General features: G+C 42.1%; 2 protein-coding genes across 9 annotated transcripts; one reads left to right on the forward strand and one right to left on the reverse strand.

Moving 5' to 3' along the window:
- Nucleotides 1-1,779: 1,779 nt before the first annotated feature.
- On the forward strand, nucleotides 1,780-6,854 carry FBXL22 (F-box and leucine rich repeat protein 22). Its single transcript, XM_051770546.1, has 2 exons — nucleotides 1,780-3,985; nucleotides 6,136-6,854. The coding sequence occupies exons 1-2, from the start codon at nucleotides 3,570-3,572 to the stop codon at nucleotides 6,479-6,481; spliced, it is 762 nt and encodes a 253-aa protein (XP_051626506.1). The 5' UTR covers nucleotides 1,780-3,569; the 3' UTR covers nucleotides 6,482-6,854.
- A 5,016-nt stretch (nucleotides 6,855-11,870) lies between these two features.
- HERC1 (HECT and RLD domain containing E3 ubiquitin protein ligase family member 1) lies at nucleotides 11,871-116,218 on the reverse strand. Of its 8 annotated transcripts, none has more exons than XM_051770446.1 (78): nucleotides 114,320-115,907; nucleotides 89,396-90,351; nucleotides 88,117-88,212; nucleotides 87,645-87,839; nucleotides 85,859-86,170; nucleotides 85,095-85,191; nucleotides 83,438-83,581; nucleotides 82,753-82,880; nucleotides 82,124-82,268; nucleotides 81,858-82,029; nucleotides 80,640-80,774; nucleotides 79,746-79,911; nucleotides 79,051-79,176; nucleotides 77,622-77,843; nucleotides 76,670-76,822; nucleotides 76,363-76,495; nucleotides 75,703-75,894; nucleotides 74,990-75,211; nucleotides 73,963-74,136; nucleotides 71,873-71,987; nucleotides 71,651-71,771; nucleotides 69,576-69,747; nucleotides 67,410-67,692; nucleotides 66,002-66,122; nucleotides 65,711-65,762; nucleotides 58,193-58,464; nucleotides 57,652-57,867; nucleotides 57,446-57,566; nucleotides 56,259-56,496; nucleotides 55,146-55,339; nucleotides 53,827-53,982; nucleotides 53,502-53,608; nucleotides 53,165-53,275; nucleotides 52,907-53,083; nucleotides 51,725-51,964; nucleotides 51,449-51,532; nucleotides 50,463-50,983; nucleotides 48,120-48,895; nucleotides 47,154-47,352; nucleotides 46,077-46,237; nucleotides 44,482-44,598; nucleotides 44,065-44,296; nucleotides 42,774-42,898; nucleotides 42,302-42,522; nucleotides 40,093-40,361; nucleotides 39,595-39,647; nucleotides 38,170-38,370; nucleotides 37,408-37,582; nucleotides 36,933-37,203; nucleotides 36,268-36,481; nucleotides 35,291-35,550; nucleotides 34,126-34,253; nucleotides 32,851-32,978; nucleotides 32,108-32,308; nucleotides 31,124-31,254; nucleotides 29,920-30,119; nucleotides 29,330-29,444; nucleotides 28,648-28,794; nucleotides 28,041-28,142; nucleotides 26,890-27,063; nucleotides 26,296-26,589; nucleotides 25,542-25,607; nucleotides 25,304-25,429; nucleotides 24,729-24,867; nucleotides 24,088-24,269; nucleotides 23,322-23,477; nucleotides 22,698-22,820; nucleotides 22,016-22,118; nucleotides 21,130-21,299; nucleotides 19,489-19,627; nucleotides 18,780-18,949; nucleotides 18,265-18,434; nucleotides 17,946-18,111; nucleotides 16,589-16,665; nucleotides 15,948-16,200; nucleotides 15,563-15,715; nucleotides 14,340-14,645; nucleotides 11,871-12,547 (listed from the first exon to the last, which is right to left on the reverse strand). In XM_051770446.1, the coding sequence occupies exons 2-78, from the start codon at nucleotides 90,323-90,325 to the stop codon at nucleotides 12,362-12,364; spliced, it is 14,622 nt and encodes a 4,873-aa protein (XP_051626406.1). In that variant the 5' UTR covers nucleotides 90,326-90,351; nucleotides 114,320-115,907; the 3' UTR covers nucleotides 11,871-12,361. The 8 variants fall into 8 exon arrangements, 7 of the variants coding, with proteins under 7 accessions (XP_051626406.1, XP_051626403.1, XP_051626404.1 ...); XM_051770443.1 differs by having other exon boundaries at nucleotides 52,907-53,080; nucleotides 67,410-67,716; XM_051770444.1 differs by having other exon boundaries at nucleotides 42,323-42,522; nucleotides 67,410-67,716.
- Between the last annotated feature and the right edge of the window lie 6,197 nt (nucleotides 116,219-122,415).

The following is a 122,415-nucleotide window of genomic DNA, read 5'->3' on the forward strand; positions in this document are numbered from 1 at the left end:
CACAGCATCTTACACCAGGAAAGGGAGAAATTTTCTTCATACCAAACTGCAGAAAGCATTCAGCAGAGCTGGTGGTGTATGGACATGGAACTGCACGCAGGTTAAATCTGTGGAGTTATTATTTCATACACAGTCACATATGTAAGGATGTTGGCTTTTAATGAGGCTGAACAATACATAGAACTATTCATTGCTTTAAATTGTAGATAGTTTGTCACCTTCCATTTCTCCCTTTCCTGCAGGCAGGGTGTGGGGCAGGTAAAGCAGCATCCAGCACATTATCACCCTCCCTGCTCCCAATAGTTGGGAAGGTGTGTAGATCCCATCCATAGCTGCATTTTGTCTGCAAGCTGCTTGGACTGGAGTCCTTTAGCATTTTACCTTCCTTTGACAATGCCAAGCTTAAAGTGCAGGAGCTATGAGCCAGCAGCAGTATACCTTGCAGTAGTCAGGTGTGTGCAGTGTTCTTGCAGAACAGTGATGTAAATGTGCCTTTCTGTATTCTTAGACATTTAAATTTGTAATCTTCAGCAACATTCACTTATTTTAATCAGCTTCTCCTTCCTTTTGGGTCAGAGTAACGTTCTCACTGGAGCATTTCTCGCAGCCCTTGGGTGTGTGCAGCCCCCAGCCTGGGCAGGGCTGTCTCCTGGCCTGGCACTCGATGCAATCGCAGCAGGCGCGTTCTCGGAGCTGCCGAGGGCTCGGCCATCTGCTCTGCTGGAACAAGGACAGTGTAAAGCCTTTCCTAATTTAACTTTCTCCCACTGCAAACCCAGATGGACAGTATGAACAGTTTGTTGTGGCAACACAAGTATTTCTCTTCCTGGTGGAGAACTTTGCTTATCCACTGTATTCTATTCAGTGTGGTGTCAAAAAAAAAAAAGTAACTGAGCACTGAACCAGTAACATGTACTGCACCTGGCCTAGTATTACATTTTTAACCTTACTTGTATATCCTATATTTATCTACTAGCTCATGGGGGGGATATCTCTTTCATTTAAGCCAAATGTTTCTTTTCTACTTACTGCTGATCATAATACACACTAGGCTGGCAAGAATTTTTTTTCTTGCTTGTGACTGCTCTGCAAGCAGCAACTGCTCTCTACAGTTCAGAGACTTGCATATTTTTCACCAAAATTTGTCCCGTGAAAGGTTGTCCTTTTGTTAGTTATTGTTTAGCCACGTCTACAACTGGAGACAAGGTTTGTGTCAAACAAAATGCAAAATGTCCAGCTCTCAGCTGTCAGCAAGAGAGTGTAAAACTGAGACAGGCAGGGACAGTGGACTTGGATCGAAAGCAGGAGGCCGTTTGTGAGGATTTTAGTCCAGCAATGGAAAGTGTAACACGTGGTGTTCCAAAGTTTCCCCAACAATGTTTCATTACTGCTGTGTCTGTGTCTTACTGATGAGGTCATTGGCACCTTGACAGCTGATTCCAACGTGCTTTAGGATCTCCTCAAGTACTGTAGTGCCATAGTTGTAATTGTTTACCATTAAACTCTTGTGTGTAATTTTCAGTGAGGATTTACTGACTGTGCTCATCTTGTGTGTTTCTGGAGCGTTTCCAGGATGAATGTGAATTATATCTCATCACACAGTGTGTTTATGGAAAATGTGCCATTAAAGTGTCTCCTTTCCTTAGAACATGAAGCTCCTCTTGTCCTTCTCCAGGCTTGCAGAACAACTTTAGTGTCACACTGAACACAGCTGGCAGCTTATTGCACCTTGTGCTGGGGGGAAACAAAATAAAGCTATTGAAGTGTTCCTGACCATGTAACACCTCTACCAAACTTTGCATCTAAACCCAGAGAGGACCTGCCATTCAGATTTAAAGGACCTTGTCACCCAAACACTGTTTATTTTTATGTCAGATTGTGGTGCACCCCCTCTGGCAGGAATCCACCCCAGCACTGCTTCCCTTGTCATCCAGCTCTGCTGGCTGGGGGGGTTGTTGTCTTTTGGGTTTGGTTGAGGTTTTTTAAATAATATTTTTAAAAATAATATTCCTGTAGGGGTAACAATTCTGAGCAGTCTCAGCTGTTCAAACCTGCTCACAAATGAAGGTAAGTTCTTAAAAGTGAGAGTTGAAAATGCAAATATGAGAATGAAGAACACTACCTGCTGGGCCACCATTTAAGCTGCTGTTTTCCAGGGACTGCCTTACCTGGTATGTGAAACCTTGTCCCTTCCTTGGCTTCTTGAAGTACTCCTGGCACTGTCCAGAGCCTGGCTCTGAGCAGGAATGTCCTTCTCATTTCAAGGAGGAGATGAAATGGCAGAGGATATGAAAGCAGGAAGACTGGCAGTTGTTAAGCCCAGCTTACTGTACACAGAAAATGGCTAAAGAATGAAACCCAAGTGCAGACACACAGTGCTCCAGCACCTCCTCGGGACAGGGAGGCAGAACTGCTGCAGCTGCAAACACCTTTCAGGCCTTGTTTCTCAGAGTTGAATTTCAAGCTGCATCCTCAGGGTGAGAAGGAAGAAGTGAACTTGGGTCCCACTCAGCCCTGTCACATATGAAAACACTAATTAAAGTGCACAGGTACACCAAGTCTCCCAGCTGTTAGAGAAATGCAGCCACTTGTAACCCCCCACAGTGCTGTTCTGCTGTTTCTGTCAACCTATTTGTTAAATGTTTTCTCTTGCATTTACCAGGCACAAGATTGATATAAAATACCTTAATCTCAAGCATTTTTGTTTCACAAACATTAAAGTTCAAGGGCTATTATTGCTTTTAATTCCAACCCACCATTTGCTGACACTTTACTTTACTTCCAGGAGCAACTTTCTGACTACTGGAAAACAAGTACTTGTAAACCATTTCCATATCTCCTTTTTCCACCAAAAGGTGGAAAAAAGGTATCTGTGGTAACAGAACTACACCTAGAAAACCAAACCAACCCAACTTGTAAACCTCAAGCCTAACAGAAGACATCTATTTAAAGCACAAGCCCACAAGGAGCTAAACATAGACCTCTGTTCCCATGAGTCTGTGCCATTCCTTCCCTCCTGCAGGAGGTGGGACACAGCCAGCTTTGTTTATGGGATCAGAGCCCAACCCCAAATAACCGTGCAGGAAACTGCCCACAGCTCTGAGGCTGCAAATTGAAGCTGCTGAGGGTGTGGATGTGCTTCAGAGCACCCAGGGAATTTTTAGATGATGTTTTGAAAGTTCATTATCCACTGTAACAGTCCTTGAACGTGAAGCAAAAGTGCAGCCTCACAAAAATCAATGAACAAATAAAGGCCACAACTGCTGTAAACACAAACTGCTGCTCAGAAAGCCAAGTCCTCTGACTGGGAAAGGCTGGCAAAGACACTCCTTGCAGCTGTAGTTACACCCCATTCCCACTCCAGGAACTGTGCTAAACTCCGGGAGTGTCAAGGGGAAAGAATCCCTTTTAAGGAAGCAGCTCATGGCAATCAGGCCCTGCTGTTCCACATCCCAGTCCATCCCCTCGGAGAAGGGAACACGAGCTGTGTGCACATTTCTTTGCCTTCCCCTGTTCTGAGCTGCTGCACCACTTGTGGGCCAAAAATAAACCCTATTCCACAACCATATATGTGCAACAGCCCTGGGGAGGCTGAGCCCCTGCAGCACCATCTCCACAGCCCGGGAGACTGGGACTGTTCCAGCCCTGCCATGCACATCACCCAGCTGAACCGGGAGTGCCTCTTGCACCTCTTCTCTTTTCTGGACAAAAACAGTAGGAAAAATTTAGCAAAAACATGTCACAAGTTGATAGAAGTGTTTGAGGATCCTTTACTGTGGCCTTTGTTGAACTTCCATTCTCCAGTGGAACTAAAGAAGGATAATTTTCTCCTGGGACCTGCTTTAAAATACTTGTCCATCTGCTGGTATTCAGAGAGAGTCAAGGTGTGTAACATTGAGGACTGGATGAAAAACAGTTTCCAGAGAGACTTCTGTAACAGGCATGAGAACACTGTCAGGGATTTTTTACTACAGGTTTGCAACAGGTATGTTCTTTGGGTGTGACTGTGCAGGTTCCCTGCCTTGAAATGAGTGAAATGAGAGAAGTGAGAGCTGCTGATTACCTTATTTTTAAAATACTCCATCCAACCTGCCTGAAGTGGAGCATGCAGTGAGTGCTTTGACTTTACAATTTTAATACAATGTTAAGTTCATGTTAGGGTGGCAATAATGAATACTTCATAATGACTTTCCTTAAGTCTATTTTTTTCTTCTATTTTTTTTGAAGAATGAATAGTTAATATGGGAAGGTGCAATACTGCCTCCCATGTACATTGCTGTTTAACTGACCCACACCACTCTGGCAGTGTCTGGGGGTGGGGGCCCAGGAGAAAGTCATGATTTCAAACAACAAATACACACATCATAACAGCCAAGGTCATTAATCACGTTACTAAACATCAGATTTATTCCATTCTAAGAAATAAGTATTGCTTTTATACTGAAATTCGGTTTTTTATCAACTACACTAAGGGAAGAGAAAGAGGAAAAGCAGCCCTGGGTGCAGAGCATTTCTTACAACAGCTTTGTTGTTACAAAGCAGCTCTAATAAAAGATCCATTCCATGAGGAGGTGGCAGTGCCTGCCCTGTCAGGGTGCACCTGAGTGCCACAGCCAGCCCTCAGCTCCGGGAACAACGCTGAAAAAAGCCAACAAACCCCAGGATACCGACAGGACACAGTGTCTGGGGAGAAGCAGCACCAGAGCTCAAAACAAGGATGGGAAGGGGGGTTCAAAGCAGGGGGTTAAGTTCCAAGTACCAAATTTCAGAAGTAACTGTTCTAGAACTGATAAAGATCTGGATTAAAAAGCAAAGGATCAGCACACCTGCTCCTACAAAGGATAAAACAAGCAATCATTGGAAGCACTCCAACAAAAAGCCCAACATTCAAATGCAAATTAAACATCCAGCTTTTCTCCCTGAGTGTGAAGTAGGTTTTATTTTGTTGAAGGCACAAGGGATGGGAAAGTCAGAGCCTTTCTTGACCCTTGCAGCTTTTTTCTCCAACTGTTCCTAACGGTAGAGTAACAAACCAAGCCCATGCAGCTGACACGATCTCAGTCCCTCAGCTCCAAAGGTGAAGTCAAGCAGCAGCAGGGACACGGGGTGGGGTGTGGAGGCAGAGCAACGTGCTGAGCACCAGTTTGAAAGGACAAATGACCAGGGTGCAGCGATGGCAGGACCCCGTGTTTGCCCCAGTGCTGCTGTACCCCTAAAAGCACGTGCTGTAAGCACAGATCTGTCCGTGGAAGTGCTTGGGCACACCACAGTTCTGACAGGATGGAAGGGGCTCCTGTTCTGTCCATGACTGTGCTCATGGAGGCTGTGTTTAGCTAAAGAGATGCTGCCTGGAGGGGTGTGAGCAGGAACCAGACACTGCAGGGTGGGCACAGGGGTCCCTGCCTGGTCAGCACAAAGAGCTGCTCCAGCTCTGGCTCAAGGACAGCCAGTGGAAGGCAGCAACAACCTTTCCTGTGCTTGCCCAGGGCTCCCCAAGCAGCACAAAATTAAGCTTTTTTCGTTTCCTGCATCCCTGTTTGAGAGTGGAGTTCTTACCAGTGGAGTTCTTACCAGTGGAGTTCTTACCAGTGGAGTTCTTACCAGTTTCAGTGACTCAAAGGAGAATTTAAGACCTGCACGGGGTTCAAACATCAACACTCTTAGGTAGCAGCTGGCACCCATTCAGTAAATCCAAGGAGCTCAAACAGACTCATAATTCCTGAAAATCCAGAGTTGGAGTGTCCTACTTGACCACATACAGCAGTCTCTTCCCTCAGGTGTCCTCACCTTCCTCTGGTGGAATGAATCTTATCTCTCCTGGGTCTTCACTCCTGTGCCTCACTGCACCTGGCAACTCCCTAAGAAAAACCAATGGAGCTGCAGCTCAGAGAGGCCTCCACAGCCCCTTCTCCAGTGCCAGCTGAGCTGGAGGTGTTGCTACCAACACAAAAAGCAAAGATGGTTAAGCTTTGTAAAGACTGAGATGTACATGTGTCCCCCCCACTCGTGCCTTTTTACCCCTCCCTCTGAAGAGCTGTTTTTCCAGAGTTCATATTTACTCCTGACAGTATCAGCTCGTCCAAGCTCTAGGATTTATTTCTCCCATCATCTCACCTGTTGCCATCATGTTTCCAGGTGTCCCAACCTGCTGTCCCTGACCCTGTCTGGATGTGGCCATGTCACAGATGACTCCATCCTGCTGCTCCTCAGGAGCTGCCCCAAGCTGAGGACACTCAAGCTGGAGAACTGTGTGCGGATCACGGACCGGAGCCTGCAGGCCGTGACCCTGCACGGGGGGGCCCTGCACACCCTGCACGTGGATTTCTGCAGGAACATCACCCAGGCTGGGCTGCAGAGGGTCAGGGAACAGTGTCCTTCAGTGATGCTGAGAGCAGAGAGAAGTGCCAACATGATCCCAGACAGCCAGCCAGACAAAAAGCTGAGGCTTGAAAGAGCATCAAGAAAGCTGGTTGAGCTTTAGGTGCAGCAGACTGTGGGGTGGGGATGATCAGAGTGGGTATCTCACCTCACCTGAACTCGGGAGCAATGACCTGTGGCACTTCCCTGCCTTCTGGTTAAGTCCAAACAAATGGCTGGTTTGTTTTGTTAAGGGTGCACTGGGAAAAGCATTTCCACCAGGAAATTTCCACCAGTTTGCTCTCTGTTGTTCCTTGAAACTGGAACCCCTGCCCTGCTGTCACACAATGCCAGACCTGCCCCAAACTGCAGTTGGGGTCCCTCCTGCTGTGGGTGAGTGCAATGCACCTCACTCAGGAGGAGCAGCAGGATCTTTGATTGAGGCCAAATTATAACTTGACAGAGTTCAATAAATTTGATGGAATTTAACAAAGTTTCACATTAGTCTGACAAGGTGCAGTGAGTTTGATGGCACAGTTCACCTGACTAATTACTGCATGGAATAAACAAAGACAAGGACATACAAAGAGTTGGGAGTGATCCACACAGAGACCCCAGAACACAGAGATGAAGGAATAGCCTCCCACTGAGGTTCCATCACAAGGTTCAGAGTGGACCCCACACTCTAAACTCCTCAATGATGGGTAAGGGCACAAAGGCACAGCAGACACTGTCATTGTGTGATTTTCACAAATTTCAGGGCAGTGATTACCAAATTTCTGTTAAAGGGTATATCCATACAATCATTCCATCTGCCAAGGGGGAAAACCACTCCCTGTAAGGTCTTCCCAGCAAAGGCAGAGTACCTGACAAGCAGCACTTCCTTAGTGATTGACAGTGGGAGATCTTTACCAGGCTCCTTGATTAAATGAGGGAAGCATGGACTCAATGCACACAGAACACAGGCTGACCCTCTGCATGATGTACTTACACAATGTAAGACACACCAAGGAATCTTTCCAAGGTGACATTAAAGGAAACACAGTATGAACAAATGCTGGTTCAGAGAACTAATCTACAGGAAAGGACAGTGACTTACAGCTTTAATGCTAAATTAGGAACACACTACAGCCCAGCTGGATATAAACACCCATTTCTCACTGCAAAGTACAAACCAAGGAGCTATTTTCATCACAGACCACAAAGCTGTCCCTTTCCTGCTGCTCTGCTTCATGGAAGTGGAGCTTCACTGCAACTGTGCAGGTGATGCTGTGCCATCATCTACAGAGCCAGACACCAAAGGCTGGCACAGTTTTATTCTGCTGTGGAAAACTGGCTGTGGTACCCTGGGTTTGGTGTGGTATTGGGACTCAGGGCTGTCACACCACATTCCAAGACTCTTTCTGCCCTTCCAGACTTTTCCTGAGGAAAGTTAAACGTTTCTGAGTGCCCCCTTCCTGTGTCCTGCAGTCACCCAGCCCAGGTTTGACTTGTCTCAGTCTAACAATCCAGGAAAATCCTTGTCATCAGGTGTGAGTTCTGCAGGGGTTTGTCTGAACCACAGCATTTCTCAAGCCCTGTGCCTTACTCTCTGTGAGCACATCCCCAAATTCTGCTTTCCATTACTTCCCATTTTGTTCAGCAGTTCTAGTGTGAACTCAGAATTCCATCTCCTGGAAAGCACCACAAATCCTGCCAATTCCTGCTGCCTCTGCAGCTGAACTTATGTTTACCTTAAATGTCTGCCCCATCCAGTATAACCCACTGAAGAACCTTCTGCCTCCAAAGAAAGGCAGATCATGAAATAGGGGGGAACCAATGCCAGTGCAGCTTCCACACCAAACAGGCCCAGGCTGCACATGGCCCAGCTTTAAACCCTGGATCCTGAACAGTTCCAGCCTGGATCACAGTGAAGCTGTACAGCAGTTAAGATTTTGGTTTAAATTAAAACCCTACACAGAGTAGGAACATCTGAGAGTGTGTGTGTGTCCTTAAAGCAAATTTAGAAATACTAATTTCCAGAAATACTGTTCTGCCCCACTAAGAGTCTCAACATCTCTGTTCCATTCCAATTATTCAGTATTAGGGCAGCACAGCAGTTCCTGTGCCTGTACCACAGCAGGCCTGGCTCTCATTTACATGCTTCAGAATTAATCCTACTGCAGGTAACAGAACACTGAGGAAATCAGAGTTAAAAACATGTGAACTGGAATTGCCATCACCAGTATTCAACTATCTCAAGGCTATCGAGGTTTAAAATAATCTGCTGCACTTTAACAGTTATTTGCAGGTTTAGTTTTGCAGCCTTCCTACTGGTCTGCATTTTAATTTTTCAAGTAACTGGAAGACTGTAAGAGCCAACTTGTCCCCAAAGGAAATTTGTGACTTCTTTCTGACTTCTTCAGAAATTATTCAAGGGTGTCACAAATATCCAACATGATACATGTTTTTCTTTAAATTTAGACAATGGTGTGACTGCAGTACCTCTCTAAAACACAAAGAACGTGTGAAAAACTGCTGCTGAAGCAGAGCAGACCTTTTCCCTTGCTCTTTGTCATCTAAACTATAAAACCAAGTCCTGAAGTTGGGCCTCAGTTCCCCAGGAAGAACTGGTTTGATTTTCCAGTTCCCTGCTGTATTCTTTTTACAACACTGTTGCTCCTTTAATTAATGTGCAGAAAATGCCTGGGGTGTCCTAATGACCAGCCTGGCTCTGGTGCCTCAGGTGGCCTTGAAAGAAAGATTTATTTCAGCTGGTACATTGTCTTTTGTTCACATTTGAACAGAAAGAATGGAAACGTGTTATCAAAATTCCACCTGAAGCCAATTTTTAATGCAAGACTAGAATGGTAAAATTGTATTTCCAGTTTCCTTAGGAAGGTAAGTTTCAAATCATTTCAGCAGAACTGTTTTATTAGACTACCTGCCTAGGGTGGCTTCTTTCCTCTGCAAAAACTGCTGAGCCAGCTATGACCTCCTGAAAACACTCCTCGTGTGCTGCAGCAAAAATGGAAAGAGAACTTTACAGCTCTCAGCATAATGGCATATACTCACTGCTCCTTTCCATCCTGGTTAACTGATCCACAGATATCCTTGGGACACTCTAATTTGGCTGAGCTAAGAAATAAAGCACAGCATTACAGCAACTCAGTCACACAGAGCTGGAATTCTAGAGAAACACTTGATCAGTGTGAACATCTGTGAGAAACACTCACCCAGAAAACAAACAGGGAAGATACCTGGATTATTGCATCTTCATAACTCAGACTTATTTAATGGCATGACACTGTAAAACTCTGGCATTCCTCAGATTTCAGTGGGACCCTTAAGCACCACGAAGGAACAGAACTGGAAGTGTGGACAGGAAGGACAAACAGCAAATCCCAAGCCAGCACTCACAGCCTGGGGAGGCTGAACAGACCGACTGTGAGGTGGGAAGTGGGATGTTGGCACCACCCCTGCCTTGGACACACAACACCAGTGTCACAGAGTGCTGACCAGCCCAAACAAGGCAGGAATTTACACAGTCCCACCAGGAACCAAAGAGCTGCTCCTGCTGCCAGCTCTCCAACCCCTGGGCTGAGAGATGGCTCTGGAGGTGGAACAGGAACAGACTGTCAAGCAGCTACAAGATATGAAAGTGGGTTTGCATCTGTCTGCATATTACTTAAACCCTTCTACCAGTTTTCTCTCAGGACTGGCTGGGGGGTGGGGAGTGTTGTAGCTTTTTTTTTACTTTGTAGAGCCTAAAAGGATCTTAAAACACCCACTTGGTTTCTTTGCCTATTTACATACAAATGCTCAAAGTCATTTTACTTTGCTCTTCCCCAATGTGAACGAGGATATTTGTTCATGACATGGTAAAATTTGAACACAATTGTGTTGATACATTTTTTCAGCACCAATAATAAATTTTCTCCCTTAGCAATTCAATTTGAAAATTGAGTATATAAAGTGATCACATTTTATTCAGGGTATGATGGAAGGATGAAAATAGGCCTGTGGTTTTCTTTAGCTCCAAGCCATTAAAGTTCCATCAAACACAATCCTTTAATCAACATCAATATTTACCAATATCAACATTCTCTTTCATTTCAGTGTAAACTGCCTCCAAAAATACCCTCATTATCCAAGAAGCCAACTGCACAGTCCATATAAAACTGCAATTTTTAGGCACAGCTCTATTATTTCCTTTGCCTGATTAAAACAGGCTGACAACTCAGTAGCACTAAGACACATCAGTGCAGTCCAGCAGGCAATAATACAGGACTTAATACAGCAGTTTCCCCTTTTATTTGTAATACTGTAGTTTTTAGGTATTACACCCATAAATCTAGACCACAATGTGCATATACTCCCCCACAACACCAAGAACTCAGTCCAGTTTGGAACCAGAACACACAAGGGGGCAGGAAACAAGGTCTGCTTGATTCCAGGGCCCTGAGACCCCCCTTCCCCTTAGACTGCTGACCCCCCCTGCAGTGTGGGGGTCACAGCTACAAAAAACCTTGTGCCTTCCCCAGGAGCCAACAACTAGTCCTGACTTAGAGAATGTCACCAGTAAAACCCAGACCTGCACAGTCCCATGGCTTATCAAGCTTTGAGCACTCTGAGCTGGCAGCAACAACCAGTTCAGTCTTGGACAGCCAGGAATTTCCCAAGTCACCCTTGTGAACATACAGTGAACATGTGAAGAAAAACAGCAGGAATTTCTGCCTGTGCTCCAGGCTCAGATGGACCACCCCTGTCCCAGGTGAGGTGACACTGATAAACACTCTCACCTGCCCTCAGGCCCCACAGCACCTTCCCCAGGAGCTCAGAGAGGATGAGGATGGGGGGAACGGGGGCAGAGCAGCCCTGACTCACCTGGGGACACTCTCCAGGTCCCTCCTGCTCCTCAACACCAAGCAGCATTTCTGGTTTGACACAAACAAGGTCTTTTCTACAGGTTCCTGTGCAGCTCATTTCTGTCCTAACCCAGGATGGAACTCCAGTGTGACCCAAACCATGCTGATCATAACAGCTACAGCTGCAACAAAAGGAGAGCAAAGGCAGAGCCAAGAATGTGCATAAACCCACAGCCTCAACTACTGCCCTCTCACCTCCACTGTCAGTTTTCTGTACTCAGGAACCAACTCTGTCCATCTGTACATTAAAAAACATTTTTCTGCCAAAAGATTCAGAGGTTTCTGAGTGCAGGTGGCAGCACATTGCTACTGCCAACAGCTCTTCTGGAGGATCAAAATGTTTAAAGGAAAAGCAAGAAGGAACCAAGCACAAGATGGACTTGTATTGCAGCAGGAGGATCAACACCCAAACACAGCAGCCCCTTGGACACTGGGAAAGCAAAGCAGGGCTACACATCACAGTCAGTGAAGAGAAACATTTTAAGGTGCTTCAAATGTCAAACCCTGCCTGAACACCGTAACACTATGACTTCCTGAGACAAAATATAAAAAATATGAAGACTGAGACAACCAATCCCCATTCACAAATGCATAACAAGCCACCGATCCTTGAATTTGCTTTATTTTTCTCTGCATAAGGAACCCTGCACAGGCAATTCAAATTAAAACAAAATAAATATGTGAATATTCATGTAAAACAGTCCTGGCTAATGAACAATTATACACAATGTACAACTCTTCATGTTCACTGGGAGGGCTTACAAATGTACTATTCCCAACAAAAATGCACCAAAATGTCTCCATGCAAACTTATCAAAAGTGACCAAAAAAGGAGAAAAAACTTACCCATCGGACTTTTTTGTTTTGTTTTTCCTTTTTGCTTTTGTACAATCACAAAAAAATAAAAACATCTAATTTTTTTTTTTGGTTACATTTAGAGTAACTAAAATGTGGCCACCACCTATTAACATCTGGTTTGTTTTTTTTTTTTTTTAATGCTCCTAAAACATCTATGGTTACCGTAAAATTATGTCAACGATGAATTGGACTCGGGGCACTATCTGTAGGAAAAGGAAGGTGATTTTGTTCACAGGGTGTCAGTAATCCGTGTCGGAGCCCTCGGCATTGTCCACGTTCCGGGAGAGCATGTAATTGTCCATGTCTATGGAGCGGCAGTTGTTGATTGCATAGCGCAGGCGCTCGGCCATCACCAGCTGGCTGGAGTACGGCGGCAGCCGCAGTTGAAAGAAACAAGTCTGTGAGGTAGGCAAGCTGTCGTAAGGCTGGGAGAGGAGACAAGGGGGGGCACTGGTGAGCTGGGAATCAAGGAAAACATCCAGTGCAGACGTATTTCACTGCTCCTTCCCTTCCCTGCCTCTGCCTGTCAGCTTCCTCCGGGCACAGCATCACAGAACCGACCGGCTTGGAAGGGACCTCCGAGATCATCAAGTCCAACCCTTGACCAACCCCGCTGTGGTTCCCAGCCCATGGCACTGATGCCACATCCAGTCTCACCTTAAACACCTCCAGGGATGGAGAATCCACCCCCTCCCTGGGTAGCCCATTCCAATGGCTGAGTACCCTCTCTGGAAAGAATTTCTTCCTGGGCACAGCTCAAGACTGTGCCCTCTTGTCCTACTGCTGCTTCCTGGGAGAAGAGATCAACCCCCACCTGGCTACAACCTCCTGTCAGGGAGTTGCAGAGAGTCAGGAGGTCTCCCCTGAGCCTCCTCTTCTCCAGGCTGAGCCCCCCCAGCTCCCTCAGCCTCTCCTCATAGGACTTGTGCTCCAGTCCCTTCCCCAGCCTTGCTGCTCTTCTCTGCACCTGCTCCAGCCCCTCCTGAACTGAGAGGCCCAGAGCTGGACACAGCACTCCAGGGGTGGCCTCACCAGCACTGAGTCCAGGGGCAGAACCCCTTCCCTCCTCCTGCTGCCACACTGTTCCTGATCCAGGCCAGGATCCATTGGCCCTCTTGGCCACCTGGGCACACTCTGGCTCATGTTCAGCTTCCTGTCAATCCACACTCCCACAGCTCCCTCTCTGCCTGGCTGCTCTCCAGCCACTCTGGCCCCAGCCCCAGGGGCTGCCAGGGCTTCTTGTGGCCAAAGGGCAGGACCCGGCACTTGGCCTGGTTGAACCTCATCCCGTTGGAATCAGCCCAACTCTCCAGCCTGGCCAGGTCCCTCTGCAGAGCCCTCCTGCCTTCCAGCACATCAACACTCCCCCCAGCTTGGTGTCATCTGCAAATGTGCTGATGGTACACGCAATCCCCTCATGCAGATCATCAATAAAGATATTATTCTAGACCCAAGTTCCTTTTAGGAAATGGACTGGCCTCTCATTTACAGCATTTGTTTCATCCTTAATTATGTGCAAAACTACTGCTGTGTCACCTACTTTGTAAATAACTCACTGATGAAACTCAGCTATTTGAACAGCTGATCCCACTCCTCAGCCCTCTGTACCAAGCAACATTCAATTCCAAACCAGAGTGTCTCTCAGCATAAGAGACCCCTGACCAAAGATGACAGACAAGCCACTGTCATGTTTGATTTTGTCACGTTTTTGATTCATGTTCTTCACAGACAACGTGCTTTCACTGTACAAAGCCCCCAAACAATGCCAAATGAATGCATGCTGTATGTGAAATAACACACTGTAAACTCACTGCAGTGGTTTAAAAACGTTATAGTTCACTACTGGTCATATGTTGCCACTCAGACAAAATTAACACTTAAAACCAGAATGAAAATTACTAAATCAAAAAAAGAGACTGGAACAGAAAATCGCTGTGGGCAAGTTACAATAGAACAAGGTTTGTTTCTAGTGCAAGAACTTGTCTTGACCTTTAATCACTGACTGCACCACATTAATTAAGATGCAATTCATGCAGCCTATGTCCTTCTGCACAATAAAAATGTCTGGGCTTAACTCAGAGCACGTCCCATCCCATACTTTTCCTGTAAATTTAGAACAATGGAAACTGTCTCCTACTGGCAAAGGACAGACCGTAATAGAGATGAATAAGAAAATAATATTAATTACAAAAAAGCCAAATAAACCCAGCAACTTACCCTATCAACCTTCATTATTTGGAATCGCTGAGAGATATCAGCTGTGTTGGCTGGCAGTCGAGATCTTCCTGACACAAACCTCATGAAAAGGACTCTCTCCTCATTGGAAAACTCCTCCAGGGTGTGCCAGAACCACTGCACCAGCTGATGCTGCTCATCCACCTCCCTGTATCGCACAACTTTCTTCAGAACTTCAACGGAGATTTCCGGCATTCCACAGACCATTTGCTCCAACTGCTTGGCAGTCAGAAGGGACAGCAAAGGAACGGGAACAATCCAGGACATTCCCTCCCTGACAGCAGCCACCTGTTGGCCAAAAACAGAAGAGACATCTGAAGTGCAATTGTCTCACCTCCACCACTTCTGTACCATCCAAACCCAGAAATAACTTCTCAGCTGAGAAATGGGATAGAGAGACAGAATTACAGAACATCTGCCTCCCACACGTGCTCCCCCTGCAAGGGCTGGATTGCTTCTCAAAAGCCAGGAGAACATCACAGATATTTTAGATTGCAACTGCACATTTAAAAACATGTTTTGATACTAAACAGAACTGCTCAAAGTACAAGTAGACAGCACAAATGATGATGGCTAACCCAAGGAACTGTGTAAATACAAATAACACTTTGTTCCACCTCAGGTGTCTGGTGAGAATGTTCTCGTTCTACAAGACTTAGGATTTGGTACCTCTGATGAGAAAGCTGCTTCTCCAACACAGACAGTACCACACATGCATCTCTACCTTGTAATTAGCACACTGCTTTCACAAGGTTCACTGATCAAATGGCAAACAGGTAACAAACACTTCCCAAAACATATCATGGAATATTTGCAGGTTTTGTGTTATAGCAGAAGAGAAACAGTCTCAAATTAAACAATATGTTTGTTTATGTTTGTCAATAATATTTACTTTAGATAGCCTCTGTGTTGTTAAAATGCCCAGTTACAGTGCCCAGCATGCAAAATTCTTTTTTCAAGTGGTTGTCTACTCTAGTGTAGACAAGCTCTGATTTCTAATGCTCTTCTGCCAACTGAGCAATTACTGAGAAAAACAGGACTAATTTAAAAGAAAACCCCAAAACAATTTGTGGGGGAAGAAAAGCCACAGGGACACAGTCAAGATGCAGAAAGCTAAATTTTCTTACCACAAACTGTAATGGAAACTGGGATAAATCACCCCCCTGTTCCCACTCCCAACAGGGATGGGCCCCAAGGAGTCTTACCTGACGGTCCATCTCATGGAGTCTGTACTCAATTGCCCTCTCCACATACTCTTTCCTGTTTGAAAAGGTAAGTGGGATACTGTTCCCTCCAGGGATTATGGGAACCATTTTACCATCAGCACTTTGGCCAACAAAAGAATCTAAAGGAATCATCTGTGATGCAAAACAGGAAAAGCATGTTGAGTGTAAGTGATACAAGTTTAACTTTTTACTCTAAGTCACCTAGAACTGTATATACTAAGATCACAAACTATTCAAAATGCACACAAAGTGCTTGTTATGCCAAGAATGGAGACTGAAATGATATAAATACTGAAGTGAAGGTCAATCTGACAAAGCAACCACTTCCAGAATAAACCTGAAAGCTTCAACTTTCCCATCTTACCTCATGGAAATTTTCTTCAGTAATCCCACTGTCTTCAATGTGAAGAATGCTGTTGAGGGTCTGCACATAGAGCAGATCTACCTCCTCCAAATCCTCCAAGATGAGTGGGATACAACAAAGTTGCTTCCAGACCATTGGAGCCAAATGAAGATCTAATGGCTTTTTTGTACGAATAGCCACCCCCATGAGAATGCCCAGGAACTTGAACTGCATCAGGTGTTCATCTAAACATGCTGAAGGGTTAAAGAGAAACCTGGAACAACAAAGAATCAGGGAAAACACTCTGTATCATTTCTATGCTACTAAGTAAAAGAGCAAACTGCCCACACACTTGTCACCAAGGGGTGGCCCAACAAGACCATTATTGTTCTCTTTAGCTGCTAAGACCCTGAGGCTGAGGAAGGCAGCACTCCTGACACAAGGGCTGCCATTCCTGATGTTACTCTGAACTCTGCCAGCAGTAATCCGGCAAGTTCATGTTAAAACCATGCCCTCTCCTCCATAATAAAGTAACATTACAACCTGAAGGAAAAAATATACTAGAGACAGTCATGAAGCCTCATCATTTGGTATAAAACAGTTACTAGATTTGGATTTTCAACCCCTACCATCTGCAATAAATCAAGTCCTGCACAACTCACCTATCCCTGTTGTAGCCTACTTCAGCTGTAGCATTTGGGGAAGGAATGAGCAGGTCTACGATTCCAGTTTCCAGTTCCTTAAAAATCAACAACAAAAAAGCCTTCTTAGACACAGGGATAACAAACCTATGTCATAATTATTAAGACATTATAGCATTACATGACAGAATATTCCACTACAGTGATGATTACTCTTTACAAATTAATACAAAACACTGAAGAGAAAGTAAACATCATAGGATGACTGTAAGTAATAAAAGTATTTTTCCCCTCAAAACCTGCCCTTATGTCAGCCTGTAATTGTTATTTTCCTGTGGCTGCTCTGTGATACATTCCTGGTGCCTGTTTCCAAAATAATCAGAAGCCATAACCTCTTTTTCCTACTGGTGCAGTTTTTCCAAGATCCAAAAAAATTTTCAGTTTTGTTCTGAACCCTCATCACACCTCAGATTGAAGGTAAACTGTCTAGGAAAGAACCCAAAACCTAAACCTCAAGCCCTTACCCGAATCAACCCTATTCTAGTCTTACAGGCTCCAGAAAATTCACTAATAAATGGAGTCCTTCAGTTTTTCCATCCTGTATCCTAACTCTGACTCCAGTGCCAGCTCCAGCACTACCCATAGCTCTTGTCCTGTCCCAGACTAAGCAGATAGATTCATTAACCTCCCAAATCCTCATTCTTTGTATTTTGAGGCTTTGGAAGATTAAGGAACAACCAAAGTTCTGCAGCCAGCATTGCCCTGAATCCTTCTCCTGGCTACAATCAGAGCTGTGTCACAGGGCTGAGACATCCTTAAAACTACAGGCAGAACACATGAGCATGGATCAGCTTTGTCTTAGTCCTGCAGCCTGGAGCCTTCAGTTAGTTTCTGGGGAATCTGAAAGGACTGAAATGGCCACAGAGAGGCAAACCCAGGCACTTCCTGCTACTGATGGTCTTTCCAGCACTGAATCTGAGAGGTGAAAATGTCTTCAGGTATGTGAGAAGCACCTGCCTGAGGTGTTTCTGACTGCAGGCATGGAATGTGCTGCAGGCATGGAATACAGCACAGCTTCTCGAAGAAGGTCCTGGCTGGACACAATGGGAGGCTGCAAAATGCTCCTGTAATGTGTAGGGGCCATCTCGGAATTCCAAGGAGCCTAATGTAACACTAGTTATAGTGTGGCCTTATAGCATCTCCTTGACACAAACTAGGAAGATTTCTTTATCCTCAGAGACACCCCTAAGCAGGCAGCCCTAGTGCCATGGCTCAGCACTGAAGAACAAGTACTTGCTATGCTGCAAAGAGGAAAATTTGAAAATACTGTAAGAGAGAACAAAACCTCTCCCCAGGCATTTTGAGTTCCCAGACATACCTGACACATTTCTGTAATAGTGTCATCAAACACTCCACCTGCATCATCAGCTCCTTCTCCAACCAGTTTCACCTTCCAGGCCCGGGAGGGCAGGCGAAGGTCTGAGGCGTTCAGCTTCACCACCTGCCTGGCTATCTGGACAAAGATGGGTTTGCACTTCCGACCTCTGTGGGGAGAAACACAGCCAGACAACGTAACTCAAAGGTAAGGGCTGCGGAATCACTGCCCTAACAAAGCTGGACAGAGAGCTCAGAACGCCCAAAGATCAGGAGATGGGTGAACACCAGCATGACACAGGGGCTGTGGAAGCAGCACTGACCTGGTTGAGATCCTCTTCACAGTGATCTGGGGCCCGTAGTTCTTGCCCTGCACCATGGTTTTCCCTATGGAGCGCACCATGGGCAGGGTGTACACCCGGGGTGCCAGCAAGGGCCTCAGCTGGCCCTGCACTATTCCCCACGTTCCAGCATTGTAATGAGATGTACTGTTCTGAAATAAAGCAGCACCAGAATAAATATGTCAATAAAGGCTATTAATTCCATTCTTCCCACAATAAAACCCTTCAGAGCAATCACTGGCACTCCAGTGCTTCAGGAAACAGGTTAGTGCTTTCTGGTTTTAAAGCTAAAAAGCTCTTGGAAACTGAAACACTGACATGTCAGTGCTAGTGTAAGTGAAAATACAGAACAATACCTTGGCAAAGTTTGGTTTAATCCAGAATTATATTTTTTTAAATTTTTTTTTACAAAGATCCATCTCAACCTGGCCAGAAACTCTCTAGCAACATGGCATAACACAACAGAGCCAAACCAGTTTTTTTCAAAGGAATTTCACCTGGTTATTGGGACTGAGGTTAAGTAATCTCCACGAAGAGTACATGAGGTCAGAAAAATGGTACAGCAGTCTCAGCCTTGCCCTCACTGTATGAATGCTCACTTCCTTCAGTGCCCCGTACTGTGGTGGGATGGCATCAGGTAAACCGAGCTGCAAAGGCACTGAAACACCTATCACAGGAAGAGAAACAGAGCAGTGTTTGATAAAGGGCAGCTGGTTTGCTTTTGGCTGGGATGGAGTTGATTTTACCCACAGCGGCTTAGCTGCCTACTGGGGTTAAACCACGACAGCAGCCAAATTAAGACCAAGATAACAGGAAACCCTGCATGGATATAAAACTAAACAAATGTTGTCCCAAATGTTCAGAATTCTTGTTGCACTCATAGCTCAGGAACACCTGGCAGGACTAAAACAAACGGCCATAAAACCTCAGTTAGAACCATAGAATCAGCTGGGTTGGAAAGGACCTCTGAGATCATCGAGTCCAACCCTGGATCCAACCCCGCTGTGGTTCCCAGCCCATGGCACTGATGCCACATCCACTCTCACCTCAAACACCTCCAGGGATGGAGAATCCACCCCCTCCCTGGGCAGCCCATTCCAATGGCTGAGCACTCTCTCTGGAAAGAATTTCTTCCCAATATCCCACCTAAACCTCCCCTGGCACAGCTTAGGGCCGAGCCCTCTTGTCCTACTGACAGTTCCTCACCCGGAGCTCGTGGGGGCACAGGGGGGGCCGTCCAGGCCGCGCTGTGGCAGCGCCCGGCCGAGATCTGCCGGACGTTCTTCCCCTGCAGGACCGTGACCAGGGTGGGCTCCCGCACGTGGTTGGTGTGGCCCAGGCCAAGCTGACCATTGGGAACAGAGAGAAAAGGCACAAAGAACAATCAACAGCTGTCACGATGCTTCTAAAACTCTCTAAGCAAAAATTCAAAGCAAATGGTAAAAAATTATATTTATCTACAGCATATACTGGGATTAAAAAAATGTACTCTCTCTATATATCTACACCTATATATCTACACCTATATATCTACACCTATATATCTACACCTATATATCTACACCTATATATCTACACCTATATATCTACACCTATATATCTACACCTATATATCTACACCTATATATCTACACCTATATATCTACACCTATATATCTACACCTATATATCTACACCTATATATCTACACCTATATATCTACACCTATATATCTACACCTATATCTCTTTTAGTTTTGATAAAATATTGCATCTGTACCCGACTGGAGTAGCAGATCTATGTGTCAAAGAGACTCAAAAACAGCTGGAGACTTCTTGTAAGATCTTTTCCAGACTGAGGAACTACCCTATGCTGCTAAGTTGTCTGTACTGCACAGTCTCTCATGCACAGACAACTCATCTTCTACATCTCCTCTGTGCCATTTAAATACCATTTTTGTTCCAGCATGTAAATTGCTACAATAGTTTATGAAAACACAATTTGTGCAAAGAGAGAATTTACTGAAGTTGTTCTGATTTTTTACCGAGTTTCACATCATATTCTAATTTCATATTCTATAGGTTAAAAATTTCATATTGCAAGAGTGTGTATTTTTTTACCAGTTCATATAAAACCAGTATTTTGAACCGAAAATCATATAAAACAGCTTTCAGAATCAATTTATTTACATTTTTTACCCTAACAATTTCTTCCCTTACAAAACCACAAAGTACCATATTAAAAAAAAACAAACAAAAAAATCAACAAACCAAAAGCAATAAAAAAAAAATACAACTCAGAGAAATTATTCTAAAAAACTTGCCCAACAAACCTTCTCAAAAACTCAGTCCTAAAACACCAGAGGATGAAATTTGCCCAAACTTCCTGAAACACCATCACCTGCTATATGAAGAGGCTCACTCTGATACTTGTAGCATGTAGAAGTGTCAAAAAGCTGAAGTCCTTTCAAAAAATTTGAGTTGAACATGTGGTGAGGGAGAATTTATCATTTATTACATTTTTTTCTGACTTAAAAAAAAAAATCACTCCTTTAAAAAGGTTAATTTATATTTTCACTATGAAAAGCACCTAAAGAGTTCACAAATCTGATTGACACCAGCCATAATTTTTATTATGTTGAAAAAACTGGTGATAGCTCAAGAATTAGGTAAAAAGTTATGAATTTTTAAAAAAGCTTGGATTAGGATAATTTGCCTAGAATGTTTTGAGTGCTTCCCCAAAGTGCTACAGGGAATAAACAGGAAAATAATGGAAATTGCAGGAAGAGCCATTAGGATCAATATTCCAAATCCACCTGTGAAGTACAATGACAGTTTACAAGGGTCAGGAGAATAAAAAAGCACCTACCTGCCCCTCGGAATTGCTGCCCCAGGCATAGACATCCCCCGTGGAGGACAGGGCCAGGGTGTGCTCTGCCCCCACGGCGATGTCCTCGATGAAGATCCCCGACAGCACCGGCACCTGCTGGGGCCGGTTGTGGTTGCGGGCACGGCCCTCGGGCAGACCGATGAGGCGATCTGGAATGGGAACACACCTCTGGAGCCAGGGACACGAAAGGGGGAGTCAGGGAGGGACAGAAAGCAGCTCCATACAGTCCTGGAACTGGGACACCACTGCAATCAGGGAGAAAGGTGGGGGATGCTTCCCACAAACCGGCGCTTCCCATGGCGCTCGGAATATTGCTGAAGGCTCAAACAAGAGCAAATTCTACTAAACCAAGACTTCTTGGCCTAAATGTACAGTTTTAAAATACAGATAAATTAACTGACTTGAGAAGTTTACTGTTATTTGCTTAGAATTTATATATAGAATTTATTGTATATATAGAATTTATTGTTTAATTCTGTGCTCATGGAAATTCTCCTGTCCAGATGTTTAAATATGTAGGCATATGCTTTATTAGACTGTGTAAGCTTTGAAGTAACCCAATGTCCTTGGATGTGTGGAATTCAATGAAATTTTAGGAAAATCCTCTTCAAAAAGGGAATTACTGAAAAAAAAAAAACCCAGACCTGAAAGGTTGTCCTGAGATCAAACTACACAGAGCTACAAATCTGGATTTTAGGTGTACATTAAAATGACACTGTTGAAGTTCCAAAATTCAGATTAGGTCAACACATTTCTAAAAAACATCATTAGGTCAGTCCTAGAAATGTGTCTTAATAGTCTTCCTTTTCACTTGCAATACACACAAGGCTGTAGATAGAAATGTCCAAAGAACAGATTCTCTTACCTTGTCCAAAAGTATATACATGACCATCTTTTGTCAGAGCAACAGAGAACTGAGTTCCACAGGCAACTTTTTTTATTCCAATTCCACAAAGAATATCCACTTTCTAAGGGGTAAAGTGAAAGGAAAACAACGTATAGAATTACAAGATTAATTCTTGTTATTCTTGTAATTCTTAAATTCTTGAATTTAATCTGAAACTCCTGGTTCCAAAAAAGGAAATTTTTTTTTAATTCCCCCTGTGCACTGCATACATTGTTGGATTACATTACTTAACACTTGGAAATTAATACAGAAAACAGAAACAGAGTTTTTCTTTAACGGAATTATCATCTTATTCTATGTACAATGATTCAAAACATCTTTTTTTTTACTGGGAATGACACTGGATGAAGTAGGTGAGTGTGTAAACAACCTTCCCCCCGATTTCCAAAACAAGAAATCTCTCTTCTCTAAGAGAAACCTCAGATTTTTGCAATTTGTATTGCTACTGAGATAAGGTCACTATAATTTATGTGAAACTCTTCAGAGTACCAGGCTCAGCATAATGTGTCACTAGAATTAGTTGTGCCAGACTGTGTTACAACAGCGTGGAATTAATAATTCACCTTCTGAAAATTACTGTACAACACGTTGAACAACACTGAAAATTTATGCCCAGAATAACTTCCCCGTGGATTCTAACCTGTGGTGAGGACTTTGCAGTGGAATTTCCCAGACCAAGTTTCCCATAATCTCCATCTCCAAAAGCCCAGACCATTGAGCCATCTGTTGACACAGCTACAGTGTGATTGAGGCCACAGGCCACCTGAGGGAGAGAAATATGTTATTACCACCATTTTTGGTAACTTACTACTAACTCAAACACTCCAACTACCTTTTAGAAGAAAAACAGTGTTTAAAAATTAAGTATCTACGTAAAACCATTAAAAATTCCATTGGTTATTAGAGTGTTTTAAAGACACTTAGAACACAGCAGTATTTTCTTTTGTTCCTCTCAGCACATAGAGCCAAAGGAAAGTATTATGCTACACATATTCCCTGTTTAAAAATATAAAGCAGCTCATTGATTCGTGCTTAAAATTGCCTCAATCTTGAAATGTTAAAATGTTAAAAAACAAGGGCAGTTTTACAAAAAGAGGACCAAGAGAGTCAGGAAAGTAATTATTAAAAAAAATTACGCATAGTCAAATATTGCCACCATAACCAAAATAAAAGCCAAGGTTAAAAAGCCACAACTGAACACTTAAGTACATTACAAACATCAGCTTTAAACACAGATCCAGGGCTAGTTTTAGGTAAACCATGCCTGTCCAATCTGGTAACCTTCCAGCGCCGTCACTCGTTCTGGAAGTTTCTTATTGGAAGTGTTGCCAAGTCCTAATCGACCATAATCACCATTTCCAAAGGTAAAGAGTTTGCCATCTGCTGTCACCACAGCTGAGTGTTTGAAGCCACATGACATCTGGAAGTAAAATAAACATCATTTTTACACACATTTTAAATTTGGGCAGAAGATTATATTGGTTATTACATGTATATATGTAATATCTTTCCCTCCCCTAAGCTATATTCACTTTTAAAGAGCTAAAATACAGACATTTCAGTATTAATGATTTCTCCAGCAATCCATCTCTTATTCTTTTCAATGGTAATGTTGTGGAGGAGGACCAGAGGATATTTGCATGAAGAATTTGCTGTGTGATTATCTTGTATTTTTATAAAGAAACCTCCAGTCAAAGCCAAATATGGCACTGTTAGGCCTTGGTGACCAGATCTGTAGGTCAAAGTCACCTGACAAAGACAAAGGGAAGCTTGTAAATCATGTCTGTAATGTGATAATCTTTAGATCACCCCTCTCTTCCATGCTCTGATTTTTAGCATTCTCCAGTACCAACTGTCCATCAACATCCCACATCAACAACAGGCTCTGCGGTATGAACACCCTTCAACTGGACATCACCAACTTGGTCCAGAAAGCCCAGAGAAGGCAGGAGTTGCCTGTTTGCATCCAGAGGACACAGCACTGGGTTACCAGCCCTGCAGTTGGAAGGAGACACAGAATATTTTGGGACCTGCACCACTTCTTCTCCCTGCAGGGCCTCGATCTGCCGAGGCCTGCGCTGCCGGTCGCTGTTCCCGTGGCCCAGTTTGCCATAGTCTCCATCTCCCCAGCTGAAGACTTCCCCACTTTCTGTCAGAGCCATGGAATGCCCATCAGACCCACAAGAGGTCACCAGCTGCGTTACAACAAAGCCTGTTGGAGAAAAATGAGAAATCAAAAGGTCAGAATAACTTAGAACAAACTCTTCACGTACAACCGTGCCTAATGGCAGCCAATTAAGGCTGGGAAAAGAACAAACCACAGGAACAGTTTCCTTGTTATAGCAATTAATTTACTTTTCTTTTGAACAAAACCTTCATTTTCTCACGTACAATTTATGCTCCTGTCCTGCCATTAGCTTTGAAATTAAATGTTCCTAACATGAGCAAAGACTTTTCCCTGAAGACTTCTTAAAATTAAGGAATTTAAACATATTACTACTCAAACATGAAGGAAACATTTATATCTAGAGGGTTTTTTCAGTGTTTTTTAACTAAACACTACAATATTTAATGTCTAAATCTGCAAAAAGAGCATCAACACAATTATACAAACTACCAAAATGCTCATTTGAGCTCTCTCAACGATTCCTTTCAAACCCAGCAGCATTACCTTGCAGTGCTGAAATGACTGTTAAGACGTGAAGATCATCAGAATTTCCTTGCCCCAGTCGCCCATAACTCCCTTCACCACAAGCCAAAACGGTGCCATTAGCTTGAATGACAAAGGTACAATTCTGACCACAAACCACCTGGTTTAGAAAGACAGGAAGGAATTTTAATATATGTCAAATGCAGCAAAACTGTAATACCTGCATTACAATGCACCATCTCCTTTTAATTGGTGTTCTTTGTAATTATGTCAAGACAATATTATATCAAGTCAATGTTATTTCAGAAAGCAAAACTGCCACATGTTTTATGTTAAAGTTTATATGATTTTCAAATCATATAAAATAATTCAAATCATGCTCATATAAAGTAATTCTGTGTTGTCAGATTTCATTAGCTTCTTGGTATGAATTTGTCAAATAATTGAAGAGTTCCTCTTCAGTAAGAACACATGTTTTGGGGTACTTAGAGTAAATTCAAAGAACAAATTGAAAAGATATTTAGAGAGAGACTTTGACAAGCTGTACAAATAATAGATGGTAAATCCTTAGATCATGACTGGTTTTGAGGGATCACCTGCTGAGCCTGAGAGAATGAAGGTGCTGCCACTGGTATCATGACATTCCTCCCAGCCTCTGCCAGCTGTCCATGCCTGCCTGCTCCCCACAGGTACACATCACACTTCCCTCCCAAGTGCCAATCCTAGGGAAGAGCAGGAGAGAAGGTTTGAGAACAAGAGTACTTTCAACACCCTACAATGTTCCAAAAGAGAGAAAAATCCTCCAGAACACCCCAAACCAAAGGTTTCACTAACCTCTGGCCTTGATGTTGCCCAAGACATGATCTGCTCATCCATGCCATTGATCCATTTACTGTTATCCTACACAGCAAAAGCCACAGTTACCACATTCAGCTCAAGAGATGCACATTATTTTACTGTCATGAACACATTTTCCTTTCTAAGAACAATATTCAAATTATTCTAAATGATACAGCAATAAGAATGGATGTGTGCACAGCAGCAATGACACTGTTATCTGTGTCCTGCAATCCAAATGAAAAAAAGCAAAACAAAATTCACTATGAAGTAATCTCTTTCTATTCACTGATGCTTAAGGCTTTTACAAGTTTCAATTGGAAACACTGGCTTAAAACAATTCAACTGCAAACACCTTGCTGATAAAAAATTCTTAATCAAAGACTTCCATTTTGGTTTACATATCATAAGAAGTCAAAAAGCAAATTGACACTAGCAAAATAGTATGGTGTAGGAATGTGCCAGTTACCCTTAAAATAGCATTGCAAAGCTCTACATTTCTTGCTTCTACCACTTATGAAAACTACTGTCACAGTATTGGGTTGTTTTAATTTGTTTTTTTAATATGCTGCTGACTTGTGCTCATTACACACACACACAAAGCAATCTTAACAGTATATTGTAACCAGTGAATTAAAAAATAAACTTACACTTATTGCTGGTGCTTATATTAATCAATATAAATCTTTATAGCACAGAGATGTGGATTGTATTACTTGCTTTGCTGCTGAGAGAAAACATCAAATTTTACCATCAGGAGAGTGAGCTCATCCTCTGGAACAGGCTCCAGGTCTGGGACAGTGAAGGATTCTGGGAACTGTGCTCCCTTGGCCAGGGCTTCTGCAGCTTTGATGGTGGTAGAGAAACACTCGAGCCAGGCCCACTCGGTGGGGTTCCAGGCCGAGGGGTCGGGCAGGCAGCTCTGGTGGTGGGGAGGCACGGGGGGGTTGCACAGCAGCTGGTCCAGGTGAAGGCCCACGGCCAGCGAGGCCAAGCACTGCATGTAGGGGCTGTGCACCAGCTGGTCTCCACACACAACGTGGGGCTACAGGCAGGGCAGAGGGAGAGGGAGGAAACACATGGTAATCAGCTCAGAAAGAGGAGTCCTTCAAAGTTAGGCCTGTAGAAAATACTTTCCTCCCTGCTTAAATCAGAGTTTTCCTAATATTTTTAATATTTTTCAAACTAGGTGACCGCTAGCTTTGAGGAGACTGAAGGCTATTTACAGATGGGATGTAGGAAAGTCTGGTGGGTTCTCTGTGGTGAAAAACTGGAATCAGCTGAGATTCAAACAGTGACCTCATGCCAGATATGCATCTGAAATGCTGGCATCAGCTCCTCTCACCTTCTCATAGGCATACTGCTCCTGCAGCATGATGGGCAGCCGCTCCAGGAAGGCTCTCATGCAGGGAGCCATGTTCAGCCCCAGCACTCCCTGCTGCTTCAGAGCAGTCCTGCACGTGGCCAGGACGTGGTTGGCAGATATCCACTCGGAGGTACAGTTCACCACCAACACATCCTGTGGAACAGCAGGCACGGGACACACCAGAAATTAAAAAAAAAATCACAAAGTAGTTCCACTGATTTATCACCAACTGTCTTAATTTCCATAGGGGTCAGAAAACACAAAGGTTCAAACATTCCTGTCTCTGTTGGGGAGTAATCTGCTATGGAGTAGCCACCTCCATCTGCCACTTCCTCACATTGCCATGGCAACACTGCCATTATCACTCCAAGGAACAATACAAACACGGTGACAAGCAGAGTTCCTTTCAGTGAATGCTGTACCCTTAAGTTAAGATTCAGTTTAGAGGTAACCTTAGTTTAGGACTGGTCCTGTAATATGACCTTTATTGAGTTCAGAAGAGACTTTCAAAGAACCATAAAATACTTAGGCCCACACAGAGCATGACTCTGCTAACAGGAGTCATAACTCGTGCCATATTTATTCACAAGAATACCATCTTTTGGAATAATCAGCTGTTTTAAAACTTCTGTTCAGATGCCACAAGTTCCTGACACAGCAAACACTGCAGTAAATTCTGCTGTTTCTTAAAAACTTCTGAGGTTGCTTTAGATTAATTGAGATCACTAAATTATCTTATTTGCTGGGGAAATGAAACATTTCTTCATGCTGCATAAAGGAATAAAAGAAATAAATCTGTCTTCTGTCTATTTGCATTGATCATTTACATCTGCTTCCATGAAACAGAGGGGCTGATATAACCCATGTGCAGCATCTTTGTAACTATGAGTTCTTCCAGAAGGATCCCACCCTGCCCCACCACATTAAACACAGGATACAAACAAAACAGCCCAGTCTTTTCAGAGTGAAATGAAAGTTGAAAGCCAAAACAACGTCTGGAAAATATGAGAGTGTTAGATAGATATTTCTAGAGAAAAAAAAAGGGGGGGGGTGAAGAAAAGAAAGCAAACACAGACAAATAGTATTTTTAGTAAGAAGTGTGAAAGAATGTTACTTTAAGACAGTGTCACCTTTGATCTGTTAGAACAGGCAGCTACTCCAACCTCAGGTATCCACACTGCAGTCTGGATTGCTCCAGAGCCTATCACAACACTCTGCAACACTGAGCCATCCTGAGGAGAGAGGGGGCTGCAGTCAGTGTGTGCACACAGAGCAGTTCTGGTTCAGTGCATACATCACACCTCTAAGGGATGACATCCTCCCAAGCTGTTCAACAACTATGCAAAGAGTGAAATACTTACCCTACTAGCAAAAAAAATCTAGAATTTTTATCACATTAAGGAGATAACTAAGGACTTAGAAGTCCACATTGTCTGACTCTTGAAAAAGTCTTGAAATAAGAGAATATTGTTTTCAACCATAAAGAGTGGCTGATTCTGCAAAGCCTAACTAACATGACCAAACCTACAGAATTAATCAATAAGAGAACCATAAATATAAATTACTTCAATGCTAATATAATTTCAATTTATGTTTTATTATTTACAATTTTATAACATTATTTTATACCATGCTTTCTCTAACGTTTCTAACTCATGTCTGGGGAGGGGGAGGCTTTGACCATTCCAGATATTCCTGCTAGAAAACAGAATCAAACCATATCAAAGATGATCTTACCCGTAAAGACCAAATGTTCATGAGGCCCCCAAGGCCCCCAGACACCAAGGCCAGTCCATCAGGGCTGAATGCAACAGTCCTGACAGGAGTGATGTGTCCCCTCAGCTGAAACACACACTTGACTTCCACTGCCTTCCTGTATCCATCCTGCAAATAATCACACAGTTATGGAACACTGAACTGCTCACAGAAAATGGAACAGCATGACAGTGCCTGTCTTCTGCAATAAACACTGATCATCCACAGGCAAGGGTAAGCTCCAATAAATAATTAAAAAAACCCCATTACTATGACAATATTTTATACATATCTTGTCACATTATCATCTTTCCTCCCTTTACAAATTAAAGGCCACGTTACAACTTATGTAGGTGAAATTTATCTTAACTCTTTTTATCTACAGAAAACTTGAAACTCTTACTAAATTTTAGTATAAATTTATCAACTTTTAGAAGGATGAAAACAGATCAAAATATAAACTTTAGCCAAATAAAATTTAAACCTGTGATTTTTCATTTCCTGTTCTGAAAATGCCTAGACACAGACAAATGACATTCCTTTTTTAGTAACTGTCTTCTCCCAGGAAACACTGAGATTCAAGGAACTTGCTCACATTCTTCTCCTCCCTCAATTTCACAGTGAGCAGAGAGAATTTCTTAAACACCAAGATAACTCCTTTTACCTTGGCACTTGTTTCTTGCTCCCACCATCCTTCTGAACAAGTTGAGCTGGACTGCAGTGTGATCACTATGTCCTGGGGAACAGTCCAGACACACACCAAGCCATTGTGGCATCCCCTAAAGCAAATCAGATGAAATAATTAAAAAAATAAAGGTATTAACTAACCAAGTATCAGTGGTCTGGTATTAACTTACAATATCAGTAGTCTTAGCACCTTCCTATAAAACTGTACTGTATAAATTAATCGAAAATAGAAAGGCACATTCCCAATGGATAAATGCATTTTTTCCTATTCTTCACACCCTGTAGCTTTTCCATTTTTACTAACAACATATTTTTTCTAATAATATTTGGATGAAGCAAAAAAATTCAAGTAGGACCAGCACACACAGATCTCATGACATGGAGAAAACAGTTGGTACATGACCAGGGTCACCCTTTACATTTGAATTCTGAAGCCTTGTGAATCTCACGGCAACTGGTTTATCGAAGGAATGTCATTTAAAAAAACCCTTTTCTTTGCTCTGGACACTCCAGACTGACAGAACAGACCTGCAGAAGAACTAGAGAAACAATAAAACTGTGACATACGTGGCTAACAGGAGCTGGGGTTTGGGCCCCTTCCCTGGCAGGGCACACCAGGCAATGCCGTTCACCAGGGCGGGGTGGGACAGGGAGTGCAGGCGCCTCCAACAGCCCCCCATGTACCCCCAGAGCTTCACTGTTTCTTCTTTGGCACATGTCAGGAGAATCTTTCCAGTTGGATCCCATTTCATGCTAACAACCATATCCTGTTGGATTGAAAAAAACCCCAAAAGTTGGTATGAAGTAACAGTAACAAGAGAAAATTTCACTCTCGGAGCTAATGTAACTTTTAATTATTAATACCAAAAATACTTTATTCTCAAAAAAATTGTTAGATAGTGAGTTGTAAGTATGAAATAATAATATTTTCCAGAACTATCATATTAAAAAGACTTAAGAAGTTTGCTGAAAGAAACTAAATGGAACGCAACGATGTTTTGTTCTCACTGCAAACCTTTCTTGATTTTTTTCCCTGATAAAGTACACAATGTTTCCTTCTTTTTTTTTATACTATGAAACTGTAGTACAAATTACTGATATATGGTTTGGAAACATGTTAAGGAATGGGTCAGATGTAGTTTTGAGTCTAACTGAGGTAGAGAAGGAGATCAGCCCACAGGAAGAAGGCAAGGACAGGCTTATCACCCCGTTACCCTCCTTTCTGGGATTACCCTGCTCCAGACACCAAGGAAGCACTCCAGAGGCTCCTACTACACCTACATTTGAGGAATTCTCCTCTTAGCCTAACAAATAATTTATGGACCATTAATGTCTTGTTATTACATCCTGGCCAAGAGAAGGTTCCCAACCTTTGCAACTGCATATTTAGAAAAACACCTTTTGCTTTGCACAAGAAGCTGAACAAAAACATTTGATATGAGCAAAATTAGTATTTATTATGAGCACTTGTACCAATTAAAAGAACTAGGCTTTTAAATCCAGTCATGCATAGCTGTGTGCTTAACACTCCTGTCTCTGTATGTACATCCACGACAGAAATACAGGCTATCAAATTTATGTTCCCTTTTTGTTTTTTTTACATTTGGTAGACTGTTCCTTTAAAATATATTATGTTTAATGTGTGTATCATAAATAGGTATGTGTTCTCGAAATAACCTGCACTTGACTTTATAAATAGCTTTCAAATAAGAGAAAATAGCTTCAACAGATCTTTACCTAGAGAAGTTATGCACTAGTTTTAAAGAATTACCTTATGGGCATCGATTAGAACGACTCCTCCTTTCTCCATTGGTTCCTTCGTTCCTATGAGCAATTTTCCATCAGAATAGCCAACAGCAAATGGTCTGTCCTCACTGAACCAGGCAAGGCATGTGACAGACACTACATGAACAGACAACACAAACATTAATTAAGCTCAATTAACTACACTCCTGCCAAAGAGGATTTGCAGTGCATTTTTCTGAACTACGAAGTGTTTAACAAACTTCTCCACCATTAAGGTCTCAACATACTTTTGCTTTTGAAAATTTTCTCAAATTTGTATGGTAAAGATAAAACTGAGTTTCACTGAAATGACAGCTGTTGAGATTATTTTGTATTGGTTCTCTCATTCTTCTTTTTATTAAAATAATTGAGTTTAAATTTCTGGCACGGTGAAAATAATTATACAAGGGAAAAAGAAAAGTAGACTGAATCCTATGTATCTGAAATAGGGGTGCTTCTAAGAAAGGCTCTGGAAAACAACTTGCCTTTCTTAGCAAGTAGATATTCCCTCAATTGATTCTGAAAAAAAAATAAATCTGCAAACATCCTGAAGAAGTAACATGCAAACCCACACAATACTGCCAAAGATGTGCTAGTTGATGTCCCCTGGGACTGGAACTATGAAGGAAAAGTGGCAATCTCCCAGGAACTCAAATGACACTGACTGCATGCTATCTGCAGACAGAGCAGACACTGCAGGGGATCTCTGGGGATTTTCCACAACAGCAAGGAATGTCAGGGTTTGACCTGGTTGCTACAAACTGTTTATCTCTGTTGTGGGGGAGTGAGGGTGCAGATGGAGATCCCACAGACTTTTCTCCTCCCATGAACAACACTTGCAGGTGAGGTACCAGAATTCACATCCCACAAATGATAACGAGAAAAAAAAAGAGATTTTATACTTGCTTAGTAAAAAGGGAGGGGGGATGTTTTCCCAGTTTTAATTGCCAATGCTGATGCAGTCCCTTACCATCCTTTCTGTAGCAGTGCTCCAGCTCCAGCCTGTGCATGGCTGAGATATCCACAACTTCAATAAGAGCAAGAGATCCATCCATACGACCAATTAACAGCAATTCTGGAGCATCCCCTGTCCATGTTGCAGCTGGCCCTTCTTCTGGCCAGGCTAGAGCAGACACCCAGTGAGGCTGGAGATCTAATAATCCTTTTCCTCCTAGGAAACCAAAAAGTCTTTTAAAACGACTTCATAAAGAAAGCAACAAAAATACTTACCATGAGAAAATACCAAGAGATCTTATTTAGAGCTAGGACATACTAGAAATTCACCCAAGCCACAAGAATACAAAACACAGGCACAAAAAATCGAGCTAACAAATCTCAATTATCAGTCAAGTTACATAGTTTTGTTAAGGATCAACTAAATTCTTCAGTACTCAGTAAATGTATTCCTTTCCTGGGGACTGTCTATTAACACAGGCAGTGTAACTGGGGATTTTCCTAAGTGCAAAGCAACAGAATGAAGTTTCCAAGATTACAGAGGACAGTGACTAAAAGTCTTCCTCTCAAAGATGTAAGTCACACATCCACTTGAGGTCAGTGCCCTCCTCTAAAGGAACAGGTTCACCAGACATTATGGGAGACTGCAGGCACTTAAACTGAACAGCAGACACTTAAATACTTGGGTAAACAAACATGCAGTAGCTTTCCCTACAAATATGTGCATCATAACGAGTTCAGAGGTAGTTAAGGGCATACCATTGACTTGCCATATGTTCACCATCTTTTCTGTAGCTCCAGCCAGATATTTGCCACTGATGCTCCAACAGACAAGAGATAAACTAAGGTCACTGGGTGACCCCAGACTTTCTTCAGAATCACCTTCTCTGTAACAGAAAAAAAATAATACAATTAAAATGGGTATTTTCTTTAAGCAGACAGGAAAACACAGAATTCATGAAATACTGAGCTAAAACCTGGTGTCCTGCCATGACTGCAGATTTATGTAACATTTTCCTGCTCATACTTCTACATTCTCTCTAAAACCACTTCAGATTACAGAATGACATACTAGTTATTTCCAAGAAATTTCAAGCTAGGTTTCAATTGGAAAATAATTAAATTATCTTTACCTACTTATTTCTCAAAATTAACATCTTTAGTGAGTGCAAAAGTTTCTGGACAAGAAATTAAAGAGGAACATCTTGCTCTCAACTCTATTTTAAACTCCTCTTCCCAATATAATGTTACACTGTCTGCTTTGGCTAACTGTAACAGGACCACTGATATCTTTAATTGCCCTTAAGGTTATAAACAACACTTTTTACTGTTTTTAATAACAGAAAAATGAAGGCTATAATATTGTTATGTCACTCCATATACCGCTTTTAAGGCCACATCTACCAGCAGCAAGTAAACAAGAACTAGAACAACCACTAAGAAATTGTCAGGAAACAACCTTCTAATTCACTATTGTTTCTTCATTCTCCTGAGTTAAACTCTCCTATGCTCTACTAAAGAATTAGATTTCAGTCTTTCCTTCTGCTTTCTTCTTTTTTGGACATATCCAAACGATAGAAAAGCACTTCCCAGACACTCTCATGAAGAAGAATTACACTCAGTTCCTGAATCCCACAAGTCCCAAGTTCTTTTTTCACACTTGACACAAATGACCACACTTGCAACGACCATGTCATACTTTGGAGCTGTCCACTGGAACCCACTGGAGGGATATTCATCTGTTTGTTATATGACAGTCCCACACAGTCTTCATTTTACCCATTTCTCCTTATATCAATTAATTAAGAATGGTTTTAAACAGCTTTCACATGATCTCTTTATACAGACTCTTACCAAGTTGATACTTAAGTTCTGTTTTCAGTTTTAAGCTATTTAATTTATTCTGCAGGCCATAAACACAGCCACAGTCCCAGAGAACACGGGCAGGAGACATTAGAGGGCTGGCTCTTTTCATTATCTTGCACAATTTTCAGCTCAAATTAAATACCTGATTGTTGTAAAGAACCAACTTACAGCTTGTTGAGCACACAGGTTTGCTGCAGTGAGTACTGCTTCTTTGTCACATTCCACACTCTTATGGTGCCATCGTTCCCACTGGTGGCCAAAAGTCCCTTTTTATTGCACCAAACACACGTCATGACCTACAAATACCAAAGTAATCATGGCAAAACTGGAACTGGAAACTCAGGTGGTTTTGCTCACTCCTATTAAGCAAACATTAACCAATGAGACAGAGCACCAGCAACAGTATTGAAATACACTGTAATGATCAAGATTTATTTTTCTACTTTTACAGTACTATTATATTATATATATAATATAATATATATAGTACAATATATAAATATATTGCAATTAAACAGGAGTTATAAGGGTGCCACACTTCATACAGACCCCTGCTCCACAGGTCACTATTGCACAGAAAACCATGACAGAAAAATGAATGCAAATACAGATCTAGTCTAAGAAAACACTCAGGGTGATCCTGCTGACTTCATGTGCTGTTAAGAACACTCCCATGATGCCTTTAATTGAAGCATCAAAAAAGCCAAGCATTTTTGTGCTTCAGAGATGCAATAACTTACCTCAGGCAATAACTTAATCTCCAAAAAATTACTTCTTGTGGGAAATCATTTCAGCCAGCGTATTTGTAAGATAATATTATTTTATTTTTAATGTATTCTACAAAAGAGTGTTAAAATTGCTGCGTGAGACTGACGCCTCAAGATTTTTAGCTTCTTGTAGATTTTAATATGGCTGTATAATTTTCTTTCACTTTAGACTGTTACTAAAAACCCTTTCTCATGGTTTGTGCTACATTCCTGAATTTCTGTTTAACAGCCTTTTCGAGGAAAGAGATTTTAGCAAGCACATCCTGTTTGGGACTGGAATAATAAGATGTATTGTAGCCAAAACAAGACAGAGGGTCCGGAACCCTTAGAAAGGCCCCAACAGGGCAGTTCTGCGGGTGGTAACAGGGGCAAAAGTGTTTTTAGGGTTGGATGTACTGACTAGACGTGGTAATTAGTTGAAGGTATACAAGTGTGAGAGTTCTCTGTGCGGGTGTGTGTCCCTGTGCACCCGAAGGCTTTCGTTACAGAACCGCTCTCTACCTTGCCTACACTAACACTGTTCGGAGAGCTTCTCCTTCCGTTTTAGGCAGGCAAAGCAGGCTTACCCTGTTCTGATGAGCCTCCAGCTTGATGAAGGAGCACTTCCTGAGGTCCCCCCCCATGTCAGCGAGGGTCTGGGGGACGCTCTGGTTGTCCCTGTCGTGGGCGGCGAGCGTGCGCACGAGCTGCTGGGCGGCCCACTGGCGGTGCTGCGAGGAGAGGCGCGAGGACAGGCAGCACGCGGCCAGCGCGTTCGCCAGCTCCAGAGGGCCTACAGCAGAGGGATCATAGGAAGGATGGGCATACAAATGGGCAATTAAACCTGCTTAAACGACAATGAGATGACGGCCAGATGAGTACCACACGGAATTGCACACAGTGAGCACAGCATTAGCCAGCATTCCCGGAAAAGAGACTAAACGGCGACGGCGCGATCGCGTTAACCGTGAGGGAAAGCACTGCTCTGATACTAAAACAACCCCAGCTGCATTTTCACAAAAACAAAAGAATACTCTGTTCTTAAGAATAGAATTATAAAGTGTCTTATTTCCACCACAGGTAAAATGGTTGTTCAGAGAGCAAGTGCTTTCTGAACAAGAAAATGCCTCCCCTGATGTTGCTGTCACTGTCGTGTCCTTCCCTCTCTATCCCAGCAACAGCAGCTGCTCCATGGCTCCCTGATCTCTCCAAGCACAGGCAGCACGACTTTCTGATCAGACACAGAACAGTACTTGGGTGGCAGCCATCACCTGTTACTCCCCCTAGTTTCACCAGGAGGCACAGTCAAGGCTCAATGTCTCAGCTCTATGGCTTTGAATAACACACATTCTGACTGTTTTTAAAGATGCAATTATGTAATAAGATTGTAATTCTAATTAAAATGTCTGTCATAAACTGCAAGATTCCTTTCATTAAAACAAGTTTTGTACATTTTTCAGAGTACATCTATTTAGACATTTTTCTAGCAAGTCTCTCCCTTACATTTAAAAATGAGGAACTCAAGACTTAATGATCAACATTTAAAAACAAAGCTATATCATACCTTTCTTTTCAATTTCAGCTTTATCATAGTTTGGCCTCAGTTTGGCCCCTTTGTCTGCCAACAATGCTACAAGTGCTTGAGTAACCACAAAATTTGGAGATGTGACAAGTTTGTTTTCTTCTGCAATTCCCCTTAAAAAACTTGGCAAAAATTTTCGCTGAATTGGATCATCAACTGTTGTCAAGTTCACACCAGTTGCTGCAGAAATCAAATTCTAGAAAGAAATAATTGAAGATGATAATTATTTATTGTTCTGGTTATCCAAAACAAACAGAAATAGAAATTTTAGAGAACCCTTTCAGTTGGATAAATCAGGCAGAGTTTTAAAGGTTTCTATTTTTTTTTCCTGTGCTCTACACAGAGTTGACTCAGGAAAAAAAAAACCCAGAACCTAACCAGAAAACCCCTATGAAAACAAAGAGCACACCCATTTTCCTCACTTGAAAAGAGTACTCAGCAAAAACATGTATAGTTACTTGATTTTTACTAACAATAAAACACAGCCTTGTGCAAAGCCATAAACAAGAACTCTAAGGAGATCCTCAAACTGAGGTCAGTCTCATCCCAGTTCAGAAGCTAGAATGGTCCATATGTACAAAAGGGATTGCTTCATCTCATGTAGAGGTAGTTTTAAGGAAGTACTGCAGCTCAGAGAACAGTCCTACCTGTGTACACAGCTGCACCAGCAGCTTTGCAGCACTGGGAGTGTTTGATGCCAAGCACCCAACTGCAGTGCTCAGGTAGGCAAGGCAAGAGATGGGCTTGCTTGTTTTGCTGTGGATGCCCCTGGATCTCTCTGCTGAGCTGGACACCGTGGATGGGCTGGTGGAGAGCCCTGCCCTCCCCGCCGCCGCCAGGCACATCAACCGCACCAGCGTCCGGATGTCCGTCAGTCCCAGGGATTCCAGCCCAGCTGCCAGGCTGCAACTGGAACCACTGTGAAAATGGACAGAATGGTTAAAAGAACAAAATCAGCAGAACTCTTCCTCTCGGAAGTATTATGTAAGTACATAAAATGAGAATCACTTCCCCAAAATGAGAATCACTTCCCCAAATAGCTTAAAATCACGTCTTATCAAACATAAGTTGGTAACTGGTTCTGAAAGAAAAGGTAAAAGTGTTGCCAAGGATGCCACCGACCTGACAGACAAAAGTGAGAGTGCTCTCATAACCATGGTTCTTGCCAGGAGGACTTGGGCAGCAGCTGTGACTCTCCTCAGAGCCATGACGCGGTCGTGTGGATTCGCCAGGGCAGCTGCCTGTTCTCCCAAGGTTATCCTGCCAGAGGAACTCTTCTCTATTGAGCCGTGGCAGCCTTGGAAATAACAATGATTTGCATTAGTGTTTAAAGAAAACCAAAACTTTACCATACAGTAATAAGCACAGAAGCAAATATGGCCTAAGTTCATAAACTATTCATGCATTTTTCACTATTTCATACAGAACTACATAGTGATAATGACTGAGAGGAAAATACACTCCTGAAATACACTCCATAATTTAATCATTCCTCAATTTCATAGATGAGAACTACTTGACAATACTCAAGTTAATTTTAACTTCTCTGTTTCCCTTTTCCGTCAGACAGGCCTACTTGGAAGTCCCAACTTAAATCCATTCTTTGAGTGCAAAACATGCTACTGACATTCACTGTGGGCACAATTTTATTGGCAAATTTAAGCTTCAAGCTTCCTGGCAATTTATAATCCTCATTGCTCTCTCTAACTCCCCTAAAATAAAAGGACAATTTAGAGTTTGTCTTTCCTTTCTCGTGGTGGCAGGAAGGAAACACTGTCAGACTGTTTCTGCACTGCCCCTACAAAAATCACACCAAAGAGGAGGTGGTGGGGGTGGTATTATGATGATTATTTATTCTTTGAATGAAATGGATTTTAAATTTACCTATTTGCATCAGTGTTTCTTCCATGCTGTTGGTGGCTGTGACCATTGCAACTGAAGCCCCCAGGGGGTCACTGTCAGGGAACTGGACAGGTTCGGGGACAATGCGCCGATCATTTAACCCAAGAGGTCCAGCCAGTAACTCAAACTCTTCTTCTCCTGTCAGCTTTTCATCTTCATCTACATCTAACATATCCCAGTCTTCTAGAGTTGGGGAAATAGAATGAGACTTGGTTACAAAAGCTAGAATATTAAATAATTCCAATTAATTAAAAAAACAGTGCAAGGTACAAAACGTGTATTGTCATTTGCAACACAGTAAGTCCTAAAAACTCATCTTCTGATGTTGACATAGACACAACAGAGTAAATGAGAAAAATAAAATCCAGCTCTTGCCCCTCTCTATTCAACTTGATCTTTATATATACTGCCCAAAGGTTTCATGGAAGACTCTCTAAAGTATCAAACTAGCTGTTGTTTGAAAACACAGAAACTGGAGGTCTCCACATGTAGCACAAGACAACTCCAAAACCTGGAATACAGTGAAAAGCACAGACATACAGCTGTGCTTTAAATCATGGTAACAAGTGCATATGCCAAAGGACTGAAGAATAAATACAGATATTAAAAATTCCTGGTCTTTATATTTATCAAAAAAGTAGGCATGAGTCCACAGGTTATAATCAGACACTCAGGTTTTTGCTTTTCCTTCCCAGGGGGAAAAGAAAAAAAAGAAAAAAAGGGAAAAAATAAAAAAGGAGCATTATAATTGCAACTCATTAAATTCCATCCACTTCCCAACCATTTACAAAAGAAGTTAACTTATATTTTCTGGTCTCCCCTGCTCTGTCTCACTCCACACAGTAGAATCCAAACACCTTTAATCTATTGGCAGATGGACTTGCCCAAATACACAAATGTGGTAAATCACACAGCTGCCATCATGCAGCTACAGAAAGGACCAGAATCAAAGAACCATCTGGGAAAGCTTTTCTACAGACACTAGAAATAATCTGTTTAAAGTGAAAGTCTCTCCCAGGACAAAGGCAGAAAAATTAAGAACAAGCCTAATGGCAGACCTTTGGACACTAACTTACACTAATTTCTCCCACAAAGGCAGTTGAAGGAAAGTATTTGAACATAAGGTTTTGCATGTGCAGTTCTAGACATAACACCTTCCCACAACATCTTATCACCCCAAGTCAGGTATTTGCCATTTCAGCTGCTTAGATGAAAGATGGGGGGGGAGGAGGGGAGAAAAAAATCACTGAGGTTTTTTCTGATTTGAACTAAAAAAAACCCTCCCAAAACTAAAATACTACATCTAATTGGGAGATCTAAAAATATACCTTTGTGTACAGTTTCAGGTTCATTTGCATGGAAGTACTTTTATGAAAAAATAAATCACTGTGCAACTTAAAAACTTACCTTCATAGACACTGTCTTGTTTACCTATCAAATCAGGAGCCTGGCCTTTGTACCTGTAGGAAAAAATAACAAAGAAAATTACTGAATGGCTCTAATATTTTGCAAATATGCATAACAATTTTAAACTTGGTTCCCTATTAAACCTAACCTTACTGTTACATCTACATGTATTTATGAATGATTCTGGAAATGGCTAGTAAGAGAGAAATAGATAAGAGAGTCTAAAAGTATATGTGAGTGGAGGAGGGAAGAATTTTGCAGTACTAATGTGAGAAAAGCCCACAAAAAATACTGGAATTGTCAGACAAAATTGATAACAAGTTTCCAAAAGTCAATAAGAAGTGGGCAAAATCCCAAGAAATTATTCCCTGGTTTTCACTTAAAACCCAGAAATATCTAGTTCACCTTCTGTTCTAAACAGGCGTTTGCTGAACACAGTGCGAGATTTTAAGGCTCAGGAAATCCTGCTGGGAATTCCACTGCCCTCCATTTCTGTACCTTTCGGAAGTTGATGTTTTGGATTTACTCTTCAGGGCCAAGTACTTCTCCCTGCAGATGCCACACAACAAGTAGTAGGGATTGCCACTGCCACACTCGCCCCCGAACCAGCCGTCCACGTAGGAGCCGTTGCTGCGATAGCCCTGCCGGTTGGCGCTGCGCCCGCAGCCAGGGTGGTTCCTCTTCATGTGCTGGTTGAAGCTCACCACGCTGGACTCACACAGCTCACAAACCACCACTTCTTCTCTGTCTTCAGACTCACAAACGTGCTGCACAGGAAGATTTGCACACGTTATTTGCACGGAATAAATACCTTTGTGTTAGATGCAAACCACGCCGGTGATCTTAGGCGGGTGTTCCGGCACGTTTCTGTGACACACAGAGTGATACTTATATGCTCAACTTGCACAAAGCAAAGCAGCATCACAGAATGGCTGATACTGGATGGGACCTCTGGAGATCACAGAATCACAGAATCAGCTGGGTTGGAAGGGACCTCTGAGATCATCAAGTCCAACCCCACTGTGGTTCCCAGCCTATGGCACTGATGCCACATCCAATCTCATCTTAAAAACCTCCAGGGATGGAGAATCCACCACTTCCCTGGGCAGCCCATTCCAATGACTGATTACCCTTTCTGTAGAGAATTTCTTCCTAATATCCAACCTAAACCTCCCCTGGCAGAGCTTCAGACCGAGCCCTCTTGTCTTGTTGATCGTTGCCTGGGAAAAGAGACCAACCCCCACCTGGCTACACCCTCCTGTCAGGGAGTTGTAGAGAGATCATCTCATCCAACTCCCCCTACTCAAGCAGGGCCACCTACAGCCCAGGACCTTGTCCAGGTGGCTTTTCCATATCTCCAGGGATGGAGACACCACAACCCATCTAGGAAACCTGGGCCAGTTCTTGGACATTCTCACAGTGAGGAAGTGTTTCCTTATTCTCAGAGGGAACTTCCTGTGCTTCAGTTTGTGCCACTGGCTCTGCTTCTGTCACTGAAAAGAGCCTGGCTTTACACACTCCCTGCAGGTATTTAGACACATTAGTAAGATGACTCCCCTGAGTCATCTCTGCCCCAGGCTGAACAGTCCCAGCTCTCTCAGCCTTTCCTCACAGGAGAGATACTCCAGTCCCTAAATCTTCCTATCTACCTTTCATTGGACATAATGAAAAGAAGACCATCTCACAACAGGAAAAACATTTGGAAGTAAAGTTTCAGAGGAGATAGTTTCCTATTCGATTTCAGATTGACTCAAAATTCTTGTCACATATAACTTTTCACATACAACCCTGTTCACACTCAACACTGTCTTTATGTGGTTCTCCTCAGAACTAGTCTGAAACTAAATCTAACAGAGAAAAGGAACCCTTTGTTGTTTCAGACAATCAGATTTTACGTTTACTGAGCAACAACAACCAGTATTTGTGTCAGTAAATTGCAAAGTTTTACCTCAATATGAAGTTCATTTTGCTATAACTACATTTCTGTCCTAAGACAGGAATTTCATTGAGGTGTCTCAGTGAAACAAGTGCTCTGAAAAATTTAATATGCACACTGAAACTTGCTTCCATATTGAAGTCAGGTAACATCATAATTAGGAGATGAAAGCTTAGTCTTATGGGTTGATTGTCTAATTTGACACAGATAATCCAAAGATTACCAAACTGCTGCTATTACATTTCTCTTCCACCTCAAGAGTTTTTTACTGCTCTACACAACAATTCAGTGAGGACTATCACCACATCCTTCTCAGAGAATAAAATACATGACACGATTAAATTAAGAAAAACTGATTTAAGTGTGAATGATGTTGCTACAGATCAGATACTATTAGCAGTAGCAGCAGAAGAGGCATTTAGAACTGTGTTATCTCACACAGCTAAGCCATCTGGAAACACCTACTTGATTTCTAATTGATATCATCAGAACAACTATACATACATCACAATGTATGCTAGTTGTGTTCTCATTTTTAAGGGGAGGGAGAAGAAAAACTACACAGGTGGGGAAGTGCCGAGCGAGAAACACAAGAAAACACTAGTCTTAATCTAGAAATGAAGCTACAGAACACAAAAAGATTTTAAGCACTGCTGGCATTTAGACATATCTTCCAACAGGATATAAGCTTTCACATGTTACTTCAAATTCACAACTACGAGCATGCAAAAAGCAGTAAGTTAAAGCAGCCCCCGCTGCAGTCACACACACCCAGGTAGGCCAGTCCAATACCTCTGGGATCCACATTCCCAGAATATCATTATCACTAGCCAGGTCTTGCCCAAACATGGCTTCCATCGCTTCATCATCAAGGTCAATCTCCAGCTCCTCATCCAAGTTGAAGTCATAAAGTGCCCCTGGATCCTGCTGCAGTGATATCCCCTCCCGGCGGCTCTGGTTCCTGTGGGCCTGCACGGAGCGGTACAGTCCCGCTCAAGGGAGAAAAAAAGGAGAAACAGGAAAGCAGAATTTTTATTTTACATATAAGAGAGACAGCTGTACTTTCAACTTTCTTTTTTAACTCTTCTGCTAACCATAATCTACTTATTACCACATGAAACACTTAAATACACACTGATACACATGTGAGAAGGAGTTTTCTAGACTTCATGCTGAGTGCCAATCCCCCTCCCGTTCCCTCCCTGGTTCAGCCAAGCCCTGCTGTGTCTCTGAGGGCACTTACCAGCCCGTGCCAGCAGTGTCCGGGCAGCCAGGTCGAATTTGTGCCTCCGTGTCACGGCCGAGCGACTTCTGGAGGGAGGGCCACTGGCAGAAGCTGCATTATCCATGTGATCCATATTATCAGGGCTACAAGAATTTGGAATTTACAGGTAAGTCAAACCAAGTTTTAAACAGCCACATACCGTAAGTAAGGAAAAATATCAAAGCCATATTTAGGAGCAATTTTTCCTTTCTTTCATGGAAGGAAAAAAAGAGGACTTTTGAGTTCAAGAATATTCAGTCCCACTGAGCATGTATTTACTGTGGGTTTGCCTGTGACATTTACCTCAAACAAATCAGGTGCAGCAATGTCAATACCTATCTGATGCCTTCCATAGTGCCTGAGCACTGCAGAAATTCTGGGAGAGCACTCATCTCTATGTTAACTACAGCTTGAACTAGGTTTCTTCTCATTTTTGAAACAACATCTCTGTTGTTGCTCACTGAGTCAATCCCCCTTTTGCCCCACACCTTTTGCAAAACACAAATTTAAGTTACTTAGTAACACCTGTTGCTTCTTTTATTTCTCCCAACTGAATCTGAGTTCTCCATGAACTGACAGCTGATGTGGGACAAAGTAACAGAGGAATAAAAACACTTATCTCGGTAGGACTGAGGAATGTGAACAAGTGTTCTCAAAATGTATCTTGTAACAGTCATCCTCTCTATTAACAGAAATGCTGGTATGGTTCCTGAAAGGGGTCACTTAAAAGTGTAACCACTACTTCCAGGATTTAAAGAAACCCAACAAAACAGCAACGAGAAAGAACCCACCAAAGCCCCCCAAAAGAAACACCTTCTTCTTTAAGAGATAGTTTATCTCTAAGGTTGTGAAGGTGACTGAGAAAGTAAACTTCAATTCAGTTTCATCTGCTCTGGACAAACCAAGAATTAATTTAAAAAGAAATATGTATAAAAATTCCAGTTCATGTATAAACTGCAGGGAAAGAAGTAAACCAATGAAGTTTTGCTTTCTTACTCCATCTTTTAGTTAAAATGCAATTATAAGCCCTCATTTTTTTCATTCTTCCTTTCTCTTTTTTTTTTGAAGGAAACATGTTTAGTTACATTCTTGCTCAGTACTGGAAAACAAATTCACCATGTACACCTAATTTAATTGCACCTTTGCTCCTACTCGTGCTGTAACAGAATTCCAAAGCAGCACCACAGTAACACTCTGTCAGCAGCACTGAACTTGTGAGATGTCCAGTTTCAGGAACATCACAAGCAACGACAGAAAAATGACATGTTACCTCTCACTAAAGCCTTCCTCCATTTCAGTGGCATCAGCAGAAGGGATATCACCTGGAGACTGCAAATAACAATGGTCACCAGACTTCCCACCACTGCCAGAGACAATTGTCCCGTGCCGGGACTCCGCAGTCCCTTCGGACTGGGGCTCCTCATCGTCTTCATTGCCAGGGTGCTCTATCATCCACATGGCCAGGACTGTGATATTCTGGGCATCTGCTTCTCCTCTGGCACCTGAAAGCAGGGGAACCACACTTCAGACCTGTATTTTATCACTGATGGTTATTAAAAAAAAACCACACAATCATTTTTTCCCCATAAATGGTTACAGAACTTAAAAATTAAGTATTCTATTGGAAAAAAGTGTTCCATGTGTTTTCAGTTTTTCAGTTTGAACTGCTACTATAGTTCTAGATTACCTGTAGCTTCCATAGCTTTGGCAATTTGCCTGAGGGAGAACCCCATTTCCAGCAATGGCACAGCGATGGCAGGAGGAGGAGGGGATGTGGAGAGTCGGCTGCTTGGATCAGACAAAGCTTAGAAGAGAGAAAATGTTACATGTAAAGTGCATAAATCTTTCTTTAGTGGTACTTTACTAGACCTTACTTTGACACATCAGCTTCACATAAGGGAATAACTGCTCTCAACTTTTCTCTCTATTATTTTTCCACAAACTAAGATACTTTCTGTAATGCTACTGACAACAGATTATCTGTGCCTCTGCTCAAGTAGGGTACTGATGATAGTCAAAGAACTATTTCTTTTAAGACATTTCTATTATTTTCATTTAAAACTGTATCAGATTATCTATTTGATCTATATTTAGCTAACCTAGGTAAGTTATCCTCGTCCAAATCATCAGGATTCCCAAATGTGATGAGATCACACCAATACACATTCCTCACAAGGGGCAGAAAGAGACCTCAACTAAGCTGGTAATGCACCTGAAAAATTTCTTTGCAGATGGTGGCTACATTTCTGTGCAGACAGTCTTTGGAGAGACTCTAGAAAGGTCAGTTACTTCCCCAAAACCACAGTTAATCATTATCATTTGCCATAACAGTGAAGTCTGATGAGTGAAGGCAACAAAGCACTAACAGACGCTGTTGTAAAGACTGTATCGTGACTAGAAGCAAGTCATCTCATAATTAAGAAAAGAAAAAAAAGGGGACATGAAACGGAGTAGAGCAGTTGCTATGCAACAAATGAAACTGCTAAAAAACCCAACTAATAGCTTGGATGTAAGAGCAGGAATAACAAGTTTCTCATTCGAGAGTTTTAAAGCACAGACTCTGTTTCTCAGCATGAATATGAAATCTGGAGAACATACTTCACCTTGGACTCTTTTGCTCATTTAATAAAACACATACATATGTATTTTCTTTCTAGTGTTGTTATCTCCTCTGCACCACAACACTCATTAGTGCTCTTCAGAAGCTCAAGACTTCACTCAACAATTTGCTGTCTCCATTTATTCCACGTTTCTGTTTCTGCTTTGAAGCCTCCCATTCCCTTCACAAGATTCAGACAGGAGCATGAGGACCCCATGAAGGTTGGACAGCCCTTTCTATGTCATTAGTTATAATTAATTGCAATGAGCTATACTGGTGCATGTATCATAAAATACACCAATTCTTGTTTTCTACATAGTATGTGATCTAACAAAAGTTAGAAAATTAGTGCATGTAACAGTGGCACACAACCAAGGAAGCAAGCCCAAATCAGACTGACATTTTGAAGCAATTACCAACAATACTGCATTCTGGTTTTATACATGCAGTTTGTAATCCAATCCACAGCTCTCAAAAACTCCTTTCATTTGCTTGATAAAGTCTACAGCTAGACAATTTACATTTTTCTCATGCTAAGATAGTCACCAAAAGGTTTTCAACAATGCTTTGAATGTTAGGTTGCCTTAAAAAGAAACTGGGTTGGTTTTCAATCTTTGCAATCCTGTCACTGAGCTCCTGGCAATTTACTGACTTGTCCACATCTCCATCTACACTAAGTTTACCTGTACGATTGGCAGGCCTGGCAGACTGGGAATCAGGGGAAGTCAGACTTTGTCTCCTTCCAACCTCATCTGAAGGAGATGTTGGCAAAGAAGATATTGGAGGAGTCTGAGCACGTCGTGCTGGAAGCACAGTTGTAGTCGGGTAACTGGAGAACATTTGCCTTGAAAATAAAACAATACATATTTATGTCAAAAAGAGCTATGCTGGAAAAGGTCTGACACAAGAAATGCATCAAGTTGGAGTGCACTTGGCAAATCCTACCTTACAGCAATTGTGTTTTGTAAGGGTAAGGCACAACACACACATGGAGACAAGCCCAGAAACCCTGTCAGAACAGTTCATTCCTACCAATTTACCTGCAACAATAAATTCTAAGTATGCACCTAAAAATCCCCTGCCAGACCAAGGGCTGTCCTAGGAGATAAAAGATAAGTAAACATTTTTCTCATTTCCCCAGTTTGTTCAGAACTCAGGCAGAGTAATAGATCAGGTGAATATTTTATTTTCCCTGTCCTGGTACAAAGACATTGTTCTGGTTTTTATCAAATTATATCTGCAAAACCTCTAAGAATTAATAAACTTAGAACAGGACTCTATGCTATGATTTTGTTCTACATCACAAATAGCCTCTGCAGATTAACCAGGTTTATCTTCCATTTCAGTAAGTGAGGTAAGATGAAACAATGCCTTAGCTTACAGGATGTTACCTACCAACTAAAATCTACTCTGGTTTGAGAATCAACAAACATTTGTTAACAATACAGAATTTCAGAGATCTATGATTTAAACTGTATAAAATAAACATGAGAACTGAAGGACAACTTAAGGAAGGTATTTTCTCCTTCCTGAAGAACTCAGATACTACATATACATACAGTGCAGAGTAAAAGCTTAACAGCTTTTTATTTCTAGTAACACAAAGCCTGCAAAGCAAAGTAACTAATTAAACTCTGCAGAGGCAGTTCTTGACAAACATTAGCATTTTCAAAGGCTTCTCTAAAGACATATATTGTATATAAACCACACAATTGGTTCCCTACACCCACAAAATCCTACATGCTGATAGGGTATTTTACCTAAGAAGACTGAGAGGCATAACCCCAGGTGATTCTGAAGCTGGAACTGTTTCTGTATCAGTCACTGGAGTAGTAGCAGTGGTTGTATCCTCCAGGGAGCTGCTCATGAAAGATGTTGTGCTGGAAGCAGAAGGGCTGGTTGTAACTGGAGTCTGGGCTTGCTGAGACTGATCACCTTCTTCTACTTGTTGCTCCACTTCTGCAACAGATAAGAGGACGTTACAGCAACATTAATATAATGCTGTAGAGCAAAACAGTAGTCAGGGCTAGACATCCAACTTTCAAAAATAACTCTGATTATTCAAAATTCTCCCCAGAGAAGGGGGTGTGCAGAAATACACCCCATACAAGTACTTCTGCTGCCAGTAACTCATGGACTGATGGAAAAATCAGCCATTGAGTTCTTGCTTTTTTGACATCAACACAAGGTAAACAGCAAACAAGACATTTACTTCCACCAGATCTTATGATATTTAGATTCATGGTTGTAACAGCCAGGATTATTCTCAAAACAGGCAAAAGGGAAGAGGTCCTAGGCATGGAAACAGAGCTGATTAACTATAAAGCTATCTTTATCTCAGCTGTCTGAGTAACATTTTTTTAACAGGGTTTTTTTGTTGGTTTAGAAGGAGTGCAAATCCTTCTGATAAGTATATACAGAACTGTTCATTTTTAAAAAGTATTAAAGACAAATTAGAAACTCCTATATTTCTGATTGACTGATATACATTCACTATTTATTTTAATAAGGAATTTGAGAAAAGGCAAAAAAGTCAGTATTATGTTTATAAAACAGTAAAACTGTTTTGCAAAATTTCTCTGTCCAATTAAGACTCCTCCAAAGCATAACCACTACAAAATTACAAGACTATGTTATTTGTATTATCATTGTTGCTAATAATTATAATATAAATTAAAAAAAAAAAAATCAATGTAGCCCTATACTCCATGATTTTGAAAATGTACCTGGTTTAAGTCTGCCACCAAACTGGTCCTCCAGCAGCCCATGAACCACTAACTTGTAGATCATGGCTTGTGCCCGTTCCAGGTCTGCCAGCCCCAGGGCTCTCTTGATGGGCGACCGCATGACTGCCCGTTTGACCATGTGCCTCATGAGGAACTGCAGGGCAGCCCTCATCTCCACATCTTCATGGACCACTGGGGAACTGGCACAGTCCGAGTTGTGCCCGTTTTCTGCCAGCACTTTTGGTATCAGCAGCAGCTCAGCGTACTTACTGCAGCTCAGGAGAACGCTAAGGGACTTCATGGCCCCCAGGTAAAGGTAGGACAGCTGCACAGCCCTGATTTCTGACTGCACTATGTCGTGACTTCTTGGACTGTGTTCGTGATTCTTTTTTCTTCCTTCCCCAGGCTGGTGCTGGGATTCCATACCTAGTGTCGAAGGTTCTAGAGAAAAGGAAACAATTTCATTGTCTGACTTGGAGCTTGTAGCACCATGTCCTTTGCTCTCGTCAGCGCTTGGTCCTAAGCGTGTGTCTGATCCAGCATCACCCTCCGCCTTCTGGTCTGCTTCCCCTTTATCTTCAGACTCATGTCTGTGTTTTTTCTCGTGTCTCTTGGTGCTTTGCTTGCCCATGTCTTCATGAATGCCAGTCAGATAGGTAAGGTCCAGCAACACAGTAGCTGTCAGCCCACGGAATCTTGCAACATCAAAAGGTAGTGGTTCACAGGGCTCCAGATTATACAGTGGGGTATCACTAGGCGACCAAAAAGTTGGGAAGCTTTAATAAAGATCAGAATGACACAGGAAAAAGCAAGTGAGGGAGAGACAGGAGGAAAGTACAGGAAATAATGTAGGCAAAGTAAGATGTAAAATATATCTGATAAAATAAACCGATTCTAAAAATCAAATGCAAACAGGGGAAAATGAGGTTATGACCAGAAAACAGGGAGATATGGTTTCAAAGCAAAGGCAACAAAGCATACACAAGTTTTCAATAAGCATTGAAACCCAGAAGTCCCACAGAAGCTCTCAATTCTGTGCTGACACAGGCTTTGGCTAGATTATTTAGAGGTATGTAACAGGCTTCTACTAAGAAAAACTACCTTAAGCCAAATTTTATCATCATACCTGAGCTGAATCTGTGCATAGATACAAAAGCTTATAAAGGAAAAAATTTCCACATGAAGGAAAAGCTTTGATGGACCTCATGTTCCTGTTCAAGTATTCATGACCACACTACTGACAGCTTATGATAATTCTGTCTCTGGTATGTCAGGACAGATTACCTGGTGAGGGCAGTGATTTTAAAAACACAGATCAGAAAACCCAATAGACACAGAGGTCTATCTGTCATCTACATTCACTGGTATCTTCTGGTGATATTTAGGACTGTTACACTTGACTAATTTTCACTTGAAGCAGGACAAAAATTCACCAGTCCATATTTCCATGCGTCTTGTATTTTCCACATATCCAGCAGATAAATGACTTTTAAATCTTCCTTTTATTATCCCAAAATGTTTTCCCATCTCACAATATAAACTTCTAGCTCAAAATGAAAGCAAGCTTTAGCCTGGTTTTAATGAAGAAGGTACACTCTGAACTTAACTCAATACCTTACATCAAGTTCAAGTGCTGTACCACTTCACTCAAATCATGGTTCAAGTTATTTTAAGGGCACACTTACTTTAAAGCTATACTGTCACATGGGCGTATTCGAAAGAATTTATATCTGGAACTAAATCAATTGCACTTCAGTATATTTAGTTAAAGTGACAACAGCCTTTGCAAAGACAAAACAGACACAATGCTGCAACAGTTCTAGGAGGCAAACTGACTTGAGCTATTTCAAAATGTAATTTTTTTTTTTACCAACAGTAAAAAAAATAAATAAATAATTAGTGCTCAATTTCTCCACAAGGTTGTGGTTCAGCTACAGGCAAAAGTAGTTTAAGAAATTAAATGAATCAAATCTTTCCACACAAAACCACAGGCAAGTCCTGTGAGAGCACCAGAGAGCCCAGAGAAGCCACTGGCTTCGTTTTGGAGTTTCCTTCCCTTAGAAGGGGAAAAGGGGGTATCTCCCTCCACTCTCCTCCCTGGCCCTCACCATCCTCAGCAGAACAGCAGCTCCACACTGCTCACACCTAACACAGGGGCACTCCCTGGGCTCTCTAAGGCAGGTCAGACCCTGAAGGAACCCCACTTCAAGGCAGCACTAACTTCAATACCGCTCAAGTCTAAACTTACAATAATTGCTCAGCACGACTCTAACACGAGACGAATTGTTACTTCTGAAGATTTCCAAGCACCACTGGGCTGAAAAGCGCAGGAAATGCACATACCTGATGGTGATCTCTGCTTCATCCCACTGCACCTTGGCAGAGGTGCTGCCTTCCTTGACCACCCCCAGCAGGGTGGCGTGCCGGCCGGTTTGCTTGTGCACGCAGCGCCCTCCGACCCTGAGCCCGGCGTCCACCCCTCCGATGACGGCCAGCACGGGCCACACCTCCGCACACAGCATCTTCAGCTGCAGCTCCGACAGCTCGGCCAGGCCGTGCCGCCCGTGCTTGCCTTTCTCCTCCTCCTTGTTCTCCTTCTCCTCTCTCACCTCGCTCTCTTCCCGGCTTTGAACCGAGCGGCTTTTCTTGAGCTTTTGCCCTGCTTCTTTAAGGCAGGTTTTGATTTTGTTCAGCCTTTCCATCATCTTTTTGTTGATGCAGTGTGTCCAGCGGTCTGTGCGGTGCAGGATACGGATCAGCTGGATGGTGGCCTCTGCCAGCACTGCAGCCACGGGACTGCAGATGGGGTCCCCAGGCAGCAGGTCTCTGGGCGTCCCTCGCATCTGCATGTCGCAGATTTTCACCTGCGCGTTGGAAGGAATGGTGTCAAAGTTGTCTTCTCAACATACCTGAATAAGCTCTTTTCATAAATACAGGAGTCTTCTGAATAGAAATAATTACTAGCATTGCCTCTTTTTGCTTTCCTAATCCACCTGAACGCTGATCAAAACCTCCAGCCCTTCAAACTCAAGGATGCTGAAATTACAACAGTTGATGGTTTCTCACAAAAGGCTATCTAGAAATCCTGATAGTACATTCTGCCTGGTTTCTGGGGAACTGAATTTTTCATGCAGAACATTAAGTCTGTAAATGAATTCTAAATAATAAAATACATTTTGAATTTACAATAGATTACAATAGTTAAAATACTGTATTATCAACACGGTTTTGGTCAGAAATCCAAAACAGCACCACACAAGCTGCTCTGATGAATACTGACTTATCCCAGCCAAAATCAGCACATGCACACAGATGAACATTTAAGTTACCTTCTCTCCTGGATTACTGCTGTAGAACATAACACAAGGGTATAACTCAGCTGCATCCACATCTTCAAAAGCTAGTTTGGGCTCCTAGTGAAAAAACCAAAACAAAAACCCCTCCAACTCAGAACAACTTAACGAGCAAAAATATGAAACATGAAAAAGTTGTGTCTGTATTATAAAGGTTTTAAGTACAGAAACTATCATGAGTTTTAACCACCACCATGCCTATCCATGTCATATTACTGATGCAATTAAAAAAAAACAATTGATGTTAAATACCTCTCCGTTTTTCCCAAAGGAAATGGTTCTTGCTTCCATATCCAACACACACGTGATAAAATCTCCTTGGGTGAAGCTGGACAGGGTCAAAGTCTGCTCTCCATTGTGGTAGAGGTTGCCACTGTAGGCTCTGTAGAGCCACATATCCGAGGTGGTGCGATGGTTGAAGTCATGGACCGGCCAGCGGGAAACCCCCACACATGTGCCCTCATTGCCTCGATTCTCCTTCACAATGTAGAACTGGCAGGCAAAACAAACAGGGAAAAAATGCAAGAATATGCACTTGAACACACCGAAGCAACGAAAATTTTCCTTGCTCATCGGTATGTATACTTCTGTTTCTCTCAGAAGCTTTTAATAATAAAAATATTATAAGTTTATAAGGTGAAATCATGCTCCAGCTCTAAAATGACATCTTGGGTATAAGGTCAGTCACTGACAAGTCATTTAAGCTTAATGCACTAGTAATGAAGAAAACTATATGTAAATACACAAAGAAGTTGGGGAGGCGTTTCTGGACTCAAAACACACACACACAAGTTGGGCTACAAGTGCTAAAATAATATTACAGAAAGAAATAAGTTTTTCATCTCATGTTCACAGATTCAAGTGGGGAAAAAAAGTACAAGTGTTATGCTCAAATGCAGTACTAACAAGGATCACAAGTGTGTATGTATCTGTATTCCTAAAAAATTAAAATCACTCCAGATGGTGTATTAAAACACTGTTCTTGCCAGTCAGGCTGATGTGTCTTTTTGCAAGAAAACAATGTTTTGTGAAGTGTTTTTCTACAGAAAAAAAAATTCAAAATATACATATTTCAGCAGGTAACTTTTGCAAAACCAGGTACATTTGTGCTGACTGTGGATCTTAGGGACAAGTACCATCACCCTCTACAAACACACAACACACACTGACACTCTCCAACCTGTGTACTGAAATACTCAAATAGCAGCACTCAAAAGCAGCCACAAACTCTTCCCTTTGGACTGAAAAATCATAAAATCATAGAATGATTTAGATTGCAGAAGGTCCTTAAGATCAGAGTCCAACCATAAACATAACACTGCCATTTACTCAAGGGTGCTGTCATAAGGGAAAAAACACCTGCTGTTAACAAATCATAGCATATTTCCAAATCCAAGTGAGAGAAGTTAAGAAATGCACTTTTGTGCAACCCACCTTCCACTGGTAACACCCAGAAGTGACTCCAGTGGATGCTAAACCATATCCTTTGCCTCCACTTCCATGAGTCAGAATCTGCCCATTCTCCACTATGCAGCACTGAGCTTTCTCAGGATCAAAGGACACCTCTTGTATGGGAAGATTCTCATCCTCATCTTCAGACTCTCCTTGCTTCTACCAAAAACAGGACAAAACACTTGTGGTCAATGTGATTCAGGAGCATTCAGTCACGAGACAAAGTACAAGCATCGTTACCTGCAGCTTCATTTCCTGCTCTTTCTCCTTGATTTGGATGGCATGTTTGGCCTGAGCTATTGGAGTCTCCCACATGCAGTCAGACAGAAGTGAGAACAATCTCTCAACAACCTGGTGTATTGGAATAGAATTCAGATCATTTTAACTCCCAGATGAGGACAAGGAGCATTATATTGTTTTACTTTACAAATGTCAAAATATTTAGTGCTCTTGGATTAACAAAAATCTACACTGAGCCTCGCTAGACTGGATTTTGAACAAACTTAGGAAATGTTCTTAAGTTTAATGAGACTTTTAGAAGAAAGAGGTGTAATGGTTTATAACAAAATATAAAGACCTGAGCCATCTGATCATCTTCAACGCCAGATTCACACGCAGGTAACACGGCTTCCAGCACGTGAAGCGCCAGCAGTCTGGTCCTCAGGTTGCCAACCAAGGGAACTCCTGAAGATGGAACAACAGGTCAATAACCTGGAAGAGTCCTCTGCATCAGGCCTGCACCTGGCTACACCCTACCAGTGCCCCAAAGTGTAACTCCTGTGCACATCTACTCCAGCTAGTTCTGATTGTTCCCTGTGTACCACGTTCTAACAGGGCTTCATTGCTGGAACTGCCCCACGGAAACGCAAGTACCCACTGAGCACGTTTTGACCAGGTCATACCTGAGCAACACTTCTGAGAAGCAATGTTCAGGAGTACTTCTGTCCACTTGGGAGATGCCATTTTGGACTGAATTGCTTTTGAAGACACGACTCTACGCAGGAAAACAAGGAAGTCTCCCAGGTGCAGTTCTGCTGCGTGTTGCTTTCGCAGGGCAGCTAGAAAGGGAAATGAAAAATTTTCATTTAATATTACAACTCGACTGGCAGCCCTGTTACTGTTCTGTAGGTAAAAATGCAATGCTCAGTTATTCCATGGTGGCTGGCTGTGAACCTTGGCTGGCTGACAGGTGCCCACCAAGCTGTGTTCTCACTTCTGCTCCTCAGCAAGACAGTGACAGAAAATAAGACTAAAAGTTCATGCCTCAAGGCAAAGGAGCAAGACGGCCTTTTTTTTACCCTCATGGGCAAATAAGACTCACTTTGGGGAACAATCATTTAATTTATTGCCAATAAAAAGTAGAGGAGGACAAAATTAAAACATCTTCCATGCAACCACCCCTTCTCATAAGGCTGAACATCACTCCCAGCTCTCCTGCCTCCCCACCCAGTAGGGCAGTCAGGCAAAGTGGTTTTGATGCAAAACACTGAACTTCTTCCCACACTGATGGGTATTCCAAGGAAGTTCTAACATGAAAATGTCTCTGGAAAGACCTCATATCCTATTTTGTGATTAATTATCTTATAAATAATGTGATGGCTGATGAATTAACAAGTGAAGACCATTATAAGCACAAACAAAAACATATGTACACCTAAAACCAAGCTACAATTGATAATTCTTCAAACCCATAATTTCCACAGAAAATCAGAGTGTTCATTAAGGACTGCCAACAATGTGAAGATCTTAGTATTTCAGAAAATCTTTTCCTGCAGATTTTTTCATATCACAGAGTAGTGTCACCCTCTTACCATTCACTCAAACTGCAAAACTGCTTAAATACAACAATTTCCTGAATAAAGCTACACTTATTTGTAGTTTGAAATCCAGATAAATTCCTATGACCACATATATGAAAAACACTACCAGCAAATCATTGTTCAAGGGAAACTATACTCTCTTCCTAATTCCAAACCAGAAGGAGCAATTCTTATTCTCAGCCTGCTAGCATCCTTACATCACTTTATGCATCAATTCTTTATAAATCTGAGCAGAGTACTAAATTATTTGATGTCTTGAATCTAATTTACAGAGTTAAAAATTACCCAAAAAAAATCAAAACACAGTAGAGTTGATGAGGACTTGATGAGCATTCAGTAGCTTCTTCTATTATGCTTTCTGGTATTTTAGAACTGTAACAGAAATTATGCAAAATATTTACCTCTGAAGTCTCTCTTCTCATTATCCCCATTTGAATCTGCCTTTTTTGATTCCACTTCATCTTCCTCCCCTTCCCCTTCTCCAAAGGAAGCCATAAGCATCACACCAGCTTGAGATAACAAGTTCTTCAGCTGGCTGCATAATAAATCCAGCAAAGACTGGACCACCTTTGGGCTCAGTTTATCAGCATAGGTTCTGTACAGACACACAAAAAAGTAAAAAGAAGAGTATTTGAGAGCTGATCCAAGGAACAATAATTGCAGCAGGTTAGTTTTCCCCACCCTCCACCATAGGCTTGGATTATTACTTTTTTCAACCCTTTTAAAACACATTAAAACTAATATCTAATTAAACTAAAACTGTCTAAGCTTTGGAGTCAAAGGATACATTTGCAGTACTTCCTAGAGGAAAAAGAACGACTTTGTTAATTAATCATAATTCCACTGCAACTTCCAAGGATGAGGTGTTGTTTCCACAGTTTGGGGTATTTTTTTGGTTTAGGGTTACTGGAGTTTTTGATGTAAGGCATTTGGCAGGTAAATGCAATGTGTTGTTTGAACACTGACACAAAGATGCATGTACAGAATATCAAATAATAGTCTTGCCCCAAATAGAAAATTCTTTCTCCACTGGTGTGTACTGAGTTAAACTAAATATTTAAGTATTGATAGGACTTTGCATTCTGTTCCATGGTCTAGCAGAGGCCACTGTTCCTCAGCAAATTATTTCATATTCTGAAAAGCAGCACAGTGCAGTGCTCTGAAGAACTCCTACCACGTTATTGGTATTGCTTTTACACACCAACAGAAAGTCTTACCACATCAACTGAGCACATCTACACACAAAGCTGAACTAGCAAAATGGGGACTACTGAAATACAGTGTTCACAGACCACAGAGTTGTAACTATTCTGGTCCAAACACTCACTATTTAAATATACTTATAAGCCTTATGTGCATCTTTTCTATGAATAATGTGACTACTCTTTTTGTTCTGCCCTTCACTCACATACTCCAGAGCAACATTTATTGAGCTAAAGAAAGGTTATTTTTAAAGGGTGCTGAAGAGCTTAACAATTAAGTTTTCCAAAAGCAAGGGACCATCTGACACTCACCCCGTGGTGATGGCGAGGATCTGCAGGAGCCTCGTGCTGGCTACTTTCAGAGCTGTGCTGAGCTGAGAGATGCCAGTTTTGGGCAGCAGCTGCAGAGGCTGCCCCAGCATGGTGTCTGTGCCACACAGCTGGGACAGCACGTTCAGCAGCCCAGTGGAAATGGCCAGGGACACGTCAACGGGCTGGTAGTGCACGCTGAGAGCAAAGACCGTCACCAAGAGAAGGCGCTGCTGTGCCTCTGGGGTTAAAAGAGTTGTTTCTAATTAATTAGCTGCTTAGAGTAAGAACCCTAAGACAGAAGAACAGCACATTATTTTTTAAATACAATTTAATGAATTAAATTATCAAGGAAAGAGCGAGTCTTTGTCAGGTACTTTGAGGGAGTCTTTCTGATGTACCACTGTAGTCCCTTTAACTCAGTGTAACTCTCTGTCAAGGCTGCCCCAGGAAGAATATCATGCAGATCTAGTTTGTGATGTAAATGTTCTGAGGCTAAATCTCAAACCAGATACTTCTCTCTAGAGAAGGATAACTGGGTGAAATATTTCATTTTCTATGTGTACTTCACATGGATTCTCAAGAAATTTCTTTCAGTTCCATTTTAATTGTAAGTGAAACAGCAAAACAATTCAGGTAAGAATGCCCATTGGGTTCCACCAACAAATTCAAATTCCAGAGCTCTCTGCAGTGCTGAAGCTATTGGTCAGTGCATGTACAAAGGCACAAAGAGGTGCAGAGTTCAGCTATCCCTGAAGCACGTGGCAATATCTGGATATAGGACAGGACAAAGGGCTTTACAAAGAGGCAAGGTGCCCTGACCCTCAGGTTTGGGTTTAAAGAAAGCTCACTTCAACAAAGGAAGAGACTGGAGATTTCTCACCTCTTCCAAAAAATTGCTTTCTTATCCCTGAGAAACCTAAAAATCACTTTGAAGCCCCAAAGTCACAGGTGACTGTGGAAGATTGTGGTATGTGGAACAGAAAGGCTGAGAAGGCTTAAAATAAGAAGGTCTAAGTAACACTTGAGGAAAATGAAGACAGAAGAAGGTTAAAAAGTTTCTCTCTCATGAAAAGAAGTCAGATAATTCAGTGAATCCTGGTCACTAATACCAAAGGCTGCTTTGGTAAATGCACAAGCTGTTGTACTGTATAGCAGAGGACATATTTTGCAAATTTGGTTTCACTTACCTATGTGATGCTTATTAGCTTGCAGGGCTCTTTCTAAAGTAGCAGATAACTGCTGGTAGATTTTGTGCACAGCCACCTGGATTTCAATTTGAATACTTCTCTTGGCTGCTCTGATACCATCCTGGGCCAAATAAATAAATATTAGAAGGACTGATGCATTTTTATCACTCAGTTATTGAAACAGCAGAAACTCCTGAAGTACATACCTGGTAGTGATGCAACCTTACACTCTCTCCTTTGGCACCTGCATGTCCCACAGTGCCCAAACCAAAGCAGCCAGCAAGGAACTGGAGTCTAACAGAAGTAAGCAATGAAGAAGACTGAAATCCTGGGACTTGACGGCTCCCCATCAGTGGCACACTGCCTTTTTCCTCCATCCCTGACAGAAGCACCAAAATCTGATGAAGGGCTTCCAGACGAAGCTAAAAAATAAAGGCAGGCAAAAGGCAATATTTATTAAGTAGCCAATATCCCTAGAAACTGAAATTGGATCATCTCCAACTCTAAGTAAGGATGAACGAGGCAGCTGCTTTCTCCTTGACACAATTTTTTTTAAAAGGGCAATACTTTCAGTTTTGTTTTAGAGTTTATTTACAAAAAGTTCCCAGTTCCAGTGAAGATACTTAACAGAAAAGAAAGAAAAATGTAATTAATAGTTGGAATTTGGACAATGTTTCAAGAAAAAAAAAATCCCTAAAACAAGTATAATGTCTAAAGAACAAGAAGAATTGTTAAACTGAGATCTACCTCAGCCCTCAGCTGCTGCTGCTCCATTGCAATGATTGATGCCTGTGGGCTGGTGGACATGCTCTCCTCTGGCTCCTTAAATCCTGGGGAGTTCCCCACGTCTCCACTCACAAAGCTGACAACATTTTCAATCAAAGTATGAACTCCGAGGGATCTCGAGAGATCGAAGTCGGACTCCACGAACGAGTAGGAGGACGTGTACAACCAGTCCCTGCTGTGCTTCAGTCGGACCCAGGAGTCACTCAGAGATTCCACCTGGCTGTGAATTGCTCCTAAAGACACACACAGGGAAGTCTCTCAATCCCCACTCACCAGGTAACACATTCTGGCAGTAGGTAAAGACTGAACTGCTGCTATTCATACAGGTGGAAAATGAATATTCATGTTAATTATACCATGCATTAAAGCAACTTAGAGCAAAACACTTGATTTAAATTTACAGCAATTTCCCTAAAGAAAAGGCTGTATTTCTTTTCTATGTTAAGCAGTATTGCAACATGGTGCCAAGTGAGAAAACAAAAAGGCAGAAGCCACTCAAACTGCTCAGCTTAAAGCTAGAACACTGAATAAAATGCTCTGCAGCTAAATGACAAAATAGTAAAGAAAAGATTTGCTAAAACAGAAATTATGCACTTGGATATTTATTATATAGAGCAAGAATAGTTTTGGTTTTAATCAAGCCACTGTATTTCATGGTTTGGAAAAAGCAATGTTATTTTGGATGAAATATTTACAGAAATCATGATTGCAGATGGAACAGAAAGTATTTTAGACTAACAGAGGACATTTACTTTGACTCAAGAGAGACACATGTATATTAAATACTATCTCCAGCAAGTACTAGATCTGTATATTTGTCAGCTGGCCATTTCACAAGTCTATTTTCCAGTGTTTCCTCTGTCAATACACTGAAACTTTACCACCATCACTAACAAATAGCCTCCAAATGAGCACCAGCCATCAGTCTGCAGCACTGGTTGGACCTCATTTCCAAAAGAGTTTTGCTGAACCCAAACCCTGGCACCAATGAGGGCCATGTCACTCAGGCCATAAGTTCATTAGCAGCCAACCCATGGACAGCAGGCAGTATTTTATTTTTGTAAATGCTCTTGGCCAATTTGGACCTGTGCAAGGTGTTCCAAGAGGGCAGACCCTGCTCAGAAGAACTTTCCCTCTGTAGAGATAGGAAGTGTAAGGAGACCTTTGTGGTAACCTAATCTATGTTTAAAGTCACTTTGAAATTTTAGCTCGGATTATCTTAAATAATCTATGAATAATTTTTAAATATTAATCTATTAATCTATCTTATGCACAATGAGTTGCAGATAAAATTTGGAGAATCACAACCCATTCAAAGGGCTCATACAAATCTGTATTACTTTGGGTTTTAAAAATCTTTCTGCAGGGTATCAGCCTCAAACATTACTAAAAGAGCCATTTTCAGGAAGAAGTCCCACAAATTCACAGCAATCCATCTGTTCAACGCTTTCTTTCCTCAGTAAGGCTGAGTTCCAAGGGCAACAGCTGGATCCTCATTTCTGGACCTCCTGTCTACCTGCAGCAGCTGCTCAGAGGGACAAGGAAAGACAGACACACAGGTTGGAACTCAGGATAACTCTCCTGGCAACCACTGACGTCATTTCTTTGCTGAAGTAAAGGCAGTATGCTGTTATTCTGCCAACAAGGCTGCACCTGCAGCTCACAATTTGCATCTCTACACAACTTACAAATTCAAAATACTGTGCAATTTTGCTTCTCTCTTGTAAACGAGGTAGCAAATCCCCACTTAGTTGCCAAAAATTTAATTGTCGGGGCTATGAATTAGGAAAAACAGTTGACATTCCATTTCCTTTTCTGTAAACAATGTTTATGTGCATTTGCAAGGTATCCCTTACACTTGCTACTAAACAATTGCAATGGCTTCAGAAAGAACCATCACAGTACTTAGGTCATACAACGTGTTTGACAAAAATATACAGCCTCAAATTTATTTGGGATAATGCAAAGATTAAGCTTAAACACTACTTTTCAAAGTGCAATCTAATTTCCTAATCTCTGCTGCTTTATGTAACACAGCAACACCACCTGGTTTACAGAGAACAACCTATTTTGTCAAGTTTACTATGAAAAAAATTTACAGAAATTCTGTTACTCCATTTTACAATTTATATCTGGCAACAGTATTTAAAACAACAGCAAAGACAGATACCACCTTACCCTAATTTTAACATTAATTCTTAGAGTAGTTGTTTTAAAGCTCTCCTTTAAAATCTAAGTTATATGGGGAAGGACAGGTGAGAAACATAAGATAAATGACAAAGAGAATAAATGGGGGCTAAAATACTTAGTTTCATGTAGGAAGCAGTTTCCTGGCATATGAATGGTGACCAGAGCCCAAGGGAGAGGAGAAACAAAGCCTCAGGTTACCCCCAGGAAGCACAGCTAAATCACTGCCAAGCCCACAAAATGTTGCCCACACAGCAACAACAAAAAGCCCCCTCAGGCCCTGCAGCCTTTGAGGAGCAGGAGAGCCCAAAGTGCCTTCAGCTTCCTCCCCTCCACCTGCCCTGCTAGGAAGCACAGCACAGAGACAAAGCATTTGTAAAGACACAAAAAGCAATTCCAGTGTCTTAAATCATAAGCTAAAGGAGACCTGTCAAGGAGAACACCAGAAGAAAATTTAGTTTTGATAGTCAACGAATCTTATAAGAAAGAACCCCCACCATGTATTAATAAAAACCTAAATTATTTCATATTTGAAGTAAGATTAGATCTTAGCTAGCCATTTTAGTATGAAATGCAAGAATCTTTAAATGTAAGACTAATTTAAAATTGCTTCAAATTTGGACAAAGTCCAACAATTATGAGATACAGGTTAAATGTAAGACAACAGAAGTTATAATTGAAAGTGTAGAGTTTAAACACAAAGATATCAGAAATTTAAGGGCATACTTCAGAAGCAAAACCACTTAGGAATCAGAGCACGCAGATCTAAAACAAAGTAATTTTTTTCTCTTGAATATGTCAAATATCAATAGAAAAATCAAATGTATGGCTGTATATTGGAGCTTAGCTTGATTCTGTGCAATATTCATCACACAGAATTGATTGCAGTGCAGCACTTCCAAAGCCTCTACAATCACATGACCAGAGCTGTGCAGAGGCAGAAACTTTAAGCTTACAGTGAAAATAAAAAAAGTTTACTTGTCCTTATAAGCCAGCTTGTAATAATGAGTTTTCTACATGAATGTGGCACAGCTGCAATGCACGCTCCAGAAAACAAAAAATATGTAGGGAAGCTATAGAGACAAAAAATAAACATGCCATCAGTTACTTGCTTGAAGCTCTTCTTTTTTCTGGGGCTCAACTGGCCAAAAAGGAGTAAATACACTACACCACACAAGAATCAGAAGACAAAAGCAGACATTTGAAACAGAAGGTAACACACTCATAAAACCTCGTCCTCATATTATTCTTAGACTTCAATGATCAGTCTCAATCAATACAATAATATGTCAAGCAGCAAAGTATGTGGAAAAAAATACTTACTCTTGTTTTGAATTAGTATTGCCTAGATAACAAACTTTCTACATTCTCCACCTTCTTGTCAAGGAAACAAAACTAATCCCATGAACATCCCTTGTATCATCCACCCAGATGTGTCTAAATCCCTTACTCACATTCCAGCTGCCCTTTTCCCAGCTCAGAACTCATTACTGCAGGAACACTACATCATTTCAACTGAAGCTGGATTTCATTGAAGTTGCTGCTTTTTTTGGAGTAACACTGTGTCAGTGGCACAGAACAGTGACACAAGCACACTGGAATTCACTGAATTTAGATGTATGTGATGAAAACCCCTGAGTGGAGGAGTCCCACTGATGTGTCTGGAATCGTGATTTCACTGCTGACCACGCAGCCCTTACTGATAACTCCCTAAAGCTGTGCACAGCCTCCCACAGGTACTGTGCACAACAGGTATCACTTCTGGGTGACAAAAACACCCCTGGGTCTGCAAAAGTGAAAGAGATGAATCTAAGCAACAAAAAATAAAAAGGTTTATATACAAAGGGAAAACAATGTCTTCACCCCTTACTGCAAAATCACTGGAAAAGACTTTTCCTTCCATAACTACAGAAAAAGTCTACTAATTCAGAAATAACTAAATGCCAAGGAACAAGAAACTCAAAGGATCCTCAGGCTGAAGTAGGAATACCCCAGTCCTATTTCTGAATAGACAGAAAGAATGAAGAAGGCAATTTAAACAAAGATTGACTGAGTGGCTGAGATGTTAATTGAATAAAAAGAGAATGCTTTTCCTTCCATACTCGTCTGCAAGACCACAGGAACTCACAGGATTAGCAGTCTTTGTACTGCCAATACTGTAATTTATGAAAGGGAACAGCTTTCACACCATAAAAATCAGGTTATAACCAAGAGTGAGATTCAATTAGCAAGGAAATGTGACCTGAATCGTGAACAATGAGCTGCTGCATTCCACAAACAGAAGTTCTAAAATAAGCCAACCCACTCCAGGGGGAATTACTCTCTTGCCTGTAACAAACCAACCACTCACCAATACCCTGTAATTTTGACAAATTTGCAAGGATCAAGCACTCTGCATGGAATATAGCTGAGGATAAACCAGCCCTACAAAACCTCAGCTGGAAACATGTGTGGTTGCAGTTCTGTAACATTTAATGTGGTTGCATTTCAGTACATTTGTTGGGAAGAGATGGGAGGAACCTCACACCCACATATGAAAGAAATTTTTTTAGTCAAAATTCTCTTTGAAGTCTTCAAAATAGCACAGCCTGCAGGAAAAAAGCAGTAGTGATAGAAGGAAAAAAAAACTTGCTTTCCAATTGGCTCTGCTTGTCAGCTTCCTTCAGCTTATGCAGACACTGAAGAGAACAAACATCTCAAGGGTTGCTGCAAACTTGAGTAAAGAATTATTTTAAAAACCACACGTAAAAGGAAACGTGATCAAATATTTTAAATCATAAACTTCAGCAGAAAGAAATGAGAAGTGGTTCCTTTGGATTTTCTGTAAGACTCTACTCGTTCTTTCTCCCCAAACACTGCCAACTCTACATTCAATCCAACAAAAATTTGAAGAGTTCAGCTACAAGTCCCTTAAAGCAACACTGGTTACTGCTGCTGTTTTGTAGGATTGAAGTTAACTGCAATTTGAGAAGTGTTTCCCACATACACTTCTGTTGTAATGCATGACTATTCTCTGCACTCAAAATAGACACATACTTCAGCATCTATATGACAAGTTTCCTTCCTCTCCTTGTCATTTAGAGGGACACAAAATCTTCCACATCCTCCACTCAAAAGCAGATCAGAAGTAGGAGTACAAGGTACAATCATAAATACAGAAAGAACATGTCAAAAAAAACCCAAACTAAAAATAAAAATATGCTGCCTGTTTCTCACAAAAATATCTATTGGTTGCTTCAGGTGGATCTGACTTTGGTGGTACTTAAAAATCCACTTGGAGAACATCGTGAGAAACAATGCTGGAGTCTTCTGTGGGTCATTTCTGCCACAGTGGTTTACTTGCCATAAACAGGAAACTGGGCTTTTTCATCACTTCAATTTTGAACAAATGTAGCAAATTCAAATGCAGATGAAGTCTTCAATTCCTTCTGGGGGATGGAGCACAGTTGAATGTGAATGTGCTGTGAGAATTCAGATTTCTCCTGCTCCTCAAACTGAGGCAACAGTGAACACAAACATCCCCCTTATCAGCCACAGCACATCCCAAGAACAGAGATATAACTGAAGGGGTTTCACCACTCCAGCATCCATGTCTGGCACTGCACCATCCCTGGCACCTCAGTGTGCTGGAGATGTGACAAGGGGCAGGGGGACAGTCCAAACTAGCTGGAAGTTGCACCCTCACCAAACACTGGGAGATGCTTCAGCTCCAGGGGATTCACAAAACCAAACACATCAGAAGAGATGAAAGACCTTAAACAGCCCTGAGAACAGCTCATCCACTTCTCACACAGGTGTTTGTAGATCTTTTCCTGACCTTAACAGACCTATGAGGAATTTAAATGAACCCTGGATTCCCTGGGTACCAACCCAAACTGTCCTATATATCACCCAGCACAAGCAGACCAGCTTTCATTACTGTATGCTGACCAACCCCAGTTGCCAAAACCAGACAAAAAAAAAATCTAAGTATCATGGGAGAGCAAATAAGTCTCCCAGTACCAGAAAGAGTTACATGTTGTCACAGTGTTCAGTTTGCACATGAGCTACTTGAGCTTCTTTAGGGTCTGGACAGATCAACTGCATTCCCCCATCTCTCCTCAGTGGTACAAACCCAGTGTAACAGAAGTTTTAATAAAGTCTCCTCTTCCATTATTGCCCACTTCCTGAGGCTTGTGACCAAAGCAACATCAGCCTAACCAACAGCTCAGGAACCATAATCCAAAATGAATTAGTTTTAGGACACAGGAAATCAAGTGCAGAGTTCTATGTCTGATTAACAGCAAAGCTAAAAATGTTGGTTTCAGAGACTGAGAGAGGCCTTCTGACAGATCTCCTGACACTGAAAATGCCATGACACATCCTGCTGTCACAGGACAAACAGCTCTACAACATTTCTTTACTCGGTCAGCTGTTTCAATTGCAAGCAAAGGAAGTCCTTTCCACATTACTTAAATACTGAAATCCAGTGGGTGTGCCACTGATAGCCTGTCTTACAGTTCCAGAAGACTTGAAAAAGCAAGCAACCTCTGAGTGCTCTGCCAGAATTCTTACACAACCTAAGGGTATTAAGGCTTCTGTTATTAAGGTATAACATAACTCAATCTAATTCCTGTTTACATCTTCCCATGATTTTTACAGGTACAACAGACCTAAGTTGTGATTCTCACAGAGATTCTGCATCACCCAGACTGAAGTGGGACTTTTGGTCTCCTTGTCAACCAACACCCTTTGTTCCCTCCATACCTTCTATCAAGAAGCTCATTGAGATTCCCCAGTGTGAAGCAGCAACACAGTACAAAAGTTAAAAATCTGATTTATACTGGAGCAATAAAACCAGTGGTTGCTTGGTTCTGTAGATGTGCTGGTGTTGAAAGGATGTAAATTAAGGTGGTATTTTCTGAATACAAGTTCTCCTCGTTCAAGTACATTTTATGGTAAAAGTTCATTGTTAGTACAAGTTCTACATGAACTTCTCTGCCAGTTTTTTATTCCTGAAGTCACATGAGTGAAAACAAAATGAACGCTCCTAATTCACTTAACTTCACAGAAATCCTCACTTGCTTCAAAAGGTCACAATTCTAGAAACTAAAATAAAGAGTTATAACGTAGGAAATACTAAAACAAAGCAAACAAACAGTAGGTAACAATTCTTTTACATGTTATTTTTAAATACTCAGTTTTAGGATTTGCTATGTAACTGTCAGCTGTATGTAACTGCAAACACACTTTAACTTCACAAACACCAACATTTATCTGGTCAATATTCACGAGGTAAACAAGAAAACTTACCCCTCTTTCTGTGTGATGCTGCCAAATCCAAATCAACATTTCGTCTTCCACTCTACATTAAAAGATGAACAAAAGCCTCATTTCTTTAGGTGAACATACGTGGTGCATAATATTTAACTTTCATCCCTCCCCCATAAAAGCGAGGAAGTTAGCAGAGCTATAATAATTTCAATTGTTTTTTTTACCTCTAGTACTTTCTCTTCAGAATGCTGAACTGACCTACTGAAACACAGCACTAACCAAATGTTTCAGATGTGTTTTCCACCTACAAGGAAATGCTGCTTTACTCACCAGTGAATAACCTTCCTCATCAGATTCTGGCTGAGACAAATCAGACTCACTCCTTGACTTAATCAGTCTGTAGCTGGAGCTGGTGTGGATTGAGCGACTCTCTGCTGTCAGACTTTCACTCCTGCTCCAGGGGCACACACATTTATGTGCACACAGAAAGAAAACACTGATATCAGACAAAAGTGAGAGTTGATAGTCAAGTTTAGCAGGTACCACAGTTTTGTTTGGGAGCAAACTATCACAGAACATCACAAGAGCACATTAAAGAGGCAAAAAGTGGCCTGATGGCTTCGGTTATGCTTATAAAGGGTATTAGTAAACTTTGTTACTTCTTCACAGCCTGACTGGTCAACTGAACAGAGGGTGACCCCAGTGAGGGATCTCTAGTGCCTTGGTGAGTATTACACAGAGTAACAAACACTCTGAGCTGAGAGCACAGGAAAACAAACACAGAGTAAGTGGGTGACAAAGCACTGAACTTATTCAAAACCCACCCATAAAATGCATCCTAAAGTTGATATGCTGGAGATGAAAGGCACTTTGACAATGACAGAGGCAGCCACCCATGCTTTAGGGACTAGATCTCCAAAAAGAGGCAAAAAGAATAAAAGGGTACTGAATATATATAATCCTCTTCTATACTCCACATCAATACCTTAATTTAAAATACCAAATAGAGTTTCTGTACACTAGAAGCATAAGAAGACTCAGACTAGTAGCATCACCTACACAATTCCTGTGCTATATTCTACTTTAAACATAAAGATTGCCAGAAAAAAAGTTTCAGTGAGTCAAGTTTAGAATAAAACTGTGTTGCCAAGAATATCTCTGGTTACAAAATTTAAAATAGATGATGTAGTACTTATACTATTTAAATTAAGCTCTTCTTCCCATTCAATGAGCTGCCTGGTTTAATTTCTTTCTCTCCTATACCTAATAATAGTGTCTTACCAACGTCCATGTTAGGAATACTTATAAAAATCAAACATGAACAACACTTTTATCATAACAGGCTTTGAAACTTTTGTTTTAAACAGATACTACAATTTTTTTTGACACTACTACATAGGACATTGGTAAGGGTCTACACAAATATGGCAATAAAAAAATCCAAACACAAATTATAGGAAAAAGAAATAGGTTTTCCAAGTACCTCATGATGTTCAGACCACCTGATGGTCTGAACTATTCACCACTAAGCCCAGCTTTGAAACTTAAATAGGGTGCACACAGAATAAAACTCTGAAGTTTTAGTTAACGTGGACAAAGAAAATTGAGTAAAAATTGAGCAGAACACTGCTCTAAGCAAAAGGGTTCTTCTAAAACAACTGTAAGAATCCTCAGGGGAAAGCTGAGGTTGTTCAATCAGCGATGAAGGGAGCAGAGATACACAAGGAGCAGAGCCCACCTGGTCATGAGCCCGATGCCCTCGGGGGTGGCCGAGGGCGGCTGCTGGGAGTGCCCGTCCTCCCGGCGCTTCTGCAGCTCCTCCAGGACGGGGCTCACCCCCAGGATCAACAGGGCACACCTGTGGATCACCGAGTTGCAGGCAGCAGTGTACACATCCTGGCCTTCTGTCAGATCTGTGCTGATCCTCCTTTCCTGCTGAGACTGAGGGGGTGGATCATCAAGTCTAGTCCCTGTCCCAGTGCTCATCCTATCCCGATCCCGACTGCGAGCTACTTCACGGGCTGATAGGAAACATTGAAATATTTCTGTAACATGCAACACAAAAAGAAGGTCTTAACTTCTAGACAAAGCTACAGAGAACAAAATATTCACAAAACTGCCCCGCTACAAAGAACAACTAATATTTTTCCAACAGTAAAAGAATACATTAATAATACAATGCCATCAAAGAAGTAATGCAAACAGGTCAAATGAAGCATTTAAACAATGTTAATTTTAAAATGAAGAGGACAATGCATTTTGACAGAACACCAAACACTCTTTCAGTGTCTTACTGCAACCCAACTCCTGTTTGGATGGCATCAAAGAGAGAGAGATTATTTCATGTTTGCCTTTTAGCAGACCTATAAAAGTAATGCTTCTGTAAATCTGTATTTCAGACTCCAGTGTATCTTCAAGTCAATACTGAAACAGTTCCAGGCTTTTATTAGCTTTGGGCAGAACAATGAAGATCTTATTAAAATTCTTAGCCTTCACTTTACTGAATTCTGCTGTTGTCTGAGGTGCCAGATTCCTCTAAAGAAGCTTTGTGAGAGATCTCCTCATCTCTGTCCAAAGACCTTGAGTTCTCTTGATTTAATAATTTTATTTTTAAAGATTCAATTCCCTTTTGGAAAGGCAGAGGTAAACCTAAATACTTCCTTCATTGGTATCAACAGTTAGAAGCAGCAAGGTATCAAGGACACCAACTGAACTCTGCATGGCAGGAGCAGATTCCTTGGAAGTCCAGTGAAATAATCATCATCTTCCTACTTATTTGTGCATGTAACACTACTGACTGTCTGGATATTTCTGGACACATTTCCCTTATTGTGCCCAGAAACCCTGTCCAGGTGGAATGTGAGAACCCTGAGTGTTTGCCCAGGTTAACTGCATATCGAGCAGCAAAAACATATTGCATCTACTGCACTGGTAACACGTGTACACCTTCTGGAACCATAAAGCATCTCCTGAACGTGCCTCAGCTCCACAGCACACCTTCAGGGAAGGCCACTGCATTGCCCATGCAATGACACACCACAGAAAACTAGAGGTATAAAATACATTTTGGTCTGTGAGCTCCCAAAGAGAAATATGGGAGTCCTAACGGGGAACTGTCAGCCAATTTTGCTTTTTAAGCTACATACACTCCACAGAAAACTTCCCAGGCCAACACAACTGCTGTCCTTGGGAATGCTGAGTTGATAACAGAGAAAACCAGCCCAGTGTGACTGAATGTGCTTCACTGAAACTGGAAAAATTCAGGATTAACTATCCCATTGAGATTACAAATCCAAATCAGTACAAGAACAGTTTGCAAGGTTTACCTTTTCCAAGCTATCTTCTAAAGAGTTAAACAACATTTTTAGAAAACCCATGACAAAGTATTGCAAATAGTGCTACAAATACCAAACTCTGAGATACTCAGACAGAAGTGAATTCCCACTCAGTCAGCCCCATTATCAACAGCAGTTTTGTTTCCAAACTTCAGAATAACCTTATCCTTCAAAGCTCACTACAAAAAATAACAACACATACAAACACAGCAAAAATTCTATATATAAATACTGATGAAAACTCGGAGATCTGTTGGCAAGAACTTCAGAGGAAACAATATGAAAGCCATTAGTCTTGCAGACAGTGCATGTAAGAAGTGTTAGGATATGGCAGATGCCCTGGGAATTGCCCACAAAGGCAATACTTGCCCAGTATTCCCATTCCCTTGCATCTGAAGACTTCCCTGAATCAATAAAAGCCCTACACCATTTTATAAAAATAAACTTCTCACGATGCTTATGCAGACAAATCTTTCACAATTTTTTAACTAATTGCTCGATTTTACCTCCAAGAGAAAAGGACACTGTCCTTCCAAAGGACATCATTGACACACAGAACCAGTACTTACTACCAGCTGTCATAACTTCATGTTCTCTTTCCTCCTCTTCATCTTCCTGTTCCGGGTGTCCTTCCTCTCTGTCACGTTCTGCCTGCTCCTCCATTTCTGCTTCTTCATCAATTGTACGAGTAAAAGAATGTTCTTGAGTATCAACATCAGCAGATTCTTGGTTATCCAGCATCTGGATGAAAAAAACCCACAAATCATAAAGTGGAAAATTCTCACTGAAATGAAAGATGAATGTAAAAGGACACAGGTATTGAGTAAGGGGTTTTTCCTATCAAAAAGATAATTTTCATACTCTGTGAAATGAAAGATATCACCCATTTACATTCAAGGCTCTACGTCAGCTGGGAAATTTAATTTTCCTTTAGTAACCATTACTCAGATTATTTACATAAAAATGCCTCCTTGGAATGCTTACTGAAGAGTCTACTGTCAAACTCTGACACTTCAGCATCAAAGCCTTTGGAAAGTCATCCTGTTGAATCATAAAAATTATTCCCTTAAAAAGAACATGAATACGATAAAACTTATTTGATGGATAAGATTGTTCCTTAAAGTGACAGTAAATATGTTCTCATTTTTCTTCTTAACAGTTCTGCATTTGCAGTTCTTTTCCTCCCTTTTATTTCCATGAAATTACCAGATTTACATCCCAAAGATTAGCATATGAGGTGCACAGGAAGCTTAATGGTCTTAGAACTTGAATTTAAATTTTTTTCTGATTGAGTGGATATAGTTGAGTTGATGCTTTCCCTTAATCTGAGGATAGAAGTGCTGACCAGCAAAATACATATTACCCAACAGATAATTTTCCAATGCAGGAAGCAGTTTTAAACAGTCCCAAGAAAGCAAAGCTTGAAAACATGCAGTTACAATAGAGATTTTGGAATACTTTAGAAGATAATTAATCCTACAAAACTTGGAGGAAAAGCATCCCACCAACACAATTTATCTGCAGAAAAAACCTGGTGGTCTTGATAGCAGCACATCATGGTCACCATTTCTCTGGTTTATTTGCCCTCATTCTATCCTCAAGCCTGTGTTTGCCATGCAAATGCAAACCAGACACTTTTTCCCAATACTATTAAATCTGAAACAACAAATGTACTACGTGTATCAGATTTGCTGTGCTGCATCTGCACAGTAACTGTGAAGACTTCTGGGAGAACTTCCTGAGCACACCCAATGCTTTCAGAGGTGCTGAATGTCTTGCAGACATGTCAGACCCCTAACCTGAGAAAGCAAGTGGCCCAGACACATATCCCCAATATTAATTAAGTAGGCAACATAAGCACATGGTTTTAAAGAGCATCACTAGTGCTTTATAACATAGCCAAAAAGCCTCTTAATCCTCATGTCACATTAGAATTTTGTTGGTTAAAAATATCTTGCTTAAAAATCCTATCACAGAAACCTGAATCCAGCTTTGAGGAGTACTTTGTAATGCCAAACAGGCCCCGACCTGGAGTAATTCCATGAACATTTCCATCATCAAATCTGACCTGGCTTAATGAAATGATTCCAAGGCTGCCACCGTGCTGGCTGCATTCCTGCAGGGCAGAATGCAATGGCACACAATCATGTAGGGCTGACAAGGACAGGCCACAGTAAAGCAATGTTAGGACATAATCCAAGCAGGGAGGAAGGAAGAAGAGGTGAGTAAGGCATGGAAGGGGAAGAGAGAGGTACAGAGATCAGAGGCCCAGAGAACTCAGCTGGATTCAGGCATGGCAGCCAGACTAAGCTGTGGCCTGTCCAACACAGCTAAGCCATCTCCATCTAAGCTCCAGGCCTTTATGGCCCAGCACACCAGAGCCACAGGGTCACAGGGAAAGTCAGGCCTAAGGCTGTGCTCCAGCCAAATGCTGCCAATCAACCCTTGGCTCCAACTGATTCAGCATCACATGTGCCACAAACAGACTCCTCATTATACTCTGCCCATTTTCATTTGAAAACTCCTGAAAGATTTCAACAAGACACAACGAAAATACCAGCAACAGACACGAAACCAACATTTTGTCATATTTTCTGAATACCCAGTAGAGCCTGAAGAACTGAAAGGAGATTTCCAGCCTTACCCATCTGTCTCTTGAGGATGATCTGGTCTGAATGAGTTCCATGTTCTTGCAGGCAAGCAAACGGCTCCGAACCTTGTACACGCAGCGGTAAACTTCTGCCAGGGCCTTGCCAGGCTGGTACCTGCCAAAAAAGAGACCCAAGCCAGAAAAAAAAAAAAAAATCACACAAACTGCCTTTCAAGAATTCAACTGAACTTTTAAAAGCAGCTTTAAATGACTTGCCTGCTCTCACCACAAGCTTGACTAAGCAAACTCGTGTGCTTCAGAAGAGCTGCAAGAACAAATCTGGACACAGTGTCTAGGAGTGATTCATTACTTAAAGTTGCAGTATCCCAATCTGAAAAGAGAAAGGATTCATCAGAACTGGCTGTTCCCAACAAACAAAAGTATTTTCAGTGACATCATAAAAAAAATCTTCACCCCTTTAAATCCTTCAATTTAGCAGCAGCTTCAATGCTTAAGAAATGTTCACCATCACTCACTCATACACACACGTCACTTCAGACCACTGTGGGTTTGGCTGCTCAAGGTCCTTCAGTCTGATGGTCAAGGGTGTGCACACCAGAGAGCCAGCAGAGAGCCAGGGTGTGCACACACACTGCCACCAGAGAGCCAGGGTGTGCACACACACTGCCACCAGAGAGCCAGGGTGTGCACACACACTGCCACCAGAGAGCCAGGGTGTACACACACACTGCCAACCAGAGAGCCAGGGTGTGCACACACACTGTCACCAGAGAGCCAGGGTGTGCACACACACTGCCACCAGAGAGCCAGGGTGTGCACACACACTGCCACCAGAGAGCCAGGGTGTACACACACACTGCCAACCAGAGAGCCAGGGTGTGCACACACACTGCCACCAGAGAGCCAGGGTGTGCACACACACTGCCACCAGAGAACCAGAGTGTACACACACTGCCAACCAGAGAGCAGGGAGCAGAAACTAAGGTGCAATCTGTCTTTCAAGTAACAATAGCAAACTGAAGCTGTTCTCTTCTGGGCACAAATGCACATGGATCTTGTTTAGAAACACACAGTAGTTGAGACTCGTTGCTCTTTTACACATGTTTGAAACCACATTCCAGCATCATTTCACAGTTTTGCTTATGATGGAAAAGCCTTATCTCCAGCAGGAAGGCCAACTGCTCAAGCTTAAAAGCACAAGCTTCACTGCTAATATTACCAAGAGACATTTTCAGGTTTTGAAATGAAGGTTCAACCAGTATTTTCAGGAACTGACCCTCTAATTTCAAAAGAACTTTTCCCCATTTCAATGTTATTTTCATAATGGTTCTTTTTACTCGACTACAAAATAGCCAAACTGCCAAGCAAACCTCCACAAAGCACCATCATTTTCCACAGGGGGGGAAAAATACTGTCCCACTCCCTTAACAGTATCTTTTAATCTAAATATCTTTTTCTATTAAATGTTATCTATGAATCCTTGCAAACTGCTGTAAAAATGACAGAAGCTCACCTGGCCACACACAGCTTATCTAACATACCTGCTCCTCAGTCAGCTTGCACTGTGAAGAGTAGAACCACATCAACTCCTGAAGAGCCCAGCTCCACAGCCAAAATTACACATATCAGCCCACTCATCTCAGATTTTGTAAACTGATAACCAGCAGGTTTTTTAACTGGAATTCTCACTCCTGTGGAATTCTCTAAAAGAACCCTCTGTGTTGCTCTCAACAGGCACACAAGGCCACTTGCTGTTTTCTTCATCCCGCTCAGCTTGGCCAGAGTTACAGAAAATTATCTCTGGATACTGCAGAGTTACAGTACAACAACAATATTTAGTGGAGGTCATTAAAAGGAACCTGGAAAGCTTAAGCAGGAAAACCCAGATTTTAGGTTATAAGCATGAGGAACTATTAACACTGTAAGGCCAGCCTCCCAGAGACTTGACAAACAAAGGGTGACTTCATTCCATTCCCAACATATTTTGCAAGTTACTTTGCCTTTCCCCATCTCCTCCCCATTAATTTTCCTTTTTAATTGTCAGTTTTACCCTGCTCTCCTCGGAAAACAGAAAAACCAACAACTGAGTAAGCAAACAAGAGTTTCTTCTTACCAGGTCAGGGGGAAAAACAACACTGAACTACATGTTTGACAAACACTGAAATCAACTTCAAAAGAAAGAGAAACAGCAGAAGAGAGATTGTGGAACATAACAATAAATTATTTTTCCTTTTGCAGAATTAAAACTTGTTGCCAACAAAAATCCAGGACTGTCCTAGGAGTGTAGTTGAGGCATGTAATATATGTAATATGCTTTTAACACACATACATTTTCAACACCTTACCTTTACTAACAGCATAGTCTTGCATACTGATCCAGAGGCTCCTGGCTGGCTCTTTTGTACAACCCAAGGCCAAATCAACATAGACTGTAATCTCAGGTCTCAGCTTATAGTCAAAGGGCTTCTGCTCCTCGTTTCCAGACAGGGCCACTTCTAACAAGGAGCTCATGCATTTGTCTGACAGAAGGGAAATACCCAAGAAATTAAACTCTGCAAATGTTGAGAATTATATACATCTACCTAAAAGCACTCTACACTTAGCTAAAAAAAAAAATAAAAAAATCAAGACATCTCATTGTCCTACAACAAATTTACATTAGACAGGAAAGTGACTTAAGAGTTACAATTTACATAAAATCTATGGAGATTTAGAAACATTCTCCAGCTCCGCTTCAATAGCATAAATCTGTATCACTAAGTCCACCTGAACTGCACAGTTTGCAGTTACTGTGTTTTGTAAATAAGTCTTGAAGTCTACTCAGAACCAGAGAGGATGGGAACAGAGATGTGAACTAAGGAAGAGGCCACAAAGAAGCAGAAGCAAGGGCACTGTTCAGATAGGAAGGGATGACTAGAATATTAATGCTGAGTTGTTACCAGTTCTGGTAGATCATCAAGACTGAAGTTTGTTATTAATAGTATTCTTCCTAATTAATAAAAAATTCACTTTGCAAGTAGAATGTAAGATAATATTTTCCAATAATTAATATGAAAAACTGAGCCTCTGGTGTGCCTGTTAACCACTGCTGAGCATCTAAGAGTTAAACACTTAAAATTAACTCAGTGAAGTCTGTGTTCTTTCACTGAGAAATTGCAGATTTTTTCTTCCCTGTGCATTTCCAAGACCCTTTGTAAACTACATCATACACTTAAACATCCATTTTGCAACTTTTTGCATTACTCCACAAACACACACCAAAGCTGGAAGACAACCCCTGAGTGCACAGACCCGTTCAAAACATCACCAGAAATTTCCAAACGGATCACAGATATTGACAACGACCAGGAGACACTGGCATTTCACAGTTACCTAAATGAGGAATATCCATTTCCACCCCATCACTGAAGAGTGGAGTTTTGAGCCAGTAGGCTGTGTCCTGTTCCTCAGGGGACACGGGGGGGCCCTGGAGCATCCCCCCAAGGCACCTCCCAATGAGCAAGGCCACCGTCCTCTCCAGGTCAACGAGCCACACCCAGGACTGGGCAGGCTGTGGCAGGGGCACTCCAGCAGGGTCGATCAGCTCAGGGCCACCTGAAAGGATCCGTTCTCAAATCAGGCACAGTTCCAAAATCAGCAAAATTAACAGATCTTGTTCATATTTCCCTGTAAGTGGCAGATTTTCCCCTCAATCGACTGAAGGAACAGCAGGTAAGAGGCTGTTAAGAGGCCACTTAACATGGTAACTGCAGCAGCAGCACAGGCCATCACCTTCCTGGCACAGCTGCTCACTAAGGAAAGGCTCCTTCAAACTCTGCCCAAGAGTATTTTGTCCAACACACACTTCTTTGTGTTCTGATAAACATGTACAGATATAGGAAACAACTGGAAACTGCACTCAATTAAAGCAGAAAAAGTATTTCACAGCAAGGGCCATTAATACATTTAGGAAACAGAAAAGGAGATGTAGCAAGATACACAGCTTAAAGAAAAAAAAAAGCCATCTTAAAAGGGAAAGTTAAACTTCCACTACAAAAAGGTGCCATTCTTTACTTTTCAGATGAAAAGCATGTTATTACTCTCACCATGAAGAGGCCACTGTAACTCTTGATCCTCCAGAAGGGCTGCAGCAGGCAGCAGCCTGTTGAGACGATCTAGAGGTGGCAGCAGGTCCAGCAGGTAACTCAGCAAGGGCCGGGCTACCGACACTGGCAGCAGCAGCAAGGAGTTGACAATCTGGGAGAGCATACTGCCAGCAGCTGAGACATAAATCACATCTGCAGGGGGGAAAGCAAAGCTGAATTACAGTTGTACAGTTATATTCCAAGCACAACAAGGCCATTTAGCAAGGCAAAGAATTGCATAAAAGACCTCAGCTTTCTCAAAATGTCTCCACGGTACATCTTGAATTGATGGGTTTAACAATTCCTAATTTATTTCGTATTTTACTAACACACTTTTCAGTGATCACAAAACCAGCACTTTTTAAAAGAGAAATCTAGAATTAACAAAACTGCCTCTGTGCATTATTGTTTCAATGTCTTCTCCATTCTGTATTTTCCCTGTATGTCAAATGTTGTATCAAAAACATGAACCAGATGCTATCCCTGGGTGGACACCTAATCTCCTCTTTTGGGGGACGCTTGGGATGTCCACTTTATGCAGATACAGGAAAAACAAGGTATTTTGTTATTCAAATCTAAGCTTACAGAGCCATCAATACTGATTTTTCCATGAAGATTTACCTCTCAGTTTTTCCCCAACACTACCATTCCAAGAGCTTTCCTTCAGCAGTGTTGCAGAACGGGAATAGATATCTGTGGCATGAGGCAACAAAAGCTGGAGGTGTTTGTGGAGCAGAGCCACACTGCTGGAATTCTAGAAGGAAACAAACCAACATAAGGATAATTCTGTAAATATATTTAAAGGGTTATTTAAATTAGTTTAGCTTTCAAATACTCAGATTTACAAGAGGAACCTTACAACATTCTGATGCTTATGAATGCTGAATTAGTTTTTTTTCTCCTAAATGATAAAAATAAGGACACACACCTCACTGACACTGTTGATGTGGCAATAAGCCAGCAGCTGTTTCTGCAGTGAACATAAAAGCTCATGAAGATGAGCAGGTTGGCTGTTTTCTGATGATGATGTACCTAGTAAAAATTTATCACTGTTTTTTTCCAGTTCTCCAAAGGCTTGGTCCTATTAAGACAAAAAGGAGGGGGAGAAAAAGAACAATTAACTGTGCTTCAAATGCCATGAAACCTGACAATCATCTTAAAAAGAAACTTTTATTATCTTTACTATGTGCCAGTGGATCATGGAATAACCACGGTTAAAATTACACTTGTTTAGAAAGTCATAGTAGTGATTTTGATGGCTGTCAAGTGAACACTTCTCTTCTGAAAAGGTTTCTTTCAGAGGCAGTAATGTTTTTATTCAACTCCCCAAGGCTAACTGGGTGAAAAAACCCACTCCCTAACCTGGCCCCCAAATCACAGTATGTTAAAATAAGTAATAATTTTTAGGATCTGTTGGGGGCTGACGCATAAGATGTTCAGTCAGGTAATAAGCATAAGGTAATAACCCTAGTGAAGTTAATTAGACAGATTCATGCTCCTGGTGTCTGCCTATTGTTCCCTGGTGGCTGAGATTATACTGACTAAAAACATTCCATGCACTTCTTGTGTTACATTCTATCTGCCAAAAACTTCGAAGTCAAAGCAAGAGCAATAAAACAGCCTGATATGAAAGCAGCTGCAGTTACATAAGTCATCTTAAACAATAAATACCACTATAATAACACAAAAACCATATTGTTAGAGATGATTTAACTGATTTTAGTCCACTTCAGGACAAATACATATTGCACTGCTACTTTAGATAAAAGAAAAAGAGCACCATTTTCTTGAGATGGAGAAAAAAAAATTAACCCTTCTACGTATCCAAAATTCATTACAATTTTAAAAATAAATCAACTAATTACAAGGCCTATACATACTGTATAAAATCCCAGATTTCTCAGCAGAGTCTTCATTAAGATTTCAGCCAGGTGAGTGTCTGGGTGGCTGCTCTGCACAGCATATGTTTGATCAGAGAGGTTTCCATAGCTGATACACAGCGAGGAGGTTTCGGTGGTATCTGAGGGGGAGCTGTAGCCAAGCAGGGAAGCCACGTGGGTGTGATCCTGCAAGCTTGTCAGAATTATGTCCAACTGCATTCTCTAAAGAAAAATGTTTAAAGGCACAAAAAACACTCTTTGTTAACGAGGACAGAATAAATAAGGAGCTATGAAGGAAAAAGGATTAGACGTAGTTACAATGAAAATATTGTAACGGGACAGAGAAATAAGCTGGAGGACTTTTCCAAAAACCTCCAGGTTTTCCTGCAGATTTGTAGTATTAGAGAACAGATAAATATATCAATTAGATGACCATACCTAGTAAAATCTGAGATTAAGAGGAAGATATTAGACACTGGACTAAATGCTTTCTGCAGTTTGTTGGATTTATCTGATTATTTGGGGAGTTGGTGGGGGACACACCATTTTTCTAGGCTGCACATTGGAAAAAGGGTAAAAAGTAGAACAAGCACACATGAGACCAAGAGAGGTGGCAGATGAAGAGTAATGACCTTCACCTTCAGTGCTGCTCCCCACTGCTGCTGGAAAACCTAAACTTGTTCTGCCCTAGTAATTGTCAGGGGGTTTAGTTCCTACCAATACTCATCTTCACAAATCTTTAGAAAATCAGAATCAGAAGATTCTGCTTCATAGTTTCAGTATCAAGTGTAAGCCAGTCTCTTCCTTAGTGTATAAAATACAGGACTTGACCAGGATCCTGTGTGCACAGAACTGAACAGTACTTTTGCTCATTCTTTCAGTCTGAGACTACTGCTGAAGTTTCAGTTCCTACTGCTCTCAAGGACAGGAACAGATGTTCCTTGAATCTTTTTCCCTCCTTTTGTAGGATACTGGACAACCATCCTAACCTGCATTAATTCCTGGTTTTTGCATTCAAGAAGGAAAAAGACAAAAGGAACACTGCAGTCATCTTTGCAAAGGAGGGTGAAATCCATGTAGCAAAAGCATTATACAAGTATTCTTCACAGGAAATAATTTTCTGTTTCCAAGACATGTTAAATCTAAATAGTTAAATCCAAATTAAAAAATATCTGCTCTTTATACTTGTCTGGATATGCTGACACAGCAATTCCTAAGTAGCCCACATGCAGTGCTCCCTGTCTCACTGGACTCTGGTTTAGCCAGGCTACCCCCAGGTTTTATTATGCTGGGCTTTGCACTGCACCTCACCAGGAATGTGCTGGCACTCTGAAAACAAGGCTCACCTCAGTTCACAATGTTCCAGCAGAAAAAGCCAAAGCAAACCACAGCTGCTTTCAAAGCATGGTATATTTTTACCTGACCTTACCTGTCCTTTTGATAAGCTCTCCCATCTATCAGGACCTTGGGGGAGAAGGGAATGGAGCAATTCCATTCTCTCTCGCAGTGGAGGAAGCAGCATAGTTGCTCCTACTGACAGAGTCTCAATTACAACCTAAAATTAGAGCAGCAGAAAATACTTCTTCAGTAAGGAAGGGGGAGATAATCAACTCACTTGTATCTTTAAAAAACACAGCACATCATCCATGATATATCCAAAACATCTTGCTTAATTTCATTGAACATCAGAGTTCTATCTCACAATAGCACACTAATGTTTCATGTTGTGATGCAAAGACATGCAGTACATTGAAGAAGTGAAATGAGAGCAACAAAAGCTGCTGTTTCCTGTAAGAGTACATCTTAGGAGAATTACTCAACTCAGTTAATGACTCAATCCACAACACTAACATTTTAGGCTCATTACTGCAAGGAAGACTAATTTAAAAGTTACAAAATAAAGCAGCTTTCTGACATTCTTCTGCAAACATTCTCTTCTGCTTTCACATCATAAAACAGTGGTGGTGACTGCAGGTTTTACCTGTCACGAGTAAAACCGCTAAGTCAGACTCACGTTTATCACAGGGCCAACTGCTGAAAGTCAGATATCTCTCTAATTGCACAAAGAAAGAAAGAAGAGAGAGTAGCACAATTTTCACAGGCAAACCACAGAGCATGACTTACTTCCTGAATTTCATCAGGGACAGAAGAGTCCATCAGTCTAAACAAGAGATTTCGGAGAGGCCCAGCCTGGCGGCCCAGAATGCTGGTGGCTACACCCCCAGCCAGTGCAAGTGCAAGGTGATTAGAAAGCAGCTTCAGACACAATTTAAGAAAATTGTGGTGTTCCCTGCAAAAAGAAGTACATCCCTGTTAATCTCTCCTGCTCCCTTTTCACTTATTTGTGTACTAAGCTTTCAACTCGTCTTTGATATTTTGTACCAGAAAAGATAAGTAAATTACAGCTGGGAGTTGGAAGAACCTCCTCTGAGAACCTTCTGCCAGTGTGCTTAAAAGAACAAAAACCAAAACTAGAATGCAGAAGTGTCTTTGTGGACAATGGTTCCAAGAGGCATCCACTTTAGAAATGCAGTCCCATGAATCAGGAGGCAAAATCATCCAAAAATACACAAAGAGGCAAATGTATTATTCATAGAGAAGAAAAATAACTTTTAAGAAGTAATAAATGTAATCTTCTCAGAAGATTCAGGAGCACAAAAATTGGGTTAAAAACAAAAGGTCAGGGTATTAATTTCTAGTCTTTGTAAAAAACTTCTGAAAAACTGTTAAAGGAGTAAGAACTAACAAAGCAGAAACAGTAAATGCATTTCAACTACATAGAAAAATGTGTTTCAAAGAAAAACTCTGAAATAAAGCATTTAATTCAGTGCATAATGAAAATAAACTCCAGGTAAAAGATCCTGCTACATTTGGGGCACAGCAGAGCTCCTGAAGGAGCAAGGAAACCAGACTTATGCTTGTTAAAGAACACAATAACCAAGACTAAGCCAAGCACCACTGCTGTAAAGAAAAACAAAATAATTATAAAAATCTGTAACAAGCACATGCTGTGTGTACCTTGAGGAAGGAAAGGGAAGAGGGGGGATTTCACTGTTGATTTTGTCACAGTAGTGCTCGAGGAAAGAGCGGAGATGTGAGAAGGTACTTTCTTCCAGGTCTACACAGTAGGGTCTGTGCCACGCCACAACCTGCCTGCAATCACAACCAAAGGAGATCACCCTCTGGAAATACTCCAACTGCTTTAATAAATTAACAGCTCAAGCAGGTTCAACACACACTTAACCAGTTTTTTCCTTAGAACAAACCAATATGACTATGGCAGACTAACTTCCTGACCCTCGGGGGTATTTTCTGCTCTCTTCGCTGTAAAACTCTCTAGAAAAAAAACATTCTAAAGAACAGGAACACCTACAATGCTATAAATATGAAGCCATATGTATTTAATCTTGACTCGTGCAAAGGCTGCCCAGTACTCACAAAGCTGGTTTTAGTACAAATGTCAGATTATAGAGACCTTGACACAATGCAGGGAGAGCTCAGAAGCAGTAGTGCCACTTAGTACTGTTTAAGTCTCACTATTTTCTGAATTGATAGCTCCTGTGAAAACAGGGCACTTGAAATTCTTCTTGAATTATCTTCCAAATATTAAGCTTTTCTATCCCTTTGTGTTAGTTTATATGTAAAACTATACTGGTTCACTTCAATCACTTGCTCATGTCTTTGTTACACCAAAGTATTATTTCACTTATTGTACATTAATAACCAAACTATTTATTTAGGCACCTGGTTTCAGTTTAGGTTAACAGGTAACCATACAGAATTTTTTTAAGATGTTTAAATCCACCTCAGCAATTTGTCTGAACTTCCCCTTTCCCAAAGTCTCCTGCTTAGTGCACTCCTTGTTACACTACAGGAAACTTCCTAAGCCATAAGAAGTCCCTTCAGAAGCAAGAATAAATACTGAGTTGTTTCAACTCCCACTGCCTAACTTCTCAAAATTTTAGTAAACAGAGGTCTAACAGCAGGTAAGAAATCCTTATACACAAAGAACTAATACCCAAATCCTTGGTGCTGATATATTTTCACTTGCAATATGCAACAACTGGAGGAGAGGGAAGAGGAGAGGAGAGGAAGGAAGACTCTCCAGCCCAAAACATTACAAGCATAATACTTGAAACACATGGTGTGGTTAACACCTTCAGGGAGCAGTTAAATGTATCCCAAAGTGGACTTGTATAAAAAGCAAATGATACCTGTCCCCAGTGTCATCGTTACCTGTCCCTTGGAAGAGCTGTCCAGGCAAGGCTGTGCGATGTTCCTGCTGAGATTTGTTGGATTGCAACTCCATCTAAACCACTTACTTTCTTCGGTTTGGTGATGGGACCAGTGGAGTTTCCCTGACCACACTGTCCCATTGAATTGTTACCCCAAGCATAAACTTCATTATCTATAAACGCAAACAGAGTAGAAACCAAAACCTGAGATCCAACCGCTTTGGATCGAGAGGAGGACGATGTGTTTTTACACCTTGTTGTTCTTACCATGAGAAAGTGCCAAGCAGTGACTGTCCCCAATGGAAATGTCCACTATCCTTGTGGCAGCCAGCTCCTCGATGAGTTTGGGTCTGAGAGCAGTGGCCTCGGAGGAGCCGCAGCCCAGGCAGGCCCCGCAGCCCCACGCGTACACCTGGAGCAAAGCAACACAACCACCCCAACGTTCACCTCTGACGACATCTGAGCTTTTCAGATCAGAAATAAAACTTTGGGTAACGCCTATGTTCTAAAATACACATACATTTTAAAAAAAAACCCTATTCAATCACCTAATACCCTGAGTTGGTTCATGCATTAAGAATTACAAGGATTTCGCTGCTTTTTGTGTCCTGGATCCAATTTGATTTTTACACTGGTTATTTTTATTAACCTAAAAATAACACATTTTCTCTGGCTAAGCAAGGATCTTGAAAAAGTGTATTTTCACATGACTCTTCAGCACATTTTGAATTACTCCAGCACAGTAGAAACCTCAGCCTCTAACCAAGAACTTCACTGTTATTTAAGTACTAGTTGAACATTTTCTCAACAGTCAAAGCAATAAAAGCTGAAGTAATGTGAACCCACAGCATCTCCACCAACTCTCATATTTGGAGTGAAAACTGGTTTTTGCCTACCTGCCCCGTTGATGTCAAGGCAAGTGAAGACTGGCTCCCAGCACAAACTTTTCGAATAAACATTCCTTGCAAGGCTTCTATAACTTTAGGTTTATATACCCTGTTTGTATCACCATGACCAAGTTTGCCTACAAAAGGAGGAAACACAACTGCAAGGTATTTTCCATGGATAAATAACAATTAGAAGTACCCCACAAAGAATTCTTTTTGGATAACCAAAAACGTCAGAGTGGATTTTTAAAATTAAAACCTGTTACAATTTTTACAAAACCTATTCTCTTTCAATTACAGTCTCAAGGAAATATATATTCGTGACAGTTTATTTTAAAATTGAAATATTAATCCCAGGCAGTTAAAATGCAACAGTTTCTAGGATGTGAATAGCTACTGTCATATCACCAGGGAATTTATTTCAAAGTTATCAGCACAGCGTTTTCATTTGAATTGTTCATGCATTCACTGAGCTTTCTGCTCTGTGAAACTCCTCCCCTCCCCTCCCCTCCCATAATCCTTTTTAAACTCCATAATCTTGCAGACAAACTTCAAATATTGTATTCAGATGTTATAAGAACCCTTTTCTTGTACAGCTACCAAACAAAAACCAGAACCAAAGTGCAAGGAGCACTGAAACTCTGAGGCAGACGGAATAACACAAAATTCCCACCAAAATGGTACTTTTACCTACCATTGTCTCCTCCTCCAAACGACCACACTGTTCTCCCATCTTTGGACAGAGCTATGGTGTGTGAACTGCCACAGGAGACCTCTCCCACATTGCTGATATCTTTTACCAGAGTTGGAATGTTGCGGCTGTTGCTGTCACCGTGACCTATGGAAGAAAAGCAACACGTGTTTGCCTTTTGTGAACCTTTAAGTTCTATTTATCTTTTGCAATCATAAAGATTCTGCAAATCCCATGTGTTCTGTGCTCATCACAAACGACAATTTCTGCCCACTTTGTGGAAAGATTCATAGACAGATTTGGAAGCCACCTGTGGTAAAGGTGCCACTGAATCCTAGGGCTATTTTCTAGCTCGCTGAAAAAAAAGAAATAAGGAATTACTAGTACAAGTGCCTTTAATAGCAGTTGATTAGGCAGCTATACATCCTAACAGTGGGCAGCAGGTCTCCTGAGCAGCAAGGGGAAGCTGCAATAAGGGCACACTGTCACTACTGTCACTACTGCACAGCCAAATCACAGCAGCAGCACAGCTGGCTGGGGACAGTCACAGCCCCAGCTGGGCCTTTCTGCAGAAACCAGACATTACAGTATCTCCTGTTCCAGAAAATGTTTCATCTCTAAGAAACTGCAGAAATTCTGTAGATATGGAAGAAAAATGGAGAAGAGGGGGAAAAGAACAGTCCATCCAAAACTGATTAAATATGAACAACGCACTAAATGTCACCTTTGAGCTGCGCACTGGAACTCACCATTGCACACTCCAAGACCCCCAAACCACATCCAAACTCCACGTCAAGGAGAAATATTCTCAAGGAGAATATTTCCACATTTCCCACCAAAGTTGTAAGCTAAACCTCTAAGCCAGTGTTCTTTTCTCCCAGCAAGGAGAGGCTTAGGACCTCCCGTGATTACCCTGGAAAACTGTGACAATTTAAGCTGTAAAACACTGTCCTCGTCTTCTCCCCATCATTTACTTGCTCTCACCCCTCTATACTTGGTGATGGTCACATTCAGAGCAAAGATAACAGAAAGGAACTAAACTTGAAGCAACTTGCCCAACTTGAAGCAATTTCTCTATGCAAAACCTGCTGGTTCAACTGAACCTGCTGGAGAAGGTGTTTCCCACCAGGCACAGCAGCTGTACAGCAAAGGTGACCAGACAGACACAGCAACTTGCAGCAAACAGTAACACTGGCTTTTTGTTTCAGTTAAATTGCATTTTTAAGATGCATTAAGGTAAAAGGACATTAAGCCAATCTGGCAAACAGTGTAAAGTGTGCTGATTATTAAAATGAGACCCTTGATACTATTAGTCAGGTATTCCTGACTGTTCAAAGAACTATCCTCCCACCACACTAGAATTCCAGTTTGTTTAAAATGTCTACTGTTTACATTTCAGTAGCATTAGCAATCATATGTAGACTTATGAATAAAAGCAACCTCTCCTGAAATTAAAAATATTTTTAACAAATTCTTTGTAAAATTAACTGCATTAAAAGCTTTTAAGAGTCTCTGCACTAGTCACCTATATGCACACACCTGCATTATGTGTGGATGTGCATTTAGAGTGGACAGTTAGAGAACGAGGCAAATAAATGTACACAATCATTACCAGACACAGACATTCTTCCAAAAGCATCCCCTGAAGTGTTAAACTTACCCAGTCTCCCAAAGTCTCCCTCTCCCCAGGTATAGAGCTCTCCATCCTCTGTGACAGCAGCACTGTGCCTGTATCCTGCTGACACACAGACAACCACCTGCAGCACAGGCAAAAAGAAAGATTCAGTTTTTACACAAAGCAAACAGGAAGTCTGAAAGCTTCTGAGAGTCAAGCTTCAGAAGCAGTCTATGCAAATTAACTTGTTCATTCATGTGGATCAAATCCATACACAAGTGAACCTCTGCAATCTTTCCTATTCCTTATTTGGTTAGTAGAAACAAATACATAAAAAGGCAAGTTTCTATATAAAACTGCTAATGATTTATTTATCAGGCAGCTTTAACATGATGATATCCTGGTCTTAGAGGAGAAAAAAGAAGCATCAGTGGATGTTTAGAACACTGGTCAAAACACAGACAGACAGGGAGAAGAAGGCCCTGTAAGACAACACAGAACCACTTTCCAAATGAAGCCACTAAGGAGTTGTAAGTCAAAGTCCTGATGTTGCAGTACCAAAAGCAACTCTCTCCTTCCTGGAATGTTTTACTCCTAAGACTATGAGAAGGTTTCCTGACAATGCCATTGTCCACATCACAAGCTGGAGGCAACCACAAGTTCTAGTGTTTTGCTGAAAGCAGACCCAGCTTACAAAGAGAGGTCTAGAAAAACACACAACTTCTTCTTAAGATTTTATATATTTCATATTTTACACAACATCACAACTGAACAGAACAAAAATAGGTGTTCTACTGTACCAAACATACCTTTCCTTGCAGGGGACCCTGAATAAGTTTGGGATATTTCTGAGTTGAACTATTTCCATGTCCCAGTTTTCCATAGTCACCATCACCCCAGCTGAAGACTTCCCCTTCTGTTGTAAATGCTAAAGTGTGGCCATCGGATCCTTTTGAAGATGACACCTTTTTAATAGACCTATGAGGCTCAAAAGTCAGTTTTTTCAGTGTGGACTGATTATTGGAGTCACCCAGTCCAAGCCTCCCATAACTGCCTTTCCCACAGGCTCTGACAGAACCATCCGTAGAAATGACAAAGGTACAATATTGTCCAGCTTCAATCTACAAAGAAAAGGTTAAAATAGTGAAACACAGAGATCAGATAAATGCAAAATTCACATACAGGTCTAGAAGCCTGTATTTTTTTAACAGTATGTCAGGTTTCTTTATATGACCTTTCCAAACAATATAATGTAAAAACATCGGGCTGCATTCAGATTTCCAAAAGTCACAGAGGGAAATTTGAATTTGTCAAGAGCAAAACCAAAAAGTAACAGCTTGATACAGCACTGTAGGTCTGGCTTAATTTTAACCAGTACCAAGTGATAACATTACAGAAATAAGCCAAATGCTAAAACTCCATTCTCATTTGACACTATACATTTTAACGACATAAACATCAAAGAAATAAGACTAAAAGTTTTTAAGAGAATAAGAACTTGCCTCTGTTGGAAAGTCAGAGCTCAGCTGACGAATGACCCAACAGCAAATCAACTAACCCAGCAATAATTTGCTACAAGAATCTTTAAGTGCCAAGCAGGTTCAAATCTGAAGCATGAAGGCACATATAAAACAGCCACAGCCCTATTTACTGGGAATTAACATCCAGACAACCCTAAAACAATTATCAATTGTTTGATTAATTAACAATTATCAGTTGTTTTAGCTAGAAAGCTAAAGAAAAAAATCTTTATCTCAGTGGAAAAAAAAAAATCACATAAATATGTTAGAGAGGTGCATACTGTATTAATAAAAGAGTAACCCACTCATTCACATTCCACTCTCGTGTATGAGTGTTTTAGAAGTTTTCTGAATGCATAAACTTCTTTATGATGCCCAGCCCTGCAGTCCACTGGCACATCAAATATATCAGTGACGTCAATAGAAACAACTGCAGAAAAGGCACCTGAATTGTCTAGTGACCAAAAAGTGCTTTTACTTGAGTCAACACTGCAAAGCCAGTGTAGTAACAGAAAAGCAAACTATTATATCCTGTGCCATGCATCAACAAAAGTGCTCAGTTGCAATGGCAGAATCTGTGACTGGGAGCAGAAGACCATGTACACTCATTTTCAGAGAGCTAATTAAGGTTGCTGTGTCAGCAGTTAGCCCAGTGTGGACTTTTAAACTGGGCAACCTTGGTGTGAAAACCACCAAAAGAAAAGAAGATTGAATAGTTAAGACACCTTTTAAGCAACAGTAAAAAAATCCAAACCAAAACCAAAGAAACACCACCAAAAAAAAACACTCCAGGCAAACAAACTTGTCTCTGTCGACCAAGTTAGGTAATGCAGTCGTTCTTGTTACATGGATATTTATCTGTGTGTGTCAGTAAAAACAAAACGTTTCTTCCAGGTATCAATAAAAGCAATGAGATACTTTCAGTCCAATAACTTGTGTGATCAGTTCTGAGCATGAGACCTTCACTACAAGCTGACACTCAGAAATAAAGCCCATTTCTCAGTTTCACACTGTAGCTGTGAAGCTGCTGAATGTCACATAAATGTCCATAAATACCACCAGAAATGTCACTTACTGTCTGTGCATCAGAAAAACTTGGAGCGAGCTTGGGTTGAAGTATTTTCTCCTGAGTGCCTTCCACCAGCTGATGACTGCTGTTACTGCCCCAAACATACACCTCACAGGTCTCAGACACAATGGGAGCATCCCCAGTTTGGATGCTGTCAGGGCTGGCACATGTCCTGGAATAGTCTGAAGCCATTCGACACACCTGTGAAAACAAGCAGCACTTGATGTTTCTTGCCCCACAGTCACAATGTTTAATGCACATTTAACTGCCCCCCCTCAATACAAATCCCCATCACCACATCATGAGCTTGCCCAAGTGACTTTGTTTCGTTACATCTTAGTTTTTCACAGGTTTTTGTCCCCTCTTCTACTCCAGAGTAACTCAGCCAAGAGTGGGCTGCACCCCACGTTCACACCGACCCCACGAGTGAGGGGGAAGGAAAATACCATCACCTTACATGCTTTTTTCCAAGACATACCTCTTCAAATAAACACAGAGCTGCCTCATACAGGGAGCACAAGCCATCGGATGTCCTGGTTGGCTCCCTCCATTGACTCCGGTCAGCAGACGAGCCCTACAACATTCAAATGCTGTTATTGTGACAAACATACTCCCAGACAGCAACAGGGCACCTGTGCAAAACACATCAGGGATTTGGGCTCTTTGTTATAAGCATAAGTACACCCCCTTTTCCTGAGCTGTGACATCTGCACACACTTCAGGAAAACAAAGATGTCAGAAGTGCTACTTAAACATTCTTACTGATTTGTTTTGTGAAAATATCTGTGTTCAGAGTTAATTTCTCCTAATACTGTTTTGTTCTGAAATGCATGTTATTTGTGTTCAAAGTGATAATTATTTAAAAATGACTAATCATAATTAATTTTATCTTTATGTATCTTTTGGACTCTAATTTCATATCTAGCCTAAAACCAACCACAAACAAAGCTGCTCATCAGGACATACAATCCAATTCAGATACTGCCACTGTCATGCTCTTCTCATGGTCCCCATTCTTTAACATTTTTTAGATTTTAAAAATCATGTTTATTAACGAGCAATACAAGCCTGAGGAGAAAAGAATGACCAACTTGAGGGAAAGTCATTCTCTGTTTCAGTCTGAGCATATGAGGCAGAAGTTTGCCACAGCTTCTGATTGCACACTGTGCCACAATTTCATAGCTTTGGAATGAACATTCATCTAGGACCAGAAGTACTCAACACATACAACAGTGTGCCACACTTCCAATTCAGCTCATTTTCTTATCAAATTAATTTCTGAGCAGCAGCAAAAATGCTGAACATCCCCAAGATGTATAAGCAGAGGTCCAAGTGATGAGGGGAGCAGGAATGTCCAATAAAAAGAACTGAACAGGAAACGAGGTGTACGGCAAAACTGTGAATTTCGAGCCAGAAAAACAGTTCCATGCTTTGTAACTTTTTTGCTATGCATTTCAATGTACAAGTGCAAGTGGATCAAGTATGTCCTTGATTCTTTCCCTGAAGTTAAAATACAGTGACTAAAGTGACAACACAGGGGTTGCTTTGCTGTTCCATCTGTACCTATGAGGAAATGGGTCAGCAGGAAGGGGGGAAAAGAGCTGATGGGCAACAAAGGAAATACTGAGGGGAAAAATTCACAAAAAAAACCTTTTTTTAAACACATTGAGCAAACTGGTTTTCAGCCTTGAGGAACTATTTAGTTAAGAATGCAAGCACACTGCAATGCAGACAAGCCAAAGCTGGTCTGTGCCTACCAGAGACCGTCGCATCTGTGTCAATATGCTCATGAAGCAATCAAAGCTGATCATCCCCTCTGGACTTTGCAGCAGCTTGCTTTTCTCCATGGTGTTCACCACAGCTGAGGCACCCAAAGCCATCTCTATCCACTCCAGAAGGTATCTCAAGGCACCTCGCTGGGCAGCCAGACCAAGCAGCAGCTCCGAAGCTAATCTACGACCTAACGTATCCGCCCCAGAGTTCGGGATTGTGACTCCTTTGAGAAACGTCGTGACTTGCGACAAGCAGTCCAAACCCATGGGTGGAATCTTGCTTTCATTGGCTAGAGACAAGGGTGGCAGGGAGCTGACCACCTCGATGGCAGTGTGGATGACGTCGTTGCAGAGGCTGAGGCCGGGCCCCGCCGCCGGCATCATCCAGCTCTGCCTGAGCAGGGCGAAGAGCAGGCTGAGCCCAGTCCGGACCCCCATCTCGATGAGCGCGTCCGTGCTCGACCGCGGCCGCTCGCTGACCGAGTGCACGTCTGTGGAGCCAGAGCTGCTCTCTGGGGAGTGCTGCTGCTGCTTCACCTTCCCCTTGTCGTGGTATTTGTTAGAAAGTGCATAGAAGACGCGCTGCAGCACCAGGAGACGCTTCCGCAGCGCTCCGGCAAACGGAGAGTCTGAGCACACCATCTTTGCCAGAGCCAGCTGGCTGCTAAGAAGGGCATCCAGGTAGTGGTCCTGTTCATCACTAGAGAGAGATTCCCGCTCAAAATCTGGTAACTGAGGTCCTTTGAGGCACAGAACCTGCTGGGGCAATGGCACTACTTCTTTATTGCTCACTAACTTAGCGTACAAGACAGACACTCCCTCCCTTGTGGCAATAGATTCACTGTCTTCGGTGATCCAAGAGCTGTTGAGATGCTCAAGCCATTTCAGCTTCACTGGTGGGACCATAGCTGCCATGCTGGGTCACTCCTTTGCCATTAGTCCTGAGGATGGAAACAACTGTCAACAGGTGGGCAACATCATCTACAGATCTTACTGCTCACAGCAGGACAAATCCTAATAATCCCTGCAGAAAGTAAGCACCAAAAGATCAGTCACCAAGAATGACCAAGGTTTCCCCATTTTACCCACGTGTCTGTGCAACTTCCATAAGGTGATGTAAGAATTTTAGTGGAAGTCTGCATTTTCTAAACCCATATAGAGGCAAACATTCACACAAAGCTTAATTTTGCTATGCTTCAATGGAAATACAATTGAAAAAAACAATCTTGTCTTCAGAGACAGCAAAATGGAGGACAAAGACTTAAAAAAACCCCACAACATGATACACAAGTGAACAGAGTACCAGAGTTACAATAACCATGTCACAATAAACAACATTACTAATTCAGGCCATAGCTAAGGGCTCCACCTGTCAAACACATTTTAAGTGCTCCTGTCACAAGCCACTCTTTCCCCTTTCTGAAGACATCTCCTTAAAACCCACGTCAGTGTTAATGGCAACCAGGACAGATGGCTGGACTGCTCCAGTGGCACAGTCTGTCAGTGCTATTCACTCAGAGAACAGGCTCCCCAGAGCCAAATGCACAACACAACTACTGACAAGTAAATCTACAGCATCAAAAATTATGGATTACATTACATGAATGTAATGTGGGATGTAGGAGAGCACTTAATAATGAAGCAACACTGGTTTACCAGGAAGGGTCAAACTGCTTGCCAAACCAACCTGACAGCTTATGACATTCCTTCAAATAAAAGACATCAAGGAATTGGATATATTTTTTCTTTCCTGTTGAAAATTTCAGGAAAAAAAACCCAACTCATTATAAATCATGACAGTCTATAAATCAAAATCAATGAAACATTATGATGAAATGACTACAAAATTCCTGGGAATCCTATGGTGAAAATGGGAATTCCTCACCACACACCACACAGGGTTTTTTTGGCCAGTACCAGCTCCTGGAATACAACCCTTCTGACCTTTGCACTGTGTGAACTCAAGTCAACTTTAGCTGAATGGATAGATCCCTTTTTCCCTTGTTATTCCCTGGAGAGAAGCCGAAGGGTCTGAGCTCTACACAGGAGGTCTCAAACTCCATCTACGACACTTGAGTGCTTTGCTATTAAATCACCTGTAATTTAACTTCTAGGTGACAAGTATTTTCAAGGTTTACAATTGATTAGCCAGGATTGCACTTTTTGTTCACTGGTTTAAAATTCAAAACCTAAAATAAATCAAGAGATGGAAAAGTCACACTTTAATTACAGAATATCAAACCCTTTTGAAAGTTAATCTGAGTGCATCAACTTTCAAGCTGAACAAGGCAGTAAGTCCTCTTTGATCACTCCAGAAGGGAGAACATAGTGCTGGAAAAGGAGGTCATGTTCTCTGCCTCCTTCAGGACAACATCCCATGGACACATGGCATGGACAGTATGGAAATGTGCACGTGGCCTGGTGGTTCCACAGTCACCACAAACCTCTAAACCATTCTAATCAAAATGGAAAGTGTGAGCTGTTCATAAAAAAAAATCAGAAGGGCATCTTGTATATTCAAAAGATTTCAGCCTTTTTTAAGCAAATGTAATTAACTACTTCTAAAAATTCAGTTTACTGAAGAACCATATGCTGTGAAGATAAAATTTGGAAGTAAAATGGGGGAAAAGTCAAGTTAGCTTTTATTTAAGTTCTGAGAGATCTTCTCTATCTTGAGAACAACGTAATATTTTCAAGATAATATTTCAACGTAATATTTACAAGAATAAGTTGGTAAAACAGTGACAGCAAAAAGTATAGAGGCACCTCTGTACTAAGTCTCTAATGGAAATAGTAAACCCTTTTGAAATGGAATACAAATAAAATGGAATACAAAATGGAATAAATTCTGATACACGACACAGAGGAATTCTCTAGTCTTAAGCTGTCATTCTACCAGGAAAACATATATTTCAGGCTAAGAAAAAAATCTTCTCTGAAAAGATTCATATCACAAAAATAAATCCTAAGTAATCTGCATCAAGAACACAAAGTGATTTTTTCCCTATTTTTCAATAGTTGAGAGTCACAAAGGTAACTAATTGCCCTTTAATCTTTTAAACCACAGCTATAGGTTACCTGGTTATTATTTGAAAAGTACACATGAACACATTTAACAGACAAGGCAATTCAAGATTTAGATCTCAAGAACTACAGAGGTGCAGGGTTGATGAGCATATCTCAGAATTATGATGATTTATGTCTGCACTGAATTATACACTGGGTGATCCTGCCCTCACCTTCTGGTATTTTACACAGATAAAGGATCATAATTCCAGAAACATCCACCGAGTTTGGAAAATATCTCACGTACAAGAACACAGACTGATCACTAGTTGAGTCCAGGGTTTTTCTAAGTCTATGTCTGAGAAAATTTTTAAAAATTAATACATCCAAAGAACACTCTGCTCCCAAAGAGACACTTGAGTTATTAATTTTAATGCTGGCAGCATTTAGAACTCCAGTTTCTTCAACAGGATTCTTGATGTCACCTGTAAATTTGGGCAAGGCAGTTCATAGCTTAAAATGCAGGAAGGCTTTTCCAGAATGAAAGAGTGTTTTCAAACTGCTCCTTTAAAAAAGAAGTGTTATTTAAAGTAACCCACAAATGCTTTACCTCCTATTGTACAAGCCAGATTTGTTTAACTCCTGCTTTATAATCATTAACCATGGGTTACATGGGTTCTGAATGACCACTTGCTGTTCTTTGACCCTTTAAGTTCTAATGTATCACAACTTCATCAAAAATAATATACCTCCCTGAAGGAGAGCTCTGTGTTCCTTTCTAGTCTGAACCCTATTTGATCTAATTTCAAACTCCCTGGGGGTCTTGTGTGACCAAGTTCACCCCTTCTCAAGAGGTAAAACATGGGGATGAAGCTACATGAGAAGTTCCCTGAATAAAGACTCATTCATGGCCTTTATGCTTTGCTTCACCAGCTACTCTTCCCTCAGGAACTTCAAAACTCCTGTACCTCAGAGATGCAGATACTGCTCCTTTTCCTGAAAGCCGAGAGATTTTCTCCTTTTCCCCTGGTATGCACCTCTAAAAATAGAGCCTGAAGCTTGATCTGAGCTCTTAGGGGTGACCTGCTCTCCTACTGCAACTTTAAGAAGAAATCTGTTGGTCCATCCTGAAAATACCACCCAGCTCCACGTGACAGTATCAGGCTTTGACCAGACACTGCTGGGAACCCTGAGAACTTTGCATACAAATGTGGATTCTCTCTGGCTCTGCCTAGAGCACGAGAGTAGCAACTGCACATCACTGAAGTGAAGCAGAAGCCAGGCAACAATGGCAAGCAACAACCATTCCTTCTTAAAAAACAGCCCTATCACATTTTGTTATGTGTTTATATTGTCATATTTTGGGCTCCAGTTAGAGAAAATAATTTATTCTATAAATAACTTATTCTACTGTCATTTTCACAGGTAGTAAACCTCCCAATCCTCCAAGTGAAAAGCTCTCACTGGAAGAAAAAAAGCTACAATGTAATCAAGATGTTGCCTTGAACATCACCTACTGCATAATTTCTAGATACATAACATTTTTAATCTGCAGTTATTAAAGAAATTGTTCCTACTTCATATAGAAATGTATCTGCCCAGTAGCAGGTGGAGAAAAATCTATTCATGCCGACAAAACATGAACCAAAAGAGGACACTTCTCCTTCCCTTATCACTTCCTTTCTCCTCCTGCTCCACAGAAATAAAAAACCAACCAACCAACCAAAAAAAAAGTAAACTGTGAGAATGTGCATCACAACTCATTTGTCATATCTTTTAGAAGCACAGTTCCTGTTGAGGAAATGGCTATTTTGGGGGAGTAAATGTCCACACTTGTTACTGTTGCTGATTGGTAAGTCAGCTAAAATGGGACTCAAAACTCACAGCTGAACAAGGATCACAACACAGTGTCACCAAATTTAACACCTATTTCCAAAGGTTACTCTAGGGAACAGTTAGGAGAAAACATACACATCAAACCCTAAAACCCAAGTTATGTATCCTGGATGCTGAATTTTTATTTCAAAATAGCAGTGGGAGCAACTTAAGCTGCACCACAGTAAATCTAAAGGTAACTGAGCCAGCCTTCAGGGCTTCTTTGCTAACTCAGAATTCCCAGTTCTTTGTTATGAATTAGACACCACCCTACACAACCTCTGCCTGAGAGTGGGCTGTGAGGGAAAAAAAACATTCAGGAGCACATTTAATAAGTGAAAACACCAATCAAGTATAGCCAAGGACACTTTGTTACACCAGGAGTAAAGAAGCAGCATGAAAGGAAGTAAAGATAAGGCATCAAAGTACCTCCAGCAAAACCCAGGGCAAGAACAAAGGTCAGGTGCATTCCTCAGAAAGGTTACTTGAACAGAAGAATTGGAGTATTCCTCACCCAGCTTAATGGCTGTCAAGAAAGTGGTTTTCATTACCAAGTGCTGGGAGGAAGATTCAGAAACCTACTGACACTCCAGGCACTTCCAGCAGGGAAGAACTGCTGCCAACCAGGGCATGCAGGGAAAGGCACTTGCCCAGCACCCTCCTGGAAAGCACTGCTGAAGGTGAGGAACACGCTGGGGGAGAGCTCAGGGCACAGCCAGGGCCACAGGTGAGCTGGAACAGGCTCAGATCCAGCAGCCCTGCACTGGAGTGTTTGCCAGCCGTAGGACAAGGAGAGCTGTGAGTCACCCATGGCTTCACTGGACACAACAGCTGGTTTGGCTCCTCCGTCGGATGAGAGGGAATGTGAAAAAAGAACTTTACAATGAAACCCTGAAAACTGAGGAACATAAGCAAGGAAGGCTTTTTCCTGAGCTGTGAGGAGAGTAGAACACTTGAATTACAGAAGAAAATATGCTTAGGAGAGCTCTCTCCCTGTGTTATAAAACCGTGGAAATCACCCGCAGCAAGACAAAGGTTCTTTTCCTTTTCTCAATCCATCACTCCAAATGCACCCAAAGGTGGCCTTGCAACTTCCAAAGCTGCATCTCCCAGGTTTCAGATCCTGTGTTTGCTCCATTATGGGAACAAACACCCCCCCCCCAACCATACAAACTGCCCCTGCCATTGTCAAATCCTAAAGTCAGAATCAAGTCTTCACATCTTAAATAACTTGTCAGCATAAAAGAGAGGACACGGGTTGCACTTCAAATTCAAAGAAATCAAATTACAAGCAATTCTAATCATTCTGAAATCACAGTAATTACATGGTTAGCACCCATTTGCACACAGCCAAGGACTCAGAAAGAATGGAAGTTCACAACAAATTTCATCACCCCTTTATCCATATATTTCTGTTCATCTGTTTAGTAAGGTGATGGTTTTTAAGAGGTTTGGGGTTAGAGTGTGTTTGCTGCACCTAAGGAAAAATAAAGGCAAACCCAAGAGCCTGCAAATGTTTGTCAGCAACAGAGAGTAAACATCCATAATAATTGATGCACTTAAGATCTTCCCTTTTCAGTTAAAATACAGGGGGAAAGAGGAAAGTTGTCATATTTCAGGCAGAGTGTGTAGCCTTCAGTGGTCTAGCAAATAATTTTAAAGAAATTAAAATATTCTGTGTTATTAAAGAGTTTGGGTTTTCTTAAATAGGAATTAATTCAGCCTGAAACCGTCATTCAATTCTTACAGGTCACTTAAAATACTCATTTTTGAGGTGTTAGCTTGTCTACAATAACTAATAAATCACATGTATTAAGATGGGAAAGGCCTGTTGCAAGTCATCATTAAATACAACAGATTATTGAGCATAAGAGCTTTCAATTAAGTTTCTATCACTAATAAAATAGGTCAGTCAAAGCATTTAATGAGAAAAGCTGTCTATTTTCTAAGGAAATAGAACCATTCTTGTATCTCCAATTAGAACAAAAGAGACTGGAGATGCATCTAACTACATGTACAAGTTATTTCCATTGAAACAGAAATAAATTATGAAGAGAGAAACTATAAATACTGTTCCTTTCTTCCCTCTGTCACCACAGCAATTTAAACTCAGAAACAGAAAGAGGAACTTGATCTTGCAATTAAACCCAGCTTGTTTATTTTATATACACAATACCAAATCACTGACTGCATCACTGATGCCCAACTGACTAGGAAACATAATAAAATGGGTATTCCACTACAAATGTTCCAGTATTTTTTTATATATACATAAATATATATATTTATATTATATACTGGAAATATCTCAGTATTTCCTGAAGTACAAGTAATCTTTGTGCAACAATAAGTTATTTTCCAAAGCGGAACGATTCTTGCAAAACATCAAAAGATCAAAGGGAAATTATAGGGAAAATTATTCAAAATGTATTTTTGTATTTATACAATGTGCCTTACAAAAGGTAAAACGGAACTGAAAAGTACCAGTAAGTTTTCCAGCCACTTACCACCATCTCCTACATGAGCTACAGAAAAAGACTTTTCTAGAAAGGGAACAAAGCAAACCCTAAAGAATTCTCATTAATCCACCTGTTTGGCTCAGACTGCCAAATTTCTAAAAACACTTTTTTATTTTTTTTTTCCAGATTTTTACTACAGCTTCAGGAAACCAGGAAGTTTTTAGGTCTTCTCACTTTGAGGTAAGTGGGACAGCTTTGATCATTTAAAATGCAAAAATAAGAACTCACTAAGGGGGAAAAAACATGGTTAAACAGGTTAGTAAGAGGTGCCTCAGCTCCAACACAGCCACAGGACTTGGGAATTTGGAAACTGCTGCAAATACTCCTGTATTCCAAGGGCAGAGGAAAACAATAGTAATTTAAAAAGGACTTCAGCATGGGATTGAAGGTCAAAGCTTGTAAGGTTATAAAGGTCCTGTTTCTGAGCTGAGCAGGAAAGACAGGTCCTGGACAGAATGAACACACAGCTTCCCTGGAGGAATTTCCACAGTCTTCCCTTTCCATGTCAGCTTGGAAATTATGGGAGAGACTTGAATTTGTCACCCAAGAAGGGCCTGCATGCAGCTGACAGACTTCTCACAATATAAGTAAACAGGAAGCTCCCTCCTGGGGTTTGCACTAAAAAAACTCCTGAGAAGGCTCCAGGTGGAGATCTAAGAGAGAGATTGCTGGGATGGATTAGGGAAAGGTGGGCATGGACAGAGGCTGCACAGTGTGGCTACATCCCCATCCCACTGCAGCTCCTTCTGGGGAGGAAGGGGGAGAGAAGGAACAGCTCCAGGCAACTCCAAAGAGGTAACTCTTAGTTCCTGCAAGAAGAGATTTAACTGTGAAAGTCAAGACAAGAAAAAATAGAGAGGTTTTTGTTTTGCTTGAAAGAAGGTTGTACAAAAGATCCTTAAGAAGTGGAAGGCAGGAATGTTATCTTACTATTTAAAAAGCAGGAGTGTAACAGCACAGCCTCCCCACAACATGAGTTGCTTTTTCAGGCCTTAGCACACACACTCAGCTCATCAACAGCCAAAAACCACCCAAATGTGGGGAAGGGAGGAGCTGATTTTAGGGCCTTTTTTACTTTTTTTTTTTTAAACCAGCATCATCTCCAACACAGTGGTTCTACCTCATTTCCAAATCACTGCTATTCCAGGAATAATAATATGAGCCCATAATATAAGGAAGAAGGTACAACTGCTGCCCAAGCTGCTGAAAGGAAAAATTGAACCATCACTTCAGAAATGTAACTAAATCTTTCCCATTGCTTGTATGTACCTGAATCTTCCTGCCTAATTGTTATTTTACAACATTATGCTTTCTTCCCTATGTAAAAGGTCCAAAGAAGTTAACACTGTAATACAGGGCTAAAAAGCAAAAGTGATCTCACATAAAGTGTTGTCAAATGGACACAGCAAACAAGCAGAATGTATTTTAAACTAGTCTTTAGGCAGGATTTTTCACAGTCCACGGAGATTTTCAAACACATAAAAATGCATAAAATGATACACAGTATCTTCAGCCAGTATGGAGAAAATATATTTTCTTACATTAGTGCCTCTAGCACACGCACTGAAGGTATTAACAAGGACAGAATTTAGCAAAGCCACATATTACCACGTTTTTCTTTAGCTTAATCTGACTGCAGCAGAAACCAAGTACACACAAACCCAATTAGTCCGACACAAGCCAAGTGCTCAGGCTCTTAAGAACTGCTACAAAACCAGCTGAAAGCTTTCTTTTCTGCAAAGCTCTTGAAAAACAGCACCTATAAAGCTGTAGACATTACATGTCCTAAAAATCCCAAGTTTTCTTGGAGGAAAGATAAACCACACAAGCTCTCCCTCTCTGCAATTAGCAATTCCAGCAGCCTTTGTGAGAGGCTGACTTACAGTTATCTGCTGGGAACCTGATTACAAAAGCTTGTCACACAAGGAGCTCTGAGGCTGTGCACTCAAATCGAAGGCAGGAAACTGCAAAACTGAGGAACATGCAAAGGGCTGGTTGTGAAACTCTCACCCCTGAGCTCTGTTTATTGTTGGGATGTCACACAGGCACACACGAGGCACAGAATCACAGAATCAGCTGGGTTGGAAGGGACCTCAGAGATCATCCAGTCCAACCCTTGATCCAACCCCGCTGTGGTTCCCAGCCCATGGCACTGATGCCACATCCAGTCTCTTCTTAAAAACCTCCAGGGATGGAGAATCCACCACTTCCCTGGGCAACCCATTCCAATGGCTGAGCACCCTCTCTGCAAAGAAATTCTTTCTAATATCCAACCTAAACCTCCCCTGGCACAGCTCAAGACCCAGCCCTCTTGTCTTGCTGATCCTTGCCTGGGAGGAGAGACCAAACCCCCCCTGGCTCCCCCCTCCTGTCAGGGAGTTGCAGAGAGTGAGGAGGTCTCCCCTGAGCCTCCTCTTCTCCAGGCTGAACAGCCCCAGCTCCCTCAGCCTCTCCTCACAGCACTTGTGCTCCAGTCCCTTCCCCAGCCTCGCTGCTCTTCTCTGGACCTGCTCCAGCCCCTCCATGTCCTTCCTGAGCTGAGGGCCCAGAACTGGACACAGCACTCCAGGGGTGGCCTCACCAGTGCTGAGTCCAGGGGTAGAATCACTTCCCTCCTCCTGCTGCCACACTGTTCCTGAGCCAGGCCAAGATCCATTGGCCTTCTTGGCCACCTAGGCACACTCTGGCTCCTGTTCAGCTTCCTGTCAATCCAAATTCCCAGCTCCCTCTCTGCCTGGCTGCTCTCCAGCCACTCTGTCCCAGCCTGTGGGGCTGCAGGGGGTTGTTGTGGCCAAAGGGCAGGACCCGGCACTTGACCTGGTTGAACCTCATCCCACTGGAATCAGCCCAACTCTCCAACCTCTCCAGGCCCCTCTGCAGAGCCCTCCTGCCTTCCAGCTGATCAACACTCCCCCCCAACTCAGTGTCATCTGCAAATTTGCTAATGGTGGATTCAATCCCCTCATCTAAATCATTGATAAAGATATTAAACAGGACTGGGCCCAACACTGATCCCTGGGGACACCACTGGTGACCAGATCCCAACTGGATGCAGCTCCATCCCCACCACTCTCTGGGCCCACCCTCCTGCCAGTTCCTGACCCAGCACAGAGTGCCTGACAGCTTTTCCAGGAGAATGCTGTGGGAGACGGTGCCAAAGGCTTTGCTGAAGTCCAGGCAGACACATCCCCAGCCTTCCCCTCATCCACCAGGCGCGTCACCTGATCATAAAAGGAGATCAGGTTGGTCAGGCAGGACCTGCCCCTCCTAAACCCGTGCTGGCTGGTTCTGATCCCTTGTCCATCCTGCAGGTGCTGTGTGATTGCACTGAGGATGATCTGCTCCAGAACCCTGCCAGGCACTGAGCTCAGGCTGACGGGCCTGGAGTTTCCCAAGTCCTCCTTCCGACCCTTTTTGTGGATTGGTGTGACATTTGCCAACTTCCAACCATCTGGGACCTCCCCAGTGAGCCAGGGCTGTTGGGAAATGATGGAGAGAGGCTTGGCAAGCTCTTCCACCAGCTCCTCATCACCCTAGGATGGATCTCATCTGGTCCCACAGACTTGCAGGGATCCAAGTGGCTCAGCAGGTCACTGACTGTTCCCTCCTGGATTACAGGGGGGCTGTTCAGATTCTTATCTCTTTCTACAAGCTCCAGAAGCCAGCTGTCCTCAGGACAACCTGACTTACTGTTGAAAACTGAGGTGAAGAAGGTGTTAAACACCTCAGCCTTTTCCTCCTGTTCTTCACCACTGACAGTGAGCTCCCAGAGCTCCAGCACTCCCAGTTACTGTTCCCAACAGGAGCTGCTCCCAGAGTAAAGTGTGCTCAGGTACCTTAACCGGGATGTCACCTGGGGGGGTCAGAAAAGGATTAGAAAATGGAGTATTTAAACAGATGCAGCCAGGGCACACAACAGCCCCTGACACTGCCACAAGTACTTCGATCTTTGCAACAGTGAGAAATAACTCCTGTGGAGGGACCAGAAAAATCCAGCATTTTGGGGCTTACACAAAACCCAGGGAAGATTTCCCAGTCAGAATAACCAGGTAATTCTAGTAGTTCATTAAGAATATAATTCAATTAATCCACTGCAAGTAAGACTGACTATTGAAAAACTTCTTTTTTCTGGGTTGTTATTGTAGCTAAGTTTTTGATAAAGGAGAAGTTCCACATGCATAGCTGATCACAGGTCTGGCAAAGTTAATTTCTTTAAAATATGACAGGAATGATGTATGTATGTTCAAGTTTACTGCCTCATTGTGATGGCAGTACTACAGTCCTGTTATACACAGATGCAATATTTTAGTTCTGTAGCATAAGCACTTAGAACCCTTATAAATTATTTTGCTAATTCAAATGTAATAGCAATAAACCAAAGATTCTGCATCCAAGTCTACTATGTTATTATCTCAATATTCTGTCAAATTCCTAATACAACCATAACACACAAAACCTGGTTATTTTATATCTCCTCTACAGCACCAGCTAAACCAAAGGCTCTTTCCACAGAAACACTGCAAACCTCTAATCATCCAGATCATATTCCTTTGCCATTTTCCCAGTTCCTTTATTGTTTCATGACCTTCTAAGTCTTTATCATTCCGCTCTTCCATACTTCTTACAAAGGAGGCACAAAGTGAAATCTTGCTTCACATGCTGCCAGCTGTCAGAATGCAGCGATTTTTGCCACCCTTATTAAAGTTTTACAATCTGAAAGTGCAACTAAAGGAAAAGCAACCTGATTTGCTTCCCGTTCTTCCCAAAAAAGGGTTGTATATATAGGATTTAGCAGCAGGTATCAGGGCTCCAAACAACCTTCAGAGCTTTTTTCTTGAAAGGTGATTTAGAAACCAGGAATATATAAAAGTGATTAAAATCCTGCCTTGTCACAGGCCAACAATATAAAATGCACAAGGAATGCAAAACCTGCAAGATGTTTCATATTGCTTATGGCCAGGGAACACCATGACAGTTGAAACCAACAGGATATAATGTTGCCTAAAAGAGTTATTTGTTCAATATTTTACTTGTGCCAAAAAGCTCTGCAGATCACTGTGCAAGGGAATAACCCTCAAATGCTCTTTTTGGGAAAGACATGTAGCCTGTACACAGTGCCAGGACAGATGTGAGGGGAATGGGAACCCACACAAAAACAGCCACGGGAAAGAAAAAGAGAAAACGATAAATCAGAAAACACTGACACTGCAGAGAAATTACTGCAAATTAACAGAGAACTGAAAGTAAAGAGACAAAAAGCATCATTAGAAGCAGCCAAAAAAAAAAAAAGGGGGGAGAAGTGCTGGATAACAGGAGATGGACAGTAAAACAAGGCAGAAGCAATGAGCCCTGGTCCCCTCCAAACCTGCAGTGGCAGAGGCAAGGAGCAGAAGGAAGTGCAGCAGAGAAGGCAAGAGCAGCAGCTCCAGCAGCTGGTTCTGCACTCCTCACAAACACTTGCAGTGAAGCAGCCTGGCAGCAGTTCATCAACATCTGTCCCCAGAGAGCACAGTGTCCACTGTCCTTCCCCCCTGTACCAGCCTCCTGCTCAGCATATGGGAACCAAAGTCAGGACATCATAACTCACATTAAGATTATTCTGCAGCCAACTGCCGACTTTGCTTTCCAAATACTATATTCCACCAAGCTTTTTATTTGTTAAGTGAGACATGCTGAGGTTCTACTGGTATTCTTCCAAATTTAGTCTTCCTTTATTATTTATTTAGGATTATTCATATTCATTTTCTATTATCTGTTCATTACTATACTACTGAAACCAATATAGCCCTATGCTTTCAGTTGGTCACTCCAAAAACCTTTTGGGAGACAGACAAAAGGAGGACAAAGTTATTTTTGAAGTTAATAAGAAATTAAAGCTATTTACCCTTACATATATAAAGAAAGTGATACAAAAACCTAATCATGGCTTGCCAATGTAAACCCCTGGGTGCTGTACAAAGTCTACCTAAATAGTGGAGAAATAAAAATTATTACTATTCTGCAGAGAAACTTAGAAAAATCAATTTAACTCATCACTTCTTCAGATGCATTGAAGTTCACTGAATGAAAGCTGCGAGTGTAAGACACTCCACATACAGAATCATCAAAAGCAGTTGGTAAAAAGAGCTGAGAAGCAGAAATCCCCATGTACCTAAAACATTCCAACAATCTGAGTAAAGACAGGGGCCTGATCTTGCATTGGAAAAGGGATGAAAACCCTGCTGAGCTTTTACCACTCCCACTTTCCCTGAAAGAACCATCACTCGAACTTCTACTCGCTGTGTAGTCCCAGTGTTTTCAACCACCACAACACACAGAAACAGACATTTTCTTGCAAAAACTACAAACATTTGGAAGACATATTTACTAGTAATCCTGACTCGAGATTGAGAAAGTCAGCAATGGACAGAGAGTCAAAATTCACACTCAGGTAGCTTTCAAGTTAACTGTGATGTAAGTGGGAAAGTGGACTGCAGCCTTGATATATATATATTTACACATATATATATATCTATATATACACATATACAAAAGAGGCATACCTTTTATCAGGGCTTGTGGTGACAGGTTGAGAGGTGAGGGTTTTAAAATGAAAGTGGGCAGGTTTAGATTGGATATAAAGAAGAAAGTTTTAATAAAGTGGGTGGTGAGATACCAGAGCAGGTTGCCCAGCAAGCTGTGGATGCCCCTTCACGTTAACACTTTCAGGTAACACTTATATTTCTTGCCTCAGAGTACTCCAGGTATAACTGACTGAAAAAGAAACTTCTGTCGATAAGGAAATGTTTTGACAATGAAATTTCTGTATCATACAGACCTGACAGCAAAACAATTATTATTAGTGGTAAGGAGGACTCAAGCTGCAGGCTCTTCTTTAAGCAGCAAATTAATTCCAGCTTCCAGCAGAGAACATGATTGCTTGAGCCACCTGAATTTCCTCCCAACTAACATGATGACATCAGGTCGATCACAACAGGCAGCCCAGGTCAGGGAATATACCTGGCCAGCTCCAAGGTCACAGTTACACTGGCTGTGGATTGGCAAATTCCACAGTTCTTGGGTTCCAGGCTGGGCTTTGGGATTTTTCCCCGTTCAGAACTCACCAGGGTAGCTGTGAGTGACCACAGTGCCCCTGAGCAGCTGCAGCACCACTGCCGGTTATTTCAAGCAGCCCCACGACAGCAGAGCTTCCTTTTCTACAGGGAGAGACAAAAACAAAACCTGCCAGCAATCTGAGAGTTTGAGTGTTTCTGAGAAAGAAACACAACCAACACAGGACTCACCAGTCACCGAGGTGACTTTGACATCAGGAAGTCAAACCAGCCAGAGAGAATTGCACCCTACACCAAACTAAAACAGCAGACCAAGATAAAAACCTCTCAAGAGGAAGGTAAGGTACCTGTACAGGACCCAAATGAAGACAGTATTGAAAGGATAATGACTTCATAACAACCTGTGACCAGAAATCAAAGGCCTGCTCCACCAAGTCTTCCTGAAATACATATTTTTGTCTCCATTACTTATTTCTAAAATGGGGATAAAAGTGCTTCTCTTCCCCATGAGTATTACAAGAATAATTACACTAAAAACAGAAAGAAAGACTGGAATATTAAGAGTGTCTTAATCAAAAGTACTTAAATGTATATACTTTATTCATTTTACTACCAAAACACAAATCCACGTGGAGCTTTCCCCACTCCATCATCAGTGGTACTTTAAAACATGCAGAGCACCCCTGTACTGCTTTCTTTGAAAAAGAAAGACCATGACTACCTGAAATTGGTAAAGACAAAAAACAACTCAGATCTTTAGCCTGTCCACTTAAGCCTTTTCCTAATCAACTACTATTCATTTAATTCTGTTCTGAAATAAGAGCAGCTTTCACTGATAAACTATTTTCAGGTCAAGGATTAAATGAATAAAAAAATGCTGTGCTATATTCTTACTACGCCGAGCAGTCCTTCGGCAAAAATAAGTCAAATACTTTACATCCATTATCCTTAACTAACAATTAGATAAATACCTCCTTTGCACAGTTTCCATAAAGAAATTTCAACACCCCCACTTCCCCCTCAACTTACACACTTCCAACCACAAAAACATGTTTATTCTTAATGTTCAGGCAAAGAACAAACATACATGACATATTTAAATAACAACAGAAGAGCAGAGAGGAAATCCTCAAACATGTACAGGTTTTATACTCAGAGAGAAGGAGTTTAATTCTGAGACACAACCACTGTGCATAAAGCCACCTAACAAATTCCTCACAGGTGCAGGGACTCAGGAGACTGGCAATGCCTTTCTGTCCTGTAGCACAACATTGCACAGCTTTCAATCCTCCACACAAAATTAACAGACTCCTCTTAGACCACTGGGAAGCAGCAGCAGTCTGACGAGGTGTACAGTCCACCTTTGCAGGTTAAATGCCTGTTACGTTTTCCCCACAATTCTGAGAGACTCACCCCTGAGTTCCAAGTCCTCCTCAGTCCACATCCCCAAGCCAGGGAGCAGATGTGGGACATGTGGGGCCTCTAGGAAGGAGCACTAAATTCAGCAGGTGTAAACTCACAGCTTTGAGGTTTTGTCAAGAAATAACAGCACAGAACACTCTGCTGAGCTACAGATCTGATCGACCCCCTGAGGCAATACCACACGTGTATACACACCTGTAAGTATATCTGTATATAGAGCACATGGTCCAGCTACAGCAAATTGACCAGTCCATGAGGGAACAATCAGCTCAGACATGTGACAACACAAGATGAAGATGCTCAACAACTGCACTAAACCACTCCTATGTGCACTGTGAAAGGGAGAGAGAGAGAGCACAGTAGGGTTCTGTCCCTAAAAAACCCCATGAAAAGCAGCTTATATACAGGAACTTCTAAAGAAAATTGGCCATATGCGGTTAAAAAAAACCCAACAAAGCAACAAAACCCAAAACAATAAAAACCAAAACCACAGCAAAACACCTGCTCGGATATCGCTCTGGAATACAAAATGAACCACCTCTGAGTAAAAGCATACACACAATTCTTCAGTATTGCAAGCAAGGGTCAGCGAACAGGCCCCGGGAGCCGACGGCGTGTGCTGACAGGTCCGGAGGTGCAGGAACACCCCCAGCCGTGCCCGGAGCCGACGGAGGCCAACGTGACACATCTTACAGGGGATTTTGCGGCACCAGCCGGGTCCAGCTCGGATGCACGGAGCCAGGGATGCATCCAGCACTCAGGGGAAACGCACGGCCACGCCAGGGCCGCGTTCGCGAGGCTCCGGGAGCAAAGCACGGGCTGGGAGGAGCGCGGCCGGGGCACAGCGCGGGTTTCGTGCCGTTCACACCGCTCCGAGGGGACACAAAAAGCCCCCGCGAAGGGACGAGCGCTGCCGGAGGACGCCCGTCCCTCCGTCCCCCCTCAGCAACAGGGCGCCGCCACCTGCGCGGCCCCACCTGCCCCCGCTGCCCTCCCCGCCGGCCCTGCCCCGCTCCGGGCGCTCTGAGGGGTCCCGGCCGAGCCCAGGCCTCCCGCCCCTGCCCGCGCCCCCCGGCGCGGCGGCCGCGCGCTCACCAGGCAGCGGCGGGGAGCGGCGGGAGCGGCGGGGCCCGGAGTGCCGCGCTGGGGGCGCCGCGGCGGGGCCGGGGCCGGGGCCGGGGCCGGGGCCGGGGCCGGGGCCGGGGCCGGGGCCGGGTCGGTGCGGGCGGGGGGTCCCGGCGGAGCCGCGTCCGCCCGGCCCGGGTGTCACCGGCAAAACATGACGCGGGCGGGCGCGCGCACAGATCTCGCGGGGCGTCCGCCTGGCTCTCGCGAGAGCGCCGCTCGCTGCTCGCTCCCCCCTCCCCTCCCATCGCGGGGCGCGTCCCGTGCGCGGGCGCGCGCGCGGCTCCCTGAGGCGCACGGGGCGTGTCCGCGCGCGGGCCGGGCTGGGATGTCCCGTCCGAGGGGAATCCCTGAGAGTGTGCCGAGAGCCCGCCAGGATCATCCAGTCCAACCGTAAGCCCTGCACAGGCCCAGCCCCAAGAGTCCCACCCTGTGCCCCAGAGGATCAGCCAAACCCTCCCGGAGCTCTGGCAGCCTTGGGGCTGTGCCCACTGCCCTGGGGAGCCTGGGCAGTGCCCAACCAGCCTCTGGGGGAAGAACCTCTTGCTGAGATCCAACCTGAGCCTGCCCTGACACAGCTCCAGCCATTCCCTGGGTCCTGTCCGTGGTCCCCCCAGAGCAGAGCTCAGTCCCTGCCCCTCCTCGGCCCCTGCCCAGGAAGGTGTATCCGCAATGAGGTCTCCCCTCAGTCTCCCACAGCTGAACAGACCTGGGAATGGAATCATCACCAAACCATCATTTGTCTTCTCAAAGTACGATAGCAGACAACTGGTTTTGCATAAAATCACCTGAAGAGAACAGGTCAGGGGAATCAAACACTGAATTTAGATGAGGATACGGATCTAACTGATGTGTTGGACAGTCAGTGAAAGGAGGAGAACTGGATGCTGTGGGCAGGGATAAAAAGTGTGCAGAAAAGGCAGGACGAATCACACCACCAGTGCACAAGCAGGAGACCATTAAAAGAAAGCGTTTGCTTAAACAGAATGAACAGGATAACAGCAAGAAGTAATGAAAGTGTCACTGGGGACAGAAATTCTGTGTCTAAAACAGGAAAAACGTTCCCACTGAAGACAGTTACAGGCTCAGGTGGTGGCAGTGACAATGATGTGCCCAGATCAGCGAGGCCACAGTGGCAAGAAATAAAACACTGAGGAATCTCAGTTATACTCACGTGAATCGGTTACAGCCCTAAAACAGTAGGGATGCCATGACCGAATCAGTGCCCTTTGTTAAGGACTAAATAAAGGGCAAAACTGGCAAGAAGCAAGAGGAAAAATTCTGTTTGAGGAGTGAGTGTGTACGTTTGGGTACATCAGCTGAAGGCAGTAATGTAATGGAAGCTTACAAAGATTGGATACCTGAAATAGCTGAACAGGGAAAAATTGTTTACTGCCTCTTCCAATAGAAGAGCTAGAGGGTAACGGGTGGAACTACCAAACTCAGAACAACCTAAGAGCAATTATTTCTTCATTCACATATAATTAAGCTGTAGAACACAGGACAAAATGTAGTAAAAGTTTACCTGGACTCAAAAAGGGACTGGAGAAATACAAGAAATAAAAAAATCCATCACAGATTACCAAAGACATCTCGTACAGTCGAAAAACACCCTGACCCACAGAAGGCCCTGCAATATTTGGGGACACATTACTATGTGCTTGCTCTTGCCTTTTCTTCCTGAGCCATCTGCTGATGGCTGGCCTCCCCTAAAAGGCTACTCATGGATTCATCATTTTTCACAACAGAATAAAAGCCAAATGCCTTGCTTTGAAAAGTCTTTGACCTAACCAAGCTAAAAAACACAGGATGAGAAAAAAGTCTCTGTTAGCAATTTACCTGTGTAGTGTCCCACAGAGTAATGGTCAAGACAACCCATTTTTGTTCAACAGGTTCCAAGATTTTTTTCTAGTTTTGTACCCCTAACTGCACCACCTAATCTTTTGTCTAAAGCCATGATAAAGCTGTGCTGTGAATGAACAGCTTCTTTGTTGATGAGACCACCATGCAAACAAACATCACCAAAAATGGGGTAAATTATAAATGCATTTTAAAGCGTTCTTAGAGTATTTAAAATATGCCAGCTAAAGGATGCTGTGTAAGAAATAAACCTAAAAAATTCAACAGATACATGAAAATACATTCAATGCAGAAGAGAAAGCAGAATAAGCAGACACTGGGCTGTAGCAGTGCTCCTGTCATGGTCACGTGCCCCACACCCACACACTTTCATTAACCACAACATGAAGACAAACCTTATCATTAACTGCAGCTTTTATGGCTTGCAGGCTCCACCAGCAGCCAAGTGTTGCACAGTTCTCAAGGAATTTCTTAGCTTTGCAGATAATTAATGCTTTTAAGTTATGCACACTTAGATGTGAAGTCCATAAACCCACAAGGTTTTCTTGGTTTGCTCATCAAGCCTTGACACAGCCCATCAATCACCCCGCAGTGCTGAGCCCAGGATCCCCACCTTCCCATTTGCCTGGATGCAGGGGGAGGGCTGTTTCCAGAGGCTCACTGATCTCAGAATTTAAGTGATGCTGAAGGATCACTGCTATTTATCTTTGTGAATTCTCACACGAAGCTTGTTTATTAGATAGCAACTCTTAATATTTGATATTAACCCCAATCTTTGGTAAGTCTCAGCATCTAGAAGTCAAGTGACTTCCCCAGTTTCTCTTTCAGAGCTGGAGCCCCACTGCCTGAGGTGCTACAGCCACCTGGCATTCAGGACCTCCCCAACTCAAATAAAACCCAGGATGGCAAATGATGCAGGATGAGGAGGTCTATTCCACCTCCCTAAGCTGGCAAGTATTGTCAAAATTCGTGAGAACCCAGCTGAAGCCAACAGCATTCTAGTCTACAGTAGTACCAGTAGGTCTAAAAATAAGGCTGTAAATAAGGGGAACCAGAGTTACACTTGCTCTGACAACACCCGTGGCTGTCACCAGAAATCATCCACCTTGTTGGAAAGTCAACTGCCATTAAATGAAAACAGCACTCTCATCCTTTGGAAAGTGCAGAGGCTCATTTGGGCACCCTGAGGACACATCAGAGGAAAGATTAGCCCTCCAGCCACCTGCAGCAATGCATCAGCAGGGTGAAAAGAACAAATACCAGCGAGAAGAGTTTTATGGGCCAGCCCCAGACACAGCCAGGGATACCTGAATCACAGCTTTCCAGTGGGCAGCATCACTCCTCTCCACCTCCTCCACAAGCATAAGCAGAGGACTTCAAAACCCCCAAATATGAAGAGTTCAGCAGGTAATGTCCCTGACTGCAGGACATTTATGCTCAGTTCTATTTCCAAAACAGGCTCCATCTCAGCTTCAAAGCATAGAGGGAGGCCAGGGGAAAGCCACAGGATCATGCAGGTTTCAAGGAAAGGAGGCTGTAGATGGTACCTCTGTTATCTCTGTGCTCTCACCTCCCTTAAACAGAAATAATCCTTCCTGATGACTCCACACCTCTCAAGTCCCACCCTCTGGCTTTCCTCTTTCCCAGCCTCACTTGGACTAAGGCAGATTTCTTCTAATATTCAGCTCTACAAGACCTATTTTACATCAATGATTTCCTATTATTTTATGTGAGTTGCTGCATTATTTATTAGTTTTAAATGTACTGTTATGTAATCACATCAAATGTACTTAGGCAATGAAGATGAAGGTATGATAATGAAAGAACAATGTGCAATTTAACATCAATCCTTTTTCTAGAGCTGTTAGTGGTTATCCTTCATTTTTAGCAACCACATTTAACTCTTCATCCTCTTCTGATCCAAATATGACACCAGGGCTATGACCAATTCCACTCTCTCTATTTTTGTAAGATCTTTTTTTGTACTGCAGTGCCTAGGACAAGACTCAACATTCAGCATGAGACTATGCTATTTATCTAGGGCTTGTTCTTAGCTACTTTTCCACAATGCAGGATAATTTTGGATCATTACAGAAAATGGGATTTAGATGTGAAATACCTCAATTAACTGTTTTTTGCTTTTACTGCCTTTTTTTTTCTAGCAGACATTGCTAACATTGGCATGCCTTGCTGTTGTCATGGCAATGAAAGGAGTCTATATGGTTTTGGATGTGACTCAGAAATCATTTTATACAGAAATGGGACAACAATTAGAATAATGGACGTTGGGTATTCCTGTGCCACCAGTTAATAAATGGTCAACAGGAAAGAAAGATCCCAAATCAGCAGCAAAAGGGACTGAACAAAAGCTCCTTGATTGGATACAAGACACCAAATTGTTACTTGTGACCCTATCTTGCAGTTAGGGCTGTGTGGGTAAAGCTTTGTCACTCCTGAGGGTTATTAAAATTACAGTGGTCTGCCTGGGCAGTTACTTAACCAGCCCAGGAGCAGATTTGCCCAAGTAAGTGCTGCTCTTGGTGTTCAGAAATCCATGAGGAGTTTTGTATTGCAGACTCATCCCAATAAAAATTGGGATTTCGATTGTCTTGAAACATTCCTGTCTCTGTGAGGGCTCATTCAAAGGCAAGGCTCTTCTCATGGCCAGTGAGTTCACAATTTGCATGAGGCAAAAGAGAAATATTTTAGAGAAGCAAGTTTGCCAATTAAAAGATGAGGAAAGGAGCTGTGTCAGTCCCTGATCAGGTGTGGAGGAGGCAGTGGCAAACACTAAGGAACACGACTAAAGCCAGCCCACACCAACCTAGGAAGTGTCTGGAAAAATTATTTTGAGCTAGGCTATAAATACCATTCACCTATGTCTTCTGCATCTTACTCATCACAACACTCCTCCTTGGGATCCAAGGTATGTGAGGGAAGCTGTTATTCCATGGTTTGCCTGTGCAGAGATGCCAAGCGGGGAGGCACTGAAATATATGGATCTGTGTCAGTCCTTAATGTCATCGGCCTCCTCCTGCTCTGCAGGGCCAGTTCTCTGCCGGGCACTTCCCAGCTGAGCCACACGGAGGGCTCTTTGTTAGAAAGCAGCCCAAAGGCACCTCCCCAGGGCCAGCTGGCTCTGCCCCAGCACTGATCCTCACTGCCCCATCCTCTGCAGCTTCGGGGATGTGTCACTTCCTTTCTTCTCCTCGAGGACCCAACACGCTGAAATGCAGAGGAGGAACCAGACTGAAGGAACCTCAGATTTAAGATCTGATTCAATCCATCGTCATCTGTCCTTGTCTTTAGCTGGCTGGTAACTTTTACAAGTTATTTTACTCAAACTAGCTCTGTACCAATGTTCTGCACCTCAGAAATGCCCTTGGCTAGGCCAAACCAGGAAACGTTCCAGAGGAAAAAAGCACATGGGAAACAAGAGGGGTTTGCACTTGGAAGACAACAAATGAGAACATACAGGGGAAAAGAAAAGGATTATATGTAAACAACTAAGTAACAACTAAATTCACATACAACACTAGTTCCAAACTAATCTATGCATGGATATGAAACACTTGGAGCACGTGGAGCAAGCAGGTTATTAGGACTTCAAAAGGAACAGTAATTCTCATTTAGCTCAGTATGGCAGCATCCAGTGCACAGCCAAAGTGCAGCTAAAATATTGTGTCACAGCAATAGCTGTATGCAAAAAGATAACTAATAACTCTATGCATAAAGGTACTGGAAAGAGTGAAACAATAAATGAAAATGGCCCGTGGTCAAAGTCCCATCCACAGGATTACCACTCCCCAGCTCTACCCTTTGCAGAGGTTCACAACACCTTTAGGGCCTTAGGTTTGATGCTCTCCTTTCTTTTAAAAACCCCCTTGTGCAATCCTGTAGTGTGTCCCCACTTCCTATCCCTTTAATCCATGGGAAAAGTCCCTGTCCCTGTGGATGAGGACTCTGAAGAAGCAGGGAGAGAAGCCTACCAGCAGTGGGCTGTGGCATTGAAAGAAGTCACAGAAGAAGAGGAATGGATTTGAAATAATGGACTTGTTTAACTGAGACTGTTGAATGGAGAGAAATTACAAGTTCATGGCTGTTTTAATGCTTTTTAATAATGGTTTGTCCTTATCCCTATGTTGTAATGGTTCATTCCCACAAGAGTTCTCCTCCCTTCTCATGCATATTCTATTGTTTATCCCTCCCCTTCATGCTCTGTACCCAATCCTTGTTCCTCCTTCCCAAAACTCCTCCCCTTATTCACCATACTCTGGAAAGTTCTCCCAGCTCCCCTATAGAAGGGGGAGCCATTTTAATAACCTGGTTCCCTTCTTTCTATGGCACAGCCTGTGTTGAATTCTGAGTGAACTTCCCCGTGTCCCCAGCCGGGCTGCTTTATGTCCCAACTGCTCCCCTCTTCCTCTAGTTCTTCCTGCTCAGTGAGCAAGACCTTTGAATGGGAACACGTGAAAGGCAACCCGGAGCTGTGACATCCCCTTTGTGTCACTGCAGGAGCAAACAGACCGAGACTGGCTGTCCCTGTGCATTCCAGGTGGAGAGATCCCGCGGCTGCCCCGGCCCTGGAGCGGCAGGAGCAAACAGAAGGCTGGTGCTGGCAGGACACAGGGCCTGTACCTGCCAAAAATAGCACGCAGGAGATGTGTGCCTGTACACCTAACTGAGCACGGTCACTCCCTGCTGCCCCAAAAAGCAGCACCCACAGCACTGACGAGTTAATGTTTACGAGGAGTTGCATCACACGAAACTGGACTCAGCAGCAAAATAACACCTGAGCTGTTTCCAGCAAGCACCAGTGTCCTGGTTTGCTCCAGTGGAATCCAAGGGAGGTGAAAAATTTAAGGAAGAAAGATCAAAGTTTATGCAGCCATCAGCACAGCACTGACCCCCAGTCTCCATTTCCATAAGGAGAAAAAACACAGAACAATTTATTCAGAGGGCTTCCGTTAAGCAAAAATCCTCCATTTTTTCATTGAGTAAGTCCTCTTCCTATGTATTCCTCTCTGAAATAGGCACATGCCACTAGTTAGAGGTATAACTTGCTTTCTAATTACTCTAATCCTATTGCACAAATGCAAAACATTACTATCCTTCACCACAATTGTTCCATGCAAGATCCTGTGCTGAAGCAAGAGGAATTTAATTTTTAAGTCAAATACATAGTTAATTTCATGGAAGTCATTAATAAATACTAAATCTAGGAAAAGAAGCATTTTATAGTTGTGATTGTTTAATTTTTCTCTGCAGAATACAAATACATAAAAATGGTAAAAGCTGTTGTCAAGACTTACACCATTCGAAGACCACGATTACACACAGTACTCAGGTGATTGTGCCACATGAAGACTGAAGGCCTAAAAGGTACTGTAAATCTTGTCTGTACAGCATATTCTAAAGCACTGTTTAGCATTCTTAAAAAGAATTACTTTTTCCATTTTATCTACGTAATTCCTCAGATAAAAAATTATTTTCCAAGATAATCTTTTTAGGGGAAAAAAAGGCCACAACTCTATTTTTGTCTGAGAATTCCTCTTTCTGAACTTGAGCTCCAAAAGCAATTAATTTTACTCTGAGCTTATCATCTTTTGCAACTCTGACTGCCACTCCATTCCATCAATTCACTGTTTTTTCCCCTCTTTTCCTATTAGTTATTCCTCATGTCCCCTAACTACTGTTTTTTTTAACTGACTTTTCTTTGGCTTCTGTCAGTTCATTGATATTTTTCTAGTCTTTAACAGGAAGTGAATATACTAACTGTTGTCTGAAAGCTGTACAATGAGGAATTATCCTTCTCCTTTGGTGAATCAATGACCACTCTGTAAGGCTAAAAGCAGTTTTTCTCTTCCCATTGTTTTCCCACTTCCTCTCATCCCATTTGTTGTTGCACTCAGTTTTTTTCCAGCAAGCACCACAACACAAATAATACCTTCCCACACCGTTCACTTCGAGATCTCACACTATTTTTCAAAAGGAATCCTCTTTCCCTTAGATGAGGAAAACACAGGGTACAAACAAGACAGTTCTCTCACCCCAGGATGTGTAGCACAGGTTGTGTTCCAGCTCAGCGTGTTCCCTCATATTCTCCTTTTCCAAGGAAACCCCTGCTCATACTGATCTGTTTAGAAAGAGGTGGGTAAAGTTCAAGCATTGCTTTTTCCTGTCCCACTTCACTTCTTGGGCTGCTTCCACCACAAACCTGGGCAAAGGACAGGCCCCCTCCCGAGGGAGACACGGGAGAATAAAGGGCACTTCAAAATTAATCCCACAGAGAAATCTTTCTCTTGGAGCCCTGTCAACATCTTCATGTCAGAGAGGTGAAAAACCAAGCCTGGACAGATGAACCAACTTTCCCAAAGCTGTTCTGGAGTCTCAGGAAGCAGAGCCAGGAGTAGGGCTCCAGTCTCCACACCACCAGGGTTTAACCCCAGAGCCCAAAGGTGCTGCCCACACTGTCTGGATTTGGATGTGCCATGAGGTGCTGGGCTTGACAGGCAAAATCACAGACATTTCCTCTGTGCTGGAGGGAATTCAGCCCTAAATCTCCCAGATAAGAGATGAGCTAAAACCACCAATAAACCTTTCAGCCAATTAACAAGGTAGTAAAAAGACTCTGCTGATTAGTGGGTGATTGTGTCCCTCCCAACCTGTTTGTGCTGGTAAATCCATTGCCACCCAGACAGAGGCACAGATTTCCAGCTCCTGGTTTTGCACTGCTGGTTACAGGCACGTGGCTCTTTATAACTTCACTTCCTAACAACACTCACCCCCAAAAAACCCACCAAAGCCCCACTCAGCCCTAGAATCAAACAGGCAACAACCTGAAGTCAAGAGGAGCCTTAACACACACAGCTTTAACGTATTAGTTCACTTTTTAGATACTAAAGGAAAAAAAACCCTGGTTTTCTGGAACTGGTCACATAGTTTCCTGCAGCTATTTTTAGTTTGTCCTGAATCACCTGAGTTAAAGAATTAGCTCAAGCCTGAATAATTGTCCAGCTGAGAAAAAATGCTAGAAATTGAGCAGTTTATTGCTTCTCAAAAATGAGTTAGGTGCATTTGGTGGGGATTTAAATATTTCTTGCCTCCTGTGTGTCACAGATGTACAGCAAATGCACATTTGGATGGTTCCTAATAATGGGTTCAGGGCAGAAGCAGCAAAAGGGACAATTTTCTGGGAATGTGCCTTGGAAAAGAGGAACAAATGCCCTCAGAGACATCTTCTGTTCACTCAGCTGGGGGTGCTGAACTGCAATACCTGCTCATGATGGGGACACATTTTTGGAGGATGTGACCAGACGTGTTCTGCCAAGCTCTGAAAGAGGGATAAGTGGCAAGGAGGGAGAGATGAGAAGCCAGTCACTGCTCCATAGCTGAGACATCTCTTTCTCCCATTTTTCTAGAGGTGAAAAAGCCAATAAACTCCTATCATCAACATTTTTAAGGAGGTATAGCAAGTAAATGGTGAAACTTTAATTGCATCGGATACAATCTGAACCTGGCTGCAGTAGGTTCTTAATTTTCTGTGATGTTTGGCTTTATATGTGTCTATAAATGTAGATGAAATGACAATAAAAATTTAAAATAAAGATTCCACAGCAAGAACTATGGAAACACACAGGAGCTGATCACACTGATCAAAACCACACTGATCAAAAAGAAAAAGACAAAACAAAAAAAGAGCAAGACAAATACACAACAATTCACTTAAAACCCCATCCTACATTTACTGTTGAATTTTCTCCAAGTGTACTATGTCAAGCTCTAAGTAGATAGTGCTAAATTAATTTAATTTCAGGATCACACAGAAAGCAGCATTAAAACCTTTCACTCCTCTTCCCAAGAGTGAAACCAAACCATCACACAACACACATTACTTGTAGTTTTCTCTTTTGTTTGTTTAACAAAAACCTGGAATTCTTCTAACAGAAAAAAAAAAAAAAAAAAAGCACAAAACAACCCAAAGTTTTGCTTTGAAATGAAAAGCAGTTCTATGACATAGAAATGTTTGTCTGGATGAATAGAAAGCTCTGCCCATTGCACAGGAAGGGCTGCAAAGGGCACCCTGTTTAACCAAGCTGGTATCCTAAAGAACATCCATCAACACCTCCTCTGGGTGCCTTGCACATTCAGCATGGGATGGAAGTTATCCCTGGCTGTACCTCAGGGACATCATTTCTGTAGCTGGAATGTTAACAAACTGCTAATAAATAAAAATTCTGTGCATAAAGCAACTCACAGGAATGTAGAATGTGATTTTTTTGTGAGTTGATTTTGTTGGTGGTGATTTTTTGGTTTTGTTTTTGGTTTTTTTACAAAGTCCAAGAACTCACAAAACCCCCAAAACTCCCCTCAACCTGTTTTCTGAGAAGATCCAGTATAACTTTCCACACAGTGACATTTCCCTAGAAAATGTCACTTTTAAAGCTGTAGTTCCTCTGGTGTTCCAATAGCACCACACCCCATTTGGAAGCTGAGGTTGCCCATAAGCTGGAGAAATGTTTGGGTGTTTTCCAGCCCTCCCCCTCGAGGACTCTGCTCTGGCACCAGTTTTCAGTTAAATCAACAGCTGGACCATCATTCCCACTTAGACTGGGACAGCCCAGTGCTGCAGACTCAAATTGCAGTTTTGATCAGTGACTGAACATTTTTTTATAACAAGTATAACATAAATATTCACAGAATCACAACTATGAAATTGTACCAGAGGAAGACAGTTTGCAGTAAACTCAACCAAAGCTCAGATCTACCTATTTCAGAGCCCTGAACACCTTGGGACACACAAGGGAACACAAGACACTCCCCAATACACCAGAATATTTTTTAATGAATTCTCCTCCTTTTAAATTCTCTGTGTTTCGAATTTCTCTCTCTCTCTCATGTTTCTATTTCTGAAATACTTTCATTAAAATGAATATTAAAGAAACCTCATCAGTTCTTGGTTTCTGGGTGCCAAGCAAAGGGCAGCCTCTAATTGCTGTGAGCAGTTTTGTTCAGTGTGTTATGAAGTGAGCACAGAATGTATTTTACCCTGTGCAGCCCCCTCCAAACTTCAGTAAGGAAGGATTAATAAAGACAGATATTAACCTCTTGAGCTTGCAAGAAGCTCCAGCATTGCCCAACTGCCCAAGATACAATTAAATAAGGTCTTATGGTAGTCATACAATACTGGATCTCATTCCAAGCTTTTTGTCCTTAAAAAAATAGACTAAAGCTATGCAGTAGCTGAGACAGTTGAATAAACACCCTTTAATGTTAATTGATAAACAACCATAACATGTTGTCATTTATCCACGGAAATGCTGAGGAGGGAGCACAAATATAGAACAGCTACATTTAGTGTTGTGTTTATATGGGATTTTTTTTTAAACTAATGAGCTCTGGGTTCATTAAAATGTCATTAAACTCCCAGCTTAGTAGTGAGAGGTTGGTTTTGCCACAGCTTGGGTGTACAGTGTGTTGTCAGCTGTAAACAGTGGGAATGACAGAGAACAATGGTCCATTAAGTGCATGGAAGAATCCATAACCTCCAGTTAAGCTAAACAGGTTCAATGAAGTGGGTAATATTCAAAATTATCATTTACCTTTTTCCTGGTAAAGGAATTAGCTAACAGGGCAACTTCATGTGTTGAAATTATGTTGTGACTCAGCAGATTTGATCAGGCTTTTCACAAAGGCATTCTGTGCTAGGTGGCTTCATTATGTTACTCTGAAGATTTATCTAATTTTTTTAAATATATCCCTCTTTATGCTGCAGATAAGCAATCACAGATATTGAGTAGTTTCCAGCATGGAGAAGATAAAAGAAACGGAACACAATAAAATAGTTCTGATTAAAGATTTTCTTCCGCCACATACTTAATAATCAGCCAGGATGACTGAAAAAGAAACATGAAAAGGGTGAATAAGGCAGAAAAAGCAACAGAAAAATTCTGAAAGGAGCATTTTTTGAGTGAGCTTAGAAATTCACTGACAGCTGTCTGGTTGCAGCTGAAGCCCCCAGGAAGTTCATCCTCTCTGCTGTCACAGGTAGGGTTTACCACTGTGATGTGCAGTTAGATACTGGGGTGGCAGCCCCTGAGGGAGTCCTTGAGATCCTTTTTGGATCCCATTTCAGAGGGAGGTTCCCCAGTTTTGGACACTGGTGTGAGGAACCAAGTCCCAGCTATGGAATTAAACACACTTTTGTGTGACAGTGTCAGCACAGTGACCTGGGAATGGCAGGGGACACCTCTTTCTGTTGCTCTGGGGTGTCACAGAAACAACAGTTCCTGTTGTATTAGAAGGTACCAGGATGTGGTACCTGGACAATGCCTCAGGACACCCACTGCCAACTCCTACACCTCCACTAACATTTATTCCCCCACCATCCAACCTCTCCCAGCTGTTCCTCAGTCGTTCCCCTGCTCCCCTCATCCACAGCCATTTCTCCCCTCTCTGGGCACATTTTCCCACTTGTCTCTCTCCTGTCCTGGCATGTGACCCAGCCCCTCTGCCCTGCAAGGCCACCAGCCTGCAAATACCCTTTACTGCACTTGGCCTCTGCTCAGTACACACCCCAGGATCAGCCCAGCAGCCTGCACTGGGGGGACACCTCTTGTTTGGGCCTGGCATTGAGGAATTCCAGTGGAACACCGTGATCCAGCTGCTTCTAAGGGCAACATGACCCAGTTTAGTGCTAGTTCTTGTTAACCTCGAGCAGAGAGAGGCTCCAGCATCAACTGGGTGCAACAGAGACCACGGCAGAAGCACAGGGCTGAGGGAGTTTGGCCTTTCATTTTGTCTGCAGCATTTTCAATGCCTCAGTTCTGACTTGCCCACCACAAGCTTTCTGTAGGATGTATAACCATACACAACAGAGGACAAGCTGTTTTAACACTTGGAGATGTCACTCCATGAAATCTCCTTGGTTCTGTCTTCTGTAACAGGTGTCTTAGGAAACATGCACTAAAGGCCAAAGGAAATAAAATCAAAACTGGTGTCACCCTTTCATGCAGCAGTTGAATAAAGCAAAACAAATTAGTATTATTGCTCAAGTGCTGCTGGAAGGATGATTTTTAAAGTTCATGACTGAAGACTAGGAAAAAAATATTTACCCTGGCCACAGTTTAGAAGTGATGCAACAGTCATGACCCAATTAAAGCAAAAGCAGCAAGGCAGGTATTTCAATAAGGACAACACTTCCAGTTGTGTTTGCACACTTCATACTCAGGTTTTCTCCTTGAAACAAAAGCTGAAATGCTACTGTGAAAACTAGGAATCAACATTCCAGGAAGGTAACTCAGAAGAAGAATTTGCAGCAGCAGTTTTGCAGGAAAGCAATTCAGGACATATGGATTGAGAATGCTGACACCAACAGAGGAAAATCCTGCTCAGGCTATTCTTCCTACATTGCTGCTGCTGCTGGATTTTGGGAGCACCATCACTGCAGACACAGGAACAATCACTGGCCTACACAAGAACTGCTGCCACCTCACAAAAACTCCCATCTAAAGTCCTAGAGTGATGTATTAACAAAAAGGGACAAGGTGACTGGAAAGAGAAGGCAGCCTGAAGAAACATTCCCAGGTCTTGCCTCCAGATTTCAAAGGACAAGATACAAAGTGGAAAATTTTTATAAATACAACAGCATGATTAATGAAAAGAGAGAGAACACCTACACCAAGCCTTCCCAAAAGCAGAAGTGTAGTCCCAGTGGGCAAAAAGGAAGCTCCTTGCCATAACACACATCAACCCAGAGTATTCCCTGGTTGCTGGTTATCCATTTTTGGTAACTCTTGGGACAACAACTCTGTGACACAGTGGGGACCTGCCAGTGATGCTCCCCAGCACCCCTGTGCCAGGACATGCCCTGCACACACCCAGCCTTTGGGTTTATCATGATGCCGTGCCCAGGGAACAAGTAGGGAACAACTGGGACGAAGGTGTGCCAGGGCTGAGCACTGGGGGAGAGACTGGGCCATCAACACATGGGGCAGGGAGACAATAAGGCAAAACAGTGAGATAAGAGAGGGCAGGAGGGATGGAATCTGCTTGACCCATCTTTCCAGGCACTGGTGTGGGACATTTGGAGCTACAAAACAGCGTTCATCCCATTCCTGGCTGCTCTAACATGCCCCAGGATCAACAGCCAGGCCTGAACTGAGGCAAGACAGAAAGTCTGCAGCAGTGGAAAGAGCACAGACAGTGCACAGCTCCTCCTTTGAAGGAGGCCACTGTGGAGGATTTTCAGGCTTTGCAGAGGCAGCCAGGAATGCTCAGATCTAAATGGAGGGATAGAGCAGAGCAGAGGTCAGAGCTCCTTCAGCAGAGCATCTGGAGTAGATGTGTGACCTCCTCCTTCAGAGAGCTCGGGGTCAGGCTTTTAACTCAGTTCTAGACATTCCTCTTTACCTGAAAATAATGGGGTTTGCAGCATGAGAAACCAGGCTGTGCTGCACAATGGATTGCCACAGGAACATGACATGAGAGCAGGACTGCAGGACAATATAGGGCAGGGAACTGAGGACACACATTGCATCCCACTGGAGCAGCAGGGCACATCCCAGGAGTGCTGAAAGCAATTACTGGGATGGGAACCCTGCCAGCCCCCCCCAGCCAACAGCCATCCCTGCAAAATCCCTGCAGGACACCTGGGCTGCAGCTCCACATTGCTACGGATGGGGCACCTCCAAACACACAGGGACACTTAATGTTTTGGGGTATTAAATCAGAGAACAAAAACCACCACCTACCAAACCTCCAGCAGCTCCCCACGGCACTGAACTCTGCATCTTGGCTGTATCAGGTGCTTAATTCTTCTGAAGTTACAGTTAGCAAGAAGATAAGAAGATTTTAAGCCAGTATTTAAAAACAACTATGAATCTAAGTCTCTTCACGAACATCAGTGATTTTTTCTGAGCAAGAGTCCAAGTGACAAAAAAAAGTCCAGTTCATGTGTTTCTTGCTAAACCTTAGAGGACATTCCCCACCATTATGAAAGCTGTCCATGACTGGAAGGTGCTCAGACATGGGATTTTTAAATACAATACTGTAAAAGATTTACTAGTTTGTTTGGGGTTTTAATTGGCTAAGCCATTTGAAGACCAGATAAATCTTTATTGAGTGATGTCTTTATTCTGCTAATATTGACTAACATTTTACAGCCCTGCACATACTCTGTCTGAAGCCACTGCCCTTGAAATCACAGCCCTATTTACATTTCTACTGAACAAAATTCAAAAGTAAACAGGGTGTCACTTACAAGGTACTTAAGAATTAACATGTGGTTGGGTGTAAAGCACACATCTGGCCTGAGCTGTGCTGCCTGAGGACAGGCTCAACAGAGCATTGCAAAGTTTCACAAGTCATTAGAAAGAAAAAAATTGTAAGGAGAGAAAAATCTTTGCTTCGTGGAATTAGAATGATACCAAGACATGAACATGACCTTTCTCTTGGCTGGCAAAAGCTCTACACAGCTATTAAGTACAGGATATATTTACTGGGCATAAATATTATGAAAGCTTGCTTAAAAGCAGCTGCATATAAATTGATTTGAAAATTACATCATATTTTATAACTTTTCACGATTTTCTATTTTTTTCAGATTTGGGCTTTTTAGAAAACCTTTTTTTTTTTTTTTAAATAAACTTCTGTGTAATCTTTTGTTCCCTATTTTTCCAGGGAGTTGGATAAGGAAAGCTGCTACAAACACAAAAAAGCATAAAAGGCTGGAAGGGGAAGAAAACTGTGTGGAAGAAAACTGTGTGAAGGAGCTTTTAAACATTCTTAGCTTTCCCCTGTTACCAAATAAAACATCTTAACTTGATAATAAATGAATTCTAATGTTGATTCAATACAGAAAACTGCCTTTTTAACTGGTTCTTAGATTCCCATAAGAATGCTGGAAGTTCATTTTGCTCTGTTTCAAAGCACAGTTTCCATTTCTTTGCAGAAGGAGGAATGTATTCTGTGTCCTGAAGAATTACAGCAAATTGGATGTATGTTTGGCCCAGAGACCACACAGAAGCACAAATCCAATGTCATGCCTGTGGAGCAGGTGCTCTAACACTCCCTGGAACAAAATGAGCAGACCCAGCATGACACTCCTAATTGCTCCTAATCTTTTTTTTCCCTTTTTTTTTTTTTT

The sequence above is a fragment of the Manacus candei genome, unplaced genomic scaffold (assembly GCF_025592945.1).
Source record: "Manacus candei isolate 608988 ecotype Guabito, Panama unplaced genomic scaffold, ASM2559294v1 h1tg000119l, whole genome shotgun sequence".
In the NCBI taxonomy this organism is placed as follows: Eukaryota; Metazoa; Chordata; class Aves; order Passeriformes; family Pipridae; genus Manacus; species Manacus candei.

Bases quoted from the DNA above. Each gene is read 5' to 3' on its own strand.
- FBXL22 (XM_051770546.1), top strand. From the start codon at position 3,570: ATGTGCAACAGCCCTGGGGAGGCTGAGCCCCTGCAGCACCATCTCCAC. The intron at 3,986-6,135 runs GTATGTTCTTTG...TCATGTTTCCAG, and splicing joins TTACTACAGGTTTGCAACAG to GTGTCCCAACCTGCTGTCCC.
- HERC1 (XM_051770441.1), bottom strand. From the start codon at position 90,325: ATGGCAGCTATGGTCCCACCAGTGAAGCTGAAATGGCTTGAGCATCTC. The intron at 29,445-29,919 runs GTATGTCACAGT...GATTTGCTTTAG, and splicing joins CCCCAGCTCCTGTTAGCCAC to GGGATGCCACAATGGCTTGG. The intron at 16,201-16,588 runs GTGAGTTGTGCA...TTGTTGTTCCAG, and splicing joins GTAGGCTACAACAGGGATAG to GTTTCTCTTTAACCCTTCAG.